Source organism: Squalius cephalus, assembly GCF_949319135.1.
Source record: "Squalius cephalus genome assembly, chromosome: 4".
In the NCBI taxonomy this organism is placed as follows: domain Eukaryota; kingdom Metazoa; phylum Chordata; class Actinopteri; order Cypriniformes; family Leuciscidae; genus Squalius; species Squalius cephalus.
Window position 1 is genome coordinate 32,873,473 of NC_137125.1, and position 121,896 is coordinate 32,995,368.

Here is a 121,896-nt window from a genome sequence, read left to right on the forward strand (position 1 = left end):
TTACATCTCTAGAAAAAAAATAGAGGATATGGTGCCAATTCGCTGTGGTGGTCTCACTTCAAAGTGTAGAAACAGTTTCATTTTGTTTCACAGTTGTCACGGAACAGAAGAATGCAAACGCTTAAATCAAAACAAGAGGTTTATTGCAGGAAACAAGTGACGTGAGCAGGTTACTGAAGTGTTACTGAAGAGTTACTGAAGTGAATGAATGCACATGCACATGCACACATGGTTTAAAAGTTTCCACACATGCCAGCATGACAAAATGTGTATTTACTAGTTGCCATATCAACAATATATATAGAGAAGTTTAAAGTTCAAAAATCAAAAGTTAAAGTTCAAAAGTTAATTTTTCATCTCAGATTTTAGTATTTATATAAAATGAGACAAAGCTGCTATTATTTCAATCCCCTCCTCCTCAATCTGTTTAGATAGTTCTTTCATGTTTATCTAACCAGCAGAAGACACTAGCCGGGTTTGAATCAGTTTAAATCAATCAACATTTTATTAATGAAACAAAACCACATAATTGTACTAGACATGTGTGAAATTAATGTGGGGAAAAATAAATACTCTGAACCCCAAGTGGATTTACACAAACTGAGAAAGTCAAAAAGTGTTAGGTTGAGCCCCACTCTCCCCCTTACCTCCTTTTTTCCAGGCTACTGCCACGATGTAAAAAAGTAAGCATCATAAAAGTGCATTACATTCTCAGAAATAAATTGTGTAAATGTTGTACATTTTATGGGAACAACAGCTGGGGCAGTATCTTTTGGGACATCTTTGTACCTTATTTACCTATAAAAGTTCATAGCGTTATCAAATTTGTACTATTAAAATTAACTTTTTAGATTTAGATAAGATACAAAAATCACCTTTTCAGGGTGCTTCCCCAGTGACAAGATGTGCACTAAAGATCTATTTTTTGCAACAACAACAAAAAATCTGACTGTGCATAACACATTTTAGATGTTTATAAAAAGTGATATTTAGAATTCATTAAATAAATTGCAATATGTTACAGTATTCATCTTGTTCTTTTTCTTTTTTTTCATGGCCAATTGTTTCTTTGTGGAGGCTTTAAGTTAATATCAAATAAAATTATAAAATGCTTATTTATGGGTCATCATTTCCTTTCATGATCTTTGACAATAAGGATCTAATGAGCTTGGATCCTTCCACCATCTAAACTGTACTGAAATCTTTAGCGCTCATCCATCTTCTTGAAACAAACAGTATAATATATATAGGCTACACACAATATAGGCTGCAGTTCTGTTTCATTGATTGTTTTGGTTATTGGTGTTGGCCATACGATAGAAATTCCTGAATGTGATGTCACCCATGAATGACCTTGCAGTTTTATTCCTGTCCCACGGCGATCAGACATATTGAATGTGTTGTCCCGTGTGCTCTGGCGGTGGTGAAAGCGTCCGGTTTCCCAGCACACATCACTGTCAGTAAAGCATAGCTGAGGGGTGGCATTAGAGATGGATTCCCTTGTGCAAAGGAACCTATTTATATCATGGAATCTCTCATGAGCTGTGTGGGAAACACCCATTAAGCGAGCACCTGCACAACTGAAAACTCATTTTGATGGTGCCCGCCTCCAAATGCCATCATATCTGAGGTGTTTGACAGGCATTATCATCCTGCAGAAAGACTAAATGCAGTAGACTGTGTGGCTGTATTAAAATGAAATATTTTTATAAAAGGGTTTATCAGACTTTCAGATATCTGCTCTGATCAAACTTCTATGAAAGTTAATTTTCAAATATTTAACCATCTTTTGAAATGATGAAAAATGCTTCTATGCTGTTGATTTCCTTTCAAAATTATGTCACTTCTTGGAGGATTATGTCATTAAGAAACTTGGCTTTTATTAGGCAAAGATATCTTATAAAAGACTAACAAAGGTGAGACTAGGGACACAAATCCTATAAATTGATGATTATGAATTAAAAGAAAATTCCCAAGAAAACATGTTTGAAAGTTGAAAGTTTTGAGAATAGATAAACTATTGATAAACTGTTTTCTTTTTTCCATTGTTTACATCTATATCTGCTCACCATATCTGCTCCGACCTGCTCATTATGCTAAACAAGGCTGCATTAATATATATATATATATATATATATATATATATATATATATATATATATATATATATATATATATATATATATATATAAGATTTTAAAATGCTATTTATTTCTGTGTTGCATGGCAAAGCTGAATTTTCAACATCCATTACTCCAGTCTTCAGTATATATAATGTAAATTGTATTTATTATTTCTGTATGTTCTTCATAGGAATGATCTGAAATGTTTGATATGGTCTGATGAAAAAAAAGCAGTTTTCCTAAAGAAAATTATCAAATGAGACAGCAAAAGTAAAACTTTACCTTAACAGTTATGCTGTTTTATCAATGATCTTAACAATACGATTTTTGAGAGATAGGATTGGTCCTCAAAAGTGAAAAGTCTGCTTGTTATGAGGGGTTGACAAATCATTTATTGTAGTCTTAGTAGATGGAATCAGTGAAAGGGTTCCTAGACTTTATTGCTTTGTAAAATCATCACAGTATTTAGCTGGCAAACTTCTTCACTCTCAGATCTGACCTGCATTTAGCTCAGATGTCATTTGAGGTGGGTGGAACATTTGTTAATATGAAAGGGTAACTCAAGCCTGCTGGCTTCCGGAAAACACGGCTCCAAGTAATATATAGAATGCCTGTCCAGTCTGCACTCCAATTTTATGTCTGAAGACTAACTAAGGCATTTGATGACAATTAAAGATTGACTCAACCACATTCAAAGTGCACATGTGCTTCTCTTTAAAATTGCAGAGGAATTAAAATTTATTTGATATACAGTATATTTTTAATGAAATCGAATAAGAACAGTGTAGTTACAATTTCTAACAGTAACTGGGCCATGCTGAGCCATTCGACCACAACAACCAGGAAGTCAGTGAGCGCAGCTGATAGTAGTTTAACTTTCACTTTCAAACATGACCAAATACTGTATGTATAATATTTGATGCACACAGCAGAGCCTTTAACTATAAAGTCTGGTCCATTTTGCATTTGTTTTTGGCCAACTTAGAAAAGAAAAAAACAGTTTGACAGACATGTAAAACGATGACCAGTTCATTTTATTTGTATGTGATGTTTAGGGGTGGGTTTATCCAAAATACTTCCCAGATAGCAAATTGCATCTGGCCCAGTTGTGGCCCACATCTCCCACATTCTTCTGGCCCACATACCGCATGGAATGACGGCGATGACTCAACCTGAGTGTGGCTGGCAAGAGCATACATATCCGGGCCTCATCTGGGCCAACTATGGCATATATCAGTTCTGGTTGCGGCAAAGGTCACATGGGCCACATCTGGGCCACACACAGCAAGCCACAACTCACACTAAAACCAGATTGATGTGTGTGGGCCAGATACGGCCCATATGACCTTTGCCACTGCCAGAACTGAGCCATATGTGTCATAGTTGGCCCAGATATGTATGCTATCTGGGTTGGGTCACCGTGATTTTGCCAAGTAAGACTGGATCAACAAATTTTGAACAAGATTCATATCTGAAAATGTTTTCCTAAGCATATCTCTACTCCTAAACTTAACCCCACCCATAAGTTATTCCTAAAACCAGAGGGAAACGATAGGTGAATAACACTGATGTAGAAGCACCTAACCCTGGTTGTAAGCCTAAACTTGACATAAACTGAAAACTTGCCCCTCATATATGATTGGTTGATTGGGATGTTTTTCCAGGATCAACAAAGATGTTGATCCAGGAACATGTTTTACTAGGTGAAATCACATTCACTGAAATACTTGAAACAATTTCATAAATGTGTATAGACTTTTTGTCCATCCAAAAATAAAAACGACTAAGTACCTGTACTACAAAGTGCTTCTAACAAAAATCTTGATTTGGTTCCACTAATTTGGCACATTTTTCTAAATCCAGTGACCAGATCCACCTCACATGTGCTTAGTTTTGTTTGCCAGCATTGTGCATCATATGGTCTGTGAACGGACTGTGGGCGGTCTGTAGGTGTGCCATCTGATGCTGAGACTATGGAAAGCGTAATGAGTGTGGAGGATAACTCTAAATTTCAGGCATTAAGATGAACTCAACTGACTCAAGAGAAATCCATCTGATAAACTCACAAGGCCAAATGTGTTAGTTGAGATGACTAATGTACATGACTAGATGGAAATTACAAATGCATGTCTGTGTTGGGAAGAAGAAATTAATGTAAACTGAACACCGAACTGTGAAAAATTGTATTTAAAGTGAGGGACTCCAAAACTGTTGCTCACCTGTCATGGTTTAGCTTTATGATTCGTAAACACATATAAAACACTGTCTTTAGAAAAAAATCACTAAATTTACCCATTTGAAACCACATTTTAGCCTGAACCTTCTGTTTAACCTGAGGGAATGAAATTAAACCTGACTAACTGTCACGGAACACACACGGGAAACGGTAAGATCTTTTAGCAGTATATTTATTGTTAGGGCAATCCAATTCGTAGTCATCCATGCAAGGGTAAAAATCCATAATAGCCAATAACAGTCCAATAGTCCAATAACAAATAAACAAGAAACAAAACAAGAACAGGCTAGGAAACACAGACCAGAAGTGTAGTGACGAATAACAACGACTCCGTGACAAACACTAAACAGGCAGGGTATATATAAACATTTTTTGTGTATTGTGGGGAATGCAGTTCATAATGTGGATGACACCGTGGGGAAGAGGACCTCTAGTGGAAACCCAGGGAACACAAAGCAGACACTGTGACATAACCCCCCCTCTTCGGAGTGGCTATCAGACGCTCCAAGACCCACAAAAAACAAACAAAGAGTACAGGAGGGAGGTGGAACGGTGGAGGATCAGGGGGAGGGATGGGGGGCCAGGTCCATGAAGGGGAACAGGAATAGGGGGTGACGGCTTAGCCGGTGACCAGGGCGAAGCAGATAGTCCATCGGGTGGCCAGGGCGAAGCAGACGACCCATCGGGCAGCCAGGGCGGAGACTTTCGCTAAGGTGGCCAGGGCGGAGCAGACAGTCCATCGGGTGGCCAGGGCGAAGCAGACGACCCATCAGGTGGCCAGGGCGAAGCAGACGACCCATCAGGTGGCCAGGGCAGAGCAGACAGTCCATCGGGTGGCCAGGGCAAAGCAGACGACCCATCGGGCGGCCAGGGCAGAGACTTTCGCTGAGGTGGCCAGGGCGGAGTAGACAGTCCATCGGGCGGCCAGGGCGAAGCAGACGACCCATCAGGTGGCCAGGGCGGAGCAGACAGTCCATCGGGCGGCCACAGCAGAGACTTCCGCTCAGGCGGCCAGGGCGGAGCAGACAGTCCATCGGGCGGCCAGGGCGGAGCAGACAGTCCATCGGGCGGCCACAGAACAGGAACAGGCACCGGCTCAGGAACAGACACAGACACGGGCCACGGAACAGGAACAGACACCGGCTCAGGAACAAACACCGGCTCAGGAACAGACACCGGCTCAGGAACAGACACCGGCTCAGGAACAGACACCGGCTCGGCGGCGGCCATCTTGTCAGGAGACACAGGCTCGGCGGCGGCCATATTGTCTGGAAACACCGGCTCGGCGGTGGCCATCTTGTCCGGAAACACCGGCTCGGCGGTGGCCATCTTGTCCGGAGACACAGGCTCAGCGGCGGCCATCTTGTCCGGAGACACTGGCTCGGCAGACGTGACCTGAACAGTCTCTGGATCGGCAGACGTGACCAGAACGGTCTCTGGATCGACAGACGTGACCTGAACGGTCTCTGGATCGGCAGACGTGACCTGAACGGTCTCTGGATCGGCAGACGTGACCTGAACGGTTTCTGGATCGGCAGACGTGACCTGAACGGTCTCTGGATCGGCAGACGTGACCTGAACGGTCTCTGGATCGGTAGACGGGACCTGAACGGTCTCTGGATCGGCAGACGGGACCTGAACGCTCTCTGGATCGGCAGACGGTCTGAACAGTCTCTGGATCGGCAGACGGGACCTGAAAGGTCTCTGGATCGGCAGACGGGACCTGAACGGTCTCTGGATCGGCAGACGGGACCTGAACGGTCTGAACTGTCTCTGGATCGGCAGATGGGACCTGAATAGTCTCTGGATCGGCAGACCTGCTGTGTCTCGTCCAAGCATGCAGTACTGCTACTGCATACAGTAAAAGAGGAAGACAGCCCTCTTTGCCGTGGCAGGACTGATGGTGGGTAGCTCCGGGATGATCTCTTGGATGACAGCAGGCTGCACGGGGACAATCTCTGGGACGACAGCGGGCTGCACGGGGACGATCTCCGGGACGACAGCGGGCTTCACGAGGACGACCTCCGGGACGACAGCGGGCTGCACAGGGACAACCTCCAGTACCACAGCGGCATGCACGGGGACGACCTCCGGGACGACAGCGGCCTGCTCGGGCACGGCCTCCGGGTCTTTGGGGAGGCCGGAGGTCTTCCTCCACCTCCGCCGTTTCTGATGGCGATGTGCAGGCTCTGGGCTGGACGGGACCAGCGGCGAAGGGAACTCTGGGCTGTTGACCGCCATGCCTCCTCAGTCTGGCGGGCCCATAATGCCAGGCATTGAAAAATGTTCATGCAGGGAGGGACCTCTTCCACTGGCGAATTCCCCCTCTGCTGCCTCCTCTCTGTCCTCGTGGTTGGGGAAGAGCCACGAAAATCCATACCGCTGGATCTATGTTTGGACGGAGTCGTTCTGTCATGGAACACACACGGGAAACGGTAAGATCCATTAGCAGTATATTTATTGTTAGGGCAATCCAATTCGTAGTCATCCATGCAGGGGTCAAAATCCATAATAGCAGTCCAATAACAAATAAACAAGAAACAAAACAAGAACATGCTAGGAAACACAGACCAGAAGTGTAGTGACGAACAACAACAACTCCGTGACAAACACTAAACAGGCAGGTTATATATACACACAGAAACTAACAATGATAATGGGGAACAGCTGAGTGCGATGATGATGGGGAACAGCTGGGTGCAATGATAAGTGATGGGTACAGACAAGGATTGTGGGGAATGCAGTTCATAATGTGGATGACACCGTGGGGAAGAGGACCTCTAGTGGACACCCAGGGAACACAAACCAGACACTGTGACACTAACAGTGTTCTGCTCTGAAGTCAATACATTTTTTCAGTGTATAAAACCCAGAGGCATATCAATATACTTCATACTATGATATGACAACCCAACAAGCACTAGCCAATCAATACAGTGATGGATATGCCTGAAATGAAATCAAACCCATACGCCTGTTGATACAGCCTGGATACTGGAAACCCCCGGTTTCACAAACAAGGCTTAAGCCTAGTTCCAGAATAAAATGCATGTTTGAACTGTTTTATACAATCGCTATGACAGTTTTTTCAATACATTTAACAAGTTTCCTAAACTCTTAACGCACCAACACACCTAAAACACACAATTGGCAAAACGGTTAATTTCATGCTCAAAATCACACATTGTAAACTAAACTCCAAAACTAATTTTCAAAATACAATAATACACTAACACAATACACAATGTCTAACAAAACACTGCAAACATGTTTCAAAATCAAATAATTATTCAAAACACTAACACATGTTCTCTTCCAACAGGAACATTTAGTCAATCATAACACAATGACAAAAAAAACACTAACATCAGATGGAATTACAGAAACTACATTATTTTATATGTGTCAGGTATGCCCTTATACAGACAGTATATTGTATTGATCATAGATTGTGTTTTGCACTGCAGGTTTTTTTTTTTAAGTCTCTCTACATTTTTGTTTTATTTGTAATGTAAATGCATGCATTTTGTTGTTGTTGTTTTTTGTTTGTTTTTTTTGCAGCAGCAGCAGCAGAAATTCAATACAACAAAATAAATTACCCTTCTTAGCTTTATAGAATGTATGGTTTATGAAAAAAGAAGACAGAGACAGAATTGCTGCAGTAACGGCTTTATTTGCAACAGGACATTTCTGCAAGATAACAAAAATATGCATATAGCTGCCATTTACAGTATTACTGTATGTGAAAATACAAAATATACAAACAGAAAAAGCCATCTTCTAATCTGCCCGGTCTTCTGCATTTGTCCACGTTCTCATCCACATCACACCTGATATCTTCCCTGGCAAGGCATCTTGGGAAGAATCTTTTGGCTTGCCTTACTGTATCCTGGCAGTGTTCAGTTGTGATGTCTTGGTATACAGCATCTTTTGCATACAGGAGGGACATTTGGTCCTGTGGACTATGGTCAAAAACCTTTCATCTCCAGGCTGAGAAAACTCCTCAATGGGGTTGAGGAAAGGAAAGTAAGGGGCAAGGAAAATGGACATCATCCTCTGATGGGCATCAAACCAGGCTGTGACTGCACGGGAATGGTGGAATGCTACACTGTCCCATATTTGCATAACTTCAATCATTCAATTCTCACTAGCAATGGAATAATGTGAAAATACAAAATATACGAACAGAAAAAGCACCAGAAGAATAAAAAAAGAAATAAAAAAAAGAGTCATCTTCTAATTATTTGCATAATTCAATCAGCTGTTTCTCAGTAACAATAGAATAAAATACAGGGGATATATTTGTGTTTCAGTTCACAATATAAACAGCTGTTTACCTTGACTTTAGCCTGTAAGGTTAGGTTTAGAACACGGTGTTAAAGCATTGGGTCTTGTTTGAGCTTGTGTGTAAAAGAAGTTCAAGCATTTTAAAATTGTGTTAATTGTATGCATTTTGTGTTAAAGCAACAAGAAATGTGTTACAGTTTTTTACAATTGCTATGACAGATTTTTCAATACATTTAACAATTTTCCAAAACTCTTAACACAGTTAGCACTACATCCGTCTGTGTAAGCTATACTATTAACACATTTCTTGTTGCTTTAACACAAAATGCATACAATTAACACAAATTTAAAATGCTTGAACTTCTTTTACACACAAGCTCAAACAAGACCAAAACAATGGATTTTTACTGCCAAATTTACCAATGCTTTAACACTGTATGTCAGAACAGATAACACCATGTTCTAAACCTAACCTTACAGGATAAAGTCAAGGTAAACAGCTGCTTATGTGAATTGAAACACAAATATATCCCCTGTATTTTATTCTATTCTTACTGAGAAACAGCTGATTGAATTATGCAAATAATTAGAAGATGACTCTTTTTTTAATTCTTCTGGTGCTTTTTCTGTTCGTATATTTTGTATTTTCACATTATTCCATTGCTAGTGAGAAACAGCTGATTGAAGTTATGCAAATATGGGACAATGTGGCATTCCACCATTCCCATCTAGTCACAGCCAGGTTTGACGCCCATCAGAGGATGATGTCTATTTTCCTTGCCCCTTACTTCCCTTTCCTCAACCCCATTGAGGAGTTTTCTCAGCCTGGAGATGAAAGGTTTTTGACCATAGTCCACAGGACCAAATGTCCCTCCTGTATGCAAAAGATGCTGCACACCAAGACATCACAGCTGAACACTGCCAGGGTTGGATTAGGCAAGCCAAAAGATTCTTCCCACAATGCCTTGCCAGGGAAGATATCAGGTGTGATGTGGATGAGAACGTGGACAAATGCAGAAGACCGGGCAGATTAGAAGATGGCTTTTTCTGTTTGTATATTTTGTGTTTTCACATACTGTAATACTGTAAATGGCAGCTATATTGCATATTTTTGTTATCTTGCAGAAATGTCCTGTTGCAAATAAAGCCATTACTGCAGCAATTCTGTCTCTGTCTTCTTTTTTCATAAACCATACATTCTATAAAGCTACTCTAAGAAGGGTCATTTATTTTGTTGTATTGAATTTGTGCTGCAAAAAAAAAAAAAAAAAAAAAACAACAAAATGCATGCATTTACATTACAAACAAAACAAAAATGTAGAGAGACTTCAAAAAAAAAAAAAACCTGCAGTGCAAAACACAATCTATGATCAATACAATACAGTATACTGTCTGTATAAGGGCATACCTGACACATATAAAATAATGCAGTTTCTGTCATTTCAGCTGATGATAGTGTTTTTTTTGTCAATGTGTTATGATTGACTAAATGTTCCTGTTGGAAGAGAACATGTGTTAGTGTTTTGAATAATGATTTGATTTTGAAACATGTTTGCAGTGTTTTGATAGACATAGTGTATTGTGTTAGTGTATTATTGTATTTTGAAAATTAGTTTTGGAGTTTAGTTTACAATGTGTGATTTTGAGCATGAAATTAACCGTTTTGCCAATTGTGTGTTTTAGGTGTGTTGGTGCGTTAAGAGTTTAGGAAACTTGTTAAATGTATTGAAAAAACTGTCATAGCAATTGTAAAAAACTGTAATAGTATAGCTTACACAGACGGATGTAGTGCTAACTGTGTTAAGAGTTTTGGAAAATTGTTAAATGTATTGAAAAATCTGTCATAGCAATCGTAAAAAAACTGTAAATTAAAGCAACTTGCACTGTTGCTTTAAAAATGTCACTGTCATTGTTTTGTCTCAAGATGCACACCAGTAATGTTTTTTTTTTTTTGTAAGGCATAAACATTTGCCTTAAAAGGTACTTCATTTCCCTAATTGAACTATGGCCTAATCCTGGTTTAATCTTAATATGTTTGTGAAACCAGGATTTAAGATATTTGCGAATAAGATTCATGATGTCCACCTATTTGACACTGAGATGGCGCTTTCCATGAAATAGGCCATGATGTGTTTTTTTTTTTTTTCAGCAATTACTAAGTGAAAGGAGGTGCTTAGCCTTCATAAAACGAGCTTGTGGCAAGCAGGGTGGAGCTGAGATCCGTGGGAACGGAGTGAGGCCGGTGGCGCAATTGCTAATGAGCATCACCTGCGCGCCACACTGGCCTTGAGTCTCATGGAAGGAGATTCGGAAGGAAAAAAGGAGTGATGACAGTGCATGACGAGAGAAGACCAGGCCAAAAGTATTTATGTTGGTGTTTTGTTTTAGTTTAAGCAGCAGTACTTTTGTGTTTGTTTATTTTATGATTAAAGTTTATTGAACGTTCGCTGTTTCCCGACTCCTTATTCCCTGAACCTTTAACAGTGATACGTTGGTGCTGAAACCCAGGAGGAAGGAGTGACATGCTATCAGAGAGCTCCCGCTGCTGAGGGAGATCGCGGTGCTGAGGAGGTCGGGCAGCATGAAGGAGCTGTGGCTGCCTGAGGCGGTGGTGCAGGAGCAATTGAACAACAGGTGGGACATGTTATTCTGTATTGGCCACACTTAGTCAAGACAAGTCACCTTTATTTATTTAGCACTTTTTACAGTACAAATTGTTTCAAAACAGCTTTACGGTGATAACAGGAAAATAATGAAACAAAGTTTGTTTCGGCTGTATAATAAGTTCAGTTATTAATTCATCCGTCCATTTATATACACTCACCTAAAAGATTATTAGGAACACCTGTTCAATTTCTCATTAATGCAATTATCTAATCAACCAATCACATGGCAGTTGCTTCAATGCATTTAGGGGTGTGGTCCTGGTCAAGACAATCTCCTGAACTCCAAACTGAATGTCAGAATGGGAAAGAAAGGTGATTTAAGCAATTTTGAGTGTGGCATGGTTGTTGGTGCCAGACGGGCCGATCTGAGTATTTCACAATCTGCTCAGTTACTGGGATTTTCACGCACAACCATTTCTAGGGTTTACAAAGAATGGTGTGAAAAGGGAAAAACATCCAGTACGTGGCAGTCCTGTGGGCGAAAATGCCTTGTTGATGCTAGAGGTCAGAGGAGAATGGGCCGACTGATTCAAGCTGATAGAAGAGCAACTTTGACTGAAATAACCACTCGTTACAACCGAGGTATGCAGCAAAGCATTTGTGAAGCCACAACACGCACAACCTTGAGGCGGATGGGCTACAACAGCAGAAGACCCCACCGGGTACCACTCATCTCCACTACAAATAGGAAAAAGAGGCTACAATTTGCACGAGCTCACCAAAATTGGACAGTTGAAGACTGGAAAAATGTTGCCTGGTCTGATGAGTCTCGATTTCTGTTGAGACATTCAGATGGTAGAGTCAGAATTTGGCGTAAACAGAATGAGAACATGGATCCATCATGCCTTGTTACCACTGTGCAGGCTGGTGGTGGTGGTGTAATGGTGTGGGGGATGTTTTCTTGGCACACTTTAGGCCCCTTAGTGCCAATTGGGCATCGTTTAAATGCCACAGCCTACCTGAGCATTGTTTCTGACCATGTCCATCCCTTTATGACCACCATGTACCCATCCTCTGATGGCTACTTCCAGCAGGATAATGCACCATGTCACAAAGCTCGAATCATTTCAGATTGGTTTCTTGAACATGACAATGAGTTCACTGTACTAAAATGGCCCCCACAGTCACCAGATTTCAACGCAATAGAGCATCTTTGGGATGTGGTGGAACGGGAGCTTCGTGCCCTGGATGTGCATCCCACAAATCTCCATCAACTGCAAGATGCTATCCTATCAATATGGGCCAACATTTCTAAAGAATGCTTTCAGCACCTTGTTGAATCAATGCCACGTAGAATTAAGGCAGTTCTGAAGGCGAAAGGGGGTCAAACACAGTATTAGTATGGTGTTCCTAATAATCCTTTAGGTGAGTGTATATAGACGCTCTGGAGAAAACAGTGCTGTTATCGTCCAGCTCAGTTCAATTCTAATGTAATGGTGTCAATGCAGGCAGATCAATAATATTGTTGAATATTAAGTGTCCCCAACTAAACAAGCCAAAAGCGACAAAGGCGACAGTGGCAAGGAACCAAAACTCTATCAGGTGACAGAATGGAGAAAAAAACCTCGGGAGAAACCAGGCTCAGTTGAAGGCCAGTTCTCCTCTGGCCACCGAACGAACAGTGTATGATTATGATTCATACAGAGTTAGTATGCTATAGCACAGCAATTTCCTGTCTGCCAGAGTGGATTGCGCTTGTAGCTCCGTGCAGCTGTTTTTAATCTCTATTTTATATCTTTCCTTGCTGATTATATTGCTTAATATAAATTAATCATCACATATCTGATATCATATATCTGATATTATCTAATATTGTCTGTCACATTAATCTGACATCACTAGCTTTAATCTAAATCGTTATCGCTAGCACGCTAGCACATTTTGCTAGCCTGCTATCCTGCCATCCGTGCTTACCATCTCTTTTTCTCTTGCGCAATTGCACCTTTTATGAGTCCATCAAGCAACTGTGCTGAGTCGGATCAGTCAACAAACATGTGAGTCATGTAATTTCTCCTTTTATTGTTAATGCCTGCCACATAGCGTATAACATAGCCTCTGTCAGCGACGAGGGTTTCACATGTCACAAATTCAGGGAAATAGACAGGCTGATGTTTTGGATGCGACTAGCTTAGCGAACCCCGTACATTGTTCGGTTCTGGCTGTAGAGCCCTCGCAGCAGGGCAACTAGGTGACTGTAAGACGCCATAGTCGCGGGACAAAACACATCACTATTAATGACACGCCAACATTCTGACCCATACAGCAGAAATGGGAGCTCTAGAGCAAGTTCTGTCACGGACACACCCTCGTCAGCACCAGTTCCAGACACATTCACTCCACCCACTCGCTCACTATCCCTGGATTTCTAATTGTCATCACCTGTTCTCATCACCTGAACTCACTCATCACCATCATCTCCAGCACTCTTAAGACCCACGCTCACTTCAGTTCACTGTCTGGTCTCGTCAATACCTCACCGAGATACCCGACTCCTCATGATCTACTTACCTGCTCAGCTATCTACGATCCTTGTTCCTATTCCCGTCTGGTCCTGGTCTCATCCTGTGTCTCGTCTCGTCAATCTGGTTCCCCGTCTCTTCTGTCCGGTTCCTGGCTCACCGGTTCATCATCCACCACACAATACAGATAAGACCATCAGTGAACTTCACAAATCCTACACTACTACTTCCAGTTTATCATCTGCCTTTTCCACTACATGCTCTTACAGGTTTTCTGAATTGCTAAAACACATTTCTTGAAACCATCACTCACTTTCTCAAAACCTTGAACACAAAACCACATTTTCAAACCACATTCAGAGAACCTCTGACTCTTCTGGCAAAATCAAACAATTGCCTCAAAACCATTTTATCTGTGCTCAAAATCAAACAATACTTTCAGAACATACACACATGAGTCAATATTATAAACACTACAGATCATTATTAGACACTACAGAGAAAAATGGAGAACACAGAATCCAGAGCATGCAGTTACAGGAAAAAAGTATAGTGTAACAAAGTAAACACATTTTGCAATTATGTAAAAAATTATAGTAATGACAACGTACAGTAGGAAGCTGAATAAATGGTATACTGTACTGTATATGCACTGCAAGTGTAGTATTGTAATGGATATTGTATAGTAGGCCTATCGAATGTCTGTATATTCAGCTCTTGCATACTGTGAAAATACAGTGACCCAACTGCAAAAGACAAAAAGGTTACAGTAAAAAGCTCTAAATGAAAAGCATGTTATAGTCACTCAGAGGAGTTGTGCAACTGCAGAATCAAGGTCAATGGGAGACTGATTCATCATCATGTCTTCATGTTGGTCCGGCCAGAGGAGTTTCTTCACATCACAGACAATATCATGTTTGCAGGCAAAGGGAAAAACCCTAAAGCAGATCCAGCCTTGGCAACATTCTCACTCACCTGCTCTTCCTCGTCCTCATCCTCATCCTGCTTGTTCACCTCCTCTTATACACATACTCTTCCTTCTCTCCCTCTTGTATTGTCACCATCCATTATTGGTATCAACATTCAGTGCAACATTTTGAGTCAATTTTGGGACTCTGAACTGACTTGTATTATGTATGTTAGTTTGGTCACATCATTAGAAATAAGTGTGAACAATTTTGAGTCGTTGTGTGTAAACGATGACAACTGTGTTGCAGTTGTGTTTAACATTCGCCTGCCTGTGTCTAGCATTTTGAAACATAAGTGCATCACAGTGCAAAATGTGATTTAGTGAGTGAGAATGTGTTTAGAGTTTTGAAAAAAGAGTGCATGAGATTTGCAAACGGTGTTTTAACGACCTGAACTTGTTTAATGTTTTACATAAAGAGTGATTTATTCAACACATTGGTTTAGACTATTGAGAATTTGGTTCAGAGAATGGAGTTTAGTGTTTTAGCAATCCAGAAAAACTGTAATAAAGTCTATTGTGCATTACCTGTCTGTGTCCTGCGCTTCCCTGACAAGTTCTACCGGGAAGACTAATATCACGTCATTCACTAATCACGTCATTCATTAACTACAGATCTAGCCAATCGCCACTCGACATATGGAGTATTTAAGCCCGGTTAACACCCATTACTACGTTTGCAGAAACTGACTTCGGCGTTCACCCCCATCCTCCCCACCACCACTAGGTCAGTCCCTGTCTATCCATCGGGGTATGCTCCGCCCCTGCCTTCAACTTCAAGCAGGAACTGCAAGTATCTTCTACCCTCCGGATTTGGATTACAGACAGGGCCTACACTAAAGAACTTTAACATTTCATTTTGCATACAACTGTTAAATAAATGTTTCATACATTATTTTGCCTCCTGAGACTTTCTGATAGAAAAAAAATTGACATTGCTATTGTATAGTCTTATCTTTGTTCTGAGGCTGTACTGTGCAGATTTCCAGATGGGCTAGAGTCTAGCGAATGCACTACAGGCTTTACCTATTCTTGCTTTCAATGCTGCAGCATTGTCCTTGCTCAGCAGACTGCCAAGGTAGATGAACTCCTCAACATCTTCAAGTGGACTTCCATTCAGAATAATGGGTTCAACAAATCTAATGTTGATATGAATCACTTGGGTTTTGGTGGTGTTTTTGTTGAGTCCTATTTTCTTGGCAAAATTGTCCAGTCTGTCAGTCTTCTCTTATAGGTGGGCATGCGTAAATGACAAAATAGCTACATCAAACTGTTGGAAGAGAGTCCATTGTATGCCTCTAGGCTTTTCTGATTTTGTTGGTCTCATGATCCAATCAGTGGTTCCACTTTATTTCGATAGTCCACTTTAGACATTCTACTAACTTTAAGTACTGTAACTTTGCAACTACATGTCAACTAACTCTCAATAGAGTATTAGTAGACTGTCAGTAGACTGTTAGGTTATGGTTAGGTGTTAGGGTTTGGGTAGGAGAATAAGTTGACTTGTAGTTGGCAAGTTACTTATAGTCAGTACAGTAGAATATCTGTTGGAGGACCATCAAAATAAAGTGTTAGCAGATGTTAAGCATACAGTTTATTACAGTTTTTCTCGATTGCTTAAACACTATAACCAGGCTTTTGAATTAAAATTTCAAAACCATAATGCCATTTATCAAAAAGCACACCCATTTCACTAAACTATAAACACTATTCCCTGTTTTGACACATGAGTCAGATTTGTTGAACTGTCACTGCAAAACTTTACACACAAATCCATTAATTTCTCATTGCTTAGACCATGTTGTCATTTAGAAAGCACTAGCATTCAATATTGTTCACTCAAGTCAGCACAGCTTCAGTTCAGTTAGCACACAATTACCCAGGTGGAAACACTAAGAGTCAAAATTTAACACACATCAATCAGAACCTTCAATAGATATATAAAAGGGCCCAAATCAGTTTATTGCGTTTTGGAACAATGGATCCAGAAAGACATGAAGGAAGAGGGATAAGAATGAGGAGGAGGAAGGGCAAGGACAAGAAGACAAGCAGTCTCAGATGAAATTCAAGCCATTCTAGTTGCCCATGTCTTTGTCAATGGTATGACTATGAGGGAGGCTGGGCTACGAGTAAGGCCAAATTTAAGTCGCTTTACCGTCGCCTCGAGAACCTTCAGGGAGGTGTGGTGGCAAACAAAATTCTATCACTGAATAAGAGACAAACATTTCCAATAGTCTTTGATGAGGTTTATTTTCTTGCAAGAAAAGGCCAGCAGTCATACAGTCAGACAGTGTGGCTGCAGAGTGTGACAGTGAAGGCATCCTTTCTCCTTTGTAGTTTTGACTCCCAGAATGTTATCTTTCTAGGCAAATGATGGTATTTCAACCATATGTGGAACATTCTTAGACGTGTCCATCATATTGTATCCTTGAGTGGAGGCCCTCCCGTCACGTCCCAACACTCTTTACCATTCCAATACAATTCCATATTAGAATAAGGTTTGTGTGTGCTCTTTTACTGTCATATGTTGGTCACACACATCTTACTGTAAGTAAATATAAAAAAAAATTTTAGAGGAGAGAGTAAAAAAAAAAAGAGTAAAAACAAAAAAGAGTAAAACAGGAAAAAAAAAAAAGATTTTGTGTGTGTGTGTTTTCTGTGTATGAATAAAAATGTGCCAATGTATCCACTGGTTGTTGTGTTCATCATGTGAAAAGGTTTGTGATGGGGGAACCACAAGCAACATAACTTACCAGTTTTCGAAATGTTGTTTTGAATTTATTGCACCAGTGTCTTAGACTATGTTGTAGTGTGTGTGATTTTGAGGGCTTGTGTGTCCTGTTTGAGGGCAAAGTTTGGTTTTTCAGCAAGAGTGAATGGTTTTGAGTGTAGAGCTTCATTTTGACCTGAAAATAGGATGTTTGGGGAATTGGGTGAGACGTTATGGATTTGTGTTTATAGTTTTGAGAATACGAGGCATAGTTTCAAGAAATGTGTTTAAGCAATCGAGAAAAACTGTAATACTCTAATGACAGTTAGTTGACATGTAGTTGCAAAGTTACTTATAGTTAGTAGAATGTCTAAAATGGACTATCGAAATAAATTGTTACCCAATCAATGGCTACCAGGAACAGGATTGGTGAGATTATGCATCTTTGCCGTACCCCTGACTTCACTGAAATACCACTCAGATAGGTTGCCTTCAAGGATGACATTGCACTTAAACTGCACATCTGACTTCAGCCTTGGTTGGGGGACTGATGTCAATGTCCAGAACATCTACTGCTGGTGGAGGATTGGCAGGCTCTTCTGGCTCAGGACTGTTGAGTATTTCACAAAAGTGCCATACCCATCTGTTGACTTCCTCGCATTCATTTGAGAGGATGTTGCCACTCCTATCTGTAATTGGTGCAGTCACTAGGACATGCAAAATCGTAAATACTCTAAGATTATTATTCACGTCGGCACTAATGATGTCCGAATTTGCCAGTCAGAGATCACTAAAAATAACATTAAAGAAATGTGTGAACTCGCAAGTATGATGTCAGGCACTGTAATATGCTCTGGCCCCCTTCCTGTTCGCTGGAGTGATGAGATACTTAGCAGACTGCAGTCACTCAATGGCTGACTGTCTAAGTGGTGTACGCAGAATAATATAGGGTTCATAGACAATTGGAAAAGTTTTTGGGGCAAACCTGACCTGTTAAAAAGAGATGGTATTCATCCCCCTGGGATGGTGCCACTCTTCTCTCTAGTAATATGGCACATAATCTTAGAGTTGAACCTTGACTAACTGAGGCCCAGGTCAGGAAGCAGAAAGACTTGCTGAACCAACCGTCTGCTAGCTGCCATCCGTGAGGGGACGGATGAGTTTCCGCTGTTCTGCTGTCGCCAGCCATGATGGGGAGCAGCAGGCAAACCTTCTTTCTTTATCATCATTCTTTGTGTAACTGTGAAATTATGTTGTGATAGGGTTGTGCCCAAAATGTTGGATGTAGCTAAATATCACACAGTCACACAAACAAGGACTTGGAAACAAAAGATCAAATACTCACTGAAATGCAGCTATAAACAGAATTACAGTAGAATAGCATATTTACCGTTTGAAGAAAAATAAGTGGATTTAATATTGTACACATGGGGCTGTAAAGGTATAAATATGAATTTACATATTGAACCGAAGATTTTGCACTGCAGTATAACTTGGTTGTTCTGGGCAGAGGGGAGAAGTTTGGGCCTCTGGTGTGTGGAGTCAGAAATGATTTTGCCAGCTGATCTCTTTACTCTGGAGGTTCAGAAGGGCAGACAGGGGTGGACCAATGATCCCCTCAGCAGACTTAACAGTCTGCTGTAGCCTATTTTTGTCCAATTTGGTAGCCAAGCCAAATCAGACAGTTATAGAAGTGCACAAGACGAATTGAAAAAAAAATGTTGAGTCAAACCACACAGTTCTAATTGCCTATTTGAAGTTTAGGTTTAATTTAGACAATTTATATAAATTAAACACAATGAGACGAATATTAAGTCAAAATATGATGTTATGTCAAAATGATGATGTTAGATACAGTTAAAATATTATGTAAGATTTACACTTTATCAAAGTCTTTTAGAGGATTATAAATGTAGGATTTCTATCATGACAGCTAGTTTAGGGATAGTTTGTTATGCTAATGGTTATGACAATGTCCATTTGATCTTGGCAGACTAGATCTGCTATGCACACTACTCCTGCTGCTGTTATGGCTGCCCATAGCAAAACTATTTGTTTTGTTGTTGCTTTTTGGAACAGCACAATTTATTTATTTATTTTTTAATGCAAAGTGTGCAGCTTATGAGGCCCATTTGAACATTAAGTTCTCATTTCTTAAAGCATAACACATATTCTCACTCTTTACTTGTTCTCATGTATGACACTGCTATTGTCTTTAGTTGACAAGATACAAAATCATTCACTGCATAACATTTCTAAAGAGAGTATTGAACATGTAAACGCATTATGCTTCTAATTTCATGAACAAGTTCTCTAGTATTCTCTTATCAAGTATATGGAAACGCAATATACTCATTCATAGCATTTAAAAAAATTAAGGTTTCAAAATGGGGTTTTCATAGTGATTCCATAGAAGAACCATTCTGGGTTCCACAAAGAACCTTTCAGCGAACAGTTCTTAAAAGCATTATGTTTGATATATATTTGTAAATATATAAATGGACCATATAACAAGTTTCTCACTATGTGATTGAACTCATTACCTTCTATTAGTATCCTAAGGATCTGTCAGCCTAATATGTTTAGTATGTAAGTCATAATATGTGTTTTATACATGACAAAGAATATTAGACACCTTCATTAAAGTTCACTAAAAGTAATCTTCATTGCCATACAGCTATCACTAATTATCAGATCATTTTAATCTTTTCTTTGGCAGCTGACCACTGCATCTCTTTCTCCACCCACAAACTGCAGACAGAGCTGTTATTTCTGTCCTGATGGGTTTGGAGGATTTGGATGAAGTACTGTATCCTCATAATGTAGTCAAAAAGGGTGTTTATATAAAGTAACTTGCAATTAATTTATCACAGGAACCATTTTAGGAACATCGTGTGATCAGGAAATGTCCCAGGCTGGACTTACAGTAAACATGGGTCCCCAAGAGTCAACTGCTCTAATGTCATGACCATGTACAGAGCCCAATGTGCCACAGCTTTCTGGAATTTGTATTTCTACAGAAAATGTTCTGTTTCTTGTTAGCACATCCATCACATTTTTCTTCATTTAAAGGGGTCATTCATTTCTTTGACCTTCCTAATGCTGACGAACTTAGAACACACAAAAGCTTCTCCTGAAATGGAGCAGTTTCCACTTTGTTGGGACAATCTGTTGTTTGTGGATGATAACTTGTATGTCTGTTGTCAAGCAGCAATTATAGGGGTTCAATCAGTTTAAGGCATTTAAGCACATGCATTAAAATATATTATGTTTTATTTAGCAAGCCTATTACCATCTCAATCATAGATGGAAATGATCATTTACAGCCAATGGAGTAAATTTACCATAAGAAAATATATGGATTTAAAGTTTTTTCAGAGTTAATGATAATTCATTTGCCGCTGGTGGACATGTTTTTTGAGATACGTCAATGTACGCATAGACAATCATGGTAGCTCGGACAAAGACACGGCATGCCAATTTCCAAGTCAATCGGACTAACGGCTGCATAGTTATGACCATTTTCATGTCTTTTCAATTTTATAGCGTCGTAGGCAGTGTGAGTACTAGTACCAGCCCTCAAATTTTCAAGTCTCTACGACTTACGGTTTGGTCTGACCAATCACTTTTAGGGGAGACTGCTGATCCTTGGAAAATGTAACAATTACAATAGGGTTTCAGCGATATGTGCTTGAACCCCTAATTAGGTTGTTGCTACGCTCGCCAACATTAGTGTTGATATAGTGTTGTTCACTATAGCTTTTGTAAGCTCTTGCTTTTGCAAGTCACCTTTATTTATATAGTGCTTTTAACAATATAGATTGTTTCAAAGCAGTTTTACAGTGATAATAGGAAATTAAAGTAACAGAGATGTTTTGGCTTTACAGCAGCTCTAGAATAAAGTTATTGTCCAGCTAAAGTTAGTTTTGATTGATTCACTTCCATTGCAAAGATCATTAGTAATTAACTTATTAATAAGTCAATTTGTTAATAATATTTATTTACTTGTAACATTATAACTTATAACTTATTTACTTATAACTTAGTAACTTATTAGTTATTAACTAATTAACGGTACTAATATGACACCTTGCCTGCTCATTCGCACAACAACAGTGCCTGGTGGCTCGAGAACGCAAACCTTGAAATAGGTTCCAAGGTGCAAGCCTTGAAAAATGTTGGGGAAAAAAAGGTTATCTCTGCGCAAACTTCAAAAACGCAAACCTGTGAAAACGCTGACGCCGTGCACATGTGTATTACGTGTTTAGTCTATAGGTATGCGCGTTTGAATATATATGTGCACAGGCGTGTAGTCTTTCTTTACAAATTGACCTCAACAAATTACTTGTCTGGCCTTTTATAATATTTTAAATTATAATATATTTAAATAAATTATAATACAGAATTATTTATCGCCGCGTAGCCATGTGAACTGGAATTATTTTGACAACGTTTTATCTGTACAGAGGTAAATGGGAAGGGAAGGAGACCATCACAGGGGAGAGCCTAGTAGTTGACACTTCAGGACTGCATTGTCATCGTGTCCAGGTGCAGGTCCTTTATCGGATCTGGATACAGCCTGGATCCGGCGGACTGCGGTAAACCTCGGGATAAAGAGAGAGACTAATATTAGCGTAGACGCCATCCTTCTTATGATGTAACGAGTACATCAGGATTTATGGGAAGTGTTCCCGGTTCCGGCTGACCTTAACTATGCAGCCTAACATTGAATTATAGAAGTCTATAATGTATTATGTGAATGCTAGGTCAAAGAGATGTGTTTTTAGTCTAGATTTGAACTGACAGAGTGTGTCTGCTTCCCAGACAATGTTAGGAAGACTGTTCCAAATTTTTGGTGCTAAATAGGAAAAGGATCTACCGCCAGCAGTCGATTTTGATATTCTAGGCAGGGCCCTCGCTAGTGGGGTGAAAGGTGGTGACAATTATAGGGGCCCGCGCTGCCCAGGGGGCCCCACAAAATCCAGCAGTTATATAGGCCCCTGTTGTATGAATAATTCTAATATTTATATTAGTTGTATGCCTGAGATTTAAATGAAAACCACAAAAACATGCAATTTAGTTAAATATTTTTTCCAAATATACTCTTACGTCCCTATAAATGGTTTAGTCCGATCTGAAGTATTTATTAATTATTCAGTCAGTGACAAACATCAGATGGACCCAATAAAATTGTAAGTCCCACCCCAGCTCGTGAATAGAACCAATCAGAGTTGAGGCGGCAGTGCCTGAAGTTAATGATGAACTTGGTGGAAGAGCAGGAGATTGACTGAAAAAATGTCGGGGAAAAGAAAACATAAATCAGGGTATCAGAAACGCCATGAACAGAATGAGAGGGAGGCCAGGAGAGTTGTTGTATCCCAGTCGATCAAGACGTTAAAGACAGGTTGTATTGTTATTTCACTGGGAATAAGAAAACTACCGTCTACAGCCTGCCGGGTACTGTCACTTTTCATTATCGGTGCGCACCACAATCGACCAAATGATTACGTGGTCACGATTCCTGTCTTTTTACACTATTGTAAATAGAGTGAAAAAATTGACACGAGTCATGACGTATTGCATTATGCAGCTGACCTGCCGGCTGATGATGTATTTATTACATCAATAAAACACAAATACACACTGCACTTGAATGAATACATTTTAGCTTTATTTAATAATATTATCTTTATTAAAAAATAAGACAATAAATGACTTTATTTTTTAAATTTGACTGCATTCTTGTCAATTTATAAATGTTTACTTTTTGATTTGACTTTTTGACTTTTTTTATTATTATTTAACAATTTCTTTTTATTAGTTGTAATTTTTATATAAATGTAACTTTTAAAATAAAGGTTTTACAACAACATCACCTTCTTCTGCTATATGTGGGCCTCCATGCTCATCTATTGTACAGTATATGATATTGGTGGAGGGTGGTGGGGGCCGAATCCTCTAGCTACAGCCCTGAGGTATTATCAACTGGCCAGAATTTTGAGATCACAATAGACGTGATCGATTTGTGATCGATTACTGTTTGTTTTACCATAGTTTTCAGACAAATATCATGATTAAATGGTGGATAACAATGTACCTATAATGTACAAGAAAAACATACCACTCTGAAACGTCCTGTGAAATCCGTGCTTGCAAAGTCAAGTCAAGTCAAGTCAAGTCACATTTATTTATATAGTGCTTTTTACAATACAGATTGTTTCAAAGCAGCTTTACAGAGATAACAGGAAAATAATGCAAAAAAGTTTGTTTCCAGAAGAAAATAGCATTACAGTCCAGCTTAAGTAAGTTCAGTGATGTCCCCAACTAAGCAAGACAGGCCAATGGCAACAACGGTGGAAAAAGGCAACAGTAGCAAGGAACCCAAACTCCATCCGGTGACAGAATGGAGAAAAAAACGGGGGGGGGGGGGGGGGGCCAGTTCTCCTCTGGCCAATGAACGAACATTGTATAATTATGATTCAGGCAGCATTGGTCCGTGCATGAAAACCATTCTGGAACGGGAAAATAAACATACAACAAAAATGACAGCGGTGAGAAAACAGCTGCTAAGAAAGCATCTGATCATAGCGATGTGGAAATGTTTGCACCAACTCTGCAATTCACAGACATCATAACAACAGATGAGGTAATTGAAATTATACTGTTATGATAGCTTGATTATAAAGTATTTTTGAGACTATAGACTATATAGATCTGGCTATAGTTTGGCTATAGTTAGAATGAATCCCTTCTTTGCATTGACATTACAGTACAGAATGGCTCTTTCAGCATTATCCTGAACATTGGAAGTCGGGGAAGGTATTGTTTTTTAAGTTTAGTTACAAGCTGTTCAAACTCTGGCAATAAATAAAAAACAATTAATACATGAAAATTCTTACATGTAGCCCTCTGTAAGACTCGCTTATAGATTTATAATCTATTTGTTTTTATCTATAATCTATTTCTGCACCCCAATTTAAATATTAACATACAGTGTGTTTAATATACAGTTAAGGACAATTGTTAGATTGTATTTATGCCGCCTCCGAATAGACTGCAAAATTAAAAGTCAGAAGTCACTAAAAATACTATGTATATATTTATAATTTTTATAATCCATGAATTATATGAATTCATGGATTATATGAAATTTAATCATAGAAATTTTAGTTAGTTTAGATCCTTACTAAAAGTGTATTTGCGCCCGAAAGCCAAAAAGGGCGTACGGCAAAAAATATTCAGGCTTATAAAACTGTTAAGGTTTTAGGTTAAAGCTGTTATAAAAATTCCCTTTATAAATCCCAGTCAGCCGAAGGTTGTGTGCACATATGTCTACACCCCGTCTCCTCCCCGAAATAACCATATATGGAGCTTACAATGCTTAGTTTTACTATGCATATTCTCATCTGCATATTATTTGCATATGCATATTCATCCACGTGATACTATGTTTAAAGGTACAAGACATTAGGAAAATATGAGATACGGATGTGCCGTCACATTATGTTGCTAAATATAATTTACTGTAGTAGCCTATCCTTGCCTTTTTTTTTAAATAAATAAATCATATAGTATAAAATACATTTCTGAGAAAGTTTTTCTCAATCTTTTCCACTGGCCAAATAGTATTTTTAATTGCTTTAAAACAGATAGGCATTATTGTGTATTATTGATCACTATTTGCGCGAAAATATTTTCTTAGACCATGAGTTCTGCTATATCATGCGCTAAGCAATCAAACATTAAAAACATTAAAACACAGCAAGCCACAGGAAAAGTGTTCAAAAGCATTGCATCCACTACAAATATTTCTATTTATTAGAATAAATAAAATGTTGTAACTTGTTTGAATGATTTCATGTAATTTAAGTGCTTAACTCTATTAATGAGAATGGCAAATTTAATCTAAATGTGTATATCAGATGTAAAACATAGTTTAAATCATTATTTTATTTATTTAAACTGTTATTGTGAACATGCTCTGTATTTATGATTAGGACTCATAATGAAGATTTAAAGTGGTTTTTCTGCCGTCAGTCCCTCAGCTCACCATTGGTGTCGCCAAACTGCACAACTTATGCGAACAATCACAAAAACAAAATCACAACTTATGCGTCGGAAGTGGCGTACGCCTCTTTCGGGGCCTGTTTTGTGCTTACGCAACTGTTATAAATGAGGCCACAGACCTTGTGCCGTCAGAAGGTCTGGCTTTGCAAGACTAGGACCCACACATACCACAGGGTGAGCACCCCCTGCTGGCCTCACTAACACCTTTACCAGCAGCAAACTGGTTTTCCCAGAAGGTTTCCCATCCAGGTACTGACCAGGCTCAACCCTGCTTAGCCTCAGTGGGAAACCAGTCTTTGGCTACAGGGTGATATGGCTGTGGGCAAACAGGGGGCAAACAGTGGGCAAACAATGGGCAAAAATCATTCATTTGCTCATGGAGAGATACCAGCACTCATTTTAATTTGCTCATACACTAATGAGTGTATGAGCAAATTAAAATGAGTGCTGGTATCTCTCCATGAGCAAATGAATGATTTTTGCCCATTGTAACTACAGATAGTTTCTGAAATAACATTTATGCTTAACAAATCACTTTGCAGTTGCTATTTCTCAGTTGCTATGTTCATATCAAAGACCTGCGTCTCTGTATGACCCAACAGATAATTAGTTTTTTTCCCTGTCCTGCTGTGTGAATGAATATGTCAGACTGATAAGGGAACCTCATTTTGTGTCTGGACGCTTGGGAACAAATATCTTGGAGCAAATAGTTTTGGAGGGAAAACCCCCTGAGACAAATAAACATCCTTCAATGTTTGAATTGTGTCCTCCAGGAACTCCTTGGGGCTAAAGAAAGCTTTTTTTTCAGTGATACAATTTAATTTGAATGTAATTCACCTCACAAATAATCCTTCCAAATAGTCAAGGTTTGAAATGAGTCAATGATTCTTTTCTTTTATTTAGTCAGTTCAGTTGTATGGTAGATGTTGGAGGTATAATTTCCCAAAGCTAAACTCCTGTTGTAGTCTTCAGACCCAAGTTTCCATGCATCCATTCTGTGCCCCAGATTTCATGACTCAAAATATCTGAAAACACATGTCGAATTTAATATATATATATTAAAGTTAACAGATTTAAATGTTTTTATATTTCAAGGGTAAATGGAATAACAATAAATTAAATATATGATATAAAATGTTCAGGCTTGTGGCCTTCTCTAAAGACAAACTATGATATTATGTGAAATAACATAATATCATATAAACTGACATATTTCATATTTTTAAAAAAAGTTTTGAGGTAAATGAGATTCTCAGTTGGATGTGGTTCTTGGTTCTGTCAGAGTCACTCAAGGACATTAACCTCTCTGGTGTGATGTTACCCTAGGGGTTTTTTGCTGTATGTTTTGGATCAATGTCTCAGTGCACTCATGAATTACAGCACGCTTTCCTCCAGGGTTTCAGCTCCTTCTCTTTTTTTAAATTTTCCAGAAGAATCCCCAAAAGACAATGCTGTCACCACGAAAATTCACTGTAGGGATAGAGCTCTGTCTAGGTTGTGCTCAATGTTTTGCCTAAACGTATTGCTGAACATATTGCTTGCTTTCCATACTGAGTCAATAGAAGAGATGTTTTGAAGAATGGTCATGCTGCTGTTGTCCATGTAATTACAATGAATGGGTTCGAAATCTTAAAAGAAAATCACTATAAATGTCTCACAAAAGTCCAAATGACTTGTGTGCTATATTCAAAATCTCTTGAAGAAATCCAATTGCTTTGTGTGAGGGAAAAAAAGAGTTTCTGGAGGTCTCTTGAAATGCCTTCAGTCCAGTTGTAAAATTTGGTAAAATGTTAAACATACTGTTCGTAGTTTAATTGAAAGTGTTTTATCCATCTCTTTATAATGTAATTTATGTTTTATGTGTTCTAGGTTTGTCAAACATACCGGTACTACTACCGGTACCAGTTGGTACTAAAACTGCAGACAGAGCGAGAATGGCAGGGGAACAGACAACAAGTGGCAAGTATATTTCAGGTTTGTCAGTACAGTTCTATGTACCGCTTGCCTTAATAATTCAGTGAGATTTAACTGTGTTGCTGCTTTGTCCTTAAATAGCATATGAATAAAGCTGAAATACAATGCATTCCTTTATGCCAAAAGGTCAACTTCTGAACTGAAGTCAATTCACAATCACATACTTATGCAAGCAAGCGCTTCTGTTTCTCCCCTCATTGTACTGTAAAGTTTTCTCACCGGTGATTCGGTGAATGACACATGATGTAATCCAATAATCCAATCCTGGTCGTCTTGCTTCTGGTCTGTGTGTGTTCATGTGTTTTGCAGGAGGCGTTTTGCAGGGAGGGTGGGATCGTATGCTTTCAATGCTAGAAGGCTAAAGTTACTATTTCCCAGATCACCTATATTGCACTATTAAGACAGCTTTTTTTATATATATTGTAACAGGATTTTTCGAGAGAATGTAGAATTTAATGAGCTTGCTTTTTAGAGATTAACATTTTAGTGATTATAAAAGGAGGGCTATTCTCTTGCTTTCTCTTTATTAACCGATAACAATCTGAATGCAACTTTTTCATAATGTTAAGTACACTGAAAGTTTCTGGATTGATAACTGTTTTTAAATGGGTGATTGAATCGGTAACTGCATGATTGACAGTGGTAACCAACGGACGAAAAAAAAAGTACTTAATTCTTTTTAAAGTTTAAAGTACTTTTTTTTTTTAAGTTCTAAATTCAGCAGTTTTTGCTCTGGTACCAAAACTGGTACCAAGAACAACTCTGTAACAGACCACTGAAATGTTGGTACTGTGACAACAACAATAAAAACTGTTCTCTTGGGCTTAAAGCTTCTGGAATAATCTGGTGGAAACATGGTCATATGAATTTATTGCATGTATTGGGGGTGAATTAAGGGTGATTGGGACATAAGGTCAAATGGGACAGTATAGCTATATAGAGTTTATTTTCTCGCCTGGTGAGTGAAAAAAAATAAAAAATTAAGCCCAAGCTGTGAGAGCACATAATCAAAATTGCATGCCCTCATTGGTGTGATATCATGTAGGTGGGCGGGGCAAACATCAAACAGGAAATTGACCCTGCCAGAGCCATAGAGAGAGAAGAGTTGCGACACTCTTTGATCTAGCCGCCACGCGGTCACGTGGTTCATGTCTCTCTACAAAGTTCCAAACAAATCCGCGTTGCCAATGATTTAAAGCGGGGCAGACAGCAGCAGCTATATTTGCAGCAATTATCGGTAAATATTGACGCATAATGTACATTGATTATTACGTTGACACTTAAATGACTTGCATACAATATCATTTATTTTCTGGGGAGTAGCAGAAACACAGCATTAATACATTTTTGTGTTTAATTTTGGAAGGAAATCGGGTGCTCCCATAACGTAGAATACATTTACACCAACAACCATTTGCAGCAGATTTCTGTAATGATGGAGAGACGGCATTAACGTTAGCAGTGTGGTCAGTTGAAATTAAACTGGAGAAATGGTTAATGAGTGGAATAACTATGTTCATAACATTAACGTTACTGTTAACGGGATTCATTTCAGTGTACATTTACATGTAAACATACTGTACACAGTACATCGTATGCATGTATATGTGTGTGTGTTCTGATGAATGGTTTGAAAGGATCTATGGGTACATTAGCCATACTAAAATGAATCCTTTAACAGTAACGTTAATGTTATGGATCGTATTTAGGAACATAGTTATTTCATTCAGTAACCATCTCTCCAGTTACACACACACACACACACACACACACACACGTGTATATGTTTGTATATAATAATAATAATAAAATAAAAATAATATATATACAGTATATATATATATATACAAACCACTATTGTTATTCAAATGGATATTCTTACACAACAACAGAAGAAGCTGGATGATTATTTTGCTCATCCAACAAATTATATTTTTATTGCATTATACTGTATAAGCTCAGCCATAAATTCTGCTTTTCTATAATGTTCAGGATTTTTTTTATACTGTCATAGAGGTGTACATTCATTTACACGTTTTAGCATTGAGATCTTATTTGTGGGGGTGTTGCTGTACTTATTTGCTTTATATCCAGATGCATTTCTAATATTCTGACCACGTCATGTATGTAAATAGGGTTGACTAAAAAACAAATTCTGAATACAATGTAGTGCAACATCACATTTAACTATGACCTCAGTCACCTCAGTATTGAATTTACACATTTCTGACTGGTAGCTAACGTTAGTGAAGTGTTGGTCACGTAAGCTTGCCGCAATTAACTATTCTCTTCCAATAAACATTAACTAAAGTTGGCTACATAAATTACAACTACTGACTAGATTCATGAGAGGATGACTATTGCGTTCAAATGTCAAAAATACTGTAATTTCATCAACTTACCAGCGAGCGTACTTCGGAAACAATGAAAATGAATGGGGTTCAGCGATGGAACTATCAGTGTTTGGAACTATCGGCTGCTCCCATAGACAGTATAAGAAGTGGACAGAGCCATCTCATTGGAACTCAATTGAGACAAGTGAAGCCCATTTTTAGTGATTTTTTAGGACTTCCGTTCCTGACGCGCAGACTCAAACCGACTCAAACAGAGCTTGACGACGTAGATGTGACGTGAGCAACCCGTCTGTCTTCTAGTGGCTGTGGCATGAGAAATCTGAATCATTCCCTTCCGAAACTTGCAGAGACGGAGAGTGTGAGTAGGAGGTGTCCATGAGCTTGGAGCAGGAGAAACTTTTGCTAGGTATTCTGTTTAATTATTTTGTAATTTTGCCTCCACGTCTCCCCGATTGCCCGCGAGCTTCTCCTCCCGTCCATACGGTAATCTCTCTACTGTGCGACAGAGAGTCGCGTGGTTATGACGCAATCGTTAGCCTACTTTTACAAAAACTGCTTCTACGGGGCCTTAACATAAGCTACAAGGTAATGGAGCATTTTATACATTGTCGTGTTTCTTTAGAAATAAATAATGGACAAATGGAGTCTTCAAAAGCCTCAGATGTAAAGTTATTCGCTGTTAAAGTGACGCCAAAATGAATGGGAGTCAATGGAATGCTAACAGCAGGTGAAGTTCTGCTACAAGATGGTGGCACGCGGCTGGCTTCAACTTCCGGTCGACTTCCTTCCCGCTTGGCTGCTCCCACTGATCTATATAATGATTGGATAGCTCATGACGTTCTAAACTGCCAGTAGGCAGTGAAGCCACCGGAAGTGTTCGAGCGGCCATCTTACGATTCCCTACCAGCAGAGGGCTCCAACGCCCGTTATACAGAGATTGGTAGCTCCGACGGCACTTTTAAGATGACCCGCTGTGCAGTAAACATGTGTAAAACGACGTTCACAAAAGGATGTAGAAAAACTGCCAACAGGTTGTAATTCAAGCCCTATAAGTAATAATTTATATGCAAAATTGTCGCTATGCCCGTGTTGTTTTTTCCGAGGCAAGAGTAATGCTGCTTCTTCAAAAAACAACGATAAAACAGTCAACAGTAGCCTATAAGAAACCTCAGGGTAGCAATAATCACAATTACGGTAAGTGTCCAATAGCGACACCATTTGACAGCTTCAAAAGAGCTTCGTGCAGACTCCGTTTACCGTTACATTAACCCATACAATTTGTATTATGCATTTCCTGAACATGTACTTGCTAATCAAACACTTTATATGAACAAACTACTAATCTATAAAACACAATCGGTCTTCCGACCTATGTTGATATGCGCGAGGGAGAGAGAGCATACAGCGCTCGTGTTGTTTGAAGGCGGTGAGAGTGCGCGCGCAGCCGGTGTTGTGCCGAATTTCGACCCCCTGCCAAATTATTACCCCCCTCGTTGAAGTCAGTACCTGATTGCCTAATCCTAACCCCACCCCTAATCCTAACCCCTCCCCTAATCCTAACCCCTCCCCCACAACTAATCCTAAACCTACCAATACTAGGGGGGGTAATAATTTGGCAGGAGTCAAAATTCGGCACGACACCGGGGCTCTCTGTCTCTCTCTCTCTGCTTGTTCTTATGCGCCCTGTCCACTGATCTAAATAATTCGTTGTTACGACGACTTATTTGTTCCCCCGTTTTAATAAATCGTGGACACGTTGAACTAATTCCCTCCCTCATTTTGATTTAACGAATTACAACGTGGCCACAAGATAACGTGCTGAGGTATTATTAATTCGTGGCCACGAAACAATATTCACCTGAATATTCACCAATTCACAAAAATATAGGTCTTTAGCATTCACTATTTAATTAATATTATCTAACTGTTTTTCTTACCTGTGAAGATAGCTCTTCAGTGAAGGCCGACTAGTGTTCTCGTACAGCTTTTTATTCCTTTTGCAAAGAAATTGCCGTTTTTTAATAAGCAGGAAAAATTTCCCGACTTTAAACAAATACCCATTTAAATGCTTAGGATGTTTGCGTTGTGAGAATATACAGGGAGACTTTAGATTTAAAAACTGTGTCTCGTTAGGCAATGTTTTCTCAGTCAAATCATAAAATTTCCTATTGATTCAATAGAACGCGTGAGCTCACTAGGGAATACCAATATGGCGGCGCGGTGGCTTCAATGTTTATGACGTCATGAGCTATCCAGTCATTCTATATAGATCAGTGGCTGCTCCACGACACGCGTTACTTCCGCATTCCAAAGTTTGCATGGCAGTCTATGGGAGTGTCTTAACTCTGTTTTTCAACGGCTCTGGACCCTGCTAAGCATAAGGTGATGAAAATTGCATGAGCTTTACACTGTAAAAAAAGAATACGCTATATCTAATCAATAAAATTGTGGCAACAGATTACAAGCAATATTATTAATTAAATTTAACAAATTAGAATTGAGTAGTAATTAATCAAATTAATTCCTTAAAAGTTAACCATTTAAAATGAGTAAAATTTGCAACAATTTTTTTTAAACAATTTTTTTTTTATTGCCAACATTGAAGACACCTGATGTTAACAAGCAGAATCACTGAAGGAGAAAACCTTAATTTTAAGTCACCATTATGGTGATTAGTGTTTGTTTTAGTTGGGCTCTTGACCTTAAATCATTGACTTTAGATTTTGTTTGGCTGCTCTACCTGAGTTATAACAGCCAGATGAACAAAGAGAAAAGGTGATCTGATGGTGTTGGTTATGTTTTAACATAATCATTATTTCACAATCATTTGACCTGAATCTCTAAACTCATATATATCCCAATTTACTTGGGAACCTAATTTACCAATTTAGGTTTACTTTATTCATTATAGCAGCACTGCTTGTTTTAATAACAAGGTCATAAAATTATCATAGCTAATATATTGCTCAAACCTTTGATGGAAACATGAATGTGATGTATAGCTGCAGCTAAATGTGTTAATATCATGTTTCTATTTTCAGAATTAGGTGGTTTTTATTTTGTCCCATCCACCCAAACACAATTTGGGAGAATGGAACAGCATGATTTTGGGACAGTGCTTAAAGGCTATGCTAATTAAGAAAATTATTAACATTGCAATAGAGAACCATTGTGTATGCTCTGTATGCTCTAAACTGGTGCTTCTCATTCTCTTAATTTGTACAAACCATGAAAGTTACACATTTTTACTCATTTTGCAATATATGAACTATGACAATTTACTAATTACTAATTAACTTTGACCTTTTAATACATTCCTAACTACATACATACATACATCTTCCGCTTATCCGGGGCCAGGTCGCGGGGACAGCAGTTTAAGCAGAGATGCCCAGACTTCCCTCTCCCCAGACACTTCCTCCAGCTCTTCCAGGGGGACATCGAGGCGTTCCCAGGCCAGCCGGGAGACATAATCCCTCCAGCGTGTCCTAGGTCTTCCCCGGGGCCTCCTCCCGGTGGGACATGCCCGGAACACCTCCCTGGGAAGGCGTCCAGGAGACATCCGGAACAGATGCCCAAGCCACCTCAGCTGGCCCCTCTCGATGTGGAGGAGCAGCGACTCTACTCTGTGCTCCTCCCGAGTGACCGAGCTCCTCACCCTATCTCGAGGGGATTGCCCAGCCACCCTGCGGAGAAAGCTCATTTCGGCCGCCTGTATCCGGGATCTTGTCCTCTCGGTCATGACCATAGACTGTAAAAAATATGGACAAAGCGTCTGTGACGTCACCCATAGACTTTCTGAAGAACGGGTTTGAAGCCGTTTATGGGGTGTATGGGCGGCGTCATCTTGGAAAATCTTGGGAAATCCTAACCCCGCCCACCTTCTAACGCAGCGCACGTCACTCAGCTCGCCTGCTACTCCGGTTATCTCTGTGTATATTTCAGGCAACGAAATATGTTATAAAACACCATACTAACTCTTTTCGTTTTTATTTAAAGAAATCTTAAACATTATAGCCACACAAATGTGGTTCAGGCAACGCATATTGATTATATTCAACTGCACATAACGTTTGCCTATTTATGAAAAAAAAAAAAATATATATATATATATATATATAAAACACAAACCTGCCTCTTTTCATTTTAAATATAATATAAAAATATTAAACATTTTATGGTCCAGGCAATATGTGCATTTGTACTAAACAACAGATTTTGCAGTAAACAACATTATCATCTTCGTTGTATTAAAATTTAAAATGACAAAAACTCAACCAAGTCTCTTTTTGTTAAATTTCAGTTTTATCAATGTTAGCCATTATAAAAGTATAAGTAAAAGGTATAAGAAGCTATACAAATAAAGCAAACAATTCAGTCAAACATACAAAGTCAGCGCGAGTCTAACCATACATCGGTAAAGTATAGCTTATAAAGTTATGAAACTTCCCCTCAGCCAAAACGATTGCCCAGGGAAAAAAATATAGATTCACGAGACCAAAAATCGCCCATTAGATATACACAAGATGAATTATATCTCATGTTTAACCACTACAGAGACGCCAGAGTCAGCGGCACTGGCGGCAAACCTCAGAACGTCAAGCCGATGAAAGACTGCTCCAGGCGGGGTACATCGCGCCGAGCACCCGGTCATCGCTGGATCAACTGGATAAAATTTTCATAAATCTTTAAATAAACCACAGATTTGAGCTTTAAACAACTACATTCTCGCCTGAAAAACTCTTAAAACTACATTTCATGATACAGAAACAGTAGTATTATATGTCAACTGTATTAAAAAATGGCGCGTCTTATGTTGTCATTCTCCGTGGCACTGCCTTGTCAGCTGTCAATCAAGCTGTCAATCAAAGTTAACCACGCCCTTATTGTCATATATTTTATAACTAAATACGATCTAAACTAACGAGTTAGAAAAAAATTCACCCCCCTCACAGTTGTCAGGCACTCGGAACCTATCGAAAAATACAATAAAAGTCCATGGGACCAACTTGTAAAAACATGAATTTATGCTGTGAAAACGGACATTTTAACATGGGGGCTATGGACATTTGCTCCCTTTTGGGACCTGCCCCTAGCGGATTTTCGATGTATTGCAGTTTTTCGCACTTCCGGGTAGGCTTCATTTTTCAGATCAGAATGTTGCCGCTTGGTCATGACCCACAGCTCATGACCATAGGTGAAAGTAGAAACGTAGATTGACCGGTAAATCGAGAGCTTCGCCTTGCAGCTGAGCTCCTTATTCACCACGACAGACCAGTATATCGACCGCATTACTGCAGAAGCTGCACCAATCCGTCGGTCAATCTCCCGTTCCATCCTTCCCTCACTCGTGAACAAGACCCCAAGATACTTGAACTTGAAAAGGCTTCTGGCTGAATAGTTTTTTGGGGCACCAATCAATAGCCTTGACAAAATATTTGACAATGGATGGATCAACTCTGAGGTGTTTTTTGGACTGGAGAAAGCACCGTATAGGTCACCTGTCCAAAGAAGATCCCCGTCCACATGTGCTTCTGCTTGACGGACACAGCAGCCATGTGTTTAATATTGAGTTCCTTAATCTTATGAGAGAGACAACAATGTGCATGTCGTGTGCTTCCCTCCTCATACAACACACATTCTTCAACTAGCTGACAGGGGATTCTTCAAAAGCTTGAAACATCACTAGAACCTGGAGGGCCGGATCTACACCAGAGAGAATTGTGGAAGGAAGCTGCAGAGACAATTCTTCCTGCCACTGCTCTCAAATGTCTGGAAAAATGCAGCAACACCACAGAATACACAAGCAGACTTTAAAGTCCCCGTGAACCGGAAGTTGCAAACGACTTTTCTCCAGTGTTATGACGTATTTCCCAGTGAAAAGGAATATTGAACAGAGGGCAGGGTTTTACTCTAGCGCTCCTCCTCTCCATCTCTCGCTCATAGCAGACTAACGGTTTGAGGGGAGTGGTTAAGCGTTGCCCAAACCAATTCCTCAAACCTACGTCATCAGAGAAGGTCCTCCAATGCAGAGGGGAGGGGCATTTTCAGATTTTGATTAAAGATTACCATGGTAAAAAAAATTTTTTTTAAATATTTTCTTGCACGGATTAATTGTTCACCACAAGACTAGTAATATGCGCTAACAAAGTAAATAGGGTCAATTTTGATTTCATGGGGACTTTAAAGTCAGTGGGATCTACCCACTAGATCCCACCCCCATTGACCAAGCTCTTTTTTCTCCTAGTTTAACATAAGAACAGAATGCAGCACCTGAGGCCCCCAAGACCCCTCAGGATCCTCACTCAAGCCCCTCTCCAAGTCATAGGCCAAGTTCTCCTCCAAGCCCTCATCCAGGTAATGCTTCATCAAGCCCTCGTCAAACCTCTGTGCAGAGCACCCCACACTTTGTTGACCTGGTTAATATACCCATCCTTGAGCCCCAAGCTTCCACCTCACAAGCAACACACATTTTAAATATGTGCCAAGCAAGTCCAAAGGAAAAACAACAATCCAAAATGCCAAGAAGGAAGAGTCGTGTGTGTTTTGTTTGCAGCAATTTTAGGATAACCTAAAGAACAACCTAAAAAAGCTGAGGAATGTTATCTGTCAGTGGTGGTTTCATGACTCCTGTGGAGAAGATAATGGCATCATTGATGATGACACCTCCTTCTCCTGCAAGGACTGTCTGTTTGTTTGTTTTGTTTTGTTTTGTTTGTTTAATTTTTTTGTCCCCCTTGGGGAAAACTAGTTTTGCAGCAAAAGGTAACAGACATACAGACATACATTAAAAAACACAATACAAAATACACATTGCACACATCACACACATCGTACACATTTTCATATATATGAAAATATATATATATTAGGGTTGTATATTAGGGCTCTATATACATATATATATATTAGGGCTGTCAGTTAAACGCGTTATTAACGGCGTTAACGCAAACCCATTTTAACGGCGTCAATTTTTTTCGCGCGATTAATGCCTAGCAAACTTTGTCGTTTTTTTTTTTTTTTTTGACATGCTTTTGCAACAACTAGTAACGTTAGTACAACACCACCGGATCTAGCTAGACCGGAAACAAACCAACAGGCACGCCGCACATACTTGTTTGGGCTTGCGAGCCGGCCAAAGAGTGGACGAGAAGCCGCGTCTAGGACAACTTTAATCGCACATTGGACGCGTACTTTCTCAGTTTATGGCCAGCAATAAAAGGTGTTTGTACACTCATAGAGAATAATGTGTTCGAATTTTAAATACGAGGCGCTGCGCTTCGCTTCTCGTCCAGTGTGCCGACCCCCTTTAACATTACGTTTTGAGTGGATGAATGATGAGCGCGAGACGCCGAAATGGATGCCAATAAGATTCTGAATGGAAAGTTTAATTTAAAAAAAGTGGCCAAAATGGTTCAGTTGACAAGACCAAAGTGATCTGTGTGTTTTGTCGTTGTGAACTGAGCTATCATCGCAGCACGTCCAGTCTGAAATAGCCTACTACTTGATGGCCAAGCACACTGATTCGCTGATGCAAATTCTCCACCCCCTCGTCAATATTAGGACCTTGTCAGTATTTCTTTCACCCTTTTATTGATGGACAGTGTTACATTGTGTGAGAGATTATTTGCTCCAAGTGAGAATGTTAGTGTGAAATTGAACACTACAGTATGCCAATGTTGATTTCAAAAAGAAACATTTGCACAAAGCAAGCCGATCCACTTTTCCATGTTGATAAGAGCATTAAAATGAGAAAAAATAATGGGACAAAAAGAAATCAAGAGACATTTAGAATAGATAAAAATGTGCGATTAATTGCGATTAATCACGAGTTAACTATGACATTAATGCGATTAATCGCGATTAAATATTTTAATCGTTTGACAGCACTAATATATATATATATATATATATATATATATATATATATATATATATATAAAAACACAAAAATAGCTCCTATGAAGAGTTCAATAGACCAACAGCCACCGACACAAAAAAAAACTTAAATCGTTTTGTTCTACCACCTGGCACCCTAAACCAACGTCAAGGCAACAACTGAAATTCTTTAAAAAAATGTTTTCCTTAACTTTCTCTCTACGCAGCACTGACTTGTACACAGGTAACAGGTGAACTGTATTATGATCAGAGAAACCCAAAGGTGGGCCAGCAGTAGATTTCATCGCCTCCTTAATAGAGCCATAACAGAGTATCTTATTTCGTCTTGTCTTACAAGTAACATTGATAAAAAAGTACCGAATGACTTCTTTTGACTATGAAGGATTACAAATTTAAGAAATCTATTTCAGATATGCTTCCTAACATAAACATCACGGTGAAGAATACTGATTTTAGCATGTGAGGCATAGATGATGATATTTCAAAGAAGATTAAGTCAAGCAACCCAAGTGTCGGACATTAACCTTTGTATCCGGATTCCGGAACGGTGTCATGAGCCGCTTTCCGACCGGAGGAACCTTTTCACAGTTCCTAGAACTATTGGCTAAAGTACCCGTATGTTCCTGCGGTGCGAACACGCCGACTAGGAACGACTTTAGTTCTAGGAACTCCATTTGGAGGAACTAATTCAGAGTAGGGTCTAAACCAGCACTATAGGAACTGCCCGTGACGTTAGTGTACGCTGATGACCGAACGCACGCAAAACACCAGCACCCGCCATTTTTAAAACTGCTATAAACACACAGATTATAGCCTATATATTTACTCCAGAAACTAGATACAAACATGGAAAACAGTGATAGATGGGCCTCTAAACCTTTATGCTGAAGAGAAAATCCAACGCAACTTTGAGGGGACCAAGCCAAACATATGTATTTCTGCTCAGCTAGCAACACTGGACATCAACCACACGGCATAGGCTAATAACCTTTTTTTTCATATACTGTCTACTTTCTATAACAATTCTATCTAATAACATGTTAAACAGTACTGTTAGACAGATCGCTAACTAATGAACACAGAGAATGTGAGCATTGTTTGCTCTGTCGTTCTCAGCGCCGTCAAAATAAAGGTCCGTCGCGCCGTCAAAATAAAAGTCGCCGTGCTTGCGTCACTCCCTTACCCCTTCTACCAGTTCCTATGGCCACTTGGCCAGTGCGAACGCAAACAGCAAAACCGAGTTTGGGGGAGAGTAGTTCATAGAACTGTTTAGAAGTGGACAGTTCCTATAACTAAGTTCCTGTAACTACTTGGTCCGAAAGCGGCTATGGTCCCAAGTTAAGCTATGATCATGTGAAGGTATGGGTGATACTGTCAGGCTGATTGGATCATTTGAATGATAGTGTTATGCTGATTCTTGATTGAATCAAATCATCCCTCTGGTTTGTTTTGAGTTGTCTCCACCTCCAAAAGTCCCTCCTCCTTGTAAATGTATAAAAACTATACTGTATAGAACTCAGTTAGATTGTTGGACTGCAGCCACGCTCAATAAAGAAGAACTTCTGTTTGAACGCGATCCCAACATCTCCTGGTCTTCGATTCTGAGTTTCCAACAACTACAATTCTTAAAATCCCCAAGAATAAAAAAATTTGGAAAAAAGTTTGGTCTGATGGACTGGGGTAATTTTTGCTACAATTAAATGTGTTTGTTAAACAGTTTATTGGGGATGAGGGACAGTTCACCCAGGTTTTGATTCAGTTGACAAATGTTTTAATGAATTTTGGGTGGAAATAATTAAAGGTCCCGTTCTTCATGATCCCATGTTTCAAACTTTAGTTAGTGTGTAATGTTGTTGTTAGAGTAGATAATATCTGTAAAATTATAAAGCTCAAAGTTCAATGCCAAGCGAGATATTTTACTTAACAGAAGTCGCCTACAGTGAACGGCCGGTTTGGACTACATCCCTCTACTTCCTTCTTTAATGACGTCACTAGAACAGTTTTTTGACTAACCTCCGCCCACAGGAATACACTAAAAAAGGGGGCGTGGTCTTGTTGCGCTCCCACGGAGAAGAGGAAGAGTTGCGTTTGTAGAGTGTGTTTGTCGCCATGTCGTCAAGACGCTGTTATTTTTATCCCGGAGTCCAATCACCTTTGTTTGGCCTTCCCAGGGATGCTGTACTTAGAGATCAATGGTTACAATTTATGCGCATGCATCTCCACGTTATGGTAAGAGGCATGACCTTTCCGGGCAATGTGCGCTAAGCTGCTGTCGAATCACAACACAGGAACCGCTGGCACAATCAGAACTCGTTACGTATTTCTGAAGGAGGGACTTCATAGAACAAGGAAGTCATCAGCCCGTTCTTAGGACAGTGAAAACAGCGGTATACAGATAAGTAAATTGTGTGAAAAATACTGTGTTTTTTTACACACGAAACATGAACACATATTATATTGCACACTGTAAACACAATCAAAGCTTCAAAAACACACGAAAAACGGGACCTTTAAATCTGTTCAATGAAATGTGGGGTGTCAGGGTGCGGTGCAGGACGAAGATGATGAGTCAAAAGTTCCAACGCAAAACGTTTACTAGTAATATAATTCAAACAGGTACAGACAGACCAAAGGTTCACACACACCTAAATACAACAGAGAACAGACCAAGACTGACTGAACTGAAGGAACTTAAATACTAACACAGATGAATACTGATTAACAGACCACAGGTGATGTAGATGAAGATGATGATGATGATGATGATTAACTAAAACCAGGTGATACAGATGAAATGATAATGATGATGACACGTGACATGAAGACAGGCAGACAAGTCAAATGAAAACAAAGGCCCTGTCCCAAATGGCGCACTTCATGAGGACTTTCGGTCTCGTGGACTTAAATTGCGCGTGCTCGCTGAGTCTACGAGTCCGTAGGCCGTCCTATTCAGCATTTTAACGCTCTGAAGTGTGCTCAGCAGCGCCCCCTTTGTACCCTTGAAGCGGTCTTCCGCGAAGCCCGCATAGATGCAGGCTCCACACACTTTAACTACCCAGGAATCCTTGCAAAAGGCCAATCAGACAACGGATGGGAGGAGATTTCACTCACGGACAATTGTTGACATGGCTGAGAAGAAAATATTACATTTTGTATGACCTAGATGTACATTTTACCAGTTGTAACAGTTTATACAAACATTATGGTCACCGAGCAGTGGCTGATGTCTCAAACATAATAATAGTGCGATGAATAATACGATCGCATTATGATTAATTAATTAAATAGAACTGAATGTCAGGGCTTTACTGAGTCATATATAAACATAGTATGAATATTGAAACGTGTAAATTCATCTGAAACTCATGCACATTTTCATTATGTGTTAAAATTGTAATCTTAGTTCAAATGGAAAATTATATATTATTATGTACAACTGTATACATAATTTAAATAAGCATGATGTATCTATTGTCTAATGCCAAGGTGGCATGCATAATATCAAAATATAGAACTGTAAAATTAGGCTGTGTAGCTGACATGGAGATAAGACGTCGGAGTGCAAAAATGTGATTTCTCCTGTCCAACAACAACCAGACCGTTATTTCCGGCGTGACGATCGAGTCTGTCCCAAAAATACCTCTCAATGCGCCCTCGTGGACTCGCGCCAAGGGCCCTATAGGTCTGCACTACATGACGTCACCAAAGTGTGGACTCTGAGGAAGTCCACAAGTCTGGATTGTGCCATTTGGGACAGGGCCATACTAAACAGAACACACCTGTGACATGGGGGAAGAGAATTCACTGTAATGTATGAATTGTGGATGTATTTAAACATTGAGTAATAAAGTTGAACAGAAATAAACACAGAGTCATGAACAGAAAACGAAATCTTGCATATGAATTTATCTTGCGTAATAATTTACACTAGCTGAAATCAATAAGATAAGTGCTGTCCAAATCACCCAAAGGTTGTGTCCCAATCACCCAAATGTTTAAATAAAAACAGGTTTAAGTAAAAGGGTATGTCACACTTCCTTTCATTATTATATAACCTTGTTTGCCCCTCAAATGGATAGGTGACTTCAGTATTAAAGAAATTAATCATTTGTTGGGCTGTTTTTAATTTAACCTAAAAAAATAAAATAAAAAATAAAATAAAAACTGTCCCAATCACCATATTTCACCCCTATTTATCAAATACTCTTTTGCAGATGGAATCAAATTTCCTGACCAATCAGAACAGATGTTTATGCCATGGTTTCACTGACATTTTCAGGAAATGAAGGTAAATTAACACAAAACTTTTAATGTCTCTTTGTTTTACTAATGAATAACCTGATCAAGACAAAATAATACCCTAAAAAAAGAGTCTCTGTCTCGTAACAATTGTTTTTAACAGAGTTCAAATATTAAGTTTAATGGAGCCAATAAACTGAACCATAGATACTGATATATGAATGAGAAAGTTTGCTAAAACGATCAAGAACATTTTATAATGTCACTCAGAACAGAAATATCAGAAATATCAAAAAGGGAAAGTTCACATAACGTGGTTGTTAGTGCAGATCTTGGGGATTGTAAGTGCACTCTAATGGACATCAAGGTGAGCTCAGCAGAATCGTATACAGCTCTTCACTACACTGAGGTGTAATATTCCAATCAATATGTGTTTCTGTTACATTAAATATTTACACAGTGCACCCAACTTAGTATGACACTGAGCAAATCTGTTCAATGAAATGTGGGGGAATGGGAAAAGTGCATGGAATGGGAAAGCAGTGACATTGCTCAACATAGCACTCACCTTGTAAAGTGGTAATGCCCAGCTCATCATTACTGCTCCGTTCTGATCACAGGTCACTGACTCTGTCCAATCTCTCCTTAACCACTTGAAGAAGAGCTTGCTTAGACAAGGATATGTGATCTGAGAGTCTTTTTGCTCACATTCTGCTGATAGATGTTATGCTGATAAAATAATGAACAACAATAACACTATTAAAAATTTTAAGGAACAGCAGAAAAAGTGAAAAGAAACTAAAACCAAAAAATGACAAAACATCATAAAAGTATAATACAACTATAATAAAAGTAGCCCATATGACTCATGTACTACATTCAATGTCTCCTGAAGTTATATAATAGCTTTGAGTAAGAAACAGAACCCAATTTAACTATTTATTCACTGAAAATCTTCCTTTCTGTTGTAGCTCCCACATGTGGCTGTAACGTGTAAGCCGGGAGGAGGCAGCGAGAGAATCCAGATACTAGCACTAATAGACAAACAAACAAAATAATCCAAGAACAAGGGTAAAATCTAGTGATGTTAGCCATTACACTTAAGCTCAGAGGCGTATGTCAAAATAATGAAACTTTTTCAGTGAAGCGTTGTATCAATGCTTGATTTGTTCAATCAAAATCACATGACCAATGATGTCCGAAGCTTCGTTTCACACAGACACCCACGTGCCTGCTTCGTACTCTTATTATAAAATGCGCAACACAGGGCTTGCCCTCGTGGTTTGTTAAGGTGTATTGTGTTGCATTGAACTGTTTGTTGTAATGCGAGAGTTTATTGTTGCAGTATAAAATATTCCCATTCCACAGTGACGTCTGCATTTCTTAAAAGAAAGAAAATCATACAGGTTTGGAACAACTTGAGGGAGAGTAAATGATGACAGCATTTTCATTTTTGGGTGAACTATTCCTTTAAAGCAATGTCACTTTCATTTACATACATACTCCCACTGTTTCAAAGCACTGCACTGGTCCCAGTTCAAAACACTTGAAGCACTACCCTCTCCCCAAGCACCAGTAATTCTAAAGAAAACTTATTACAGTGAACATTAAGCACAAAGCTGCCATAAGCCTTGCGCATTTGGACTAGTACATTGTTGGTCTGTAGTACGCTAAGATTTACTATAATCGTGTGAAAGTGTGTGTGTGTACGTGTGTGTATTTGTGTGAATGCACCTGCATTCATTTACTTCCTCTATTCATGATTTTCATTTGTTAACTGATGCATGGAGGAGGTCCAGTCGGATGATTAAAGCCCTATTCGGACGGGACTAGTTTAACATGGAGAGGTGAGGTAAAGTAATAATTACCAGAGCTTCTCAGTGATTTATATATCCAGTATAGGTTGTTTGCGCATGTGATATCAGGAAGCAACATAATATGCACATGAGGACAGGAGGGTGACGGCGATGCGCAAATCGAGTTACCCCTCCCACTTCTGCTAGTTTTACTGAGATATCTTATCCCGTGCGAATTGGCCATTAATATTACAGACGTCCTGTGGTAAAATTACATTACCCCATCCACCCTTGTAAAGCTAATCCTATCCGAATAGGGCTTAAGTCAAATTTAATTTCTTAACAGCAGACAATCAAAAAATAAATGAAGAGTAAAATGAATTCATCCATAATCAGTTTCAAAAGTTTAATAAAGAAGTTGTTTGAGAGAAAAGACAGGCAACTCTTTGAAAAGACAGATTGCGAAGGAGCAAGGTCTGAGTCCAAAGGATAGACAGCCCTGTGATAATCAGCAACTACATAAGAGGAAGAATATTTGCTGTACTGGTCAAAGTTCTTCTTTCCTTTAACATTCAAACAGACGCGAAAGACAAAGGGCATATATTTCTTTTTTGGTTTCACAGCGTGGAGGGGGAGGCGTACACACATTGTCTTGTACCCCAAATGTGTCAGAAAGTTGTTAATCTTAAAGGTCCTATGACATGCTGCTTTTTGGATGCTTTTATATAGGCCTTAGTGGTCCCTTAATACTGTATCTGAAGTCTCTTTCCCGAAATTCAGCCTTGGTGCAGAATTACAGCCTCTATGAGCCAGTCCTACAATGAGCTTTCCTTAGGACGTGCCATTTCTGTGTCTGTAGCTTTAAATGCTAATGAGGAGGAGAGAGGAGGGGCAAGGTGGAGGGTGGGGGTGTGGCCTTGACCAGCTTGCGGCCCGGTACCATGCGCTAATTTTTACAGTGGATGTATCGCAATGGCTTGTAGACATGCAGTCGTTCAAGCTTTCCAGTTTGACCCAGAATCTGATCCAGATGGAGAAGCACCTGAAGAAGTTGCAACTCAGCGGCAACAGCAGGACGTCTCCGAATGGTTAGTTTAAAATATTGTGTCTGGATACGTACTTTAGTTGGTTTGTTTATGTATGCTGTTACAGTTATTATCATGTAGCTAACGCTAGCATACGTTGTTGGCTTTTCATGTTGCTCTGATTTGCTATCGTTCTGAAGCTGTATAAGCATCTATATCAGTAATCTTTGTAGTTTAGAGAAGACTTTTTTTGTCATTTTTTAATGACAAAGTTCTCCATGTCCACGTATATTGAAGTCATGTTACACATAACCCATGATTTACTCCTGAAGATTTAGGAACTAAAAAAAGACTTTAGTGTTCATTTGTACATCCAAACACTGAGCAACTGCCATGCTTCGCTCATTTGCAAGCCATGATGTCTCTCGAGGAAAAAACAATATCATGCTCACACAGTCTAGCTCATTTTCTCATGGACAGGCCAAATTCTCTGGGTGGGCAAAGCAGACAAAGGGGAGGTAACCTTTCCCCGTCTGACGACATATAGGGATGATAGTAATGAGAAACACATCAACTTGATTTATTAAAAAATTATGATTACATTTGATTAAATGATAAAACATCAGCAAATGATAAAACATAAGCAAGAAATATATATTTTCTTTTTCTGCTTCAAACTGAAAAATGTCCACATACACAATACAAAATGTTTTCTTTATTGTTTTGAGTTACTAGAATGCAATGGAACAGTTTGTTGTCATGTATTTATTGATTCATTACTTTATTCATTCATCCATTCATTCATTTTTGCTTCTAAGATTAATGCCTCGGTGGTTGTGAAACATTTTGCGACACAGCGCTTTCCTTCACTTTCACCAGCAGAGATCCTCATCGAGCTCTGATTTGAAAAGCTTCAAGTAATGAACCTTTTTCCAATACAATTGTGTTGAAAGTTTCACTTGGCCATCACTAGTAAAAACCACAAAGAGAAAGCAGGAGTACAAATACAAGAGTGCACATACAGGAGCAACAACCAACAAACAACAAATGAAGCACAGAGGTTTAAATAAACAGGTTAACAAGGGGCTGATGAGGAACAGGTGTTGGCAATTTGATGTCATGGGAACTAATGAGGGTAACTATGGTGACAAACAAGGTACAAGGCAAAACAGGAACCAAACACAGGAAGTGAACACAGAAACAACTGGGAACTAAGAATACACCTTAACATAAAAGTCCTACAAGACACAGTACATGGATCGTTACAGTGGCGCCAATGATTTGGTCACAAGAACCAATGTCTTTTGATGTCAAATGGCATTAACACTAATTTTTTGAAAGGCCAAAGAAGCAGAGATTTATCATTCCATTTAGGGCTCAACTTGTGCATCCCTTTATGAAATCAGACAGGTTATGAATTGGGAACGCAGTCAGACAGGTTACACCACACTAGGGTTAGTAGTGTGGTACAATAAGTGAGGAAAACTTAAATCTCTTTCCTCTTGAAACAATGTGAACCTCCGCCCTTCTCTTTTGTCATTTTTGGGCTTGACACTAAAATGGCAAATGAGCAGAGATTTAAAAAGAATCTACTCATACAGTGATCATCAAATTCATATCATTCCATTTAGGGCTCAACTGGTGCGTCCCTTTTTGAAATCAGACAGGTTATGATAGTCAGACAGGTTACACCACACTAGAATGTGAACCTTCGCCCTTCATGAGTGTCTCAAGAATGTGTTTGTCATGAAACACTGCTCAGATATTTCTCAAGACTAATTGTTTTAAACAACCAATGTCAAAATCTCAGTGCACCAAATTGATGGATGGCACCTATTTACGTTTTTTTTCCATTTATAACTGGGATAATAAGAGCGGTTTAAACTAACTTAACCACCAATAGATCCCCTCTATATGTATGTGTTGTGGTGTTAAATAGGCTATAAACCATAATTTACAAACAGGGTGGCGAGCTAAAGCTGTAAACGGCAAAAAAGTCATCAGGTCCTTGTGGAAAATCAATGGTCCTAGTGCCCTCGCAGGATGTCGGTGGTGAACAAACGGGGTGGCCACTTGACTTTCAGCAGTACTGATGTCTCCCAACAGAGGTCAGCGCTTTTATTAGCCCATTCAAACCACAAACACAAGGACACACTATCAGCGCTCTGATCTGTCAATGCGCACGGCATCTAGGCCAGTGTTGTTGTTGGGAATTGTGTGCTATCACAGGAGATCAGATGTGGCTCAAGCAGGATTACGCTGGATGAGGAACCGCTCACACAGAGGACGTGACGGCCCTGGCGTGTCTTCAAAACCCCATAACCTGTGTTAACTATCTGTGAGCTATAGTGTGTATAATAGACCACCACAGCCTATTATATACACCGTACACAGACGATTCGACAAGTAGACAGTCCCTCAATGTCTCCCAATAGATGAACGCATGTGACACGTACACAACAAAATGATAATGAACCCGAAAAAGGGAATAACAAACATTGTTTTGGCTTTATATATGAGGCCAAAAGATGTTTTATGAGCATTTAATACAGTAAACTGCAATACTGCCACCTGGTGGACACCCTGAGTTTTTATTGTTAGACTTTAGAAACTAGCCTGCAATTTGATCAGGACATGTACTCTGACAAAAACAGATATTTGATGGTCTTATTCAGAAGGACAACTATATATTTGCATTATGGATGACACAAGTAGCTTAACACATGGAATTAGCAAACATGTGTTACAGTATGTATACAGTAACAGGAAGTGTTATCTGTCACTTTTTATCTGTTGTCTTTTAGACTTTTTATGAGGTAAAACTATTACATTTTATGCTTTAAATGTATTTCAGGATGTCTGCTATTAACTAAAATTAGTCAAGTCAAGTCACCTTTATTTATATAGCGCTTTTTAAAATACAGATTGTTTCAAAGCAGCTTTACAGTGATATAGGAAAATAATGCAACAAAGTTTGTTTCCAGAAGAAAATAGCGTCACAGTCCAGCTTAAGTAAATTCTTTGATGGCTCATTTTTGTTGTAAAAAAGTTATCAATTTAGTTCATATATATAGCTGCTCTGGTGATGTCATCATCCAGCTCAGTTCAGTTCTCATATAATGGTGTCAATGCAGGCAGATCAATAATATTTTTGAATATTAAATTAAATGTTAAATTAAATGTCCCCAACTAAGCATCCCAAAACCCAAAGAGCAATTAGGGGTTTATATGCTGATCTGAAAGCAGTTTTGGAGACATCTTTTACAGCACAGTTTTGGCACGACATCTGCCCAAACTCATTTAAACGCACACTCATTCACGTTTCACGTTTCACATTTCGCATATATGTATTTATCAAAAGCCATTAGAAGGCAAGGCAAGGCAAGTTTATTTATATAGCACATTTCATACACTATGGCAATTCAAAGTGCTTTACAGAAAATAATTAAAATAATCAAAATAAAAGCAAGGAAAATTAAAACAGTTATAAAAGAAATTAAAAGAGATATATGGTACAGTTATAAAAATGAATTAAAAGAGTAAAACGATGATACATAGATAAACTTCTCATCTGGCAAAACACTGGTGTATCATATTTTTCACAACTCCCAGTTTTACTCAGAGATTTTCCTATGGTGATTACACTGTGTCTGTGGTGTTCATTCGGCACGCCTAAGAAATCTATTGGACGTCTCCGATGGACCCGGTTTTCCCCTAAAATCGGACAGGAGGAGCTCTAGGATTGACTCATGGGGTTACCTCGGGTTCACTGCCCCATCAGTCCGCACATCAAAAACCCCATTTGTTCGGAAGCTCTAGGAATGGAATCAATCCAGTCCGCACCCCACAAAACCTCGAGTTTAATCACATCAAACTCACTACTCCAACACAGACCCAGGCCATCAGCATGGTTTCATCTCTCTTACCAAATTCTCAAAGTCTATAAGCGTCTTCCATTTGCTTTACTCTTTTATAAACAGCAACTATTTGAACAAGGTCTCTGTGAGTGCTCAACGCAGCCTGTCTGTATTCCCACGGTGCACTAAATATACATGAGGAATTGCCTAGCCCTGTGTCTGTGCTTATTATAACTTGATTATTCATATCCGAGTCGCGCTAAATTTGTGTGACCAATAATAACTGATTCTGTTTACATGAGTGTTAGGGGGTAACAGTTTAGGACCCAAGGACCAGATGTTTGAAAGAAGACCCGGAGTCAGAACTATAATAAATTGAAGAAAAGTTTTACTTAAGATAGTTTGCAGTTTCATCAGCAGAAGACAGCTTCAAGACTCACACAGGAGTTCGTAGGCCGCCCCGCTTACAGTTACAAAGATCACAGCAGTTATACCTACACCAAGGTCTAAGTTACGTCCTTGCTTCAGGTTGCAGTTTCTGATTGGCTAAGAAATAGATAAACATAGTAATTTTCCACACATATACAGATAGACAGAAGCATATCTCCATCGAAAGCAAAAGTTTTTGGGGCAGACCTGACCTGTTGAAAAGAGATGGTATTCATCCCTCCTGGGATGGTGCTGCTCTTCTCTCTAATATGGCACATAGACTTTAGAGCTCAAACATGAATTGGGGCTCAGGTCAGGAAGCAGACAGACTGGCTAAACCGACCGTCTGCTAGCTGTCTCACGTCACCCAGGTCAGATAAATCCCATCACATAGAGCCTCTTTCACCTAGATCATCATATAGAGACTGTGTCTGTTCCCCTAATTAGGAAATACAAAAAACTTCCAAACCCATCTAAGGGTCAAAATTTAATTGATGTTCAACAAATAAAAAACAGATATAATACAAATGAGCAAATGATAAAGTTCGGGTTGCTAAATATTAGATCCCTTACTTCAAAAGCACTTATTGTTAATGATATGATTACAGACTAATTTAGATGTGCTGTGTTTGACAGAAACAATTACATTACTTTAAATGAGTCGACCCCGCAAGATCACGATTATAAACATGAACCTGAAAGGCAAAGGGGGAGGTGTTGCTGTAATTTATAGTAAAATTTTCAAAATAACTGCATTGGCTCCCTATTAAACATCGTATAAATTTAAAAATATTGCTGATCACTTTACAAAACACTAAATGGTTTAGCTCCGCAGTACTTGAGTGAGCTCTTGACGCATTATAGTCCTTCACGTCTATTGCGATCTAAAAATTCCGGCCAGTTGATAATACCTAGAATATCAAAATCAACTGCTGGCGGTAGATCCTATTTAGCACCAAAACTTTGTAACAATCATCTTAACATTATCCGGGAAGCAGACACACTCTGTCAGTTCAAATCTAGACTAAAAACACATCTCTTTGGCCAAGCATACACATAACACATTATAGACTTCTATAATTCAATGTTAGGCTGCATAGTTAAGGTCAGCCGGAACCGGGAACACTTCCCATAAATCCTGATGTACTTGTTACATCATAAGAAGAATGGCATCTACGCTAATATTAGTCTCTCTGTTTATCCCGAGGTTTACCGCAGTCCGCCAGATCCAGGCCGTATCCAGATCTGATGGACCTGCGCCTGAGCGCGACAACAACTCAGTCCTGAAGTGTCAACTAGTCTCTCCCCTGTGAAGGCCTCCCTCCCCTCCCTTTACCTATCTACAGATAAAGCATTGTCGGGATAATTCCGGTTTGCGTGGCTACGTGGAAGCGATAAAAATTCTGTATTATGAATTTTAAGGCCAGACAAGTAGTATGTTGAGCGTTGATTTGCGAGGAAGGACTACACGCCTGCACACATACAGTATATTCAAACGCGCATGCCTATAGACTGAACTCGTAATACGCATGTGCACGCCATCAGCGTTCTCACGGGTTCGCGTTTTTGAAGTTTGCGCAGAAAGAACTTAAGAGTTTTCAGTTAAACCTGTGTCGTGTTAGTGGCCCCAAAGTTAATAACTAATGATCGTTGCGACGGAAGTGAATCAATCAAAACTAACTTTAGCTGGACAATAACTGTATTCTAGAGCTGCTATAAAGCCAAAACAATCTCTGTTACTTTAATTTCCTATTATCACTGTAAAGCCGCTTTGGAACAATCTACATTGTTAAAAGCGCTATATGAAGATGACTTGACTTGACATCGATTAGGCAGCTGACACTCGGACCCTGAAGTTAGGCACGTCGTGAGACTCGTGACCTTCCAGTTCTCAGATTTGGGTTGCTGGGCACCAGCATGTCGAGAACAACTCAGTCAATCTCCCATAATGCCAGTGGTTCCTTAACCTGTAACCAAGAAGACTAACACACACACACACGACACACAGCTTTTCCAAGGTTGGATTTGGCCAGGCTCTAACTATAAACAGGAGAGTCCTCTCAAAATATCAAGATGTGTTCTTTCTCTCAAAGAGAGCACACTTTAGTCTAACTGGAAAGTAAGCCTTTAAAAAAAGAAATGGTCCCTTAAACTATTGGCTTCAATGACCACTATATGTTTTAACACTTTGAAGACCTTTCTCTAACACAAAACAATTCCCTATTTCATTTCTGGAAGCCGGGCTAAATAAGCAAGCACTGTTACTGCATTCAGATATCAAATACAGACATTAAAGAATACATGAAAAGAGCATTTCAGTAGTCACACTGGTAACTTCTATAACAAAGTAAAATCTCCAGAGAGTGTCATTCAACTCATTTGATATTTAGAAGGAAAAATATTGATTAATACCTTGATTATAATCACTCATTACATATACATTGAAGCAGCAGTGGATTCCAATCCACCCCCTTCATGAGAAACACTGCACCAAAATTAAACTTGATGCTTTTCCATTCACTTTAAAATTCTTCAACTTTTGTTAAATTCTTTGACTTTTATTTAGTAAAGTTTTCAAATGAATGCATTTCAATGAATGCAATTTCATCAAATTATTATACTGTAATGCAAAAAGTATCTTATTTTCATAGCCAGAATGTATCAAAATGTTACTTTTTTATTATTCACATTAGGGTAATACAGTATCAGTGCAGCTCAATATAATGTATATATACTGTATATATATATATATATATGTGTGTGTATATATATATATATACAGTACCAGTCAAAAGTTTGGAAACACTACTATTTTTAATGCTTTTGCAAGAAGTCTCTTATGCTCATCAAGCCTGCAGTAAAAAAAAAAACAAAAAAAAAAAAAACAGTAATATTATGAAATATTATTACAATTTAAAATAATGGTTCTCTTTTTTAATATAATTTAAAATGTAATTTATTTTTGTGATGCAAAGCTGAATTTTCATCAGCAAGTACTCCAGTCTTTGGTGTCTTATGATCCTTCAGAAATCATTCTAATATGATAATTTGATACTCAGTTATTATCAATGATGGAAACAGTTGTGCTGTTTAATATATTTTTTTGGAATACTTGTTTCAGGATTCATTGATGAGTAAAACGTTAACAGCATTTATTCATAAAAACAGCATTTATTCAAAATAAAAACATTTCTAACAATATAAATCGTTACCATCACCTTTTATGAATTTAACCCATCCTTGTTGAATTAAAGTACTAATTTCATAAAAAAAAAATAGTGATTGTTCCCAAACTTTTGAACGGTAGTGTATATTGTTACAAAAGATTTCTATTCTAAATAAATACAGTTCTTTTTAACTTTTTATTCATCAAATAATCCTGAAAAAAGTATCTCAGGTTATAAAAAAATATTAAGCAGCACAACTGTTTCCAACATTGATCATAAATCAGCATATTAGAATGATTTCTGAAGGATCATAAGACACCAAAGACTGGAGTACTTGCTGATGAAAATTCAGCTTTGCATCACAAAAATAAATTACATTTTAAAGTATATTAAAAAAGAGAACCATTATTTTAAATTGTAATAATATTTCATAATATTAATGTTTTTTTGTTTTTTTTTTTAACTGCAGGCTTGATGAGCATAAGAGACTTCTTTCAAAAGCATTAAAAATAGTAGTGTTTCCAAACTTTTGACTGGTACTGTATATATAAACAATCATTAAAAGATCACAATCTCGAGTCAAACACCCTTCTTCGCTACAGTTTTTCACAATTGCTAAGACACATTTCTTGAAAACTTCACCCTTTTTCTCACAACATAAAACACAAAACCAAATCTTTAAACTACATTAACAAAACCCCTGAGTCTTCTGGCAAAATCAAACAATGGGCCCAAAACCATTTCACTTGTACTCAAAATTAAACAATGCTTTCAGATCATACACACATCAGGCAATATATAAACACTACAGATCATTCATTAGACACTACATCAGAAAATGGAGAACACAACATCCAGAGCATCGTTACAGAAAAAAAAAAAAAAAAAAAATTATTATAATGAATACAGCAGACAAAATTTGCAATTATGTAAAAAGGTATTGTAATCGCAACTGAGGTGAACATATTGTATACTGTATGTACTGCAAGTATAGTATTGAATATTGTAATGTATAGAATTGAATGTCTGTATATTCAGCATTTGCATACTGTAAAAATGCAGTGGTCAAACTGCAAAAGCCCAAAAGGTCAAAAAAATACTCTAAATGAAAAGCATGTTACAGTACACTCCAAAAAGTTGTAAAAACTGCAAAATCAAGGTCATTGAGAGATTAATTCTGCCTCAGCATCACATCTTCATGTTGGGTCCGTCCTGAGGACTTTGTCCATATCACAGGCAATGATGTTCACTTGCCAGGCAAAGGTAAAAACCCTCTGGTGTGCTGGATCCTATCTTGACAACACTGTCATACTTTCTCTTTCTCATCCTCTCCCTCCTCGTCCACCACCTCTTACATGCACTCTTCCTCCTCTCCATCTATTTGTTTCCAGGTTGTTTCCATCTATTGTTGGTATCAACATTCAGTGCACTTGAGCCGCTGTAATGTAAAAGATGTCAGCTGTGTTGTAGTTGTGTTTAACTTTTGCCACTTGTGTTTACTGTTTTCAACTCAAGTGCATCACAGTGCGATATGTGTTTTAGTGAGTGAGAATGTTTATAGTAGAGCTGTGAAATCGATTAAACGCATCTAACTTAAAAGTTTGTTTATATAATATATATGTGTGCATATATACAGTATATATATATATATATATACACTAGAGTTTTGCAAAAAGAGTGCATGAGATTTGCAGATAGTGCCTAACTGCCTGAACTTGTTTAAGGTTTTGCAGAACAAGTGATTTATTTGATTAATTGAGAAAGTTTAGTATTTTAGCAGTTGTGAAAAACTGTAAACCTTAACCTTGAAAAAAATATGATCACAGCAATTAAATCTGGGTTATCGCTGTCACTGACCCAGAGAGAGCAGTAATCACATATAGGTTGTATGAAACAGTTTCACAAACTTTAACAACACATTATCATTATTTTTGTTACAAATATTCAAATTATCACAGAAGCACTGGGATAAAAGTTTATAGTTCGGATAAAAACACTGACGTACTGTATAGGGATCAAAATAGAGCCAATCATCTTTTGAAAGGAACTTGATGCTTCAAATAAAGATTGTATCAATTACGTTGTTACACCAGTAGGTGGCGACAAGTTCAAAAACGCTCACTTGTGGGTAAATTAAGAACAAGCACTGCTAGTTGCTGTTGTGACGTCACAATCTTGTTGCATTGTGGTCTATGGATCTGCCCTAAAGTGTACATGTTGAGTTGACTCGCTCCCTTGGTCAAAATCGAGGGGTCGAGGGTCTGTCCAAATAAACTTGCCATGTCCACTTGACAAAGTGAAACGCACTTCAAAATGGCTTTTTTTCCTGTTATCTCTGTAAAGCTGCTTTGAAACAATCTGTATTGTAAAAAGCGCTATATAAATAAATGTGACTTGACTTGACTAGGATGTCCTCCGAAAAAGAGTAGGGGTGTAACCTTGGCATCCTGGCCAAATTTGCCAGTTGGCCTCTGTCCATCATGGCTTCCTAAAAAAAACCTCTATATACTGATTGGCTTCATCACTCTGTCTTCTCTCCTGTCTCCTCTCAAGCTTGTTTCCGCCACAGAATAAAAGATAAAAAAGGGAATTGCGACCTTTTATCTCACAATTCAGACTTTTTTTCTCACAATTGTGAGTTTACATCTCGCAATTCTAACTTTTTTTCTCAGAATTGCATGTCTATATCTCACAATTCTGACTTTATAACACAATTGGGAGATATAAAGTCAGAATTGCATGATATACAGTCGCAATTGCGTGTTATAAAGTCAGAATTGTGAGATATAAACTCACAATTCTGAGGAAAAATTCAGAGTCTTTTTTTTCCTTAGAATTGGACTTTATAACTTGCAATTGCGAGTTTATGTCTCACAATTCTGAAAAAAGATGTCAGAATTGCAAGACAGAAAGTCGCAATTGTGTGTTATAAAGCCAGAATTGCGAGAAAAGTCAGAATTGCGAGTTTATTTCTTGCAGTTGTGAGTTTATATCTCGCAATTCTGACTTTATAACACGCAATTGTGACTTAACAGTATATCACACAATTCTGACTTTATATCTTGTAATTCTAACTTTATATCTTGCAATTCTGAGAAATAAAGTCAGAATTGCGAGATGTAAACTTTTAAAATGTTTTATTATGTGGTGGAAACAAGCTTCCAATATGCAATGGTGCAATATGGCTGCCGTCGCATCATCCAAGTGGGTGATGCACATTGGTGGTGGCTAAGGAGATTCCCCCTTCCATATGTAAAGCACCTTGAGTACCCAGAAAAGCGCTATATAAATGTAACAAATTATTATTATTATTATTATTATTATTATTATTATTATTATTATTGGCTGTGAGGGGGGAGGGTTACGGTGTGGCACAACAACCAATGAGCATTTCCCGGGCAGCTGAAAGCATAGGTTGGAGTGGCTCGCCCCCAGTGCCTTTCTTCCCGGATGTGCATCAGGACGCAACCGGGTCGCTTAAGTCCCCGTTGACTTTTTGTGGCCTGCGAGCGTCCTCCACCTTCACTGCCCTCGTTGGCGTGGCGATCATGGTCTGTATGTTCTCTGCCACTGTCGTGGCACAGGCATAGAGCTGTGGTTCGCCTGCACCTCCGAGCACGGGGCCATTCCAACCGATGCTTTCACGCCGGGACGCTATGCCTCCCATGTCTGGACTGGTCGATACGCAGCGCACTGTACCGACCTCGCTCTATGGGCGACGTTGGTCACTGCATGATCCCTTGGTCAGGTGATGTCCACGTGTGGTCCAGGAACACCATAGGGCTCAACCAGGTTGATGTGCGGAAGTCTGAGAGCTCGTTTCTCAGCTCCCCCATATCCCAGACCCCTGCCAGAGCACGCCTCCGTGGAATGCTAGTCCTTCCCTGGCCTCCTCTGGCAGGACGCGGCTAATGACCGTGCCCCCACACAGGGACGCTATGCCTCCCCCATCTGGGCCGGTCATTCCACCTCGCTGCACCACAGAGGGAATATCTGTGGTTCCCATGACCCCGCTGGTACAGTTCTTGGGAGCCTGGCCAGAGCTTCCCAACCTGTCCCGCTGGGTCGCAAGAACCATCAGGCTCGGCTATGCGATTCAGTTCGCACGATCTCCTACACTTCAGGGGAGTCCGCTCACTATGTTTCGGTGGCTATGCCCCTGTCATGAGAGTGGAGGTCGCCACCCTACTGGCGAAGGGTGTGATTGAGACTGTCCCTCCAGCCAAAATGAGGTCCAGCTTCCACAGCCCCTACTTAATTGTACCCAAGTAAACAGGTGGGTTACGGCCAATCCCAGACCTGTGCGTCTTGAACCGGTCCCTTCACAGGCTCCCGTTCAAGATTCTCACAGTCAAACGCATTTTCGAATGTGTGCGGCCACAGGATTGGTTTGCAGCGATCAACCTGAAGGACGCCTACTTCTATGTCTCCATTCTTCCTCGACTCGAGGGGCGGGCATACCAGTACGCGGTTCTCCCATTCAGGCTAGCCCTGTCTCCTCATGGCTTCACGAAAGTCGTTGAGGCAGCCCTTGTGCCACTACGGCAACACGGGGTTCGCATCCTGAACTATCTCGATGACTGGCTGATCCTAGCTCACTCTCAAGACCAGGTTTTCGAACACAGGGACCTAGTGCTCCGGCACCTAGCTCGTCTGCGTCGACACCCAAAACATTCGCGAGATTCCACAATCTCCAAGTGGAGCTAGTTTCTACCCATGTACTCGCTTCGACCAGCCGGTACTAGATTCTGCTCAGGTGTCTTCGCTTGCTCGCCATTCCACTCCACGGACTGGATACGTGCAATATTCTCCTCAGGTGAGCCTCCCCGAGAGTTCCTCCAGCACTGTTGACGTCAACGCCAGAGTTATGCCACCGGCAACTTTTGCGATTGGCTAGGTGCCGCCATGTGCATGGTTCCCCCTCTGGGTGACCCCCACATGTGTATTTCCAATATAAGCCTCTCTGAGCATGTGTCTTTACCTTGGCAAGCTACCTTGCCACCCCTGGGGTTGAAATATTCCACCTGTGGCTGGACACCCCAGTGATTCTCCATATGCAGCCCCCTCCCGGGTCATATGTGTATTCTGTAAGTCCTCCCTCTTTGGGCAGGCACTAATTGCATATTTCCACTGAGATATGCTTCCCAGTGTACCTTGGTATTCCTGTGTTAAGTAGGAGTCCTTCATCCATGCTAGTCTCATGACAGGGAGCTCAGACTTACGCAGGGCACTGGAAGACAGCCGAGGTGGCGTGATTAGACTGGGAACCCCATTTGTCATCACAATGTAACTCATAGTGACTACGAAAGGGAACGTCTCGGTTACGTATGTAACCCTCGTTCCCTGAGCGTCTCCCTGCCACTTCCGCTGTACTGCTGGAATGCCGGAGTCTCGGCTCCTCAGCGAAGACATATCTGCATGTTGCCAGCGTACTTCCTTACATACCCATGAGGTAAGGCAGAGTTACACTATGCAAATTACGCAGACCCATGGCATTTCTTTGCCATTGGCTCGTTTTATTTCTCGAAGATGGGAGGCTTTCTGAGCGAAACCCCATTCGTCATCACGACGCAACGTTCCTACTCAGGAAACGAGGGTTACATACGTAACCGAGACGTTCTGTCTCCACTGCATTGGCTCCCTATTAAACATCGTACACATTTTAAAATCTTGCTAATTACTTAAAAATTAAATAGTTTAGCTCTCCAGTACTTGAGTGAGCTCTTAACGCATTATAGTCCTTCACGTCTATTGCAATATCAAAATTCTGGCCAGTTGATGATACCTAGAATATCAAAATCAACTGCTGGCTGTAGATCCTTTTCCTATTTAGCACATAAACTCTGGAACAGTCTTCCTAGCATTGTTCGAGAAGCAGACACAGTTTGAAGTTCAGTTTGAATCTAGACTAAAAACACACCTCTTTAACCTGGCATACACATCACATTATAAGTTTTTAAAATTCAAATAATGTAAGACTGCATAATTTTGGTCAGACGGAACCGGGAACACTTCCCATAACACCTGATGTACTCGTTACATCATAAGAAGAATGTCATCTTCGCTAATATTGGTCTCTCTGTTTATCCCGAGGTTTACCGTAGTCAGCCAGATCCGGGCCATATCCAGATCAGATGAAGGACCTGCGGAGACGCAACCACAATGCAGCCCTGAAGTGTCAGCAGAGACCGTGTCAACTAGACTATCCCCTGCGAAAGCCTCATCGAAGCGCAAAAGGTTTTTTTTCACAACAAAAGTTTTTTTTTTCTCTGTAGAGATGAGAACATTATCAAAACGATTCCCGTTCACACGGATCCACAGAAACGCTGTATTATGCATGCCAGACAAGTAATTGATGTCACTTTGTAAAGAAAGATTATGCGCCCGTGCACATCCGCATTTAAATGTGCATGTCTATAGACTAAACACGTAATACGCATGTGCATGCCGTCACCATTTTCACAGGTTCATGTTTTTTAAGTTTATGTGGAGCTGATAACGGTATCACTTTTAAAAATTGTTTCCGGTCTCAGGCCACCAAAATGCTATTGTCAGGTAAATGAATGGCGAGAATAAAAGTTTTCAGTTGAAAATGGTGTCACATAAGTGGCCCTTGAGTTAATAACTAACAGATTTTTACAACGGAAATGAATCAATCAAAAACTTACTTTAGCTGGACAATGACTTGCTTCTAGAGTTGCTATACAATCAAAACAATCTTTGTTGCATTAATTTTCTAATATCACTGCACAGCTGCTTTGAAAATATATGTGTTGTAAAAAGCGTTATATAAATGAAGGTGACTTGACTAGAATAAGTTGAAATACTTGTAAATTAACTTTTAGTACTGTAAGTAGAATGTCTGAGGAGCATCAAAATAAAGTGTTAGCAGATGTTAAGCAGACAGTCTACTAATACTCATGACTGGTAGCTGATGTAGTTGCAAAGTTAGACCTACTTATTGTGAGTATAATGTGTAAAGCTGACCATCGAAATAAAGTGTTACCATCTTAACATCTGTAATAATCCTTAACACACATTTAATATTGTACCTAATTTTTCCATAATTCTCCAAAGCACAAAAAAGCAAGACAACCCTTACAATTGATGAACTTCCATCAATCAACTTTAATAGATCATTAGATGATGTAAAAACTACATTGGCATATGTAAGACAAACACTCTTCTATTTGTACTATCCACTGGACAGTCCCCTTCAAAATGACAAATAAAAACACAGTCCAAAGACATCTAGCTAAACACCTCTGTGTTGTCTTATCTCCTTCGCTTTGCTTCCTTCTCCATTGCAAAAGGACACGTCACATATTGCAAGCCAAGTCAAAATGCATAATTAGCAAACAATAAAAAAAAATTGTCATTTTTTGTCTTCCGTCATTTGTTCCTTGATAAAAGAATATAATTTGTTTTTTTTGTTCAACGCAGTGTTGAGTGTAGTAAAATAGATCTGTAAAAGCACTGCACAGTTTCTCCCGGAAATGGATATCTGAAGATATCTGAGGAACACGGGCCACAACGGGTCAACAGAAATCAGGGACGTGTCGCAATGTAGATGGAAGTGATATGAAGAACAGAGCACTGATATAATTTCATTTAAACATTTCATGTATTCATGGAAAGGGCTGATAACATCAAATCCCACTCATTTTCTCAATCAGCGTTGTCTTGTTTTCCAATAAAAACATTTAAACAGCTGTAGAGCAAGGCAAAAAAAATTCTTTAGAAATTATTGTCTGAAAACAAGTATAAAGTAAATTAGGGAAATGTACCTATTTTACTGGAAACCATGAAAGAAGCTTGTTAAGAAAATAATTAGGTCTGCAGTCTGTACTCAGCAGGAGCGACTGTTATGAAACAATTCAACAGATGATATGCATTCGATTACATTCTGAATATGACAATACAGGACCCGAATGAGACATTCTGTGGGATGAGATTTAAAGTTTGTCAAGAAAACAAAAACAAACAGCACTTTTTATGATGTCTGTATACATATATACAATACATACCCATTTATGGTTATACTTTAACATAATATTTTGTGTTGATCTTGTTTTAATGCATTGTACGTGTGACCATTAATAAATATTAGAATTTGTGGAAACAGTAATTTGGCAATAATATTTTTATAATGTATAAGTAACACTTTACAGTAAAGCTGTACATTTTAACATTAGGTAACATGAATTAACAATGAAAATTTTTACAACATTTATTAATTTTGGTGGAATTTAATTTCTACATACATAACTTGATTTAACCTATAATTGCAGCAATAAAAAGCTATAGTTAAGTTAACAAATTTGTTTAATTCCAGATTGTAGGAACTAACAAAGAACAATTGTATACATTTATAAATTACATAAATAACAAAGATTAATAAATGCTGTAAAAATACAATTAATTGTAAGCTCATAAACGTTGATGCAATAGCATATGTTAACATATAGAACTGAACTGTAGTGTTACATCACAATATTGCATTACATATCCAGACTTCATAAAAAATGCTACACAAAAGACAGACACTACCAAGTGTAACAATAATTTAGCTGCATATGAATTCAGTAGATATTCCTTTTAAACTGAAAGGGGGAAAATGATTCTGACTGTGGTTAAATACATGTTTGTTAGCCCTTAAATGTACACACAGATGGTGTTATCCATTATTTAACACTAAATAAATTCTTTACTGCGATCTCCTTTGTTTAGAATGATAGTGCTGTAGTTAACTGTGTGCAACTGGTTATTTGCGCTTTTGCGTTGTTAAAGTTTTAACTTCATCAAAGATGTGGCGTCTGTTTTCGAACCACGCAGGAAGACAAACCATTCAGATGAACATGCTAAACTTTCCCTCCAAAAAAAAAGTACCATTCAAATGATCTCCTATTTTCCCCCATTGAGTGTTTTAGATATGAATTCTTTATTTTTATTCATCAGGCAGTGTTCACTTCCAACAATTAAAAATAATAATAATAATAATAATAATAATAATAATAATAATGCAACTTGTGGTATCCTTGGAGTGACTTGAGATTAGTAAATGAAAATGTGATTCAACACTTCAGTGAAAAGTAAAAACAGACAAGAGCAAGATGAGATGGAAACGTTATACAGTTAACGGTACAAAAACACTCAGGGTTTTTGGCATATTTTATATGGTGGGGAGACAAAATAAACGTTTTTGGATTCCGGGATCAGGCACTCAAAGAACTCAAATGGCCTATTTCGTTTCTGTTGTTGGGACAGCCGAAAAAAAAAGAAAAAAAAAATCATATATGTACAACGATCCCTCTCTCCAATACTAGTTTGAAATTATTAACAGGCATCAGCATGAAAATACTAAATTCGTCACTAAAAAGGCTAAATTCTGTTGTTATCTTAAATACTTTGTTCTTTTATCTCTATTAATACTGAAAAATTATTTTTTGTTGTTGTTGTTTGTTTGTTTTTTTATGTTTGTACGCTCGCAAGTACACACAAAATGAACAAAATGAAAACATTTCCCTGTCTCGCTTTAACCTGAATTATTATGGCAAACATTGTTCTTTCGGAAAATGCAAACGAGCATCTATTCGGATATATCAATGTACAGTGCTCTCCATTTCATATGTCGCTTGTCTTCAACTATAACTATGCTAACCCTCTCAATAACGAAATGTGAACAATTATTCCCCCCCGAAACGCACACACCAAACCCCAGTAAAAAAAAAAACGCAAAGCATAATAAGAAATGTTTCTATGTAGAATACTTATTTCATATATTTGCAACAGCATTGTAATCTAGTCATAAATACATTAAGGCCAAGAAAAATAATACATTAAAAAACAGTGGGTAAAAAAAAATCTTGTGAGCACTGTGTGTGTTGCCTTTAAAAAATACTTATGAATCGAGTGACGCTTATTTCTTTTTTTCTTTTTCAAATTTTCCCATTATTTTTTTGGTAAGACATTACCAGAAGAAAATGCACATCGGTTGGATATCACCGTCTATGGTGATCTTGTGTTTGTGTGGGTTCGGGGTCAGTTGTTTCCTTGCGGCTGAAGCACGCTTTTGTGCAGTACTGCGGAGGGGCCAGTAGTGGGCGCTGTGGTGCTGGTGCTGCTGTCCGCGGCTTTGATCCACGGCAGCGAGAGCAGCGATGCTCCGGTGGTGGTGGTGGCCGTCATAGTCACTTGAATCATCTGGTCGCGCTGGATGAGTCGAATCAGAGTCTTGAGACGCTCCAGGGATGCCTGAGTCTCCTGCTGCTGACCCAGGAGACGCTCCTTCTGCTCAATGCATTTCTGTTGAGCACAAAATTAAAATCATTCACTTAGATTTTGCTGAAAACAGCTGACACAGCAACACCGGTTCAACCAATGGCGTGTGTTTTGGGGCAGGACTATCTGATGGAAGATTCGGAAAACCCTTTTTTTTCTCATTCTCTTTGGTGATGCTGGTGGTACAGAAATTGCTAACTTTTAATCTGAGGTGAATAATAAGTTAATGTTATTCTATGTTCATCTTTTTTGAGTTGCTTCAGGTATGCATCAACCCTGTTACCATATTTTGCCCTAATAAAAGTAAAAAAATATATTCCAAAAATAAATAAAACTGTCATAATGATGACATCATCCTTTTGGGAAAAGAACTCCTCAAAAAAGGAGTTACGCTGTGTCCAAATATGCCTACTTCCATAGGCCCACTAGATAGTAGGTGAAAAATAGTATGTATTATAGTATATATAAATAGTATTTAAATAGAAACGAGTAGCATGTCCGAATTCATAGTATTCATAAGCGAAAAGTACCTGGATGACCTACTACTTCTGGCGAGATTCTGAAGTGTGCATACAATGGGCACTTTACTATCCCATGAGGCCACGGGAGAGGATTTGTGATTGGCAGTGAAGCAACGTAACGTAGGTCACATGATAATGACAACATGGTGGATGTAGTACGTCCGAATTTCAAATCAAATGTAGTACCTATGATACAGTACACAATTTCAGATGCAGTATTCGTCTCTACTTTTTTTTTTAAATGCAACCCTATTACCATAATGATGCAACGATCATTGATCAATTTATTTTTCTAAGAAGCACACTGTAGTTTTTTCAAGACAATTAATGTCAACCCTGTTACATTTCTAAAGGTATATCTAAATCATATTTAAATCACATAGATAAAGATATTATAATGTATTATTTCTTACCTGATTGAATGTTTATAATCTTGCAAACTTTGCAAGATTATCTTGCAAATCTTGTACTTTTTTACAAAAAGAAATGTTGTTTTGAAAAAGACCAAGTTACGTAGCACATTTAGGGTGACAGCAACATGAACACATACATTTATGCTAAACAAAACTAGTAGAGCATGCTAATTTAAAAAACTAAACCAGTACAACATTAAATACTTATTTGAGAAATTTAGCACCAGGGCTGGGTATTGACACAGATTTCATGATTTGAATCAGTTCTGATTCACACAAGCACTCAATTCAGATGCGATATCGATTGTTGTTTTACTGACCAGTCGTCTTTCACAGTTGAATCACAATTGGGATCGTTAAAGTGAAGATCGATTAAAACTGTGTTCTCTACATGGCAACCCAGACCCATTTAGCTCAGTTACTTACAGAGAAAGAACTGCAGAGTCTCTGGTCCTCTTCGCTCAGATGTTCACACTCAAGTTTCAGCTCAGTGTTTCTCCTCATTAGCTTCCTGCGTTCCTCCTCTCTCACTGCACAAACACACACATCATCATCATCACCACTACTGAGAACAGAGTGCTGAGAAGAGCTAGTGATTTATATTTCTTTGACAGCTCACCTGTTTTATGTGTAACATACGACTGGATGAAGTTCTGTGGCCAAGACAAGTTATCTTTGTTCAAAACCTTCAAAAGAAAACAGAACAGAGAATATGAGCAGATTGTCTTTGTCTTATTAGGTTAAACAACCTTCTAGTAAAAATATATAAATATCCTTAAAACAAAAATCAACTTACTTTGATAACTACATAAGACTAAAATAGACACAACACTGAACTGACTTCAGCTGAACAACCGCTGAAATGCATTATTTTCCTGTTATCACTCTAAAGCTGCTTTAAAACAATCTGTATTGTCTAAAGCGGTATAAAGGTGACTTGACTTGACTTGATCAATAGATGTCTTGCAGACTTCCCTGTGCTGTTGGGATCTTTAAAATGTGTGTTCGAAGAAAAGAGAAGCATACTTTCTTCTGGCACTTGGGACACATCCAGATGCCCCGGGTGGCAGTTTTGAGAGGTGGGTTGAGGCAGTCGGGGTGGTAGGCGCGGGTACAGGTGTGGCACGGCTGAAGATCTCCTTCCTGTTTACACACTGCACAGTGATCATCATGCTGCAGCTCCTCCTGTGTCACACACATTTACAGAAACACACCACACAACAAGTTGTCAGCAATTCTTAAAATGTCCATTTTATTTTAACTATTAACTCTTTCACATGCAAAACATGTTAAACTGTAAAAAAAAAAATAAAAAAAAAATTAAATTTCAAATATTCAAACTAAGCCCTCTGCATGATTATGAGTCCATTATTATCATGTTACCTTTTCCATGGCAATGCATTAATGTGTCACATGAAAGTTACCAACACAATACATGTCTGACGTGAATAAAACACGTTGTCAAATTATGTTTACATTTTTATTTTTTACAGCTTTAATAAACGTTTTTTTTTTACAAATAAAATGTTTTAATTTGTAATTATGTGTATTTAAATGTCTGAAACAAAATCAAAATTATTTTTGACTAGACTTGTAAAGTACTTAAATAAAAACGTAATAAAGACTTAATTGGATTGACTTTATTGAGTTTATAGTGTTAAATGGTATGCAATGGTCATTTTACTTAATTACTTGTATTGTTTTGGGGGGGATTTGCACTTTATCCCGGGAACAGAATATTGCAGTTTTCCTCAATTGTATTTAAAGCATAAAGAACCCAAACAGTAAATTTGTTTGTGTATATGTTTTCCACTAAAAAAGTCAAACAGGTATGGATGAATGCAATAAGGCTGCGTTTACACTGGCACAAAAAAAATTAAAAACAGATTTTTTTACTCGCATCTGATCTGACACAGATGTTGGACATGTAAACACAAAAATCTGCACGCTATTCGATTCAAAAACCTATTCAAAACCCGAGGGTTAACCATGTCGCATAGTAAAGTGATCAGATATCGGATACCAGTCGTGTCTTAAGTGAATGTAAACGGTCAAAACGAAAAATCAGATATGGTAAAAGATCAGATCTGTGCATTAAGACTTGCAGTGTAAACGCAGCCCAAATGATGAAAGAATTCACGTTTTCCTAATATATTTTGGTCATTTTTGTACATATTTAAACCCTGTTAAAAACATATCAAAAACTTTATCTTTACTTGCCACATGAGATTCACACACACAGAGTGATGTTAGAGTATAGACGTACCTTCCAGCAAAGCTCCTCAGAGTCTAGCATGTGAAAGCAGACAGCAGGTTAGTAGCGTCACACTGACAAGACTGTGTTATTAGGGTTATTCCAGTTCAATAGCAGTGCTGGCATGTGTTTAGCAAGTTAAAGCAGTGAGTGTTTGGTTTAACAACCTGTTAAACAACTAATTAAAACATGAGCACTTGGTGAATGTGCGCATTTAATTCATTCTGATCAAACAAGTTTCTGTTTTCCATGCATTATTTTTCAGCTCATTTTTGACAGAAGCAGAAATCTATTTTACCTCTCGCCGACAGAAACATGCCACTGTTCAGGTAATTGGATGCGAGTCGTTTGCGCTGAAAAGCAAGATACAAGATGTTTACAAATGAACAGTCCTAAAATGAAGTGATTATTTAAAGGAATTATGACTGGCAGACAGACCTCTGGTTCAAACAGTCCGCTGTATGCAGGGTTAGCTGTGCTTCGCCTTTTCCTTTCCTGCCGTTTACTCTGGATCTCTGATTCAAACAAAAACACCATCTATGAAGAATCTTTACACCCCAACATCTCAGTTTTTGTTTGTTTCTGTGTTTCACTGTTTCATTCAGAGTTGAGCAGAATTCAGAATAATTGGCTTGTTTCAAATATGAATTTGAAGGTAATTCAAACCAATTCAACACAGTCATGCAGCAGATGAACATACACCACTAATATTGACTGATTGTGAGGTTTTTTGTCCCCGATATGAATAATTCATTTTTTTCAATTAACTAAACATATTTCTCCAAGATAACTACTATCAAAACAATTAACCATCATTAAAACTATTTTTAATTGTATCAGACAGCACCACAAAATGTCCTTAACAATAAAATACATTTTGACATCAAAATGTCAGTCTATTGATATTTAGCTCCATTTTACACATTTTACACATAACTCACCCTCCAAGTGTTCTGTAGTGACCAGGCCTAGCCCGACCATGAAGGCAATTTTCTGTAGGACAGAAGGTTAATTAAGTTAATACATTAAGTAGTATTCAATGTTCCATGTTAACTTTAGTCTTGCTCTTCTAGACTTATTTCACTTGACAACATGGGCAAACACTGGCAACAGTTCTTTCACTGACTGTCTGGTTCATACTGCACTCAAAACTAGGGCTGCCTTCCTAATAGGCGACTAAACGTTAATCAACGAGAAGAGACTAAATTTGAATTGGTCGATTAGTCAAAAAAATAATAATCCACAGGAATTGGCAAAGTCACACATTGACATGTGACATTGATCCATGTGGTAATATGTAAAATATATTGGGATACCCTGGCTTCTCTTGAGATTCCCCTCCTTCTACAGTATATGGTAAAACAGTATGTGGCGGGGTTGGTTACAGGGTAGTTTTGTCACGGTTTATGAATTCACTGTCTCTCTCTCGTCTAACGTGCTGTTGTGTGTGTGTGTCTGTGGGCGTGGTCACTGATCATCAGTGATCAGTAGCGCCAGCTGGTTTCAATTGTTTGTCCCTTTATATGCTCTGTAACTGGTGTCTCATGTTGTCAGATCGTTGTGGTTTCCCGGTGTTTGTGTCCTGTGCCTGTTCCTGTGTTTCTTCGTTGTGGATTTGGATTTCCAGTGTCTTCGTCTCCGGATTCTCTGCACCCTGCACTGGATCACCGAGCACCATCACGAGGGACTATTCACTGGATCAGAGCACCGTCACTAGGGATCATCACTGGACTAGAGCACCAGCACCCGTTGTCCACCGAGGTCCCTGCGTCACCATTCCACTCAGCGTTTGCGTCCGCCCGTCTGCCCTGCTGTGTTGGCGGCCGTCTGTGTTATATGTTCTGACCAGTGTGTCGAGTACTAATAAAGAGCGTTATTGCATTTACATCCTGTTTCTGTCGTCCGTTACAAGTTTGTGATGCAAGAAACATCGTCAATTTCAAACCGTGTTTTTGAGACTCTTTTTTTTTTTTTTTTTTTTTTTTCTTCACTGCAGTTTTAGAGAGAAAATACTCAGCAATGGTGTTGAGCAATTTGCACATAATTTGTCTTAAAACCTATTAAAAACACCACATAGACATATAAACAACATTAAAAACTTGATTTTCACCACAGGGGGTCTTTAACTTCCACATCTATGCCACCATAGTGCTCAAGAGTTCACTTCTCTCTGACAATGTGGACAAACTAGTGTTCCTTTCTCATAATATGAGAAGACTGAGATTGGGGGACAAAAATAGCGACGGGGAGTCAGGTATAGCCTAATTGTCCATATTGTTGTAGTGTTTCAGTTTGCTGCTATATATTTTATTTATTAGCTTTTTAGAATTTGCAAACGATGTTGAGGCTATAGAACGACTGATAGTCGACTAGGAAAATCTTTAGTCAGGGGCAGCCCTACTCAAAACTGACATTTTCTCGATCTGGCAACCTCTAATCTGATTGGCCACATGCAACTTTACAATTACAAGGTATCAAAATTCTACAATGATCAGTTTTTAAGAACCAGTCACTCAATTTTACAAAAGTTTTTGAGGATAATAGCATATCTTGAATTCAAGGGAGAGTTTTGCTTGAGGCATTAGTAACAAGATATACTCAAATGTATATTCCACATATGTGAACTGTGATTCTGCGATAGACTGGCCATGTATAGGACTAGCAGTTTGGTAAATGAATGGCATCTAATTCAGTGTTGTTGCACTCAAGTCTAGACAAGACCAAACTCTGACTTAAGTTCGAGACCAACACCCTACCTTCAGGAGAATTTGGACAGCCTGGACTCGGACTCGAACAACCTGGTCTCAACTAGTCATAGAAAATATGGTTTTGGACTCGGACTTCACACAGACTTTGGTTGAGGTCTGGACTTGAGCACTACAAAACTGATGTAATTGGTTATTTTCCATGCCAATCAGGTCAATCTATTCTTGTCAAGAATTATTACCTGTAATGTGGACCAGACTTTGTGCTAATAGTCAAGACAAGTTGTGTGTGTACCTCTGGATCCTCCAGCTTTTTGGCTGGGGTCGAGGGGTCAGGGCTTGGCTCCTTCACAGGACTGTCAGTTTGTGAAGCTGGAGAGCTCTTGCAGTAGCTGGGAATTTGTGGCTGAATGATTATAACCTGCATACACACATTAAACCTCTTAAATAGATCAACTGAACAGTATTCTGGACATCTAAATGTATAATTTGTCACAGAGTGACAATAACAGCATCATGGAAGTTTAAAGCTGAGCATTATTAGGCAAGTAGGTGATAAGGGATCTTCAGACCTTGCTGTCTGGGCTGAAAATCAACGGTTGCACTTTGATGGCCTCAGTTATTCCTGACACCCCATGGGCGGCCGGCGAGGCTGCAGAGATGATGGCATATGCCACCCCTGGACTGGCGGAGGCTGTGGACGCACTCGGCACGCACAAGGGCGATGAGGAACTCTGTTCCTGCCCGCTGGACAGTCGCTCATGACTGAAGGTGCTGTTGGCAGTTGGCAAAGATGCGCCTTGGCTTTTTGGGCTAACCACAGACATGCTCTGCGGCACGACCAGCGTTTGACTGGACTGCTGCTCTCGGCATGGGCTGTGGGGAAGGCTGTCTGGAATGAGGGTCTTTGGCCTAACCTAAATTAAAAAAGAGCACAAAGTTTAGTCCCCTGAGCAGACACCAGCAGAAGATGGTTCTTGGCTTTGGCTTAAAATATTTTCATTTCTTAAATGAAATCGTTCAATCTTTCAATTCTAGTTTCTGTTAGCTTTTGGGTAGTGTTCGCTTAGTTTCAAGGTGGTTCAGATTAAACCAGGAGTGCCAAACTTAGTTCCTGGATGGTCACAGTCTTGCAGAGTTTAGGGTAAAGGTCCGTGCATACTGAGTCCAACATTTTTGTCTGCGTTTTTTCGTATTCGTCATTCGGTGGCTCTGAATTGTCAAAACACCTCTCAAAAATGCTTGCTACGGATGCGAAAAACAGAAAATTTCTTATGATGGACGAAATATTCTGAAGCAGTGTGTAAACGTGATTGACACAATGTGAGGTCGGTTTATTTTTTTTACGTGCAAAAATTTCAGACAAGAATTTTGGACTACAGTAATACATGCTGTTAATTAATATTACTTGGTACTTAAAATTATAATTCCACTGTAACAAGGACACATTTAAATGAAAATAAAACAAAACAAAACGGTCAACTGAAAATGAGCGTCCCAACTACTCATAACTCATAACACCGGAAAACTCTCAAGTAAATACACTCCTAGTATGCCCATGTGATGTGGACTTACAAGTGGAAGTGACAACATTTCAAAATTAAAGACTAATCTTTCCAGCAACTACAGGCCCTGATTATTACACTCAAAACTGTAATAATCACAATACAATCCAAATACATTACATAATATTTACATTTATACATGGATATGTTGCATCTTATTTTCACAAAAAAATATGAGCACATGAATGTGTATGTGTGTGCAAATGTCCAATTCTGCAATAAGTGAGCAATCAATCTTTATACAAAGCTGATGACAGAGGAATTTTCCTCCTGCCATCGTCATGTGTAGAGCAAGTGCAACTGAAATAATGTGATTCACGAGTCAACTCCAACACAAAGTATTGACTAGTGGCAGATCTAAACGACCAGCTGACTAATCAGTTTGACCTCTACTCTAGTAGGTGTCACTAGCAGGAGAAAAGATGAGACTGAGTACAGGGGGTCCAAAACAATCCCCCTGAAGGCCCCAGGGAGAACAGAAGAACAATGATTTGTGTATTAATTTTTGTATTAATTAATTTGTGCATTCACTTTAAGTTTAATTCAACTTATTAATTAACCAATTATTAATTCAGTTATTTCAATAGTTACTAACAATGCATATCCCTTTAAAGAATGAATAGTTTCTCAACTGGTGGGTCGCAACCCAAAAGTGGGTCGCAAGACCGTTTTAAGTGGGTTGCAGTCAAAGAAACAACAACAGACATTAGGGGTGGGCGATATAGCCTCAAAATTATATCACGATATTTCAAGAATATTTGCGATAATGATATTTATGGCGATATAAAAAAAAAAGGTAGAATTTTTTTTTTATTACATTTATCTCACCTAAATGTTTGCTCACTCATTGTGTTTTTACAGTTGGGTCATTTTGTTTTTAAGAGTTTACACAACACAAAGAAGCTTGATTTCAATCTTTGAATTAAATTGAAAAAAGTAGCAAAAAATATATATACAAAAAAGATACAAATAAAGATAAAAGTTTTTGGGTAGGTCCGTCTAACACTATTCAGAAATACTACAGAAACTGAACAAGGTAATCAAATGTAAAATAACACTAGTCCTGACTAAATTAAATACACAGACTATCAATTCTGATTCCTTACAATGAAAGCTATCTTTTGTTGTTTTGACGACAACATTAATGACACACACATATGGCTGCTGTCACTTTAAGAGCTAGTGCCCGGATCCATTACTGTTATACTGTCTGTCACACTGTCACGCGCGTTTTATGGTTATTTCAGACATAACCGACTGTTTACGAATATACTAACCATGACCGGAATTTTTACACAATTTTGCGTTTTTTTTCCCGTTAAAGCGATATAATCTGCGAAAAAGAACTTTTGTTACTCGCGAGCTGTTTGAGACGGCTTTACTGATGCACGCAGAGTAAACATCTCTCAGAGAGCGCGCAAGAGTACTGAATAGTTTAAAATCACAAATGTTTGAATTGATAAGACTTAAAAATAAGTGAAAATGATAAACTTTAGTTAAGATGCAAGTGACAAAAGACAACTCCGTCATGTCCTGACTGCTAAACACAAGAGTGTGGTATTGACGCTTGACTTGTGCAACCCATTTTGAAAGCGAGAGAGAGAGAAGACGCGGCACCGCTGAACACTCACGCGGTTGGTAAAAAATCAATGTTTGCGGGGGAATTTCCGGCATTATAAGTGGTAGACATGCGGGAATTATTAAAATACTTTTTAAGTAGCTCCTTTTTAGGTACTAAATCGTCATTGGAGGCTGACTTGCTGCTCTCGCGCTCAGACAGTTGTTGTTGTGCGTGCTAGGGAACGTAATGCGCCATACGTCATGGCGTCGCTATATCAGTGATATCGCGATATGACACTTTTTTATCATGTTAAAATTTATACCGGTATTATCGTGGACGGTATGATATGGCACACCCCTAACAGACATAATTCTATGTTTTTCTGATGCAAGACTTTTATTTTGAAATACGTGAGTGAAAGCTTTACTTAACACTTAAAGGAGAACTCCGGTCAATTTTAACATTGAGCTCATTTTTTTGTACATTTGGAGTGCTGTCAATACAGAGAACAACGACAAAAATCGGTGTTGCCTACACCGAGTTATTCTATTTTTAAAATTTGCACCCTGTTGACTTCAATGGGGCAAGTACTAAACCTGCTTTTAGCCTCTTAACATCCTTGATGTGTCATTACAAGTGCACAGAAAATGTGAGTGATTCCTTCTGAGTGAACACGAGTGAATCTGACTGCAGTAGATGTGAAAGATATGTATAAAAATGATGTTATTTAAGCCAGCGCAAATACCTTTGTTTACATCCTGTTTTTCGGTTGAAGTCCAAAGTAGTCGATTGCCGAGTTCACGCGCGTGATCAAAGGTATTAAACCTATGCGTGTGAACTCTGCAATCGACTACTTTGGACTTCAACCGAAAACAGGATGTAAATACAGGTATTTGCGCTGGCTTAAATAACATCATTTTTATACATTTCTTTCACATCTACTGCAGTCAGATTCACTCGTGTTCACTCTGAAGGAATCACTCACATTTTCTGTGCACTTGTAATGACACATCAAGGATGTTAAGAGGCTAAAAGCAGGTTTAAAACTTGCCCCATTGAAGTCAACAGGGTGCAAATTTTAAAAATAGAATAACTCGGTGTAGGCAACACCGATTTTTGTCGTTGTTCTCTGTATTGACAGCACTTCAAATGTACAAAAAATGAGCTCAATGTTAAAATTGACCGGAGTTCTCCTTTAAGTAAAGAGTGCCTGAGAAAAAGGATTCAGTCCTGATTCAGTATCTGCGGTCAGATGAGATGTTGTCAGGTTATATGTCAGTGTCATTATTCCAACGTTATTTTCCTAACTTGTTACGAAATAAAAAGTCTCTCACCTCAGAAAAACAGTCTGTCCTGTCAGCCATTATAGGCCACTGTGCTTGTACAGCGCACTTTTTCAACGCGCAAATGCGGCGAGGCCTTGTTACAAATTGAAATAAAAGTGACTGCTATGAATCCCTCTCACTTTCAGCTGCTCCTGTTAGTAGTCACTACAGTGGATTATCCTTATATTTCTTCAGAATGTTTTAATCATGTCCGATAGAAACATCATTAATAATTAATAAGGCACTTTGTGGCATGTAAATGTAAAAAGGTTTGCTGAATTGTTCATTTAGTGTTGTGCAGTACCTGAGGTAGCATGCTGGGTGAGTGTCCTGCCAGTCGCTGCAGAGAGCTGATGTGAGGCACCTTTATCGGGAATGCCGTGAGGGCTCCCAACATCTGGCAGAGAGAAAGAAAACATGTAATGAGAATCATTACTTTACAAAGCAATCATTTCAGACATTAGAGGGACAGAATGAAGAGAAAAGATGCGTAATGGTGTAGTTACAAAATGTATTGTTCATGCTAACCGGCCAAATAGTACAGAAGAGCCAGATTCACTTTCATCCTGTCCTTTTCAGTAAATGAACTCAAAAGCACATGCTCTTCGGTAGGACTCATTTCTTGGCAAATTTTGTGTCAGTCATGAGGTGGTGATTCAGGTGATGACTTTCGCTTTAGTGAGGTAGTTTGTTAACTCAATTATTGGTCAGAACAAATCACTGAATCAGTGGGTGATTAATCCAAACTGTTATTTCTGACTAATTCATGATCACACTGGTGTCATTTGAAAATTCAAATCTGCATATGAAACAAACATTCAACCGTACAATATCTTTATTTTTTTATATAACAAACATTCAACTAATCACAGAAGTTCAACTATAAAAGTTTATAATTTGGATCTAAACACTGATGTCTACAGTAGTGGTCAGAATGGAGTAAATCAACCTTAGAAAGTAATTTTAAGTAATTCATAAATCCTCTCCCGTGGCCTCATGGGATAGTTAAGTGACAGTTTCAAGGCTCAAAATTGCGACCATTTTGGTCGCATATGCTACCGAAATTGAATCTGTGTGACCAGGGTAGGGCTGTCGCGATAACCGCAATATCGCAGTACCGCGCTAATGACAAGCCAACCGCAGAGGAATTCAAGTAACCGCAGCAACCGCGATATTCACTTGTTTTCTTTTTCATAAGGCTATTCCCTCCTTGTTTTGAACTTCGTGCATGTGTATTGAATGTTAAATAAGTTAATAATGATAATAAGACGCGGCGATCATGGTTTTATCATGGTGATTTGTACAGAGGCTTCGTGGATTTGCACTTAAGCCTAAACAGACAGTGAATGAGAGAGATCGACTGAGCGCGTGCGATTACCTGCATCTGTCTTTGAGGTCAAGTCATATTCGTGAAAAGGTTGCCGTGGCCAAGGAAAGTTAAATATTTGTCCTGTCATCCTTTTAACGTTTAAAATAAAGGGTATTTACCATGAATGGCATCAGTGACAGCGCTGGTCAGCATCCACAGCGCGAGGAACTCGCGGTCGCGGCCACGGGAAACAAAACTCAGTGAGTCACGCATTGAATCAATGCCATTTGTCTATTAAGTGAAGCTTCAGCGTTACCCACGCGACGTGTTGCTGGTCAGCTGAGCCTTGAAAAGTGGAGCTCAAAGTTAAAAATAATTAACCTTGTTTCATTACTATCTTTTAATGAATCAATCAGCGTTTTTGAACGTGTTGTTGATGAATGGTTTATGACTCACTCAAAGACAGTCGGTCCGTTGCCGTAACAACGGCACGCTGAGTGTCAGGATTTCAATGCGGAGAGACGCTGTTTTGTTTCGGTTTATTGGTTACTGAAAATGTACTCGTTTTTGTGCATGCTGACCACATCGTGACACTTATTTATATAGCAACAAATAAATATAAATAATTCAAAATAAATTAATAAATGCGGTAAAACCGCATATCGCGCTATTGAGCCACTCAAAATTACCGCAAGGGAAAATCCTTCACCGCGACAGCCCTAGACCAGGGTTTGAAATTAACATTCGCCAACCCGCCAAATGCGGGCAAAAATGAACTGTGGTGGGTAACGCTGTCAAGTCACTAGCCAATTTGGCGTGTTATTATATTTACTCACTTTGCTGGGGAAGTTTGTGTAAGCCAAATCTGCGCAGATTTAGCGCAAATATTCAACTCGTGAGTCATCATGATATATTAAATACAGCGTATTGCGCAAATCTGGCTTACTTGAGTATGCGCACGCAACAAATTATGGCGTGCTTGTTCATTTGCATTGAAGCAATATCGAAGATCGAAAAGCATTTGGTTAACAGAAAAGACATTGTTATTTTCCAACATTATATGTTCTTTGTACTTTATTGATCTGTCCACCTAAAGCACATTTTTGGTGAAAAGGATGAGGATAAAAGAATTTTGTTTAAAGAATATATATATATATATTCATTTATTTATATAAGCAGTGATGTAGTTAATTTCTTTTGGTAGCCAAATTGGCCGGTGGGTAAAAAAAAGTTAATTTCAAACCCTGTGTGCGACCTCAATTTATTTGGAAGCATTTGTGGGAGAGCAAATAATTGTTGTGGTGCGACCTTTTATCTAGAGATGCACCGGTCTCTCACCGGTTTGTGCTCCAAACACAGGATCGGCAACCGGACAGTTTTTTGTTTTATTTTGGCTTATATCTATTCCGGACTTCCACACAAAATGCATTGCAATCATGTCCTGAAATGCCATTTGTGTGAAAATATTACGAAGTCTGTTAACAGGACGTTAACACAGGCCAGAGAAGAGACACGCTGAAGACGGACGCAAAGAGGAGAGCGTGATGCTTTCGCGATGCTCGAAATATGGGAATAAAAATATAAATATTGAATTGGGGTGGGGGTTTGTATGAATGCATCTCTTAATGGAACTGACTGTCTTCAGAATAGTTTCGATGGCATTTTATTTTCCTCTTACCTCCATAAATGGTTCTTGGTCCCCCCTGTGCCCACCCATTTATAAAATCCTGGAATCGCCCCGCCTCCATATAAAGTAGTGTTTATCAGCACAGCTGCTTTGTTTACAGCAGTTCCAAAGAAACGTTTCTTTTCCATTAGCGCCATCTGCTGTCAGAGAGTGAATTTGCGTTTTCATTCAGTCCGTCTGTTTTTGGTTTGTGCAGGTGTCTTATGTAGCAATTTCACATGGGTAAAGTCAGCCCATTCTGTATTTGCTCTAAGTCTTGAAATTATGCAATCTAATTTAAATCAAAAACAGCTGCTCATGCTACATGTGTAGCATCTTAGTTTGGATTGTGATTAAAACGCAGTGGTTGCCTCTAATTTTAAATGGCTACAGATGTTTTTTAAGGCCAATTTGGCCCGTTATAGAGCAAATAAACAACAACAAAAAATTGCTTAAACAATGGAAGTAGTAGTAGGTCATCCGGGTACTTTTTGCCTACTGCTTTATGAATGCTGTGAATTCAGACATACTACTCTTTTAACATGCAGTTTTTTATCTACTATATATCAGGGAAGTATGCATATTCAGATGCTGCCATAATTTTCATCCCCTCAGATAACAAGCTGGATGGGCAAATTGGTTTTAATTATCTTTGCCGAGATAGGCTCTCCCAGAAAGCATTTCAATTAAATGAACATGGTCTTTCACTTATTGATGATAATATAATCATTATACAAGTATAAAAATAATATATTTTAAAATAAAAAATGTATTAAAAAATATTTAATAACTAAAATATTAGATTGTTTTCGCCACTGAATAAAACAATTTCAAAGATAATTGTGACCTTTTATCTCATAATTCTGACTTCTTTCTCAGAATTGTGAGATACAGTATAAAGTCCAATTCTGAGGGAAAAAAATAACTTTTCCTCAGAATTGCAAGTTTATATCTCACATTTCTGACTTTATAACTCGCAACTGCGACTTTATATCACGCAATTATTTATATTTATATCACTCGCAAATGTGAGAAAAAAGTCAGAATTAATAGATAAAAAGTCACCTTTTTTGTATATTCTTTGGCGGAAACGAACTTACATAATTTTGTAATCCACTCAAATGTATTATAAATTATTTTTTAAAAAATAAAAAAAATAATAATAATTATTATTATTATTACATATATATATAAATGAACAATAAAATTAACTCTTCAGACATGTTTCCATATTTTTGTGACTCCAAAAGTGACTCCAAGTGACAAGTAACTTAAATGTGAATAACTGATTTAAAATAAATGATACAAAATGGTTATTTAGTGAATTTTATATCACTGGCAGGAAGTAGGATTTGAATTTCACTATTTTTTTACATTTGCACTAAACACTCCATTTCAAGTTTTAACAGCAGAGCTGAAGAAAACGCTGACAGACGAATAAAGACTCATGAGAGGTGTGAGCTTTGTAATGTCAACGGTCAACCAGAATTGTTTTGTTTAATATGCTTTTTTTTATTATTAGAGCACTAAGACATTGAGGCTGTGCTGTAGCCTTAAATAAGGAATCATGTGAATGTTTAACTGAGTTTTCAACTCCCTTGACCCCTCAGCAATGAATAATAGTATCATAAATACAAGAAGCTGGATTTTTTTTGCTGTAGCTCCACGGCCGCAGTGTGCACCGATTCCGCACTTTATGTCCTGCTGTCACTGGGGGGTTATATAACCAGAAGAATACAAGACAAGAGTTTGAGCTCTACTGCTTTAAAATCCCTCTCAGTCACTCATCTCTGTCTATTGTGCGCTAGCGAACCAACATGAGGAGGTGGGGCGGCCTGCGGCCTGTTCCCATGACAACGGTCCGAATGAAATGTCTTGCTCCGTCAGGGCTGTGATTTTAGTAATTGCTGAATCCCAGCAGAGAGAGAGAGAGAGAGAGAGAGAGAGAGAGAGAGAGAGAGAGAGAGAGAGAGAGAGAGAGAGAGAGAGAGAGAGAGAGAGAGAGAGAGAGAGAGAGAGAAGGCTGTAACCTTGAGTTGCGGCATTCAGCTTGTATTTTGTGAAAGTACTGAATGAAACAGCAGGCCTGCATGAAATTACCCATCAGCCCCTGCAGCAAGATAGAAATGTCAGGTGAACGCTAACAATTCTGTTTTTGCCCGGATGGTCACGGATCAGAAGCTATAAAGCTGATTCTGGCCTGGAGCCTCAATACGCTTTTTAACTGTAAACTGAAACACCTATTTTTAGCTGTTTATTAGAATAGTCTATTTTTGTGATCCACAAAAGAAAATAGTCAAATTATGAGAGCGCTTCATTTCATAACACGGTCATAGATCTTTTAAGCATTTAAAATGTACAGTGCCCTCCACAATTATTGAACCCCCTGGTAAATATGATCAAAATTGGCTGTAAAAAATAAATCTGCATTGATTATCCTTGTGATCTTTCATTCAAAAAATGTGCAAAATTCTAACCTTTCATTGAAGTAAAAGAATTGAAAGTGGGGGGAAATCACATTATGAAATAAATGTTTTTCTCCAAAACATGTTGGCCACAATTATTGAAACCCCTAGAATTTTTTACGAGTAAAATATCTCTGAAGTATATTCCCATTAATATTTACCTTTTTTAGTACACCAGGGTGACTAGGAACATGAAACTGTCCAGCTATGACTTCGTGTTTCACAGGAGTTTAAATATGAGGAAACACAAAGGCCAAATCCCCTTAATCATCCATCACAATGAGTAAAACCACAGAATACAGTTCTGATGCGTAGCAAAAGATTGTTGAGCATCACAAACTAGAAAGTGGCTGTAAGACAATAGCTAAAGAATTGAAAATCCCCATTTTGACCATCAGGGCAATAATTAAGAAGTTATAACCAACTAAAGATGTTACGAATCTGCCAGGAAAAGGACGTGTGTCTATACTGTCTTAATGCACGGCGAGTATGAAAGTTTGAGTGGCCAAAGACTCTCCAAGGATCACAGATGGAGAATTGCAGAGATTAGTTGAGTCTTAGGGTCAGAAAGCCTAAAAAAAAATTATCAAACAACCCCTACATCCCCACATGTTGTTTGGGAGGGTTTAAAAAAAAACCTCCTCGCTTATCCAAAAACAAATTCCAGCAAATTTAATTGTCAGACACGACTGGATCTTCAAACAACACAGGGTTCTGTGGTCAGATGAGACTAAAACAGAGCTTCTTGGCAGCAAACACACTAGATGGGTTTGGTGAACACAAGGATAAAAAGTACCCCATGTGTACAATTTAATATACCATTGGATCTTTAATGTTGTGGGCATATTTTTCTGCTGGAGGTCCTGGACATCTTGTTCAGATACATGGCATTGTGGATTCTATCAAATATCAACAGATAAAAAATCAAAACCTGACGCCTTCTGCTAGAAATCTTATAATGGGCCGTGGTTGGATCTTCCATCAGGACAACGATCCAAAACAAACATCAAAATCAAAACAAAAATTTGTTGTGGAGCACAAAATGAAGCTTCTGCCATGACCGTCTCAGTCCCCTGACCTGATGAGTGGGCTGAACTGAAGAGGAGAAGCACCAACATGGATCTGGGAATCTGAAGGATCTGGAGAGATTCTGTGTGGAGGAATGGTCTCTGATCTCTTGTCAGTTATTCTCCAAACTCATCAGGCATTATAGGAGAAGACTCAGAGCTGTTATCTTGGCAAAAGGAGATTGCAAAAAGTATTTAATAAAAGGGTTTCAATAATTGTGGCCAACGTGTTTTGGAGAAAAACATTTATTTCATAATGTGATTTTCCCCCCACTTTCAATTCTTTTACTTCAATGAAAGGTTAGAATTTTGCACATTTTTTGAATGAAAGATCACAAGGATAATCGATGCAGATTTATTTTTTACAGCCAATTTTGATCATATTTACCAGGGGGTTCAATAATTGTGGAGGGCACTGTACTTACGGACACACAAATCTGACAAAATTTCTATAGTATGTGACACTCAGTGAACAAATGAATTCATAATTGACCTTTTCTGACTTGTTTTCCAGTAAAATATCTAAAAATCCTTGAAGCAAGATGAATTTACTTGTGAAGCAACACTATTAAGTGTTGTGAAGCAAGATATTAAGTCTTGTAAACTTCTTTTATCTTAATACTAAAAAAAAGTGAATCAGTTCATAGTATCACTGAATTAGCTGATTCTACAATTAATTTACTTCAGTCAATCAAATATCTGTCTTAGCATGCATTTTTCTTGTAAAAACTTTATGTAGCTAAATGTTGTTTATGGTTATATTGCCACTTATAAATATTCGTCCTTGTGTTAAACATTTTACTGTATTTTTATATGATGGTGCCTCTAAAAAACATCATTTATTTTAAAAGCAAATACAGAAATATCAAAATCTATACTGAATATTATGAAAATGTCAAATGCTGCTAAAATATTTACAGGTAACAGTTCTACGGCAGAATAATAGTGAAAAGTTAAAAGTGTTCGATTCAAAAAGAAGAAAAAAGGAGGATTGTTTTAAAGAAATGGCACAATTACAGTCAGAGAGAGCAGTCAGAGTAAATTTGAGGAGAGAACCCAGATATTTCATGTGATATTGTTCATTAAATTGGGTGACCAGATATCAATGTCAAATTAAAAATACCATAATTAAAGTATTTTATTAAACAATGTGCTGACCACTAACGGTAATTCTCCTTATCTTATGCATCCTACAAATTTTTAACTTGTTGAATGTTTAAACCAGGGCTATAGTTAAATAAGAGTGAAACTACACTAGCAAAATAAAATATGCATACATTTGCATAATTAAGCTAAACTCTTGTCTTTTCCCTGTCACTAGTTCAGTACCAGCAAACCCCACATGGAGGCGCTGTGAGCAGTTAAAATACCAGTTCATAAAGTTTCTATCTTCAGTAGGTGAACACGAGAGGAAATGACACACAGATGAGTGTTTTATAGATAGAAATATATACAGTGAATATATACATGATATACAGACATTTATCTCAATACATACACTGCTGAAACGCAAGCATATATATTATATTTGTTTTTCCACACAGAACAGATTCAGCTCTTTGCTCAAAAGGACAACTGACTTCAGCCACAGAGACAGAAAAACAAAACTTAAAAAGCTAGCATTACTAGCATCTATTATTTTACAGAATTGAAAACTCATGCCACACCAGGAGAAACGATATGTGACCAGTTAGCTGAACCAGCATGCTAATAATCTTTTTTGAAATGAAATGAAGCAGTCAAATTGCGTTATCAGAACACCCCACTGCTCTTCTCTCTCTGCACATGTAGACGCTGTGCAATTCAATTAACACTTGGCATTTGCCGTGTCATTGGTGTGTGGGAGTTATTAGTGATGCCTTTTGGACCGGCGTGTGCGACTGTGGCTGTGTTTGTAGCACAGCACCCCAATTCTGACTTATCAGCGGGGCATAAACATTGGAACAGAGCCCGTCTTCTTTATTTAGGTGGTTTGAAGTGCCTCTGTAAGGCCTTACACAAGTGGTTCACAGACCTGGTCCTAGGGAAGTATTCGGTTTCAGATGCAGCAATGTTGTCAGACAGTGGTTCCCAACCCAGTGCAACACTGCACATTTTCTTATCGAAGTCTTGGGCTGCGTTTACACTTGGCATTAACATGCAACCTCTATCCGGATGTTGTCCACATACACATTGAAAAGACAAGTGTAAACGCGCTTCTAATCGGAATGTTATCATTATTTTAAATATATCTAGACAGTGACAGAGTGCAGACATATTCATCTAAAATAATTCTGTATTTCCAGCTTCAGAATCATGAAAATTTTTATTCTGGTGTAACCGTTGTCCTGTGCACTGGGTAACCAGCATCAAGTTCAAGCCTATTCATTTACACCCACAATGTAAAACCACATTTAGCATTTTAAATCAACAGTGAATTTTTTTGTTAACCTTTTACCATACGTCTTGGAGTATCACAATAATATCTTATCGTGAGTTCAGTATCACGATATTTATCGAATCGTGACATGAGGGCATTGTTACATCCCTAGTCAAAACATTTACTAACAGTGATGAATGGAGAAGAAGGCAGTGTTTTGGGACACGTTTGAAATTTGAACTTTTAATTTGACAACATCTTGGTGCTCATATGTGAGGCTTTGAAATCAGCGAGATGTGACAAAGATGGTAACGCATGTTTATATAGAAAAACGACTGAAAAGCAACGCGATGAAATATGGCAATGCTTTTTGTGCTATTAATAACTTGTTTAAAATTCCTTGTGCCAATTTTTGGGGCTTAAGATCAAAAATATATTTTGAGGCATAAGGTACAATAACTGTTTCAAATCATAAAAGGCCTCATTAAAAGAATAAGAGTCTTAAAGAAACTTTTAGTTGTTTGACATAATATTTTATTAAAATAAGCATAAATTAGCAGTTTTGTTCTGCCTTCCAAATCAAAGCCAACAAGCAGATGCATGCATGCATGCATGCAAAAAAAAAAACTTAAACCATGGCCATGGTCTCACGGGCATATCTGGCCCTCAAGGGCCACTGACCTTACGGGACTTTCGCACCAGAGGAACGTTAAAAGTAAAATTTGACAATTTACACAGAATTTAACTGGGAGCCAATGCAAATTTTGTAAAACAGGAGAAATATGTTCAGAGATGGAAGTTTTGGTATGATTCGAGCTGCGGCATTTTGTGCCAACTGTAATTTATGAAGAGATTCGGATGGAAGCCCATAAAACAAAGCATTACAATAGTCGATTTGTGATGTTACAAGAGCATGCACAAGTGTAGCAGTACTCTTGAGTGAAAGGATAGGACGCAGACGATTTATATTCCTAATATGAAAGAATACAGAATAGGTACCACTGTTAATATGAGCTTAAAAAAAAAGAGTTCTGTCAAGAATGACACCCAAAACTTTTAACCTGCTTCGACAGAGGAATAGAGCAATTATCTATTACCAGAAAAGAAATATTTTATTTAGTTATTGTATTTTTTGAACCAACGAGAAGAATTTCTGTTTTATTACTGTTCAATTTTAGAAAATTACTTGAAAACCAAATTTTTTAATTCACTTAAGCACTCACCAAGAGCAGAAGAGGGAAACTTTGAAGAAGGTTTTAGAAGACAGATAAAGTTGGGTGTCGTCGGCATTAACAATGAAAATGAATATCATATTTTCTAAAGATGATGCCAATTGGTAAAAATAAATAATAAACAAAAGAGGTCCTAAAACAGAACCCTGGGGAACACCAGTGACAACATGGGTGGGTTTTGATTTAAACTGTTTAAGTCAGGGATGGGCAACTTCGGTCCTGGAGGGCCACTGTCCTACAGAGTTTAGCTCCAACCCTGAAAAAATCACCTGCCTGTAACTTTCTAGTATTCCTGAGGACCTTGATTAGCTTGTTCAGGTGTGTTTGATTAGGGTTGGAGCTAAACTCTGTAGGACATTGGCCCTCCAGGACCGAAGTTGCCCATCCCTGGTTTAAGTTGTACAAATTGAATGTGGTCCAATTAATTAATTGAAACAAAATTAATAATTTGTTTAATTCGTTACATTTATATAGTGCTTTTCTTGGTACTCAAAGCACTTTACATATGGAAGGGGGAATCTCCTGTACTAAGTGTACTAAGTGTATAGTAGGTACTACATTTTAGTTTGAAACTTCACAACAGTTAAAAAAGTATGTTCTATATAGTATGAATGTGAATTCCTATAGTTTTGACTTTATAACAAAGCAAGGAGTTATAGTTCCTATAACTATTGGCGGAAGTACTTGCTTTTTGGGACCACAGGAACTGGGAACGATTTTAGTAATAGGAATTTCTTTTGGAGGGGTTAAATTAGCTCCTGCTTCAGAGTAGGGTCTAACCCAGCGCAATAGGAACTACCAGTGACATGAGTGCACGTTGATTGGCTGAACGCATAACGCAGAAGAGGGAAACTTTGAAGAAGGTTTAGAAGACAAGAAAATAGCGTCACAGTCCAGCTTAAGTCATTTCAGTGATGGTTCATTTTTTTTGTAAAAAAGTTATTAATTTAGTTCATTTATATATATATTCAGTACCAGTCAAAAGTTTGGAAACATTACTATTTTTAATGTTTTTTACATCAAGCCTGCAGTTAAAAAAAAAAAAAAAAAAAAAAAAAACAGTAATATTATTAAATATTATTACAATTTAAAATAATGGTTCTCTTTTTTAATATATTTTAAAATGTAATTTATTTTTGTGATGCAAAGCTGAATTTTCATCAGCAAGTACTCCAGTCTTTGGTGTCTTATGATTCTTCAGAAATCATTCTAATATGATGATTTGATACTCAGTTATTATCAATGATGGAAACAGTTGTGCTGTTTAATAGATTTTTTTGGAATACTTGTTTCAGGATTCATTGATGAGTAAAACGTTAACAGCATTTATTCATAAAAACAGCATTTATTCAAAATAAAAACATTTCTAACAATATAATTCGTTACCATCACCTTTTATGAATTTAACCCATCCTTGTTGAATTAAAGTACTAATTTCTTAAAAAAAAAATAGTTATTGTTCCCAAACTTTTGAACGGTAGTGTATATTGTTACAAAAGATTTCTATTCTAAATAAATACAGTTCTTTTTAACTTTTTATTCATCAAATAATCCTGAAAAAAGTATCTCAGGTTATAAAAAAAATATTAACCTGTTAAGCTGCAACGCCACTTTTGAAAAATCCCCAGAAATGACATACCCAAACTAAAACAGATACAGTTCATGAACCCTTTGTACTAAAAGCACAAGTATGATCTCGTTTGAAAGCTGACACCTGGCAGTTTATTGTAAATGTAGAATTAATTATTGTCGTAATGACAAAAATTGTTATAAATAGCTTCAAAGTTTTGTAAAGTTATTAGAAATTATTTTTTATGAAACATCCTCATGAAAATAAAATTGAAATTGGCACTGGAGCAATCTAGAAATGCACTACAGCTAAAGCCACATGTCTAAACATTTTATGTTTAAAATCTGAAGATAATAAGCCCAAAACTCTGTATTTAGTTAAATGTTTTTCAAGACCATGTCATGTGACTAACAGTTAGGGCTAGCTAGCATGTTAGCTTAGCACACCATCAATACACGACAATATATGAGATTAAAACCATATTTATGCTCAAAACGTACTTTATAACTCAAGCCGAATGTTTTAAATAATCTTCTGTGATCTAATTTAGCTTCAGATAAAAAAATCAGACAGAAAATATATTATTTGATAGTATTATGCACAATGATGAAGTCTATATAGATTAGCATTACATTATAAATATAATCTATTATTATAAAAATACCTGGCATGGCTTGAAGAACACAGGCAAATCAGATATCATTGCAATCATGTTTATTGTCTTCAAAACATCTTTTATCTGCATGATTACAGCCGATCTCTGTTAGCTGTGTGTGTGTTCGAGGCTTCCTGGAATGTCACATGATCATGGCTCTTCTTCATGTGCCATATATGGACTATATTACTGTGCATATAGCGCCCTCAGGCTATTGGTATGAATTGAAAACACTGTGAATTAGAATACCAAACGCTCATAAAGATTACATTGATGCATTTGGGTATAAATTCAATAAATATTATTCCTGTCTATAGAAATCTGATGAAAACTTATGAAAATATATCAATATTTCTCCAAATCTGCACATTTTTTAGCTAAAGCCCTGAGGGACGTTGTTTTGTGTATCGCTGTCATGACGACAGCACGGGAGTTTTTTATGAATGAAAGCGGCTGACGCGCATAATTCATATTAAAGGTATCGACTCATTTTTTCATTTCATAACTCCTGACACAAATTAAGACATAACTGTCACTATGAGTTTCTCAGAATACAATAGTGGTCAAATACTGAAACTTGAGTCTTATATCTTTTTAATGATGTATAGTTTGTCAAGGTATAACATTAAATCTGATAGTAATTTTGAATTAAATAAATAAAAAACGCTTCAGTGCGCCGACGCACTGGTGAAGCTTAACAGGTTAAGCAGCACAACTGTTTCCAACATTGATCATAAATCATCATATTAGAATGATTTCTGAAGGATCATAAGACACCAAAGACTGGAGTACTTGCTGATGAAAATTCAGCTTTGCATCACAAAAATAAATTACATTTTAAAGTATATTAAAAAAGAGAACCATTATTTTAAATTGTAATAATATTTCATAATATTACTGTTTTTTTTTGTTTTTGTTTTTTTTTAACTGCAGGCTTGATGAGCATAAGAGACTTCTTTCAAAAACATTAAAAATAGTAATGTTTCCAAACTTTTGACTGGTACTGTATATATATATATATATATATATATATATATATATATATATATATAGCCGTTCTGGAGAAAACCGTAATGCCATCATTCAGCTAAGTTCAGTTCTCATATAATGGTGTCAATGGTGTCAGGCAGATCAATAATAATGTTGAATATTAAATGTCCCCAACTAAGCAAGCCAAAAGCCAAAAGCCAAAGTGTGACAAAGCTGAAAAAGGCGACAGTGGCAAGGAACCCAAACTCCATCCGGTAACAGAATGGAGAAAAAAACCTTGGGAGAAACCAGGCTCAATCGGGGGGCAGTTCTCTTCTTACATCTTGAGCCCTTAGAGATTCCGGAAAAAACACAGATAATGTGTCCCGGGATTTGTCCCGGGATCGTTTGATTTTGGTTCATTCACACTGCCAGTGATTTTCCGGAATCTGTGCGTGCGTTCACACACATCCCGTAAAGATCCCGTAAAGACACGTAACATCAATGTGACATGTAATGTCTCAGCAGCATCTTAAGTTTGCTTATGAGCTGCGATTTCTCTCTTGAGAAACCACGCTTGTGCATTTTTTTTTTTCTGATTCGATCATAAACTAGCGCATCACGTACCGTTTCACTAGCTGGCGTACGATCGCAGCTTCAGCGTCATCACTACGACACACCCCTTACGGCATTGATTACCACTTTTGTTCACACAGAGCGCATTCCGGGACTGATCTCGGCAATGTTACTAGGTCCCCATCCCGGGACGTGTTTGCGTTTGCAGAAGGCACTCAAGCAATTTTACAGCAATTTTTGTGAAAGGGGCTGTAGACACTTCAGGCTAGTCAAGTCAAGTCAAGTTTATTTATATAGCACTTTTCACAATACAGATTGTATCAAAGCAGCTTCACAGTATTAAATTAAAATAATACATCAATGTTTGTTTCTAGTGGAAAACATCCACGTTTGGTAATGCTGATCAATAGTATTGTTGATTGATTAATTAAATTAAATATCCCCAAAAGGCTAGAATTAATTCACTCCGTCATTCTGTGGTAGGGTCATATGCATATGCTCTGCTGTTTGAACAATCTAAGCACTTACTCTGACAGACTTCAAAAGCCTCTAATATACATGCACACAAATGAACAAAGCGATTTTTTGCCATTTTCTTGTCACAAAATTGTTTGTTTCAACAATGGTAATTAAATCTATTCAACAGATTTCTGGAAACCAACATAAAGAACTTAAAATAAGACTCTTTTGTTATGCATTGACATCACTGGGAAACCGCACGGAGATGCTTTTGAGTGTTGCTAAACAAAAGTAAAGACATCTGTAAAAGAACGGTCAGAGGGAGGACAGAAAAACGGCCTTTCTGAAAGATATGCAGCTGGTCAGCATTTTTATGGACTCTGTGAATAATGAACCCAATCTCTGAGCTCAATCTGTTCTCTTTTGTGTTTCCTGTGTTGAAATGTATGTTGTGTCCTAGAGGAATTTTTTACGTTTTTCATCTCATTTGGACACGTGAAAATACATGCATTATTTCATGTCTTTTTTAATAATACACATGGATTTTATTCTTACATTGTTTTACAAACGAATATGACAATCAGATACCCTAAATCCCTAATAATTCATTTAAAATCTTTAACCTGCAGTACTTTTTTACTGTCAAAATCATGTTTTATCTAAAAAAAAAAAAACTATATATAATTTAAAAGTTATAACACTCAAGCTTTGATACATGAAAAATGGTTTGAAATCAAAATGTCATAGTGATATTTTTTCTTAATCTGTTTACATCTTGTTTCATCATGTCAAATTATTTGATAGATCTAAATTTCAAGCATAGATATTTTACATTTTTTTGCAATTAATTTTGCAGTATACAATATGCTTTTACCATTAAATACTTTTTATTTTTGACAAGCTATATTATCTGAACATTCTAACATTTTAAAATCAATATTTGTTCAAAGTGCTCAAAGCGTTACAGCGATGAAAAAATATATTTTTTTTACATTCCCTGCATGTTAACATCCAGTTCTACAAACTATATATCATTTGAATTTTATAACAAACAAGCACTGATATTTAAAGCTATGTTCAATAAAAAAATAAAAACATTGATTTTCTTTATTATTATTATTTTTTATTATTATTATTATTTTATATAAGAATTTAAAATGTACTTGTAATTTTACTTGTACTTATTTCATAATGAAAAAGTGAATAGGTTCCAAAGAAATCTCAACAATTATGATCAAAAGCGATTTTTAATTTATGTCAGGAGTGGACATGAAAACATGCAACAGTGCTGACCTTTGCTGTCCACTGGTGATGCACAAGTCCAATCATACAAACTTTGATATAGTTTTGGCTAAATTCTTGTAATACAACCCTACAAACTACAAGTATTTGCAGTTGTATTCTTGTCAGTTCAGTGTAGCTTGTGAAGTTGCTTCATATGGTGCATATGTGCTGAAATGAAGCTTTTATTATGTGCATCCACACCGGACCACAATCCACTTATTATCCAGTTCCAAATGACTGGCCAGGTGGTCTGAGATCTCTCCCCCCTCCCGCATTCATCAACAAAACAAAAAGCCAGTGATTGGTTCTCCTTCTCTAGTGCGATGGGTGTTTTAGGGTTTTGAATCAGTGGGCAGCTGGGGAGAGCTGAAAACAGCTTTACTCTACCAAACAATACAGCCATAAAAGGCAGTAAAACAATCCCAGCGTTCCAGTCTGAAGGAGGGGGAAGGGAGAGAGAAGGGGGAGGACAAGTGAAAGAAGCGGTGGAGGGGCTGACTACTCATGCGAATGAAGAGTCTTTTCTGTTGGGAAGGTCTTTGCTATTATTTATTAAGACCTGCTTTGGGACACACTCCAACCAGAGTAGACAGTATTTTTCATTTGATATAAACAAGAAACTAGGGAATATACAATATGTTGGAATAACTCAAATTTTAAATACTGTTTTGATAACAGAAGTTTGTGGACAGTTTATTTCCAGTGATTTGTTGGATGAGTGATGGTACAACATTTAACACACAGGTACAATAGTAGTGTGGGCAGCAAAAGTTGCAATCCTGTTGTAACTTGTGTGTCAAGTGTTGTACGAGCCAATAACACACTAAAAAAAATTATGTTTGTCAACATAACATATTTGGACAAACATATTTTCAATGGTTTGTTGGCCGAGCAAGAGGCAAAAGGCAAGACAGTACTGTGAGCTAGAGAAGATCAATATACCATAATACAATCCTACAATTGCCTACAACAGGCAGTTAGCATCACACTGGTTACCTTGACAAAAACCCAATAGGATTTCCCCATAGGCTTTTGGATTATCGCTAAAAACAAGCTCTGTGATCAACAAAAGTTTATACTTGCACGTTTTGTCCATCAATATAATTATCACAGATAAACACAACTTTTATGAATTTTGAAGCCTAAAGTCAGTCGCTGGAAGTAAAAAGCTAAAGGTAGGCTATAAACAAACTACACCACGGTCCCACGTCTTTCAGTCTCTGAAACTATTTCAGTTTTTATCTAAAAACATTTTCCAAGAACGTTTGACTTAGAAAAGTTTATAAGAGCACAATTATAAGCAAAACGAGGCTGTAAAAGCGGACTGAGTTTATCTGTTTGGCGAGATTTAATCTCCTCAACAGCCTCTGTAGTCCCATTTAACTACTTGTTAGCAACCGCCTTTTTCAAGACACGCAACAGCTTCAAAAAAAGCATGAGTGGGGTAATACTGAAGTATTTTATGTTGTAGAATAAAACGTGAAAGTGTCTTAAGCTTGTGTTCACCACAGACCTTATTTCAGCCATTTAACCAAAACCCCATTCAAAAAACCCATTGACTTCGGGACGATGGAACCGGAAGAGCTAAAATGCAACTCGCTTTCGTGTTTTGGCCTACAAAGTGATGTCATACCTGCATCACTCTATGATCAACGCACACAAACACATAGCTCTTTTGCAGTCTCGCTTTCAGTTTTGTCAAATTAGATATGTTGTCTACCCTCACTTAAAGTGCCCACTTTGCACAAGGAGATGGTACTTCCAGGCAGAACTGACCAACACAGAAAAGGCCACCGTGCTGAATGTGTCATCTGTCACTGCGTGATGGTGTGCATTACTATAATAATGCTGTGCGGTTGAGGGAGGGATGGTCCTGTCTCATGCCAATGCTGGGGTTGTGATGGAGGTGCTTTTGTTGGTTTTTAGATGGGTTTATTTAGTTGTACCTGTGAGCGGCGGATGTTTTGCATAGTGTTGTGTTTGTGTTTAGTTGTACCAATTGTAGTAGTACCTGTGAGTGGCTGATGTTTGTGCTGTGTATTTGTGTAACGGTTCTTAGTAAAAAATCCAACCGCACCGTTCTCCACACATGGTTCGGGACGCACTTGCACCGCGGTTGATGACGCATCTATAATATGGTTTGTTGAAAATAACTAGGGATGCACCGATACCACTTATTCCAGAATAAGTCCGATACCGATACTTTCATTTTTGGTACTTGCCGATACCGGCAGTTTATTAGACTGCTGCCCCTTTAAGACCGAACGCACGGACCCCATTTGAATATACTGTCTACGTTCACTTGAGTTAGTCAGTACAAGCAAGAGACGTGACAGACAATTCAATTCAGTATTTGCGCACTGAGACGCTGGTTTTCGGGGCGTGCACTTTGGATGTTTGCGTTCATGGAACTTCTTGACTTGCACACGTCCTGTAATAATGTAGGGAACCACTCGTTATTCATAAATCAGGAAACAGTTCATGTTTTACTTACATATACGATTTAGTTTTAATCCAAATAACGTGCTGAGTGAACGAGCAGCAATCAAGAGCATTCAACAGAAGTTCTCTCTCTTTCTCTCTCTCTCGTCAGTTAACGTTAATAATAAGCTACATACTTTCTTTGCCATTGACATCCGACTAAACTACAAACTTTCCACTGACGTCTGTGAAAAAGGGATGCACTGGACAAGCTTGCGCGTCTGTGCCGCTGTGCGCTCAATCCACTGCACATTTTTCTCTTATCAGCTCGCGCACCACAGCAACTTGTTCCTATATTTCGTTTAATATTCCACTAATAAGATACATTTACTTCATAAACAGCCTTCTTTTTTTATCCTCATTATACTCTCTGTTGTCAGTGTTTCTTTATCTGGACACAAGTGTCCAAACGCTGCCTGGTATCGGTTGTTGGTATGAAAGCATTTTTACGAGTACGAGAACGAGTACATGAACTCAGTATCGGGCCCGATACCGATACTGGAATCGGTATCGGTGCATCCCTAAAAATAACCGTGTAAAACATTCCTCTAATGTATGTTTCCGTCGATGGATGCACATGCAGGCTCCCCAATAATGTATTACAACAGCGATAATCAAAAAACACGAACAAAACGGTCACTCTATGTAAACTTTGTTCAATGTGAGTGCCGTATGTTTGAAACATGACACTGACCAGTCAGTTATGCTGTCATCACCCGAGTGATCATAGTGAGACCCCTAAACTCATTTAAGCCATGCCAATTTAAACATTCAAGAGCAAAACGCAAAAGAGAACTCACGCGGGCTGTGAGATTTGTGTGCGCACATCCGAAGCGCAAATATTGAGTTCTCTTTGAAGTCTTGCACTTGAATGGACAAATTCACACAAAAGTTATGTCAACATGTCCGTCTTGATTAACAGACATAGTCTGTTATGCCTTAAGTGAAATGATACAGTCGAGAAAGACAACGCATGTGTACTGAATCTGTGCATTCTGTCTTAAAGGGACAGCAGCCTAATATTCCTGCTGTCTGTGTTTTTAATGTTAATCAAACAACATAAGACAAGGAAATCACGCACTGCTCTTGATTGAATTGCTTTTGTAACTTTAATAAGGTATTCATCTTTCATTTATACGGTAAAATATGCAATGTTTTTTTACATTTGATTACTTTATTCAATGTCTGTACCTTAAAACTAGTTAGACCTCCCTGAAAAACACAGTTTATTTTATTAGTATCTTTGCTCTATTGTCTTTATTTGTGCTGTTGCTTGTAGTTTGATTATTTGTTCTTTGTTTCCCTTTATTTTTATAACATTAGTCTTTTTCTCTGAACACAGCACATACCGAACCGTACCGAAACCATGAATCTAAAACCGTGATACAAACCGAACCGTAAGCAATTTTAACTGTTGCACCCCTATTGTGTAGCTGTACCTTTGAGTGGCTGATGTTTGTGATGTGTGTGTAGTGTAGTTGTGTTACTGTACCTGTGAGCGGTTGATGTGTGTGTAGTGCATGTTGTGTAGTTGTGTTGCTGTACCTGTGAGCGGTTGATGTGTGTGTAGTGTAGTTGTGTTACTGTACCTGTGAGTGGTTGATGTGTGTGTGTAGTGTAGTTATGTTACTGTACCTGTGAGCGGTTGATGTGTGTGTGTAGTGTAGTTGTGTTACTGTACCTGTGAGCGGTTGATGTGTGTGTGTAGTGTAGTTGTGTTACTGTACCTGTGAGCGGTTGATGTGTGTGTGTAGTGTAGTTGTGTTACTGTACCTGTGAGTGGTTGATGTGTGTGTGTAGTGTAGTTATGTTACTGTACCTGTGAGCGGTTGATGTGTGTGTGTAGTGTAGTTGTGTTACTGTACCTGTGAGCGGTTGATGTGTGTGTGTAGTGTAGTTGTGTTACTGTACCTGTGAGCGGTTGATGTGTGTGTGTAGTGTAGTTATGTTACTGTACCTGTGAGCGGTTGATGTGTGTGTTGTGTAGTTGTGTTGCTGTACCTGTGAGCGGTTGATGTGTACGGCGGGTGTTTGGAGGTTGATGGGGGACGTCGGGAGCGTCTCAGAACTCAACGCTTTTTGTCCGTTAATGTGTGCTGTCACCATGGAAACGGGAGTCTTTGCTGGCACCACGGAGATGGCGATGCTCTGGCTGGGCGGCTTGATGAGGGCGAGGGGTTTAGCAGCCGTCCCCACAGGACAACTTCTGACAGCGAGCTTCTGTCGCACAAAACACACAAACAGCAGGTCATTAACCCTCAAACCACTGACAACCTTCAGGCCCCTGCGCTAGATTAAAACCTTAATGGTTGATCTTACAGGGGCATTTGTCTCAGGAGTTTTCCTTTTGAACCAGCACAGTTCGTGTCAGTTGTGTACACGCATGCTAATTATCATGAATAATCAAAGTTTTTCCCCAATTTCCAGCACACAGAAGCTTGTACATAATAAAGAGAGCGCGAGGGCTGCTTTGATACTTGTTCATGCTCTTGCATCAGCTCAAGTTCAGGGACTCAGATTTAAGAGTGCACTTTAATGTCTGTGTGTTTATTGGCTGTTCAAAGTCTTCTTCCATTTCCTCTCATTTACCGTGGGAAATAATACAGCAGATGATCAAACAGTCTTTAAAAGCAGAAAGTAGAGCAGCGTTCACTTTCATGTGTGTGGGGTGTAGACTTGTGTACACTGCAAAGAATATATATATTAATTAGTATTTTTTGTTGTTTTCCAATAAAAATATAAGCATCCCTAGAAAAACTAAAATTACATTTAAATTGAAAATTGTGTAAGATATTAAGACTCATTTAAAAAGGATCCGTTCTGTAGTTTTGGGCATTTTTTATGCATAAACATAAAAAATTGGTTAGATTTAATTGCTTCACATATATCTGTGTTGCATTCAATATATCTTGAAGTTAGTTCAAAATAAATTCTCTGACAAGTCTATTTCATGCAGCTTTTCTTCTCAATTTAATATATCTTGTTTTAAAGGAGAACTCCGGTCAATTTTAACATTGAGCTCATTTTTTTGTCAATTTGGAGTGCTGTCAATACAGAGAACAACGACAAAAATCGGTGTTGCCTACACCGTGTTATCCTCTTTTTAAAATTTGCACCCTGTTGACTTCAATGGGGCAATATTTAAACCTGCTTTTAGCCTCTTAACATCCTTGATGTGTCATTACAAGTGCACAGGTCATGTGAGTGATTCCTTCAGAGTGAACACGAGTGAATCTGACTGCAGTAGATGTGAAAGAAATGGATAAAAATGATGTTATTTAAGCCAGCGCAAATACCTGTATTTACATCCTGTTTTCGGGTGAAGTCCAAAGTAGTCGATTGCCGAGTTCACGCGCGTGATCCTATGCGCGCGTGATCATATCCTATCCTATGATCCTATGCGCGTGATCCTATGACCCTATGCACAGGTCATAGGATCCTATGATCCTATGACCTGTGCACTTGTAATGACACATCAAGGATGTTAAGAGGCTAAAAGCAGGTTTAAAACTTGCCCCATTGAAGTCAACAGGGTGCAAATTTTAAAAAGAGGATAACAAGGTGTAGGCAACACCGATTTTTGTCGTTGTTCTCTGTATTGACAGCACTCCAAATTGACAAAAAAATGAGCTCAATGTTAAAATTGACCGGAGTTCTCCTTTAAGGGTTTTTCAGGATTTCTTGGAAAACAACCACAAAAAAAAAAAAAAAAAGTTTAAAGCATAAATCGTTCAACAAAATGTCCGATAACTGTCAGAAAAAGTCTTACATATTTTCACTTCTCAAGTATTTTATCTTATTTTAAGGATACGGTGCTCTTCACGTGTCGGTCAAAAATTACTTTTTTAATGTACCAAATTATATTTGTGCTGTATTTATAATCTTAATAGTCTTAAATCTTGAATGCTTAAATCTTGAATGCTTTAGAGCACAGACTTAAGTTTGATCTCTTTTTAAAGACAACACTTGGCAGATTATTGCTGAAGTGAAATTTTTTTTAAAAAGTCAACTTAAAAAAGTAAAAATTGTACGCATTTTGTTATGAAAAATGTAAAAACTACAATTTAATTTTTTTTATGAAATAAATATTTAAAAAATCACGTCTTACTCTAAATACAAGAAAATCAAAGCCATAAATCTAAACAAGTTTTGTTAAAAATTTGAGCTTGATATCTCAAAAAATTAGCTTTCAGTAAGATTTTGTTTGGCTGCAGTACCAAAGTTTTCACTAGATAAAATTTGTCTCCCATTAATTTCCAATGCGCTCATTTTTGACCGCGAGGAGCACAAGTGTGACTATTTTTTACAGGACCATTTAACCTTTTCAAATCATGTCCAAAAAATCATGTTTTTTTTTTGTGTTCACAAAGCAAGTGCCAAAACCTTTACCAAGTTTCGTACCATTCCAATGAAGTAAAAAAATCTTTTAAAAAAACAAAACATAAAATTTTTCGGTCTAAAATGACCAAAGAGCTCCAGAGGGTTAAATATTTTGACTGGAAATTTGAAAAGACAAAATCCACTGGGGTTCTAGAGTCTGATGGTGCACGTAAAAGTGTCGCTAATAATTCCACACACAGAAAACCTCTTTCCCTGCTCCGATCAGCACAGTTCACACTATAATCGCTTTGAATATTTCATATTCCATTCCAGCGACCTGTTCTCATTTCTGAACGGCTTTTATGGTTTTCTGAAGACTGCGAGGGGGGAAGGGAGCAAGAGAAAGAGCGAGACAGGTCTTTCATATTCAGCTTTTCATATTCAGAAGCCCATCTATCTGTAAAGGAGCGTTTTCAATATGTTCTTCACATGTGAGCATCTACAGCCAATAAACCCTGACAGACAGATGAATATATTCATAATGCTGCTTCAGTTTATGACTCTGAAGAATCACATTGGCTCTGCAGGTTTATGTGTTTGCATTGCTAAAGGAAAAGTTATTTGCACTCAAAAAATTGCTCACTATTACCTGTCACCAGCTTTGTGTTTCTCATTATTGCTGGACAAAATTATCTAAAGCTAAGCATTCACCAAAAAACTCTTAAAACTCTTTCCTTATTTACGACAGTAAATCTGCTAAGAATGAGTGGTGAATTAACCCCAATCCAGAGCAGGTGAAGCAAAAGCCATTTAAAATCACTGCACATGCTCACCACTGTGGTGTGAATAGGATGATTATTCGTATGTTATTCATTCATTCTCTCACAATGCATGTGGTGAGCTCTATTGTTTCTAAGGATCAATGTTATCCACAGGAAACCTCACAACCGGCATCTGGACACAACCTTCCACTGCTGCCCAGTTCACCTTAAGACACTGATGATTGTTTCAAAGGTCACCGTATGAACCGACCCACCCCCAAACCAGAGAAAGGCAACATGGGTAAACTTGGTAGAAAATCATAGCTTTATCATAAGATGATCTGTTTTTTTAGCAATTGCTGCTTTCAAATGAAACTTTATTATGTTGTAAAATGATTCCAATAAATACTCCTATCAAATTAATGCCACAAAGACGTAAATTAATTATCTGTGAATCATTTTTGGAAATGGTAGTAAATGCAAATGAACCATTTAAACAAAGTGATTCACTTCTCAGTGCTCAAAGTCAAGTCAAGTCACCTTTATTTAGTGCTTTTTACAATACTGATTGTTTCAAAGCAGCTTTACAGTGATAAAAGGGAAATAACGCAACAAAGTTAGTTTCAAAAATAGCGTCACATTCCAGCTTAAGTAAGTTCAGGAATGATTAATTTTCGTTTTAAAAAAGTTCTTAATTTAGTTCATTTATATATCTAGCCACTCTGGAGAAAACCGTGATGTCATCGTCCAGCTCAGTTCAGTTCTCATACAATGGTATCAATGCAGGCATCAATAATATTGTTGAATATTAAGTGTCCCCAACTAAGCAAGCCAAAAGTCAAAAGGTAAAAAAGGCAACAGTGGCAAGGAACCAAAACTCCATCCGGTGACAGAATGGAGAAAAAAACCTTGGGAGAAACCAGGCTCAGTCGGGGTGCAGTTCTCCTCTGGCCAATGAATGAATAGTGTATGATTATGATTCAGGCAGCATTATAGGTCAGAACATTCAGAATATTATCCAGTTCCATCTGGTTGAAGATCATATTCATCACGCCGATATGGAGACGGGTATGTGGTAGAACACCATATGATAGAGTTTGAAAACCAATGTACCCGTTTGCCACGCTACACTGCAACATATTTTTTTTTAAAGTAGTTCATTTCAATATTTCTGAGAACAGCTGAGCTACTGTCACGCTAATGGTCGACTTTATCAGTCATATGAACAACATCACTTCCTGAAGGCAAATCTGCAGGAGGTTAGTCAGCGTCTCAATCCATCCGTTAAATTTATTTACCATGTTTGACCTAATATTTAAAACTGACGTGGATATTCATCCACACAGTGAGGTGATTGACATGTATGTGTGACATTTCATAAACAAGGGGTTATTTCCCAGCATGCTCAGCAGCAGTGAGTTGACGGTCTGACACAAACAAAGACTTTTTCAGCGCTGTAATGAACCGCTCGGACCTCTCTCGCCTCGGGCTAAACAAATCAGCCACGTGTCTCGTGTCAACACCGAGCTTCCGGTTTCATTGTGCCCGATGAATGGAACGGGAAATAAATGCTCTCGGTTATCAGAAGCCTTTTCAGGAGTCATTTTAACGCTCTTCTCTTTGACAGCATCATGATTCCTGTCAGAAAAACTAAAAATTACAACAACAACAACAACAACAACAACCAACTGTGCTCAAAAATCTGCAAACTCTGATCTTCTAATATCTCCTCATGCCCCTCTGATGTCAATGGTTCCTGTGTAAAGACCTTCAGGTTTAAGACCCCAGTTTTTTTGGTCAAAATGGCCCCAGATTGGGCAACAGTCTTAATTGGGCATCAAATCCTCTTTTCAGAAGATCACGGTCCACCTAGGGACCTATGAAATCAGTCCCAAATTCTGTGTTTTATGTTTCCATTTTACTAGATGTCTGAGACACGCAGAACATGCAGACTTCATATTTAAACAGCAGTCTTTTGAGGTTTAAAGTGTACAGAAGTGTACAGCCCAACTTTTGATTTATTCATCCAAATGTGGCTAAATTCCGTGACGTTCCATTTTATACAGTAATTCCATTTTTATGACTGGATGTTGCAATTATGTAGAAGCCTATTCACCCCTTATAGAGCTAGAGAGTTGCAGAAGATGTGAAGTAGCCTTCATCCAAATGACCTGACCTCGTCCTACCACATGAGGCGATCCCACTGGAGAACGGGATAATCTGGGACTGTCTTGTGCTGTGTGTTTTGGCCTCAGAACCAATAATCTCCTGCCAAACAACAGGCCATTAGCCCAATCCTCAACTCTCTGTGATGATAAGACTGTGTGGACGTCAAGCAATGTTTCAGAAGACACAAACCCCTCAGTCAGAGCTCTAAGATTTCTTCTCATTTTTACTCAGGGTCTTCAAGACTGAGCAATGACTATTGTCATAAAACCTGGTCCACATTGCAAGTTATTCTAACCGTGAGCCGCCAACTTGGACAGAAAATACAACCACAGTTTGTTGTTTTTATATTTTGTTGAAGGTAAATCTTCCAGACTAGACATATTTGAAATGAAAATATGCATGCACCATAATAATACAATTAATTAAATGTCCAAAAGTAGTCAGGAATATCTGACAACAGGTGGTTCAATTATTGAAAACTTCTATAATAATTTGATAATCAAACTAGAGCCCCTTCGAACATTATGATAAGATATCTCAAGGCATTATTTCTTTGATTGTCTGTACAACAAAAATCCCATGGCCTCATGTAATAGACATCAAATAAACCTTGTGACCACAACAGGAATGAAACTGAATCCTGACTCCAGATTACGGATGTCAGGGTGAGAAAATTTTCACACCAGTATATTCAATTGTGACAACACTGGTTTTATCGATAGCATCGGGGGTATTTTGAATGCACACTCGCTTTTCACTTTCACTTTTGAATTTGCGATCTCGCATACTCTGTGTATAGGCCTAAAATTAAAAAAGAAAAACTACAGTAGCGCGGTGGCCAAGTAATGTAATCGGTGTATGGCCAAACACCATGTAACACCAGAAACATCGACTACCCTGGCAAGTAAACTCCCAATTTCCCCCAAACAGTTTTATTGTGTGTCTACTGCCAATCTGGGCCCTTCAGTGAGGCCCGCTTTAAAAACCTGACTGACCAATCCAATCTTAGCAACTGTTGGAATGGTTACATTAGAAAACCATTTCTAACATAAGACTATTGAGAAGTGTGTTTCTTTGTATAGTTTTAAACTCAGAAATGATCCAATAATACAGTAAAACATTATTGGCAGGACATTTATACTGTAATAGTAAGTAACACAATTGTAGCCAGAGAGGATACAAGCTGGGTTTTTTTTTTTTATTATTATTTTTCCAATTTTGGTAACACTTTATTTTAATGTGTCCTTGTTACACGTTACATGTTTTTACTATAGTAATAACTATAAATTAGGCATAATTACATGTAACTAACCTAAACCAAACCGTAATCCTGCCCTTAACCATATAGTAAGTACATGTAATAACTTAATGTTACCCAGTACTTAAATAATTACACTGACACATTAAAATAAAGTGTAACCCAAATTGTTAATTACATCTTCTGAAGTTCATGCTGTGTATCAAACTATGTGTTCCCAAATTTTCATGAAGAACATAAGTAATGTTGTTCTACATTTTCTAAAAGGTAAATTTAATATTAATTACTGAATGTCATTTCCATATTGATTCAGGTGATTGTGTGGTCCTATAATAACTATGGGTGTAAGAAAACATTAATTGAATATCACAATATTATGTTTGACAATACTGTATTGATTCTCAATGCAGTGTCGATATGTTTACTTGAGAAATTAAAAACTGGCATACTGTGAAGCTTTAAAGGTGCCCTAGAATGTGAAATTGAATTTATCTTGGCATAGTTAAATAACAAGAGTTCAGTACATGGACATGACATACAGTGAGTCTCAAACACCATAGTTTTCTCTTTCTTATTTAAATCTCGTTTTTGAAAAACACCCCTGAAAAACAGGCAAATCTCCACATAACACTGACTGTGACGCAACAGTCGGGATCATTAATATGTACGCCTCCAAACATTTGCATATGCCAGCCCATGTTCAAGGCCAGGCGGAACTGTCCTGCCGAATCATCGGAAGTTCTGCAGGTGAAGAAACAAGCGAGGATCATAGGGAAAATGGCAGATCTATCTATAATCTATCTATCTATCTATCTATAATCGGATACCGCTACAGTTTAATTCAAAGTTGTTAGTTGCTCTGCCCATTTCACCACGGACTGTTTTTCTAACCTGGAACAATATCAAGCAGCCAGGCTTCTCTCGCCGTCTCAAACGGACGAAGGGGGCAAATTCAACTAACGTTATATTCCCGCAAGCGGTAAGTAGTGATTTTATTAATGATAATTTACACTGTGTTATCTAGATCCAGCGCGATATTGTTTTTTCCTCGAGAGACATCGTGGCTTGCAAACGAGCGAACGATGGCAGTTGCTCAGTGTTTGGATGTACAATTTCAAATGAACACAAAAATATTTTTTTAGCTCCTTCATCCGAGCCTCTGAAGAACCAGTGGGTTATGTGAATTTCTGATGTGTAATTGTTCAAGTTCAGACAGATAATCTTTCTCTCAAAGTCGTTCAACACTGTTTATGCATCAGTAAATCGCGTTGCAGTGATAAGATCTTCATTCACGCGATCAACAGGCTGTCATCTGCTCAGTGCTCATCACTGCAACCTTTTATGTGATGGGAATAGATCTAAATACTTAAAAAACTTCTCATGATTCGTTAATCCCGATAGCTGTAATAGTAAAAACGTATAAAAGCTGTAATAGTAAAAGTTTTCCAGATAGCTCTACATGTAATGCCAGATATTTCATATGCAAGCATGTCAGCCAATCACAGCAGAGGGCATTTACACTGAAGTATAACAGCAGACACGCCCCTTCAAACTGAGTGTTCAAATCAATGGATGAAATCAGGCTAGGAAATATGCCTTTTATTTCTAAATTATAACAAATTTTGATCTAAAAAACATACTAACATTATAAGGGCACCCCAGGAAACATTATAAAATAATAAAATAATCCATTCTACGGCACCTTTAAAGCAGAATCTAAGAATATATGCACTCATAACTGTTTTCATACCTGAAGAATCCTGCAAGCACTTTTATTTATTTTTTTTTTTTTTAAATTCTTGCCAATACACAGCTCTACATATAACTAAAGAGTTTAAACTAGCAAACTTAAAGATCTCCCTTAAGTTTTCTGCACAAAAATGAAGAAATTAAGAGAAAAGTATATTATTATTGTAATAGTATTACTGTACTGTAAAATAAAAACTAATATTCAAAAGCAATTATTATTATTATTTAAAATTAAGTTTGGTTGAGATCCTTTGAAACATCAACAGTGTGAAGGTAAAGTAAAGAAGAAGAAAAAAACAGTTAAATCACTAGTTCCCCAGCTGTTAAGTCCAAAATGTCTCCAACGCCTGCCAGTCAGTTACATAACACCAAGTAACAAAGTAATATTCAGGTGACACCTTAGCATGATTTGTAAGTACAGCATAAGAACACATTCAATAAACTAATCAAAATCAGAGTCAAAGTCAAAGTCTGTTTTCTCCATCTCAATGATCTCAAATCCCCAAAACTCATTTCTTTAATAATGCGTCTGATCGATGAAAGCACAGCTCTTCCGTTCTTCAGCACAATGAAATTGGGTTTGAGTATTGTATTGTATTCAGAAACTGGTAATTTTATTGCTTTAATAAAGATGCAAATCAATATTCAGACCGCTGCCCGTGTTTCTGTGAGTTTCAACATGGCACTTCATCTCAGAACGAATCACTATTTCATTACACGCACACAAAATGAAATGCCACATGTGAGCTCCTGCTGTATGTCTGCTGGAGAAATCAATCTTTACTGGACTATCGCAGGCGTTGGCGTGTGAACGTGACGAGTGAAACTACATCTTGTTTCTTTTATTGTGTGTGGTGGAGCACGACGGCAAACTGAGTTCAGTTTTAGTTTGACTCTTCTGTTTGCTGTTAACTGCTTGCATCATTTCCAGAACGATTTTCCAGGTGAAAATGTGCCGTACGCTTAACATTTCCTCTACGTTTGCTAAAATTAATTTCCACTGAAAGGGTACATGAAATCTTGATTGGATTTCTCTCCTAGGAAAACTGCCTGCTATACTGTGAGGGAGAAAAAACCCTGATTGTTTCTCAAACATTTCTGGATTGATCGACATAAAAAAATTATAATTGGAATTTTAAGTAATTATTAATAATTCTGGTAACAACACACAAGGTGCATATGCAGTGGTATATACATATACACCATGAAAATGCAAAAATGTGTCAGTCATATGCTTTCAGATAATTTTAACAACCAGGGAAAAAAGGCTAAATAAGCTTCATTCAGCATCATGAACGAATTCACATTTTTATAAAATAATAAATGTATTTATCCCACAATGTCTTACACTTGGCAGTTGATAATTCTCATTCACATCCACAGAAAACAACATTTCTACAAAAAAAAACTGTATACGATTGAACGTTATAGCTGCTAATACTCAATTTCCATTGATGGGTCCAAACAGACATATCTGAATACAAATAAGGGGTTGTTTACACGACACCATTTTCAACTAAAAATGTAAAACTTTTTATGCGTTTTGGCCGATCGTTTACACAACGGCGTTTTGGGTACCTGAAAACGCAAACTTTTGAAAACGGGTTGCAAGTGGATCTGTGTGAATGGGGATCGTTTTGACAATTGTGTTGTCTGTATGTGGAAAACTGAAAGGAAAAACTTCTCCGTTTTAAGCACATCGGGGTTGTGTAAACGTACCCTTAATCTTTACCCAGTATTTAATATGTAGCGAGAATGATTCTTGAAGTTTGACGCCCTGAATTGAAATTGAAACAAATCATGAGGTAAAAATCGTATTCTCTCTAATTTTTCCAGGAAAAAAGAAGAGAAAAAAAAATGCATTTTGTTAAATTTGTGCTTAAAACAAGTAAAACAAATTGACCAATGGAGAAGAAAAGGTTAGTCCTAAACCAAGTCAAAATTATATTCACAAGTAAATGTATTTTCTTTTCTTACATTAGTGTTAATAGCAAAACTCAAAAACCTCAAGTGTGCCTCAAAGTGCATCATTCTGAAGAGATGTATTGATCGTCTCTGATCTTTTGTTTGTGAATAATCCACACTATGAGGCTACAGATCAGTTATGACAAACTCATAACTGCTTCATGACATTTCAAAAAACGCTGTCACGTTCTTTAGTCTTTATTATAACCTTTTCATCTTTTATTCAATTGTTTTGGGTTTTAGCTCTGCTGTTAAATACGGTTAATTGATCCCAGATCAGGATATGACAGGAACAGCACATCCACAGGAAAAACATAAGCCTGACAAAGCTTTCTGTGCTGCATGATAGATTATTCTCTCAGATCTTCATGTGTCTGTGCTCTACTTTTCTTTTAAGGAGCATGTCTCTGCACTTAAAATGTTGAAAACATAAAACATACAAAAAAATTGCATTAATACTTTATAAATACCACCACAAACAGTCACAAAGTAAGCACTTTTGTCCTTTACGGCCCACGGTAACGACTATGATATGTACATGAGATATATGAATGCAACAAGTTTGAAAAACAAGGCTGCAAGATAGCAAGATAAGAGCGTTAGTCGAGGGAAATATTTGATCAAACTTTATTTTTATGTCTTTGTAATTACACAATTATGGAGTAATATTAATTAGCAACATGTACTTACTATAGGTTTAGGGTCAAGGTTTGGTTTAGTGTTATTTGCTGAGAATTATGCATAATTAACTGTTAGTAAATACATGTAACATGTATATACAGCACATTAAAATAAAGGGTTACTGAAGATTTTCCTTGAATAACTGAAATTTAGGCCCCTTTCTCACATAAAGCTATGTTATGACTTCTGTGTACTTGGAATACAGTCCAGCAGTCTTATGGATGGCTATTATGGTGCTTTTTAGACCTACTTATAGGAGCAAACTGTAAACGTTAAAATACTCAATGTTTCAATAGTATTTAGCTACAAGACATTAAGCCTTATGAAGTTGTAAAATTGAATACGATTTTACACAGTAAACACCAAATTCATGTTAACATGTATATTCACCTTCCATTGTGAGTTCCTCATCAAAACCTCATTACTGTTTTTTTTAAGAAAGTGAGGGATGAGTCCTTATTTTTTAATTAATAAACATTATTCCTCAAATACTGTTGATTGAGTTTAAAGGGATAGTTCACCCAAAAATGAAAATTCTGTCATTAATTACTTACCCTCATGTCGTTCCAAACCTGTAAGTCTTTGAAACACAAATGAAGATATTTTTGATGAAATCTGAGAGTTTTCAATCCCACTGACATGGTTCGCAACTACCACTTTAACGCTTAAAAAAGTTCATAAAGAGATCGTAAAACTAATCCATATGAATTGAGTGGTTTAGTCCAAATTTTCTGAAGATTTGTTTTATAAATTTAATCGCTGACCAGATTTAATTTAGTATTTTAATCATTTTTAAACATTCATCAACGGTAAACGGCTCAAGTATGTTCGCTTGACATGCGAGAACCAATGAGGTTAATTTTCATGTTACGCAGCACGTTTTGAGCTTCTCCAAGAACCAATGAGGTTCATTCTCGTGTTACGCAGCAAGTTTGAGCTTCTCCAAGAACCAATGAGGTTCATTCTCGTGTTACGCAGCAAGTTTGAGCTTCCGCAAGAACCAATGAGGTTCATTCTCGTGATATGCAGCAAGTTTGAGCTTCTGCAAGAACCGATGAGGTTTGTTCCCGCACATCAAGCAGGTTCAGTTGAGCTTCTGTCAATGTTCGCTGATCAAAGTTTATATGTGAATAAAAGCCTAAATTCAATCTGTTCATCATAGAAAGCAGTCTAGTCTCTTAAGAAAGTTTGGACTAAACCGCTCAATTCATATGGAATAGTTTTACGATCTCTTTGAACTTTTTGAAGAGATAAAGTGGTAGTTGCGTAGAGGTCAATGGAGGATGAAGATGTATTGAATCTGGAATATTCCTTTAATGATGACAAAACAATTTTTGGGTGAACTATCCCTTTTAACATCGCTGTAGTGAACACAAGAACATTGTTCATCTCGCAAATGCAGCTTTTGCACAGTATAAAAGTCAGGAAAACGTGCATTTGGAGTACAAATGCAGAAGAAAGACTGCTTAGGCGTTTTCTTTCCAGCATCTATGTCTTCTTGCCCGTATGTGTTCAGGCAAAGTGCTTTTTTTCACTTGCTTTTAGTGACCTTGTCAGGAAAAAACAAATCAAAGTCTCATTCATTACGATGGGTGACTCTTTGTTCTGCCCGTGTCTTTGAGTGACAGCACAAGGACGGCCTCTCTTTCCTCAATTATTTCTGTCCTCTTCTGTTTCTGTCACCCTAACAAAGACAGATTGTGAAACTGGAGCTTTCCGAGACACAAGCTACACCTCATTTAAAGTACTTCAACTAATGCTACTTTTCTCGGAGGAGTTTGTAGTCATCTGACCGTTCAGCAGAAAAATGCATCTGATGGGTCGAGCTGATGTCACTATTGATCATCACAGTTAACATGGTCAGATTACCATGGTTTAAAGATTCCCTACAGATTCCAAAGCTTCCTGGGAATTCTCCATGGATCTGAGAAATCGTCCGATAACCATCCACATGAGACACCGACTTCCACCAACGCTGATCAATGAAAACGATCATGTCACCCTTCAGTTGTACTGTTTTAAAGTGGTTTATTTTTGGCCCTGCGTCACATGGCATGGTTTTGAACTCCAGTTTGGATAAGTCCACCATTATACTGTGATCTGAATACTTTTTTTGTGTCTGTAATGAAGATATTCTGCCCAGTTAAAGGTCTTCAGTCACACTTAAACCCACATGAGGTGTTCTAAATTAAAAAATGGAGTTAGATCAGCGGGCAGGAGATGTGAAGTGTCTTTGAGAGCTTGTGAGGCTCTCTTTATTTACAGTGAGTCACTCAAGCGCTCTCGCTACTCTTTCCTGACGGGCGGTGTGTATTTAAACTGTCCTCAAGCTATTAATAGCTCCACTGCTTCATCTGTGAATGCTGAATATGAAGCATGCCACCTTCCGGCTGCTGAATGCCAACGACGCCAAGAGAACATCTTTACAAAGAAGACTGTCATGAATCCTGAAGCACCATGTGCTAGAAATGCCAAGATAACACTGGATAAAGCATACAAATAAACAAAAACATGCTTCTATCTATAGTGATTTATAACCGGAGACATGAACACAGTACTCTTTGGTGTCCCATGACTTTATATGAAGTATTTAAGGCCCCAAATCCCATCTTTTCTTGTTGTGAGAATCATTAGGTTTGATAAACTGTTAAAATGAACCAAGCAGGAAAAGTACCTAGTTTTCAAATGTTTGTATCCGCCTCCATAAAAGTGTGATTTTTGCCCGTCTCATCTCAAAGGTCTGAACCGTATCGAACAATCGTACAACAGTGTCATCATTTTGACTATTTGTTTAATTAATATTTAATTCATTGCAGAGAAAAGTTAATTGAATTATTTAAAAAAGTCATTTTTAACTGTGTCCCACTTTTTGTGTGCAAATCTGATCCCACATGATTTTCCAAACATTGCAAAAATTGTCTGTCCTTAAAATTGCTGACACGCTGGATGTGACATAATTTGTACCCTTCCAACAGCATGGAAAGAAGACAAGTAAATGGTCTCATTCCATTTTCTCAATTTTAACACAAATAATCGTGTTATATTTCACCATGTTACCACAGTTATTAAAAGGGGGGGGGGGGGGGGGTGATAAAACAAATGCTTTATCAATAAGTACAAACTAAAATTTGGTCCCAAACTAGCTAAACCCTTACTGAGTGAGAGTGTTAAATCTAAATCTGCAGTTTAATTTATTTATTTTTCAACACTTTAAACCATTCTCTCTAACAACATATATAAGTGCTGATTGATTCAGACCAGCTCAGTGCTTTTAACGCAACAAACTGCTGTTCCTCCTGTTGTGATCCTTTTATTGAGCTGTGTTTCATACAAGATATATGACTTACACATCACTCTGACAACATCAGTTCAAATCCTCAAGTAAAGGCATGAGCAAACTGTCTTTACATGAGTGATGTAACTACCAATAACAGAAATAGGTCAGTGGTTCTTATAAATGACTTTCCTTATTGCTTCTAGTTATGCAGTCCATATATACAGTTGCTAAATCTGTAAGCTGTTAAGCATTTTAATTAACTAAGAGAGAGAAAATATCTACATATATCCAGCTATTTTTATGATTCCTGTCTTTCTAAAAATAAATGATAAACATCTTATAGATTCTGCATGTGAATAACTGCGCAAATTAGTTTTTGAGTCATGAGAGTTCAGTAAAGCAGCATTACTTAGAATTATAATTAGTTTGACTTCCCATGAATTGTGAAATATGAATCAGCAGTCAAGCCTTCACTTTACTAGAACTAAATCAATTCTCTGAACACTTTTCCATGCAACGCTGCATGTTTCCTCTAGAAATTAACCTTCATTACTGTTCATTCACATTCAACTGTGTTTTTATATAAGAACAGTTTCCTGTAGACACAAGCTGAGCATTTGAATACCAAGGTATGACTGTGCCATCATAAAGGTGGTTGAGTTTCAATCCCATAATGCTACTGAACCCTTGACATGGAAAGAAAGGTATAAAGTGTCTGCTCAGTATATAAGTACGGCAGTCAAAAGTCAAAGTCACTGTTCCTTCCTACTTTGACACAGTTGTGTGATGTTCACTATGGTTTGGTGGGAACACATGCATACTACGATCCCAATATTAGGTGAAATGGGAGAATTCTTGTTTTTACTCAACCTTCAATTTGATGAGCCAAGATCTTTTAGTCTATGCTGTGTTCTTTCGATGCATGAACAAAACTTCACTAAACACCGCAATGAGTTTTATGCTTTGTTAGTTTTGTTATAAAAACAAAGTCTCAGCTTTTAAATTCTGTCAATTTTATAACAAAAATTCAAACAATAAATGTCATTTTGATGCTCTTTAATGTGGCGTCAAGTAATGTTATATTTACCTCAGGAAAACTCATTAGTCAGCTACAAAAAAAAAAAAAACTCTAGAGAGGAGCATTTTGCTAGATATATGCACTATATTATATATTCATTGTTGTCCTCATTATTTAATACGCTTGAGTAAATCTGTTATGAAAACAAGTTTGTATTACAGCCCCCATTTAAATGTTTATATTTCAACAAATTGGAGTAGAAACATAAATATATCAATTAAAATGAAATCAATTTTTTGAGTTGATTATTATACATTTTATTAATTAATTGATATAGGGCTGTGAAACGATTAATCGCATCCAAAATAAAAGTTTGTGTTTACATAATATATGTGTGTGTACTGTGTATTATTATTTTGTATATATAAATAAACACACATGCATGTATATATTTAAGAAAAATGTGTTATCTATATATAAAATATTTATATTTATATATAATATAAATTATATATAAATGTATACAGTATATACATGCAAATATTTTTTAAATATATACATGCATGTGTGTGTGTATTTATACTGTATATACAAAGTAATTACAGTACACACACATAGGCTATATTATGTAAACACACACTTTTATTTTGGATGCGATAAATAGCGATTAATCGTTTCACAGCCCTAATTGATTATTATAGAAACGTTATTTTCGGTTTCTGTTTTCGTCAAAATGAAAACTTCAATTTCGGTTTAAGTGTTACAGTAAAAAAAAAATTTTTCGGTGCATCACAATCAAAAATTCTTAGTAAAATACTAGTAAAATACTACAAATTCAGTCATATGTGCTTTTCATTTCATTTCATTTCTCTCTTTTTTGGACTGGAAAGGAAATTTTGAGTGCTAAATGTAACAGTATGTGTTCAGTTTTATCTGATCATAATCAAGAAAAATCTGTTTTTCATGATATGATTCCAAAGCTGAATCAGGCTTCAGCAGGAAATGAGCTCACAGATTGCAGCAAAAGCAGTTGTTTTATATTTAAAAGGACGTGGGTGGTAATAAACACCCACACACATGGAATACAGTACCAACCGTTGGTGACCTATTAAAGCCCTGCCCTGTCGCCCCAATAACACTAGAGCGTAAATATACATAAGCGTAAAGACAAAACCTCACATATCATCAATCATTAAACAGTCTTTATGTATTTTAAGGGTACTTCAATAATGCATCAACTACTGACGGCCTAGAAGAGTGTACAGATTAGAAGAGGGAAAGAACACGCCCCCTGGACTTTACTACAGTGCACTAAAAAAACAACATCACAGCACAAGAGCATGCTAATCACTTCTAGCCTTACAAAATGGTATGCTGGGTACACTCCAAAAACATTGAGGCCTAGATTTCTGTATTTGAATTGCACATAAACTTTCCATCCATTTGGATAACACTGTTTTAACATAAACTTAAAGGGCCCTATCTTGCACCCAGCGCAATTGACTTTGTACACCGACGCATGTATCATTCCTACTTTTCCCTCCACAGACGCACGTCGGTTAACTAAGAAATACACTTGCGCTCCCCGGGGCGGTTCACCGCAAAGAGGAGGCGTGTTCCGGCGCAAACGTTCCCTCATGCTATTTTACAGGTTTAGAAAACAATTAACCGCCACTAACCGAAAAAATCTAGTTTAAAGTCAGTGGCGCGTTGCGCATGTTATTCATATGCCATTTTAAGGGCGCATGCTTGGCCATAATCAATGTAGCGTGTGCACAACGCGCATACACTTTGATTCTCTCATCTACACAGAAGCAGCAGTTTTCATACATTATTACGATAGATAGATAGATAGATAGATAGATAGATAGATAGATAGATAGATAGATAGATAGATAGTTTATTATAAAAGCATACATCTAGCTTACACATTTACCCAAATTATCATACGCCTGTTTAACCGAAGTTAATTTGGGTGTGTTTCTCCCATCCCCAATGTCACTTCTCTGTGTTTTACGGCCCTGATGAGAACGTCGGTCTCCTCGGCTGTGAACCGCTCCTGGCGCGCGCCTGGCAAATCCGCCGTTATAATAGGAATCCGCTATAGAATAAGCGTGCCTGCTCTTAAAGGGAATGTGAGATGACGCTCTGATTGGTTTATTTCACGTTATGCCCAAACCACACCTATGAATAATGAAGCTACTTCAGACCAACCCATTTTAGATTTGCGTCAGGCGCAAGAGTCATTTATCCCGCCGGTATAATAGCAACAGCGCCCAAGACCCGCCCACAAAGTTACTTGCGTTTCGCACTTGATACTTGCGTTTCAGACCGTTAAAATAGGGCCCAAAGTGATGCATTTTCGTCAGTCATACATAAATAAAACTGGTAAGATTTTAATGCATTTTGAATACACAACAACCAGGTTTAAATTTACCATCACTTGTATTTTTTTTAATCTATTTTTTAGGTTAAAATTGTGTCATCCAAATGGACTGAAATTGAATACTCAATTCAAATGTATAAATCTTAAAGCTACACTGTGTAACTTTTTTAGTTGATTCTTAGCAAAAAACACTTAGTTCTTTCAAAAATATATGTGCTCATTAATGTATATTTACTTCTTTCAAGTAATAAAGTATTCTCTTAAGTTCATAATCTGCCATTGAAAGTACATACGGGTGAGGGGTTCGAATGCCGGTCGCCATATTGCCCCTCCATCTTGAAACTACATTAGCCAAAGAGGGACATGCCTGTAAATTCAAGCTTCGCCTTTTGCGTTTTTTACTCAGTGACACCGTGACGAATGCGAGGGGGAGATTACTCGCGAGCTCGCGAGTGCCGGCAGATTTGAAAGATAGTGTGGTGTGTGTGTGTGCGTGCGTACTCACATTTGAAAGAGAGAATTAAAACGTCAACGCGACAGACAAATCAGCCAGACCATAGTCAATATTGGAGTAACTTTTCCCAGATGGAAAGAGCTCATGAGGAGAAAAGATTTTAAAACGGACGTCGAGGTTGCCTGCTTTCTTCTCGACAGGTAATTCAGCCTGTTGTAATTCATTTGTGTAAATTCGAAGTTTTATAGTTGCTTGTCTAACCATAGCATGGTTGTGCATAACGCCAGAACGACCTCTAGTATAACTTCATCCTCGCGTCAATGGTGAAAAAGTATTGTTTACCTTGTAACATAAATCTGTGCTGCGACGGATCATAGGTGATGGATAGTTTTAAAGGCGCAATTTTTTAAGCTATATAAAAAAAGGACACTGTAAATTTTTGTTATTTTTAATTGCTTTTACTTTGTACACATTGTAAGGTTAGCCTAATCTGATTATGCTGGGATAGCCGATTCCAAGGGTGACGTTTACCTCCTGACATCTGTCTTGTAGTTTTATTCATTTTAGACGTATTGTTTATTATTGTCATGGACGAAGTCGATAACTGGAAGCCATGTTAATCTTGGAATAATACGGCCACCGTAGGAGTTAAAACGCCCTCGGAATTGAGAGGAACAGAAACTAATATTCACTGGGTAGTCATATACAATTTCACCGCTAGATGGGGGTAAAAATCACACAGTGTAGCTTTAAATTTAGGCCTAACTATTTATGAATGTTTATTTCTAGCCTAAAACAGATAATATTTTGGGGACATAACTGGCAAATTTGTGTTGGTAACTGTACGGTTGTAAGTTCAAATAACTTACTATTTATTACTAGTTGATTCATAAACTAATACCTTTTATTATTGATCAAGATACTTCTAGGGTGCCTGCAGTACGGTGGCCCAGTAGTGCACAACACAACGAAATTTAAAAAGCAAACAAAAGTTCACTTCACAACGGAAATAAGCCACAACACAACGAAATCAAGCCACAACAATCAAGCTTGATTTCATTGTGTTGTGAACTTATGTTTGCTTTTTAAATTTCGTTTGAGTTGTGCAGTACTAGGCCACCGTACTGTAGTACGAATCATAAAAAAGTACAAGATAAACAGGGTTCATGCAAATTACATGTCTTACTATATTTCTGATGGTCAGAATCTGTGAAACAATAAATTATTGATCAAATGAAGACCTTTTCCCAATCACTGGCCATAGTAATGCTGACTCAAACACATCTAAACTATTCAGGCATCATATTCCATCATATTAAGTAGCGCAGGAAATGGACCGGAACATCAAAACCAGTAAAGCAAGTTGAGACTTCATCTTTTGAGGAAATTGTGTGGTAAATCTAACAGACAGTTGGGTTCTGTTCCAAAATACTAAACAGCCTCGCTGTATACTATAGGCAGTTGCCTTCTGAGACAGCTTTATCATTGAAATAACAAACATACACGTATGGCATGAAATAAGATCAGTTTAGCTATTCGTATTGATATATTATTTGGTACTAAATTTTAAGAATATTTAAAATTGCGTCAAGAGACTTTTTTCACAAGCTCATTACAATGCTTTCTTTAAAATTGGCCGAAATATTATAAGGCACTGTAAGTAGGTTTTGGAACAGGGCCAAGAGTCATCACGTTGACTTGTTCAAACAAAGTAATCCTATTGGTCATCTAACGTGATCTAATCTCATTACCTTATTAGTCTCACAGCACAGAAAGCCAGAGCGTTGAAGCAAATGTCACGCTCAGTGACGGAATGGGCCTCATGCACTCTAGAGAAATTTACTACAGGTCTTAGGGAGCACATCTGTCAAGCTCTAAAAAGGATTAAAGAAACATCATAAAAATGGTCCATATGACTTGGGCACTATATTCCAAGTCTTCTGATGTTATATGATAGCTTTGTGTGACAAACAGACAGAAATAGAAGTCCTTATTCACTGATAATGTCCCACTCCCCACCCCTGGCTGCATGGCGTGTGTTGTTACAGTATTTAACTTTTTTGGAATGATATTTAAATAGAAAACTCATTAAATAAGGTTTAAAAAATAGCGAATCAAACAAAATACAGTAAAATTCAATTTATAGGATCTGGAGATATTTCCAACTGGACACACAGATCACATGTCTTTGAAAAGCCCTGCTATCTCAAGAAGAATATTAAAGTCCCTTTGTAGTTGATCAATTTATCCATTAAGGGCCCTTTCACACCTACCTTGTTTGGTCCGGACTTTAGGACTTTTCAGTTTGGTCCGAATCAAAATTACAGGTGTGAAACCTCCCCCGGACCACGGTCCGGACCAAACAGACGAAATTTGGTCCGACGAAAAGAGGTGGTCTCGGTCCGGATCAAACTGTTCAAAGGTTTGGTTCGTTTCTAGTGTGAAAGCATTTTCTGTATGGTTCGGACTTTCGGACTATTTACAGGAAGTCCCGGTGGTTCCCGCGTGGCCTAAACAACTGAAGAAGAATATTTATGTGCAGATCTGTCAGTCCTGCCCACAGCGTTTCTTCCAGCTGATGCGCGCGCGCACACACACACACACACACAAACACACATTTGTCCAGCGTCCTGTCGGCGATGATAAAATGTTCGCACAACGAGGACGTTCATTTGGCGAATTTGAACTAGCCTCGAGTATAGTTGGTGCTGCAGGGAGTAATGCCATAATAATAACAGTATAGTGGCAACGATATGCGTCTGTTCATTCATTCTTGTCAAAGTTTCCCGCCGAATTGACAACACGCTGACGTCAGACGCACGTCCGTTTACAACCCAATCAATGTCAATATGCAGCCATGTAGATGATGACGACAGGACGCAAGTACGTCATGAAAAGTTCTTTAGTGCGCTCGCATAATTGCAATGTGAAACCAAATCAAAACTAACCAAATGTATACAAAGTATCAAAACATGAACTCTGGTTCGGACCTTGGTGCGGACTTTCAGGTGTGAAAGGGCCCTAAAACTCATCTTTGATCACCAAAATGACATTTTTAAAAGTTTTTTCCTTGAAAAAATATTCTTCATGCCTTAAAATAGCTTGAATGTAACTCTACACACTTGCCTCATTTAGTAAATTCTAAGTAAGTTCTATAAATATATGCAAACTAGCCCCGCCTCCACTCACTCACACCAGCTCAGAGATCCACTCGTTGACAATCACACATTGATCTGATTGGTTACAAGGTAGTTTGTGACCCAGCGATTTCAAATCGTGTTTTTGAGACTGTCTTTGGTTCACTGCAGTTTTAAGGAGAAAATACTCAATACGTAATGTGTTGACATGAATTTGCACATAGTTTGTCTTATTATTAAAAACACCATATAGACATATAAACAACATTAAAAGCTTGATTTTCAGATTCAGGTCTTTAAGACAATGGAGATGATGACAAACTTGATCACTTTGGTCTAAAAGGCTTTAATGCTTCACAAATATTATAAAGCAAGGCATAAATCACTTACATGATTTAATGTCTTATGAGATTGTGTATGAATGGCTCTAGAAGTGTTTCACAATAATAGAGTGAAATACATCAACAGAAATAACCGCATGAATGATTTACCGCAGACGGTGTTGCTATGAGACACAAGGACAGATCAAAAACACTGCTAGAATCATTAAAATGAAAAGCTTCAACTGGCCGTCCATCATGCCTTTTTCCTACAGGTCTTATAACCTCACACACTGAGCTCAAACATCATGTCTGAACATGAATGATTCGCACTGTTGTCCTAGTATCAGACTGTGTTGCCATTGGATACGACCAGTTTGCCTAATCAAATCTGAACTTGAACTTTGCAAAAATATCAATCTTGTCGATAAAAATGGATTGCGTGTAGTTTAGATGATGTTGTGGCATCTAGTGACTTTGATATTCTGCTGGAAAAAAAATAAAAATTCCATATCCCGTGAAGTGATGCAATCGAAACCATGTTTTAACCAAAGGCCTTTTTTCATCTCCATATCTGAATGTTCTGTACAAAAAACATGCAGCAAAAACACAAAAGGAGAACAACTGAAGATGCTTCATGAACCTCCTTTTCATAAAATGATAGTCAGTTATGACCAGAATAAAATAGTGGAATAGTAAAACTCATCATTAAAGCACCAGTCAGTCCACATAGCTCGAATGCTATTATTTCAAGTGGTCTGAAGCCTTATGAAAGCTTTCCGTTGGGAAATGACCCACCAAAGCTCTGAAATTGACTGAATACATCATATGGACTAGGGTTGGGTAAAAAAAAATAGAGATTTTTCGATTTTAATCGATTTTTATTTGATAAAACAATAGTAGGCTAATTCTTAAACCCCAAGAATCGAAAACTTTACTTTTATCAGGCAAACATAATCCAACCAGTAATTTGTGTCAATACCCAGCCCTAATATGGACTATGCCAGGTTGATGTCAAGCACTGATTTTGACCTCAAACCTGCAATATTTTTTGATTTAAGAAATGCAGAGTGAAAAACAACTTCAATTTGTGTTGTGTATTAGCTAACATACGACTTCCGAAAACTTGAAATACAGTGCACAATATGGAAAAACAATTATGGAATTGTAATTTTTGGATAAACTATTCCTTTCAAAGCAGGTCAGTAATCTCACTCTCAAACTAACCTCCAGCTCCAGGAGGAGCCGTACATGTGTCTTCATTAACATCAGGATCATTTAGCAGGGCTTTCCCGACCACAACGCAAAAAACGAGGAACTCACGTCCTGGCCAGGACTGCACGGGAAAACAAATGAAGAACTCACTACATCTCTACAACTGATGCTTTGTGATTTCCTCGCGTAAAGTACCTCACATAAAAGTACCAGAGTTTTAACATCCTGTTCCAGACAAGAATAAATCAAACCCACACAACATCAATAATTCAATTTCAATCCATATTTGGCTTTGAAACTATGGGTACTGTAAAGCACAAGACGGATACGAAAAATATGATATTTGTGTCCATTCGACTTTGTGTTGTTCAATGCAAGAGAGAAAAGGTTTGAAGAGAAGAGATAAAAGGTTTGAAGTGAATGGTAACCATTTTCTTTTATGGGTTATCAGTATTTACACTTTCGTGTCTTATTACATAATATGCACATTAAAAGATTTTTTATATTACACTCAGATTCTTTTTAGGGCTGAAACTAAAGATTTTTTTTATTATTATTATAATTTTTCCTAGTTAATCTATTGTTTATTTTCTGAATAGTCGATTAATCTTTTGGTTCATTTACCAATAAATAATAAACATAACTAATCTATGTATGAACTTTTATCTAATGATACTATTTATGACTAAAGATCAGGTTTATGCAGTATAGGCGTTTACTACGACTCACAGTCACTTTTTGGGATTTACAGCAGCAACTGCTTACAAGTGTGAAACCTGAAATGTTTTGTTCCGTCTTGAGATTAAAGTAGCTGTTGAATATGTTAATTCACCCATATGATCAAACAGCTCAAGTCACAACAGCATTCTAACCATCCATAGCAGTAACCATAGCGACAATAACAAAAATAAAACGGTGAAGTTTAACAGTGATTGTCAGTGAGTTATTAAATAAATGAGTCCTATCAAGGCGTAAGTTCATCCATTAGATACAATTACGTTAAATGCTTTGTAACTGGTAGCAGAGAGTACGCTTGAGCCATGCGTCTCGCAGCATCGCACCCACTGCATTCGTATAAAACCGGATGCTGTATAAACAGCCGTATTAAAGGGATAGCTAGTTCACTCAAAAATGAAAATTAGCCCATGATTTACTCACCTTCAAGTCATCCTAGGTGTATATGACATTCTTCTTTCAGACGAATATAATCGGAGTTATATTAAAAAAATGTCCTGGCTCTTCCAAGCTTTATAATGGCAGTGAATTGCTGTTTCTGTTTTGAAGTCCATAAAAGTGCATCTATCCATCATAAATGTGCATCTATCCATCATAAAAGTGCATCTATCCATTATAAAAGTGCATCTATCTATCATAAATGTGCATCTATCCATCATAAAAGTGCATCTATCCATCATAAAAGTGCTCCACACGACCCGGGGGGGTTAATAAAGGCCTTCTGAAGCGAAGCGATGCATTTGTGTAAGAAAAATATTCATATTTAACACAAAGTAAAATTCTAGCTTCTGGCCAAACGAACATACACAGTCTATGACGTACTTGCGTCTATGACATCAGAAGTAGCGTAGTGCGTCATGGAATAGCCTAAATATCAGCAGTACGTCGCATTACTCGCATAAGTTGCGCTTGTATTTTCATTTGGCTGGAAGCTATTTTACTTTACAAAGTTTTAAATTTGGATATTTTTCTTACACAAATGCATCACTTCACTTCAGAAGGACTTTATTAACCCCCCGGAGCCGTGTGGAGCACTTTTATGATGGATAGATGCACTTTTATGATGGATAGATACACTTTTATGGACTTCAAAACAGAAACGGCAATTCACTATAGGCCTAAAGCTTGGAATATTTTTTAATATAACTCAGATTGAATTCATCAGAAAGAAGAATGTCTTATACACCTAGGATGACTTGAGGGTGAGTAAATCATGGGCAAATTTGAATTTTTTGGTGAACTATCCCTTTAAGCACAAAATATAGGACTGACAACCGTATTCTAGTGCTGCGTAAAAAATGTACTATAATAGTCTAAATACATACACTGCTGTTTGGTTGTTTTGAGGTAGACAAACCCTGAGAAGTTGTGCTGCTGTGGTAGGCCTGTGCCATTTCAGTTTTACAGCATTTTATTTGGTCTCTGTTAAAAATAAATCCTGCCCTTTAGATCGGGCTCAATATTTCTGTGATAACAGCTGATTTTCAACAAGCCCAAGAGTCAGAGCCACCATCATTGAATGACCATAAACACCGCAGCGATTAGACGCATTCAACGCAAATCGACTCATTTACGCAATCGATTATGTCGACACGTCGATCCAGCCCTAACGCTTTCACATATGAACATTAAAGCTGCTGTCAGTCTGTGGGACAGAGTTACATAAATCACTCTGGACAGAACGCTGAACTGCTTTCAAGCAAAGAGATACAAGTGCTAATGCATCAAACTTATTCAACCTTTAAACATTTACTTTCTTCTGTCTCTATAAAATTTGATTTTGGGTGAACCATTCATTTATCACATGGAAATGTGTGTCACATCTCTATGAATCTGAATAAGCAGACATTGCAAATGTTTTACTGCAAACTAACGAAAACAGGGATATTTTTGCAGGAAGCAAAACCTTATTCTATTGCAAAAGACTAAAACAACACAATTCATTTTCACTGTGCATAAGGGACACACACAGGGATCAGTTTAGGAAGGATTTGTGAGCCCTGAGAGAGACCAAAAATTGAGCAAATCAAAGCTCAAGACTTACAGCAAGTTTATGAGTGTTTCTGGATCAGTGATGCAACAACTAGCAAGAAGACAACAATACAAAACCCTCTCGCATAATATGTGTTAAAAACTCACAAGCTAAGACAGATATTTATATATGAATAAAAGTTATTTGCCCTGCGGGGAACTTACAAAGATACTTACAAAGGCTTCACACAATTATGATGTTCTCAGTTAATAAATACTGGAGGGTTTGCTTCCTCCCATCATCTGCATTCATTTACAAGCCTCCTTCAAATTAAAGTTCGGGTGAAATATGAAGAGGATGGGTCAGTACAGACCCAGATGACAAAAAAAATGTCCAATATCATGTTCAGTTACATATTTCTAGTTTCTAGACACTCACGAATACAGCATTTAGCATAAATAAGCTTTAGTACTGACAAAACACCCTGCATTCACTCAGCAGTCGCTTATAAATGTGGTGGTTAGGTTTGCAACATTCTGGATTTTCTACATACTACACATTTAGAATTCACTTCTCAAAGACTTTAATAGTAAAAAGGGAAAAACTGTTAAATAAATTATAAATTGTACTACAAAGTCGCAGCCTTTGTTGGGGTTATGAAAACCTAAACATGAGAATGCCTTGAGAAAGCAACGTTTTATGTTTTAAAAGGTTTACATTTAGCGGTGAATTATGACACCTTACTTTAAAACCTCTGGAATTTGATCTCTGAATGCGATATATGGGTATGATTATTGCATTATAGAATCATCATGGTGCCTTATAATTCTGTATATCCTTTGATTTAATCACACAATAACAAAAATATCATACTTGTAGCCCATTATATGTATTTGCATGTATTTGAATGCTTTTCCTCTAGTATTTACTGCATTATTTGACTCTTAAGCATGAATAAGTTAGTATTGTTAAGCATTTAAACTGTGATAGACACTATTAATTAGGAGAACCTCATAAGGAGTGTTATAAGGCCTACAGAGGCTTGTGTGTAGTGTCTTGTGTGATGCTGACTAGTGTTTTCTCCTCCCTTCCCCCTCTCCAGAATGGCCATGAATGAGCCCTCCCCCCAGCCAGAAACTCTGCAGACTTTTGCTCCATGTTAGGAAGAAACCAACACCCCTTCAGCACAAAATGGAAGCTTCCACTATCAAACTGGGGTACACCAAAAAAAGCCTCACAACAAACATTTCACACAGTGGCAACATTTGACATTTAAAACACGTTGAAATGCAGGCGCGCGCCGCTGTCCGAGGTGCTGAAACTGCGTTACGAACTGAAACTCACAATCGAACGGACTCTAAATTCAGTCATTCTGACAGGCGAATTCAGTGAAGGATTGAGACCTTGTGTCTAACAAACCAACAAACCAAGGCCAAGCAGACGAATTACCAGTGAACACATGAATAATTGCTATCGGAACGCTATAGTATTGATGACCTTGCTTTTTGAGTCGCGATTATTAAAAAAAAGTGAAAGTGAACTGCAGAGATCGAATCAAATTCTACCACGTCGTCATGTGACCAAGAAATATAACCCACCGGGAAGACTGTCGATAAAGTATCGAATAAGTACGTTGAGGCTAAGTACACACTGGACAGCGATGTTTTAATGCAACATGGCCGAGGAAGTGAGCAACTTTCCTTCACAAACTCTCTAGAAACATGTCGACCTACTAAAAATGGACGCTACAATTTACTAAAGAACCAAGACGATGTTCATGTGCACATAAAGCAGTTGTTGTTTATTATGATTTCACTGAGCCCAGCTAATTTATAGTATTTTTAATGTGTTTTTCCTTGTATGAAAGGGGGATTTGTTTCCAAAATGTCGCTTAATGCATTCATGAGGCCAAATATAATCCCTATTAACTGAATTATTACTTGTTTTTCCACTTAAAGCAGTTATTCTGCTTTGCCTTTAGTGTAGTTGTTTCTTAAGCTCACCGTTATAATATTAAACACATTTAATCAACACGATTCTTCCCCAAAACCAACCTAAATGTTTTCAGAACTTCACAAACCCCCCTTGTGTTATTTGGCAAAGTCACGTAAAGGACAAAGCGTTGAGAACGTCCGTAAGAACTAGTGATGCCGATAAAGTTTCTCGCCCCAATGTAAATGCCCCATTCTTCAACGCTTCAAATAAAATAAATTACCTGTGGGTCCCGCTTCATCAGTGCAACTAGTTTCTAAACGAAGTAAAACAACGAAAATGCGTTTCGTTGAAAGTGTTTCAAGTTAGGATGTGAGGGAGGAACAAAGCGGCGAGCAGCGAGTCCGTTTGAACCTCATAAATATTCAAGTCTCGTCCCGATCGCTACACAAAACCGCCGCATTATTAGTGCAAATCGCTAAAAACACGCCGCACGCGTGAAAGTGCATCAAAGAACGTTTTAACAATATGCGCTCAAAGTGATTATGGCGTCATAAAGGCGAAAGAATGTTACCGTTGTATGACTCTAAAAGGCTACGAATTCCACCCGAATTAAAGCGTTCGAACACGGCTGATGTCCGTCTTATAGCGTTTTATTCATATAAGAATCCCAGGAAAGCTTGAACAAAATGCCATTTTTATTTACCTGATGACATTGGACTTCTACTTTGAGTGCTTCTTGAAGGCCTTGTAGCTCCATATTCCGACTTCAGAAGCACTTTTCCTCCACTTTCGACGCGATCCGCGTTATTTGTGGCGTAATACAAATATTTTAAAAGCAACAATAACAATCGCAAGAACTACTCGGGCTGCACAGCAAGTTCTCGCTTCTTTACTGGCCGTAAGACTCATCACCCACTTTACGCCAGTATAAACAAAAGTGCTCAGAAAGCGACCTAAAGGTTCCAGCAGTCACGTAAATTCACTCCGTAATCCACACGGCAAACGCCTGAACGACCTATCCGTAACGTACGGCTTTATTTCTAAGTCTTTGAGTTGAAAAATGTGGAACTATATTTTGTCCGAGTGCGCGGCGTGATTTCACTTTGCCTGGGGAAAAAGTTGCGCTTCGGTTGTCAATGCTAATTCGGAAAAGTTCCCGGATGGAGCAGTGAAAGAAGAACTCTCCCTTCCTCTGTCGCGTGCACGCGCTCCCTCAGTCATGGAGTCATGCGCGCTCCCGCAGTTCTCTACAAAAACCTCACCAGCAGAACTATAGGCATAAAAATCAAACAATATGGATCAAATTCCATATTTCTGTTACTTGCTTTGATAAGAGAAGATGAGTATTCTTAACTAAACAGAGCTGCTCACACTTACATGTTCTGTTAAACTAGGAAATTATTACAATTTTTAAAGTTATATATTTTTTTTTACACATTTTAAGAAAGAAATAATTTACCTGTTGAGAGTATGTTGACAGTCTGTGAAGTTGTAAAGCTGAGCTCCAGAAAATCAGTAATGAGGTGGCTTTGACAGTTACAGATTCGTATTTCGTATTCGTATATTCAGATT

General features: G+C 38.0%; 1 protein-coding gene across 4 annotated transcripts; it reads right to left on the minus strand.

Moving 5' to 3' along the window:
• Positions 1-59,363: 59,363 nt before the first annotated feature.
• On the minus strand, positions 59,364-121,428 carry phf21b (PHD finger protein 21B). 4 transcript variants are annotated; one of them, XR_013820872.1, is made up of 13 exons: positions 121,028-121,428; positions 92,974-93,192; positions 73,185-73,277; positions 69,002-69,346; positions 68,725-68,850; positions 66,666-66,717; positions 66,163-66,239; positions 66,023-66,077; positions 65,737-65,759; positions 64,497-64,655; positions 64,090-64,156; positions 63,067-64,000; positions 59,364-62,560 (listed from the first exon to the last, which is right to left on the minus strand). XR_013820872.1 is itself a non-coding variant. In XM_079868901.1 (13 exons), the coding sequence occupies exons 1-13, from the start codon at positions 121,079-121,081 to the stop codon at positions 62,297-62,299; spliced, it is 1,638 nt and encodes a 545-aa protein (XP_079725027.1). In that variant the 5' UTR covers positions 121,082-121,428; the 3' UTR covers positions 59,364-62,296. The 4 variants fall into 4 exon arrangements, 3 of the variants coding, with proteins under 3 accessions (XP_079725027.1, XP_079725028.1, XP_079725029.1); XM_079868901.1 differs by having other exon boundaries at positions 63,897-64,000; XM_079868902.1 differs by lacking the exon at positions 121,028-121,428 and adding an exon at positions 120,605-120,724 and having other exon boundaries at positions 63,897-64,000.
• Positions 121,429-121,896: the final 468 nt, after the last annotated feature.

Bases quoted from the DNA above. Each gene is read 5' to 3' on its own strand.
- phf21b (XM_079868901.1), bottom strand. From the start codon at position 121,081: ATGGAGCTACAAGGCCTTCAAGAAGCACTCAAAGTAGAAGTCCAATGT. The intron at 66,078-66,162 runs GTCTGTCTGCCA...CTTGCTTTTCAG, and splicing joins GCGGACTGTTTGAACCAGAG to CGCAAACGACTCGCATCCAA. The intron at 64,656-65,736 runs GTACGTCTATAC...TGTGTGACACAG, and splicing joins CTGAGGAGCTTTGCTGGAAG to GAGGAGCTGCAGCATGATGA.